Here is a 144,179-nt window from a genome sequence, read left to right on the forward strand (position 1 = left end):
GAGATAAAAAAAGCTAGCTATTCATAGCTTTAATAAATGACTGAAGAGCGAGAGAGGGCACACAAGTACATGAAGCATATACAGCATACAAAGGAGAATTCACACTGAAAGAGAGACCATATCCATTTTATGGACAGAATGAACCTACTAAATGTAAATATGAATGTGAGTATCAGGATGGCATCTATCAAGAGGCTGTGGAACGACCATCCGTGAAGTGATGGAAATCTTTTTAGATGTAAAGAAGAGACACTAGCAATCTTGCAAACTGTCAGGTGATGCAATTGGTACGTTTAATCTCTAGTATCTAAAAAAATAAAAGAAAAGCACTAATTTAAATTACCTTACAAATTTTATGTTTACTGCAGCCATACTACATTGCTGTGACAATGAAATATGTAAAATTCAAGATCTCTTTGGGAAAAATAATGGAACAAAATGAATTTTCTTAGTTAAATATTTAAAGAATGACATTTCTGAACTGAGAAGTATTAATCCCGGCAAACATTTATTCTAGAAATGAAGTTTTGTTTATATTTTTCTTGAATTTGAAGTTGCATAATTATGTTTTTATGAAGACAGCTATTCTTCGTTAGCAGTCTGCCAATTTCTGGGATTTTTTTTCCCATTAATGCAACAGTCACACATAGGTCTGTTGTGCATTTAGGAGAATAGTGTGGGTGAGCCATTCTGGCAGTTTAATATTAAGTGTGGGTGTTTATATGCATATTTCAAAATGTTTCATTCTCAGTGTGACTTATTCACGATTGAGTATATAGATTGTAATGCTCAAAAATTGAACCTATTCTCTACGGAAATGTCTTTGGCTATTTTCATAACCTGGCCTCTCCCAGTGTGCCATGCTGGTGGGCTTGCTTTTATCTGTAAACACAGGTGATGATTGCTTTCCAACTTCTACTTCTTTAGACAGAAATTTATACTGAAAGATGCAATCTTTGCCACATAAATGGTTTTGAAACGGTGCTTAAATTAAAACCAGTGTTGCATATATTACCTTTTACTGAATGCAGGTGCTACAGGCATAAGGGTGATGTGCCCCTAAGGGCACCAAAGGGCCTTAGTGGCCCTGACCAGCCTCACCTGGGTGCTCCACCAGCTCCCTGCCCATGACCCCCAGTCCCTATCACAGAAGCGTTGCTCTTCAGCTTGGCTACCACTGTGCCAGGCCTTGCTACAGGCTCTATGGATCCTGGACCAGTGGACTGACTCCCCAGATTGTCCTCAGGTCTGTCTCATCAGCAGGACACTGCCTGGCAGGCAGGACTGGGTCCTGGCCCCGGCCTGCCCTGCTCCGGCCCTGTCTGGCCTTGCCCAGCCATGTTGTGCTTGGCTTCTCAGCCCCCAGGGAGCTGCTCCCTGATGAAAGGTTGGGGAAACGGAGTTTCAATGTCTGCCACAATGTGGGAGGAGGGAGATGAAGGAGCCTACCAAAGGCCATCCCCCTTGCATCCAGCTCTTCACTTCCTGAAGCAATGGCATAGAAAACAGCAACCAGCAGGGCACACACCCACTCCTCCCCAAGCAATATGTGGGTCAATGCCTCCCTCATCATGGATTAGCAAATAACTCCTCCTTCAATGCACAAAACAACTAAAAGGAGATGCTGTATGTTTGCTGAGGACCTCTGTTGCCAGAGAACTTACTCAGTACACGGCAGAGGAGCACTTAATTTTGTCCTTTGCCTAGCAGCAGCAAAATGGTAGCTCCCCCTCTGATCACTAAGTACTTGTCAAGTACTTCTGTTGAAGCTGTTCCTCTCTGAATATAAAAGTTTAACATTTACTGGTGAAGGACGTGAGTGAAAATAACTTTATAGTTCTACGGAGTGGTTTAAAATAGATTGCAGCAATAACTAAATACCACATCTCCCTGATCCCCAGTGATACACTAGGATACTCTGCCATTCTTTTTCTTTGGCCTAAGTCTTGATCTACACCATGCAAAGGAAAATATGGAGAACATGGAGATGGGTCTGAACATATTTTGAAGCCTTGCAGCTATTAGCCAGAAAGTAGGAAACACAAATTCAAGCAGAATGAGGAACTGAACCCATTTACCTTTAAAAGCAATATCTTCCAAATGACCAAGAAATGTGAAGAGATGCAATGCTTCCTCTAAGTGCACTATGCTTCAGTGTTTCCTGATATATTCCACATTTAGCTGGATTTTAAAGATCCTGTTCTTTAGTACCCGAATTTTCACCAGAACTGTATAATAGCTGTGATTTGATTAGATAGCAACTAAATGTTATCACATTCAATGTAACAGCAACTAGCCTTCTTGACGGAATGGCCTTTCTGCAATCTCAAGCAAGCTCCGCTTCAGGGATTCATAAAAGTGTTTCTTAACTTTAAAGTTTACCTTTTCCATTCAAAAGAACATTTATTCAGTTCTTGGAACTAAAACATTGCAAGAATGGAGTCAGAAGAATTTTGGTACATTCTTCTGGACTACAGAATTTCAAAATAAAATGTGAGCTCAGGTAAACAAATGAGAACAGTGAGTTGGTAAAAAAGCTTAGAATGATAAGTGATGTAAATGTTAGTCACACGTGCCTGAAAAAAGGGTTTTTGAAAATCTAATCACTTTGCCAAAGACTGAAAACCACTGTCACATGGTGAGCTGGGTATCTTGGTGGTTGTGACAGATAAATCCCTGAATCTCTGCATATGATGAGCATGTTGACCGGGGTCAGCTACGTTAGGCATCAGATCACAGAATCACAGTGATTGGAAGAGACTTCTAGAGATCATCTAGTCCAACTGCCCTGCTCAAGCAGGGTCACCTAGAGCACGTTGCACAGGATCACTTCCTGGTGGGTTTTGAATATCTCCAGAGAAGGAATCTCCACAACCTCTCTGGGCAACAAGTTCCAGTGCTCCGTCACCCAAACAGTAAAGAAATTTTTCCTCATATTCAAATGGAAATACCTCTGTTTCAGTTTGTGGCTGTTGCTTTGTTGCTTCTTGTTCTATTACTGGGCACCACAAAAAAAAAAAATCCAGCCCCATCATCTTGACACCCTCTCTTAAGATACTTATACGTGTATATGCAATGGTAACATCCCCTCTCAGCCTTCTCTTTTTCCATGCTAAACACGCCCTCTCAGCCTCTGCTCACAAAAAGAGACACTCCAGTCCCCTGATCATCTTCGTAGCCCTCCACTGGACTCACCCCAGGAGCTCCAGGTCTCTCCTGTACTGCAAAGCCCAGACCTGGACACAGCACTGCAGGTAAGATCTCACCAGGGCTGAGTAGAGGGGCAGGATCACCTCCCTTGACCTGCTGGCAATGCTCCCTAATGCACCCCAGGATCCCATTGGCATTCTTGGACACAAGGGCACATTGCTGGCTCATGGTTAACTTGTTGTCCACCAGGACTTCCAGGTCCCTCTCCGCAGAGCTGCTCTCCAGCAGGTCAGACCCCAGCCTGTACCTGTGCTTGGGATTATTCCTCCCTAGCTGCAGGACCCTGCACTTGCCCTTGTTGAACTTCATGAGGTTCCTCTCAGCCCAACTCCCCAGCCTGTCCAGGTCTCTCTGAATGACAGCACAGCTTTCTGGTGGATCAGCTATTCCTCCCCATTTTGTGTCACCAGCAGACTTGTGGAGGGTGCACTCTGTCCCTTCATCCAGGTCATCGATGAATAAATTGAACAAGATGGGGCTTAGTACTGACCCCTGAAGGACACCGTTAGCTAAAGGCTTCCAAATAGACTGTGCTGCTGATCACAACCCTCTGAGTTCTGCCATTCAGACAGTTCTCAATCCACCTCACTGTCCAGTCATCTAACTCACAATTCCTGAGATTAGCTATGAGGATGTTGTGGCAGAGTGTCAAAAGCCTTGCTGAAGTGCAGGTAGACAACATCTACTGCTCTCCCTTCATTTCTCCATCCAGTCATAGAAGGCTATCAGAATGGTTATGCATGATTTCCAGTACGAGCTGTTCCATCACCTTTACAAGGATGAAGGTGAGGCTGATTGGCTTGTAGTTTCCTAGGTCCTCCTTCTTGCCCTTTTTGAAGACTGGAGTGACATTGGCTTTCTTCCAGTCCTCAGGCACTTCACCTCTTCATGACCTTTCAAAGATTATGTAGAGTGGCTTAGCAATATCACCCACCTGCTTCCTCAGCACTCATGGGTGCATCCCATGTGGGCTTATGGATATGTGAGTTGGCATAAATTATCTCTAAGACAATCCTCCTCAATTCAAGGGAAGTCTTTCTTTCTCCAGACTTTTTCTTGTCTCCAGCATCTAGGATTCCTGAGAGCTGGCCTTAGTAAAGACTGAAGCAAAGAAGGCATTCAGTAACCCTTCCTTCTCTGTATCCTTCACCACAACAGCATCCACTCCACTGAGCAGTGGGCCCACATTTTCTCAAGTCTTCGTCTTGCTACTGATGTATTTGAAGAAGCCTTTATTGTTGTCCTTGGCATTCCTTGCCAGATTTAATTCCACATGGGCCTTAGTCTTCCTTGTCGTATCCCTGCATACTCTGACAACATTCTCATATTCTTCCCAAGTGGCCTGTGCCTTTTTCAGAAGTACACATACCGTGTACTTCCTTCTGCTTCAGTTTTCCCAGGGGCTCCTTGCTCATCCTGACACCTTTGTTTGACTTCTTACTCATAGGGATGTACTGATCTTGATCTTGAAGGAAGTGTTACTTGAATCACCAGCTCTACTGACCCTCACCCACCCTCCTTCTTTCTTCCTAGAACCATAGCCCGTGGGATTCCTCCACGTAGGTTCTTGAAGAAGTTCAAGTCCAGGGATGAAATCCTACCTATTACCCTGCTTCATTCACACAGGATCCTGAACTCCACCACCTCACAGTCACTACAGCCAGTGCTGCCCCCAACCTTTACATTTCCAACCAGACCTTGTTTGTTTGTCCATACAAGGCCCAGCAGCACACCTCTCCTCAGTGGCTCACCCACTGCCTCCATCAACAAGTTGTCATCAATGGCCTGCAGGACTCCTGGACTGTGTATGCCTAGATACATAATCTGAAGTGATGCAGAGTTAGAGATCACTGAAGTGCTCCCTGTGCTGTAAGGAAAGGCAAAAATGCAGGTTATGTCTATTTGCAGAACAGGAAGGCTGTGAGGAAAGACATTTAATGGGAGCAGAAGGAAATGGGTGGTGTGGTTCAGGGCTGGAGGTGCTTTGTACTATTGTGTTCCCAGGACACTGTACTGGTGAGAAGGGTCAAAGCCTTCCCTGGTCTGCTGGTCCTACCAAATATAACTCAACCAGAGGTGCACACAGAGCTCTGAAAAACCTCCCATTAGGTTACTCGACTTCTTCCTCCACCCAAATCCTGCACATCAATATCGAACCACTAACTGCATCTGGGTCAGGCTGGCAGACACACAGCGTTTATTGAAGCTCTAGGTGAAGCAACCCAGCTGAGCTAACGCCAGCTGAAGGAACACCCAGTGGGAAGCCACTTCAGCCAAATTTTCAGCACATTTCCCACATTTCCAGCAGCCTAGCCAGCCGCCTAGGATTATCTCTAGGACCACACGGGCGGCACACAGATAAGGACGATTTATCACATTTCTTGACGTGACAAAAACCCCGCTAAAACTCCTGAGGAGGGGGGGGGGAAGGCTGCCGGGCCAACCCCACACCTCCGCGCCGCAGGGCGGCCACGTCAACCCGCCCCGCCCCGCCCCGCTCCTACAGCCGCGGGCGGCGTGAGCCGGGCGGCCCGGGCGGCGCTGGTTGGCGGGGCCGGGGGAAGCGGCGCGGCCGGAAGGGGCGGCCCAGTCGCCCCGGTGACAGGAGGCCGAGATGGCGGCGCGGGAGGCGGTGGCGAGCGCCAGGCTTTGAATGAGGGGCGGCCGGAGGCTGCGCTTTGGCCGCCTCGGCGCCCGGCGGCCCCCCCCCGGCCGGGGCAGGTGAGCGGGAGGCGGCCGCCGGTTGGGAGTCGTGGGGGAGGTGGGCGGTGAGGTGCGCCCCTGAGGGGCTCGGATCCTGGAGTGCAAAGGTGGACGGCGTCCGGCAGTGTCTGCTGCCCTCGGAAACTCAGCCCTGGGCCGGCGGTGGGGCGCTGCTTCGCGGTCACTGCTTCGTGGTCACTGTTTGTGGTGCCTCCGTGGCACATCTGATGAAAAACAGCACAGCTTGCTGCTTTATGGTCCTGCTGACTGCTCGGGGTATACTGCTGGGCTGTGGAGGGGCTTCCTCAAGTCATCCCGCACAGCACGCCCCATGGTGTATCACGGCTGTGAATTATTGCTGCTTGTTGGGACAGCGGATGTTGCAAGATGATTTTGTGGTAGTAGCAAGAGTGCGTTACTTTATGTCTATGGCTTTCAGCGTGGATACAGATAATTTAAGTCCAGGGTGGCCAGTAATGACTGTGGTACAACTGGGGTATCGTGAACTGGGAACTCCAGTGCTGCGCAGGGAGTTACATGAAGTAGTTCCTTGTGTCAAAGATTAACTATACGACCAAAGTTACAGTGTAGTATCATGGGATTGTAAGGCTTCCATCTTTATATTCTGCATCTGTTTTTCAGAAGGCAGTAGCACATATAGATAACGAATTATCAAAAATGACTGCGCCTAGTTAGTGGACTTATATTTTCTGTTTTAACTAATGTTACCCCAAAAAACAGGACACATTCTAATTCAGAACAGAAAGTTTCAAGAGCTTGCGTTAACAAGATTGGAATTATGCTCATTTTCTTCAAGAGGAAGGGGTGAGTTGAGGTGGTACTAGCCTAGAAGTTTAATGACTATAGGAAAGTAGATTTAAAAAATAAAAAGTTTAAGCTCCAGTCTGTAAACAGTTAGGTGTCTAGGAAAGACTTAGGTATGGCTAGTTTCTGTGTTTAGTTAGTGAGACAAACTCATTCTTTCTTAAATGTTGGCATCTTCTGCAAAAAATCGTGAAATATCTTCTTGGATTTTAGATTTGAGCACCTTGTAAGTCATAGGCAAAGAAGCAGTCTTTTCTCCCAGCTACCTTGTAACTTCCTATTTAGGGTGCTTACTCTGAAACTGAGAACATCAGTGTTGAAACTACAGTTCCCTGTAACCACCTGCATGTAGACAGATTCTACACTTATAATGCTGTAGTAGCATGGCTATGAGATTCAGCCACGTTTCCATTTCATCTATCCATTTATCAAAATCAATGATAAAGATGTTGGCCTACTTGTGTTTGTTTTTTTTTCCTCCTGCCTCAGCACTCCCAATATTATGTTTCTACATAAAGTGATTAGAAAAAAAAAAAGGATCAAATCATCCAGGATGAAGGGAGTGGAGCGTCTTCACTAGGTTACAGAATCACGGTTACTCTCTGAAGTGCAAGAAATGCTGGTTTTTGCTTCCAGTACCTGGCTGAATGTTGCTCCTGAATCATTACATTGCTGTTTTAAAAAGTCAATGTCTTTGTACATCTTTTAATGTACACGATTTGGAGGAGGGGTTTTGTGTTTGTAAAGAAACATATTTTTTTTTAAGGTCTTTTTACTAATCTTTGTAAGGTTCCATCTCCCTGTAAACCAACTTGTTCATTCTTCAGACTTATGTGGTAGCACTGCTTGTTTAAAATTTTTATAGAAATTGAACTTCTAAGAGACCTTATCCTTGCTGCTTAAACTTTGGACTAATCATATGGTGCTTTCTTGATTTTTTTTTTTTATCAGCTGCTTGTTCTAGTGTAGACATGCTGGTTCACTGGTGCTCTTGTGGAGTTTTGGGGCTGACATGTGTGAGTACCCAAGGGCACGTTAGTCTTCTGTACCAGGAAATAGACGTCTCATTTTGCCTTAGGAGGTTTTTTGTGGTTACTCATGTAAATATGTAGTTGGTGGGGAAATGTTCAGTTTCAGTCAAGTTATTTTTAATTTTGATTTAGACTTCTTCCCTTGGCTATTTAATTAGCTGTATTTAATGCAAGTAAAAGCCACTGTTTCCAAGATGTCTTCATGTATTCATTGCAGAGTCCCAGATGAGCTGATGTGAAAGAAAGTGCAATCAACTCACAAAGCAGTGGTAATTCGAGGCAGAAATTCCGTTCAGAAGATGATGATATCTCAAGAAAGCAACACGGCATGCATCAGTCAGCATTACAAGTAGAACATAGGAGCAAAGGAGGAGAGGATAGGTGCCCTCTAATATTAATCTTCTGACATATTTTTAACTGATGGAAGGAGATGAGTTCAGTAAGAAAACAAAAACAAAACAAAACCCTTAGGTCTTTAAAACAATTTGAGTGCCAGAAAGTGACTTTGTTTTAGAATTGGTTCTGTCTCTTGAGATATTGCTTACGTAGTGTTTTGTGTGTGCAATTAGGTATAAAAGAGGAAATGCTCCTGCAGACAAGGTGCTCATTGCACGGTGATTGTCAGTGAGCATCTTGTCTCTGGGACCTTAGTTCACGTGCTCAGCTGGATGGTGTGTGCCTCAGGCTGGTGCCCATGAGGTCCGAGTTGCCAGGAGCTCTAATGCTGCTGCAAGCTGAGCGCAGCGTAAAACAGTTTCAGTACATTTCTGGACTTTCCTTCCACTCACTATATTTCCTTTATTGATCCATAAAATGTTTCCAGGGCTAAGTTGCCTTGGGCTTCTCACTCGTCTCTAATGTGTTTAAAATCTCACTGCTACCATGCTCTAATCTTTGTGGTGCACAACTTCCACCTGAGCAATTGCTGTAACTTCTTACCAGTAGAAGGCGGCTTGAGACACGTGAATCAAACTCTGGCTAAGTTTGTTAACTTTTACACAATTTTTGCACTGACTGCTAAAATTAGATTTAGGATTCATGTCCCGATCTACTTATTTATATCTGTTACAATGGAGCTTAAAAGTTAGTTGACAGTAAGTCTGATAAATGTTATACATTAGAAGCAACGTTAATGGGAGAAGGAAAGCTCCATCCCATGTTACAAATGGGAAGCTGAGGCATGGGGCGTGATACATGCAAAGCTCTGTCAGGCTGACAGATTATCAGATTTTTTGAATTCTAGTCCAGTGTTTCACCCCTGCCTCCATCTGTTAAGAAATGTTCGAGGACTCTTGCTGGAGAATTGCCACTCCGTGTTCTGTCCCAGTGCTGTACATGGCTGTGCATCTCTTCTTTCCCAGGCTGGAGAAGAAACAGAAATACAAGGAACACCTTGTTTTACCTAACAAGTCTCATGTAATGTTATCAGGTGAATCCAGTTTGCACTAAACTCAAAAAATGCAATAACATAAACACTTCAAATGCCGTTTTAGATGCCTGGCAGGGAATGCTTGACGTGCCCTGATCTTGAACCAAGTACTTGGTTTAGGATTCTTTTTACCTAACTTTTAACATATACTGCCAAAATTAAGGCATATGTGCTGCTTCACATCTTAATTATTAGTAGAAAAAATAGATACGCTGATAAAAGTACCTTTTAAAGCTGGGTGATTGCTGGTAGTACTGTGCCTAGTGATTCCTTGCTGTTGCTGAAACTCTGGCTGCGGATCTGACAACTTCGAGCACAGGGTTTAACTTAACTGGCAAGGTTACAATCAAAGCTTAGAGCAGAGGAAAGCAAAATGCTACTTGCTGTCTTGAAAGGCTTGATACTGCCATAGTTAAAGTGGAACACGGCTCAAACACACACGTACAGCACGTGTCTGCGTCTCGCTTTCCTTCAATATAATGCTGTAGTTTCTGCGTGGCACATAGGAAGCAGAGCAAGGAGTCACCTGAGTGGTGTGGGGAGTGAAAGTAGCTGTTGAAGCCTGCTCAACAGGCGTGTGGGTGATATTGAAGTGTGTGTAGCTGTGTATAGGAATGCCCTGGGGAAAATACATTAATTTCTGGTGACTAACAAACACTTGTCAGTGGTGAACTTCAAGAACTTGTGAGCTAGACTGTCCTTGTGGGTTCTGTTTGTTTGTTTATTTGTTTGAATTTAGGCAAAAATAATATTGAGTCTAGATATTTTTGAGTAATAGTGCTTCCTAAAACAATCATTTCAATCAGTGGGGTGTTCTGTTTTGTTTTTAAGTTTAGGATCTGCCTGGACAGTCTAGCATGGCATTCAGTAGGCTAAACAGTAGGAAAGTTGCTTTACTCTGTACTGTAGAGTATCTTTCTACTAACTCCCTCCAACCCCCGAGCCAATAAAAGAGTGAATTCTGATGAAGAATGGAATGAGCTTCTAAATAACCTTCCTTTCAGAAAAGACATACCTTTATTCTTATTTCAGCAGGTCACCTGCTCTTCATTCCTGAAATCCCAGGTAGATGGCTTTTAGCTGCATCTCTTTAAAGTAACAATTTCTTTTGCCAATTAAGTGCTCCTGTGCAGTAATCTTTACCTTTAGAATAGAGAGCTATCCATTCAGTTGCCATCTGCTGTTTCTTTCACTAGCTTCTACTGTTACTAAATCCTTCAAATTTTTGACTGATGCATTATCCTGTCACCTAGATATTGTCCAAATCACTTATGCCAGAAGGTAAGGAAGTTCAGGAGTACAATACCAAATAATAGTTCTGTTTTTAAATCTAAGTGTGTTGGCTGGTGTCTGATGTTACTACTTTTTTTTGTGGGAAGTTTGACTGTTTCCAGTTCCTGTTAGGTAAAAAGTCCGTTTAATATCCACTCTTGTATAAGGAGTCTCCCAAGAAATGAGATTAAGACAAGGCCAGTATTGAGGTAGAGGTGAAATGTGTCCCGCAAAGCCTTTCTCCTAAGCTACAGCTTGGTAGTGTGGCCTGTAATTTGGTGGTTATATTATATATATATATATATATTTTATTATATATATATTTTTATATTTATTTATTTAGTTAGTTAGTTAGTTTTGCAGTAAAAGGACCTACTTGCTTAGTAGTAACCCTGCACAAAATTTTCAAATTTCTTTTCTGAATTGTATGTGAAGTAGTATTTCCAGCACTATATTACTAGGTTTAATATTAGTTATCTTGCAAATGAGCACCGATAAAGTAAATCTAAGCTCCGTGAAGCTCACAAATCCCACGATGTACTTTTTAATAAAATCCTCAGGGCAGTATTGGAGCAGCCTACCTAATGACCCACCTTCCTGACTCTTCCTAACTTAAAGCCTGGAATATAAAAAGTGATTTAAATGCCATAGCGTATCTGAAATCAAGCTGTCCTTCCATGGAATACTCATGGCCTGAGGAAGATGTCACAGGGCTGCCTTCTCTTCTCACCAGGAGGTATGTTAAACTGACAACAGAAAATATTGTTACAAGTGTAGCTGCATATAATTAAAAGCTATTTGTGAAGCCTAACCTCTTCTTCCTTACTCTGAGATGTTCACCTGTAGAAGAAAGAAAAGGGATCCTTGAATTACAGCTTATTATTCTAACTGGGTCTACACCTATTTGAGGGGACCTGTTGGAATAAGTATAGATAAGCTGAATATCAATTACTAAAGTCTCTAACTGACGCTGAAAAATAGCAGCCAGCATTGCTGGTTTCAGCTAAAGATCAATTTTTGCTTATCTGGGTCTGTTAGCATAATCTGAGCAGTCACAGGAGCATTGATGTATCCAGGGGATTAACTTGTGCTGTAGCGCACGTAGTGTGAACAGGATCCTTCTTCCCTGGTGATCTTTCAGTGACATTGGTCACTAAAATAAAATGTTTGTTCTCATCACATTTCCAATTAAAATCACTGGAAACTTTAAACAGCCACTTTTGGGTTTTGACTTAGTGCTGATTTAATGTACATTTATAATTTGCATATGCAAGACTTGCTTAAGGAGGTGCAAGCTTCTTGGTCATAATTCTTTTCTCCTTGCGTTGTTGGTGTCTAAGGCGTACAGTTACCACAGCTGATTGCCAGCACTTCCACTTTAAAAGTGTCTTTAATTGTCACTTTATCTATAATTATGTGCTGTTTTTTTAAAGGCTGTACACATAAGGTGCTTGCATTTTTTACATCAGTGAAATGTCCAGGTAGTAGGCAGGTAGACTCTCTGCTCCAGGTACCTCCTTTCTTTTCTTTTCTTGCATGAGTTCACAGAATGTTCCCTGTTTATGAGCAACTAAGGAAATTGGCTTTAAGGGCTATGAAGATATATAATGCTCTACATCTAACTTTTTTTTTTTTTCTTTTGCAGGAAGGGTTTCTCATCATGGCCATAACACAGTTTCGGCTCTTTAAAATCTGTACTTGCCTGGCAGCTGTGCTTTCTTTTATTAAAAAGTTAATATGCAGGTAAACATGTACTTAATTTGGTTACCTTTTCTGGTTTAATTGCAAGTTCTTTCTCTTCTTTCCTTCTCCCCAACACATATGCACCTCTTTTCCTAATTCTGGTTTGGCTACCAATTGCAAAACAATCAAGAAGGATACAAACCAAGTCAAATTCATTCTTCAATCTGCATATTCCTGTGGAGTTCAAAAGTCTATGTAATGCAGTTGTGAGTCTGAATTTCTGTGTTATGATAGCTCTAATGGGGATTGTTTTCTGAACAGCTATGACAGGGTTTAAAAATTGCCTTTTAGCATTATCCTCTGTCAAATGACTAAAAACCATTCACAAATTTTTTAAAAAGGATTTGGCAAGTGACATTTTCTTTTTTAAGAGGTTCAGTTAATGGCAGCATCCACCCAGTCATCAGTCAGTAGGCTTTCATTGTAAATATAACTCATTCTTATCCTGCTTGGTCAAGAAACAGTTGCTTGAGATGCTTGAGACTTCAGGTTCTTCTGCCTGCTAAAGGTTCATTCAAATGTTTAGAGGACAGTGATTAGTTTCAGAGAACCACTTTTTTTTCCTTTTTTTAAAATGAACATCTTAAAACTTGCAAGAAAAAGCAAAAACACTTAGTGTTCTTTTGAGTTGTAAATTTGTGAACACAGCAGTGCAGTATCTAGAAGCATTACAAAAAAATACAAAAACACACGTGTTATATATACAGATTTATGGTTATATATTAGTAGGGTTCAACAGTACTTGATGCTGATCTTCTCGGATACTGTGCCATCTTCTGGACTACTTTTCCTTTTAATCACCCTTACAAGATGTTGTTTTATTTAAACAATTAGCAGTCTGAAGAAATGTATTCTTCTTTTGTGTATGATAACTACTACCTTGCCACTGAGATTAAAGCATATGCAGAGCATGTGGTACACACAAAATAGCATCTGAATTGTTTTTTGTCCTGTTTACTTTTACTCATTGTATAAATAAGAAGAAGCTTTCAACTAGTTGTTGGTAAATTCATTCCACATCTACTGAAGTTTTAAGAGGCACATTTTAATGCTGCATAGAACTTGATAGCTGTCAGCTTTACTTTTGCGATTTGAATTCTAAATTAAATTAAGAATACTTGCCATTCAAGTTCTTTGAGAAGTCAAAACACCGAGTTGGCATAATTTCTGTAACATATATTTTATATATGTTTCTGTAACATGTGGACCCTTAATCTAAGTGTTAAGATATCTCTTAGAAAGAGATAGCACTATCACTGAATGTAATAAACAATTTTATTCTTTTTCAATTTCTGAATGAACTTAATCATTGCAGTGAACAGGTGAGGAACTGATTGGGAGCAAAAAATAGGAGAACTTTTCTTCTCTTAATAACTGTTAGTTAAAACTTTCACGTAAGCAAGTGAGTTGATCAAGCTGGTTCAGGCAGTTAACCACGGATAGTTCTTCATTTTAATGTCAGCTGCAAAGCATAGTTTGATAAATTTTGTTTTCTTATAATGCACCCCTGCATATGAGTAAGCTTGGTAACCAACAAATGTGATTTAATTAAATGTGCATTCTAATTTGATGGATATGAGCTAGTACTTATTTGGATTACATATCTTAGTTTTTAATTTAAACAAGTGCCTGCAGAGACTGTGCATCTCTCTAGTCAGCATAAAGCCTGTGCATAGCACTTGACATCTTTTTAGTTTTTGATGAACGGCAGCCTGCTTGAATCCACTGTTTCCAGCAAACAACAGGTATAATTACAAAATAAGGTGAAATTTCATTCTGTTTAAAATCTTCATCTTGCTAACAAATCTGGATGCTGCTAATTATTATAGATAAACAAAACCAAGGTGTATTGAGACATTTGGTCTTCAGAGCAGTTATCAGTCTAATGATGGTTGGGAAGCAGCTGTTTCAAGGCTTGGGTTTCTGTTAGAGACATCAACAAATCTAGTCAGCCCAAGTATCAGATGTTCCTAGTATGTTTGAGGGAGCTTTGGTTTTATTTTTGTTTGTTACAGAATCTAGCATCAAGTACATACAAATATTTTCATGTGAAGAGAAGATTAAAACAGGTCTCATATGACTGCGTATGTAAGTCAAACAATCCTACAACAATGACATTTTTATCGTTGTTGACACCACAGTAGTAGATTACCTTTTGTATGAAGACTTATTTTTTTCCAAGCATATAATCCGGAAATTGTGTTTAAATTTGGTTGCCTAAGTAATCTTTTTTTACAAAAAATTTTTGTAAATTTGCAGATTACCTGCTTAAAGATTGAACCTATGCATATATACTACACAGGATGGAATTTAGAATTTTGTCCCTGTCGTGGTTGCCTTATACTTAGTAATAGCTTTTTTTGAGCTACGTTTATTTTAATTTCTTAACACTGTAAAGCCTTCAAGACTTAGACAGCTGTAAGTTTCATTCTTAAAAACCTGAAACAATTAAGATTTGCTTTGTCTTGAAGACTTCTTGCAAGAGAACTAAACTGTTGTTTTTCAGCATAAAGGAGCAGTTTCTGAATGGGCTAGAGTTAATTATATGCAGCGAAAATTTGATGATAGCACCTGATCTTTCCTAAGCAGGTATCATTTGGGCCAAAAGTAGGAAAAAATAATCTAGTCACTCACCGGTGTGCAGTGGACCTTGTGTTACAAGCAATTCATAGAATCATAGAATATCCTGAGTTGGAAGGGACCCTTAAGGATCATCAAGTCCAACTCTTGACACCGCACAGGTCTACCCAAGTTCAGACCATGTGACTAAGTGCACAGTCCAATCTCTTCTTAAATTCAGTCAGGCTCGGTGCAGTGACCACTTCCCTGGGGAGCCTGTTCCAGTGTGCAACCACTCTCTCTGTGAAGAACCCCTTCCTGATGTCCAGCCTAAACTTCCCCTGCCTCAGCTTAACTCCATTCCCGCGGGTCCTGTCGCTGGTGTTAATGGAGAAAAGGTCTCCTGCCTCTCGACACCCCCTTACGAGGAAGTTGTAGACTGCGATGAGGTCTGCGATGAGGTCAGCTGCTCTGATGTGATGGTGGAATGTTCTATAATAATAACAATAATGGACATGAACTCCAAGTGTCAGTTCCCTGTGGCATTCTCATCAGCATCAATAAACAGATCTTTGCTCTTCCAAGCTATCAAGGTCCAAGGTCAGTTAGGTGACTGTCTTGATATAGCAGGTGACACCTGGGGAGAACACGAGTGTCAGTCTCAAGTTCTTTCTCTTGTGTTAAAAGGTTTTAAGATACAGCAAATGTCAACTAAAAAATATTTTGTTAATGTGATTTTTTTAATGTCATGAAGTAAATATTTGCATTGTTTATTAGCAATGCACTAGTGTTTGTCTTCAATTAAAATTGATACAGTTGCTGAAACACTTTCACTGCTACATTATTAAATAGAAGCATGTATTGAGCAGAAGCTGTTGACTTGCATTATGTTTTGCTACCTCTCTTTAGACTTCAAAGGGAAAAGTGCTTTAGAGGGGCTTTCAAATCGAGCAGCTCAACAAACGATTTGTTAAACACAGCTTAACACTTCAGGATGATAGAAGAATTTCTCAGTTTCCAGTGGAAATGGTTATCTTTGAGCTAATACAGAGCTGTAGTGTTTGCTTCTTTAGCACTGGGAATCTAAAAACTGTAACTGACTATATGCAAATAACTGATTTAATTCATCTCTTTTCAAACTGGCATAGAAACAGAGGAGGAGCAACTCTTTAAGAAATGTGAAGATTAAATGGCACTTGAAATTTGTGTGAGCCCCACTTTAAATTCACGATGAAAGTCTTACTATCAGTAGACAATACTGAGGTAGTTTAAGCACTTAATGTTTTAGCCAAGGCTACTTCTTTCTTTCAGCAGTGCTGTTCTCAGACCTCCTTTTTTTTTTTTTTTTTTTTTTTAACGTAGTGCTCATGTTTTCAGAGCTTGGAGGAATCCTACATTTTTCTTTCAGGTCTGGAAGAGGGCGAAAATTAAGTGGAGACCAAATAACTTTGCCAACCACAGTGGATTATTCATCTGTTCCCAAACAGGTAATTGCTTCAGTGGTAGGTAATTTAATAATTACTTAACAGAGTGATCGTACCAGTTCTGTTGTCGTAGCAAGATATAATAAGATACATTTTTACTTTCAGATATTAATTTGTATCATTCACTTTTACAGCCAGAAGTAGAAGACTGGTCTTCATGGGATGAGGATGCACCCACCAGTGTGAAAATTGAAGGTGGCAATGGTAATGTGGCAGCTCAGCAAAACCCTTTGGAACAAATGGAACCTGATTATTTCAAAGATATGACACCAACTATAAGAAAAACTCAAAAAGTAGGTATTGAGTTTTCAACTATACTTACTGAGGGCTTTCCATGTTTTAATATAGGTTATAAGTAAATTGGCAACCTATAGACAGTGCTTCAGGCGAAAGCATGTTGTCCTGTTGAAAGGAGAATAGATGCTGATGTCTAGTCTAACCTGGTTGATTAAAAATGCTGACTTTCAGACCTTACCAAATGTGATTCTGGTTCGTGTTTACATCACTAGTCTTACAATTCTTGGAAACTTATGATGAGTTTCATAGTCTAACTGTTCTAGGAAGTATAAATGTGAGAACCCTCACCTCACTTTTAATTCTAAAAACAGCACTGTTTCACTAAGGCACTTGTGCTCATACCTCTTTGGTATTTGAACAGAGACATTCGATGTCTTGCCCTTACTGATGTTTGATGTAGCAACGCTGCTGCTTCAGAAAGCAGTGGGTTCCTGTCTTACCAAGCTGTGTTGGAGCGAGTGTTGTTAGGGAGCTGATATTTAAAAATAGCTTGCTCTTCAAAGGTCAGATTTTTGAAGAGTAGCGAGATGGGTATCTTCACAATAATATTAACACCATGAACTTTTTCTAATTAAAGTTCTGGTAAATTGCAAGCTTTGTTTCCATGTGGAAATATTCCAGTTGGATACCTGCAAGGCTTTGGAAAGTCGATTGGAAAACCTTTTGCACCATGAAGGCAGTCAAGGACTGGAACAGGTTGCCCAGAGTGGTCCAGTCTCCATCAAGACCCAACTGCATAAACCCCGCATACCTTTGTCAGCCTCAGAGCTGACCATGCTTTGAGCAGGAGGTTCATCTGGAGACCCCCTAGGCCCTTTCAAACCTTAATTCTCTGGTGCTCCTATGAACTGGAGATGATAGTGGGGTTGTTTTTATGTATATTTAGGATGTGCAAGACTGTGTGGACTAGAGTCTTCGGAGGATTCTGGTCTTACAAATTTTGGGGGGCAGAGGAGGACTGGGGGAGAGGTTGATTTCTCCTTTGTTTCTAATGATGTTTTTTTCTTAATGGATTAAGCTTCTGGTGTAGCATAAAACTCAGGAAGAGTCCATGCTGCTTAAATACTGCTATACTGGTTTAGTTTAAAGACATCTCTAGGGTTGACTGCAGGCACCATATAGACCATTGCTGCTAGCTTAGCCCTGTTACCAACCTGTAAATACGAATTGGTATTTGCAGTTCCACAGTGTTGGGGCTCAATATGAACCCCAAGATCTGAGGTGGAATCCTTTTGTGTTCTTGCTCATATTGACAGTGTGGAAATTGAATTTCAGTCAGATAACCACATCTGCCATTGCGAAACAAGACTGTCTAGTCCTGTTTGCTTTCTTGCATTGCTACTTGTGTTTGTACAGTCAGTGAAATTGGGGATCTTTTGGAAGCAGCAGGGGCTTAAAATAGGCTAAACAAAGCAAGTGAGTAAGCTCATGTCTTGAGGTCAAGACAGATAAGGGATATAGGATCTTAGCTACTGTGTTAAACTTGTTAACTTGCCTTTCAGGAGAAGCATTAGTACACATTTTTCAGCCAAATTAGCACAAAGCTTTATCAGTTGATGTGATATTGAGTTGCATTTCAACTACTGAAGCTTAGGCTGTCTGCACAGCTGTGCTGTTGAAGTACCTGGAATAGCTCATGTTCCAAAGCAGGGTTTCTCCAAGGAATGTCTCATGTAATTGGTAGCTCAGGTGAATACTAGGAGATGTGGCTGTTGGATCTCTCCTTTTTTGTGCCCTTTTTGTGTTTTGATACAGTCATAGGTTGTCAGAGTGCTTTGACCTCTCTTTTTGTTCCTTTTTTGAATATTTTCAGATAGTTATTAAAAAACGAGAACCTTTAAATTTTGGGATTCCAGAGGGAAACACAGGATTCTCTAGCAGATTAGCAGCTACACAAGATATTCCTTTTATTCACCAGTCTGTAAGTATGCTCTAAGTATTGATCTCTTATTTGACGGGTAAATGATTTCCTTAGGAGAAGGAATAATCTGCCTAAGATCTGTATTGTGAAGAGCAAGAGGAATAGTTGTGGAATAACATAAATTATTTTAAAATCGAGTATGTGGTTCAAAGTAATGAAGTAATTGATCTAATTCTAATTTATTTATTCTACTGTGAAGCTTAACAGACCAGTGGTTAAAAGGTAGGGAGCTTCCAAGCACCTTTATACCAGCAAATCTTGTAAGCCAATGACTTGCATGTTTTTTGGACTCTACACAGTAAGTTCCTAACAAGAGGTTTTTGTTTTTTTTTTTCTAGGAAGTCTGTGGGTTTTCTTTGCTTTGTAATCTTGAACCCATATTTAACTTTCTGCTTCTCCCTCCTCTTTATATAGAGCTTGTCTTTGAAGAGTCTCCTAACTTTTGCTCTTATTTTGCTAAATAGCCTGGCTATGCAACAGCCTGGCTGTTAGAGGGAGATACTCATTTTTGTCTTAATTTTTGCCTTCTTTAACAATGCTTTGTTTAATGTAGTACACAAGGTGGCCTAGGCAGAAAGCAGTACAGAATGGTCATAACACTTCCTTAGACTGTCATAATGAAAATAATTCAGGAAAGGGCTCTGGTGAGTAAAAACAGCATTCAGGGAATAATGTTGGTCTGTCCATGCAACTTCCAGAAATTTTTAATACCATCTACTCAGTTCACCTGCTCAACTTGTCTTCTTCCTAAAAACACATTCTAGTACTTCCTTCTTTTGTTCCCCAGCAACAGAATCTAAAAATCTACACTAACAATATAAAGGCAAAAATTCAGTATTAGAACATGAACAGTAAACTGAGAAGTACTGTCATATCTTAGATATTTCTGGAAGCCTGAAGCATCAGGGTTAAAAATAAGTGATTTTATCTTTATTTTTTCCACGTGCTTAGAGTTTTTTTTCTTGTTTTGTTCCAGCCTGAACTGGGAGACTTGGATACTTGGCAAGAAAATACAAATGCCTGGGAAGAAGAAGAAGATGCTGCCTGGCAGGCAGAAGAAGTTCTTAGGTAAATGAAAATAATATAGCACTACAAAAACTTTTATATGCAAAATAATCAAGTGCAGGTTTGTTTTCTGTAGCACTTCTCTCATTCTCAGTGCTTCACAAAATTAGTGTGAATACCTCATCTCTTTTATTCTTTTCCATTTTAAGAAGTTGAAGTACAAATGGTAGCGAGATGCAGGTTGAGTTGAAGCTAATTGCACACAACGATCTGAATTCGCAATGACTTACGTTAACCTGTTTCATTTCAAAGTTTTATCAAACTTTAGGAGCTCAATACATGATCAGATAACCTGCCTCAGATCACTCCAGCTTCCTAACCCGTTCTCATTCTACTCAGAAAATCACAAATCTATGGCTTTGGTGAGACAATAGTGACAATGGGAAATAAAGACGTGATATATTTAAAAATCATTCTAAACCTGTGAATTCTTTAAAGAAAGGGTATTTTTTTCAGAAAGAAGATTCTGTAGAGCTATTTATTGTACCATTATTTGGGAAGATGTCTTACTCTCTTGTTCAAGAGTACAAGAGTAAAGTCATACATAAGAAGCATGCTTTTGATGCGTTAGTGGTGGATGATAAATTCAACCAATTCTAATGCTGTCAAACTTACATTGACATTCTGGTTAATATTTAGTTAGTTGGTTTTTGTTTTTAACATTATTACTGAAACTGTTTCAAGACTGTATTGCAGAAGCTATGTGATATATATGAATGTTGTTTCTTTGGGTTGTTTTTGTTCCAAGGATAGTGCCTTTAAAGAACATCAATAGGCTCAGTAAGATCTTTAATCTTAGATGTGCAATCTATTGAGGCTCAACCTGTGATGCACCAGACAAAGAAAATGAAAGACAATGAAAAATCCTGTTTATTTGGAATTGGGAAATGACACTGCTTTTGCTAACTGCAGAGGCTGCAGTGTGTTTTACTGAGCCCTTACCACATCCCATTAAAGATCTTGGTTTTAAGACTATAAAAACAAGTACTCAAGCTTTCCTGAGCGTGGACTTGTTTTACAAGAAGTTAGATAGTAATAATCCAGTGAGTGCATGTGTGTTTGTTTCTGGAGTGTGAAATTGTCTTTTCAGAGGCTTCCTCCTCTGCCCCACTAAAAGTATTGAACTTCACTTGTTTTAGTAGGGATTTGTGTGTATGTGTCCAAATATTTCAAGTGAACGGAGCACAATTAAAACTGTAACTGTCTGTATGACATATCTCTTGGCCTACTATGAATGGCCACCTCAGTACAACTGATCATTGTCCGAGTTGTACCCCAGCTGTGTGAAGTAAAACCTTTGTTTTATTCAGGACACATCAAATTACAGTGGTTTTCTTGAATTGTGGAAAATGCTGGCTGATATTTAGCAAGATTGGTAGGAAATGCCTTCCGGTCTTACAGTCTCTCTTGCAGTAGGTATCTGTGGTGGAATTAACGTTTAACTTTTGACACAAAACTTGAGTATAGTACTTGATAGGCCTGGCTCTGTTTTTCAGCTGTGTGTAATAAGGGAGCTATCTGGAGTCTGTTCTTAGTGCTCAATCATGCAAAAATGGTCTGTGGCCTCTTAATAGCAGGGCAGACTGTATCCTGCGGCCTTCTCCCTGGTGACTTAATGCACACAGCAACAGTTGAAGCAAGCATGTAGTAAGCCAGATGCTTCCTGGAAATCCAAGCGTGCTGGAAGACAGTGCTGAGGAGTAATCTGCCGTTGTTGCCTGAGCAGTTCCTGGAGTCTGTTTTCTTGTCCATTCCCCAGCAAGTTCTGGGCTGGTAGCACTGAAATATTCCAGTCAGCGATAAATCAGCGTGGTGGATGAAAGCTGGATTTTCATTTTTCTTTCCAATTAATTGAAGTTAGAGAGAACTTCGCTGCTGCAGATTGTAAATACCTGTATGTTCCTTTAGACTTTCTAATACCAACAAAGTGTTCTTTTTTTCTTTTCCCCAGTGGAAACAGTTAACATAAATGGTCCTTGGTTTAATAAGTAGCTATGTGTAAAATGTCCAGTGTGTGAGAATATTTTTTGTACTCTTTAATTGTGTTGAAAGAAATGAAAACGATGGTGAAATGAAATCATTCTTCTTAGTTTTTCAGAATGCATACAGTAAGAAAAAAACAAACACAACCACTGGAATGTCTGCTAACTGTTCTGGTTATAATTAGTGTTCTGCTAACCAGTGAAAGAGGCTTAGTTTTTTTGGACATAACTAGTGTTAGCAGTGCAAAGCAAGACTGGCATCAATAATGAATACTTTTCTGGTTTAAATGACTGGTATCATTCCATCCAAACTGTGCTGAACTCCTTGCGCTGGAGCTCAGAATAAGTGAGTCAGATGTGGCTGTAGTTTGTCGTAGGCTCTTTGTTGAGAAATTGAACCTTTCTGAGCTCAAAAGGTTGTAGTAACTTCATACTGAAAACAAATAAAATGTTTGGAATAGATACAAGTGTTTTGAACAATGACCAAGTAAAAGAGCAGTAAAAGGTAATTGCTTTCCTGGTAAGCTACTTGTATGTATTTTCTGGTGACTTCAGTACCTCTGAGATGATACAAAGATCACTTTTCATTTGGACTTAACTCAAGTCCAATAAAATCACTCAGCCAGTAGAGGGCATGGAAACCCCTTACAGGAATCTTTACTGTGCAGTGTTCTGTGTTGTAGTTTACACGGGGGAAGAAACCTGATCTGCTATAACTTTCCTTATTTCACAACAGCAAGTGAATAGCAAAATTGCTTAACACCTTTTGCGGCTTTTTTCTTTCCTTTTTCTTTTCTTTTCTTTTTTTTTTTTTAAACTAACTCCACTGTCTCTTTTTGGATCTACACTGCCTCTATGTGCGTCCTGCCCTCTTCTGCATCAGTTCAGAGGTGTGAAAAATAAAAAATAAAAGTTTGGGCTTCCCTTAACCCCAATAGGAATGAGAGGTAGATTCTGTTGTAAATAATTAATTTCATTCTTTCAAGACAGCAGAGCAGTTTATTAGGGGATAGGAAAACTTCTAGCCATTAATAATCAATCAAATGAAACCGTGAAGGCATTAAGTACAATTCCTCTCCTACCACTGTCAAGTACAAAGATAATATGTAGTCTTTATACCTCAAGTATTTTGTTTTGTGTGCCCAGTTTGCCCATAGTTGACAATTTACCAAAGAAGGTTGCCTCAGTTGAAGATGGTTTTTAATTCTGAACGTTTTACAGACTTGAGTGGACCTGCACAGATAACATTAATATGTTGAAAGTTAACTCCTTACTCTCTACCAATTAGACTTCTTTATTCTCTTTTAATGAGCTATTCTTTATTCTTACCAAATCTGATAAATTTCTCCTTCTCAAATTAATGAAGCTCAGTTTTTTATTTTTAAGTCATCTTGCAAGCAGCATGGCAGTGTTTTGGTTTTGTTTTTTTTTTAATATCTAATAAGCCAAATGCAAAGCAGGAGTGACCTCTGAACACTGTTCTATTGCTGATGATGAAGTACAGGAGCAAGCTGCCATGTGTCACTTGGAATATGAGCACTATAACGTATCCCTGAGCAATAGAGTACAGCACGGATCCTGAGCAAGTGAAAGGGAATGTTAAAAGTTATCATCTCACTTGGTTACATGGAAAATGTTCGTAGCACTTGCATTATAAAGAGCACAGCTACTGATGCCTGTGCTGAGGAAAAGGAGGGGCAGAACTTCATGTTCGAGACAAGTCAAATTGTGTTGGTCTGAATTTGAAAAGACAGGTCATCTTGCTATTCTTGCTATTGTAGCACTAGATTAATTATTTTCTAATTAGCATTAGGCCTTTTAATTGTCCACTACTTGAATTAATTATTCTGAATCTTTGAGAACTGAGTGGCTTTCAGATTCTAAATATTAGGGGGGGATAGTTGGGCCAGATGATCCTGGCAGTCTTTTCCAACCTTTATGAATCTGTGATATTTGAAGGAGTATTACTGCCTAAGACCATATTAATCTGAGAAAAGACCTTTAGCATGACAAAAGAGTAACTGTTCTGAGACTAACTATAGTCGACTGAGGCTCTGTTTTCTATTAGTTGTAATAAGCTAGTTATTGACTATGCTGAAAATCGGACTCCTGTTTTTTTTTAGCAATTCATTTTTCTCTAATTACAGGCAACAGAAGATAGCAGAAAGGGAAAAACGAGCAGCAGAACAACAGCGAAAGAAGATGGAGAAAGAGGCCCAAAGGCTAATGAAAAAAGAACAAAACAAAATTGGTGTAAAACTGTCCTAACAGAAACGATGCATCGGTGGCAGTGCCAGGGGGAAAAGAGAATTCCAGCTCTACAACATGCGTATTGGTATTGATATAAGTATTTCCAGGACTTCAACACACTGCTCGGTTTCAATGCATTCTTCAGGTCATTCTTGGAAGCCAGAATTCTCCCAAAGTATCTTGAACTGCTAGTAGATGATTCTTTAAGGAGGAAAACAAAATCACAAAAAACAAAACACACACACAAAGTCATGCCTTGGTGAAATGAAGTTTCCTACAATAGTTCTATTCCAATACCCTTCTTTGCAGCAAAATTGATTGAGCAAGGATGTTGATTGAGAGAGACTCCTAATGAACAGCTCAAGCCTAGAGAAAAGAATGTAAATATTCAGTGGTGGGGAACCTACTGTATTGTCTGTGCTTACCTGAAACATGTAATTAAACAGTTTTAAATAACCCTTTGCTTCCTACTTGATACCAAAATGTCTGCTTTTGCCTTTTATAAAAGTATATATAAATACCTCAGTTTTATGCTGGAGAGGTTTTGGAGGGAGTCCTGATGCGGTGCCAGTATTGTGCAGCAGCAGACACAACCCTGGTGTGATACCACTGCTGTTCTAGCTACACGTGCAGAGCACAGCACTGCATGGGCTGCTGCAGGGAAAGTTAGCTCCATCCCAGCCAGACCCAGCACAACATCATGCAGAAGATGATGACCTGTTATGGGTGACCTGCGGCTCTACGTGTACTCCTGGTGTGCTGTGGTAGAGGAGAGGTTACAGCTGAATGCTTCGCTGGGTTTCTCATCACTTCGGCACTTGCAGCTTCCTGTGTTACCGCACCCATTTACAACACTGTGGTGGCTACAGGCAGTGGTATCGCTGCACAACAGGGGCATGTTCTGCTCCCTGAGTGCAGGGGAGTGATTTAATTGTTTCTTGTGCAAGAAATACGTATTACCAATACAAAATTGTTACTTCCTACAGTTAGGAAAAAAAATCCTGACGTCTCCTAGTCATTGCATAGGTAGTATAGTTGGGAAAAAAAAAGTCTTAATAAAGTTAGTTTGGAAATTCTCAGTTCAGTTACCAGCACTCCTTGGATTCCCTTTATGTAGAGGTAGACTTCAGTGGTAGGTGGCACTGGCACAGGCTGCCCAGAGAAGCTGTGGATGCCCCATCCCTGGAGGTGCTCAAGGCCAGGCTGGATGGGGCTTTGGGCAACCTGGTCTGGTGGGAGGTGTCCCTGCCCATGGCAGGGGGGTGGGACTGCGTGGGCTTTAAGGTCCCTTCCAACCCAAACCAAACTACACTGTTATCTCTGGAGCCATGATTCAATGGTGTGGGTTTGTATCTTGTAATTCACCTGTGAAAATTCACAGGTAAGTGAATTTTCACTTCTGTGCCTGAGACTTGTTCCCCATGCATACAGGGAACTATAAAGTTGTGAAAGAGTGGGGCTGGGTGGGAGCTTGCCTATGGTGTGCCCAGAAAAACAGAATTTCTAACTAAGTTGCAGGTTCTGACACGGGTTTTGCTTGAAAGATAATTAAGATAGCAAGGTGGTAAGGTCTTAGTGACTGGAAAGTTCTTAGCAAAAATGTTTGTTCTGCTTGTTGTGTTCCTTAAAGTCTTGCACAAGTTGACTGATTTGATAGAAATCTCGAATGTGATGTCCTTGAGAACTGTTCAATTTCAAAATGCATTTTAGAAGGCAACAATATTCACTTTCATCCTTATTTTTTCTGTACAAGGGCTCTGGCTGGAGCAGAACAGATGGATATTATGCTCTGCAGACTGTACAACTGCGTGGCAAGTAAATCTTACAGGGAACACTGGTAAAGTACCTGACTGGTGAGGTGAATGGGAGATAAGGGAATGGCTGGGAATAAGATTTAATAAAAATAGGTGTCTGTACTTTTAACCACACTGGTGAAGCGAGGCCCTCTGTGTCCTAACTTTCTTACACCTCCCAATACGAAGCTGAGACACCCTCAGGATGTGCTCGGTTTCTTTCCCTCCTGCTGCTGCAGGCTCCTCCTTCCCCTCCACGCAGCCTCCTGGCTGTGCCCTTTATTTTCCCTTCGCTGGGAGCCAAACCTTCCTTGTTACTGCTGACTCTGGAGGACCAGCCTGCTGGGAGGGCTGGAAAATCCTCCTGTCCTTGGCTCTGCTGCAGTGTTCGTATCTGAAATGCCGCGTGTTCATTTGTCTGAAGGGTTTTGGAACAAAATACTCATTTGCTCTCCTCATGTAGGACACGACGCAACTAAAGCAGGACTTTTGTTTGAGTGTGTGGCTGCAGTCTGGGATGTGGAAGAGGTAGTTGCTGGGGCGGAGGAAAGAAACAACTGAGTGGTCAGGAGCTAAATCAGCCTCGTGAGTGTGGGCACGGTGAGAGTGCAGCTTGTGGTAGGGCGGGTGCCTCTTGGCTGAGCACTAAAGAAAGTGGGGTTAGGAAGAGAAGTGTGTGATGGGGTTATCAGCAGCTGTCCCTGCGGCCTGGGAAGGATCTGTGATTCCCGTGCTATCCTGGAAGCCCCCTGCTGCTTCACCACTTGCTGGTGAGCTGCTCATCCTCCCCAGCTGCGTGATTTCAGGCAAAGATCTCCAGTGCACTACTGGTATGGACATGAATTATTTCTAAATTAGGAGAAAAAAAGGACTTTGCAGTGAGCTTTCTGCAGGCTGATGGTCCTCCTAGCTGCTCCGTGCAGCACCAGGGGAATGCAGCTGAGACGTGTCAAAGATCAAAGCTGAGTATTAGAGGGGAAAGCAAATGAAGATGGCATGTCTGCAGCTCAGCTGCTGTGTCCTCTGTGGATAGGGTAACAATGGCCATTTCCCCAGTCTGGGATTACAGCACTTATCTTGGTACTTCAAGCCTCTAACACAAGGCACTGCTAGCTGTTCATCTCCTGGCAGTACAGCAGAAGGCAAAAGTGAGCTGAATTTTGGGTAGAGATCACAGCAAGGATTTTCTTTGGGTAGGTGATGGGAGCTCTGCAGCTCCTCGCTGAGCATAGCTGAATGGTTCCTGAGAGCTCAGCGAAGATTTTTTAAGGGCAGGAAGCAACTTTGCCATTATTCTAATGTCCGTGCCTCCTACCTTTTAAACAACCTGTTTACAACCACTGCTGCTACATGGAGCCTGCCCAAAACAGGGTGTGAAGTGACTTGAGCCTGTTGAAATTTTAAACTTAAGCATGGGGAGGTTTGTGCTGCTTTGTTTCCTGCTTGCTACAGAAGAAACCTGGGTAGTCACAGGTGAATGTCTCTCCTGGAACTGGAGATCACTTTCTGCTCTAAGCTATGCTGCATTTCCCTACCACTCAAAGTGAAGAGCACTTAAACAACAGCAGATGTAACAGAGCAACTCAGAATTGTAATAAAGACATTAACACTGGGGCTAAGAATTCAGTCCATTTGACTTGAACAGACATTTTAAAATAGGAATTAGGCATTCTCCATTATGTTTTTTTCATTCAAACAGGAGACATTTAGGAATGGTGGGGTAAAAATAAGGCTACCTGTTTCTGTTAGTACAGCGTGGGTGCGGCCACAGACCAAGCGGAGCCTCCTCCTGCGGAGCGCTTCCTCTTGGAGCTGTGATTAGTTGTTCCTCACCCTAACTCTCTTCTCAGGGTCCTGATGGTTCCTTATGCCCTCACATGGAGCCTCCTTTGGCTATGTATGTGATACCTCATCTGAAACGGAGCATTTTTAACAGCTTTGCCACAATAAGACACTCGTACAGTGGTAAATTTTCTAACATGCTTTAATGAAATTGTGATTATAAAGGTAATTTATAATAAAGCTATTAAATAAACAATAAGTTAAAACACGATACATTTATAGATGGTATTTCACATGGCTCGAAAGACTATCAGGTTCCAATACATTAAGACTTTAAAACAACATTAATATTCAGAGTGTATCCACCCCTATATTTACCACTGTAACACGTTTCAAGACTCCCCCCCACTTACCATTTTTGGTTACAGTCCCCTCATACGTACAAGGCCAGTGGAATGCTCGAGCAACTGCAGGATTTGGAAGAGCACTACACAAGACAGGCATGAACGATGTGCTAGAAGCTGCCTGGGAAATATGGATTGTTTTTTTTTTTTAATTGAATTGACATTTCAGACAACAAATGGAAAGCGCTAGCATGCTTTCTAGAGTACAGGTGTGATACACTTAGGGGAAACGAGCCTTCATCTTACTTAACGCTGCAGTTTCACAAATGCTTTAGGTTAGTGCTGCCTGGAGAAATACCCCACCTTCCTCTTGCCGTTTGTTCCCATATGCATCACATGCTGCCCTTCAGCCAGTGCACAATGTTTGTGCGTTTGCTCAGTGAATCAGGCAGGGAAACTGAGCTTAAACTAACTCAGCAAGCGAACCCGAAACGGTGCTAGCTGTAATTCTGCTCACTGCCCCCGATCCTGTTCACTGGGCAGGTGCACTGACACAAGAAAGATGCCAGCAGAGGGCAGGGACCCGGTGACTGGGCGCAGGAGGACTATTTCTGCAGGCAGCAATACAGTGCTACGCCAGTTACCAACATTTTGTGAAACTGCAGGGTTCAGCTTTGTCATTTTGGAACAAAGAACATGTTTTCGAACCAAGTTATAGTGCAAATCAAATAGTCAAGAGCAAAACAATGTAGTCTGCCAGAACATACAGTATCTCTCTTATCACCCCTCATTCCCCCCCCCTCCTCCCCAAATGCCTCAGCCCCTGGTGCCCCGTGACTGAGCAGAAATTAGATTTTGATGTTGAAGGGTGTACGACGCAGTGAGTGCAGGGCCACCAGGCAGCACCCACGCAGCAGTGTTCCGATATTGTACATGGGGTCTACTCCTCCTCTCTGTGTGCTGAAGGCCCACATGACAGTGGGCACGACGGGGGCTGCTACCGCCAGGATATCTACCAGGAGGCTGCTGTTCCAGTGCTTCTTCGTTACTCCTGTCTGAGAGCAAGTATTCACATACCCAAACTCTTCATCATGTGGCTCTGTAAAATCCAGTTCTTTCATGACCCGGTTATCATTAACTTCACAATCCACGTTTCTGTGTGGAGACTCCACAGAAGGCAAAAATTTGGCAGAGTTCGGACTGTTTGGAGTTAAGTCCATTACCATACCAGAATCCACAGCGTAGGTTCCAGAAGAAAACTCACTCGGTTCCTTCAGTGAGGAAGGTGGGCTAGGGGAGGAATCTTGAGATATGAAGACATTTTGAATGAACCACTCCATGTTCAGGCCACGTGGCACGTCGGTCTGAACGGACTGTTCCACTGTCATGTTGCTGCTTTCCTCCTCTTTCTCAGAAGAAGACAGTTTTTCATCAGAAGCAGTTTCACGTGTCTCTCGATCCACAGCAGAACTGGAGGAAGATGGATCGCTCCCTTCAGAACTTGCGGTGGTTGAACTCTCCTTAAATGAATTGCTCTCGTTACTTGTGTTGCTTGTGTCCTCAGTGTCCTCTCTCCTAAACGCCTCACTGTCGCCCATCTCCCCCAAAGCCTGGTCCTCTGTGATGAGGCTGCCTGGAGTCTTGACATACAGTGCTAACGGCTTCCCTGGGGAGTCAGACACATACTCGTCGCTCAGAGAGCCTCTGTGAGCCATCTCCATCTTGTGCAGCAACGATTCCAGTTTCTTGTTTTGAACACTTATGTCTATGAAATATTTCTGAATGCCTTTGTCTTTATCTGCCAAGTTGTTCTTCATGGTTTCAATAACCTGCTTGAGTTGTTTAATTTCCTTCTTTGCTTCCTTTAAGGCCAGCTGTGCCTCCACACGGCAACACTCCTCTTCAATCCAGTCCTCCCTCATGCGTTCCAGCTGAGTTTTCAGCTCTTCTATTTCCGTCTCCCTGTAGCAAAAGAAAAATGTTGTAGCACTTGTGCTGACTGGCCAGCTAGAGTCAACAAAAGGCTCCACTGCACTGGGATGGCTAGGCAGAGGAGGTGCTCCACAGAGGAGGCAAATTCCTCCACGTGCCACTTGCTGACACTGCTGAGAGAGTCAGCAGAGCTGTAAGGCGGCTGCCAAGACACGCTGGCTGACCGCTAACCAGAGTCACCGACCTCACCACGCAGTCAGCAGTCTTGTGGCACTTCTGAGGGTTGTGCCACAATCCCTGACATTTGGAGGTGCAAGCGGTGGCCTGTAGGTTGGATCCAAGCAGTACAGCACTTGCACCTCACCTACTGCCTTGCCCTGGAGGAATGGAGAAATGCCTGCCTGGAAAGCACATGCAATACACTGTCCATGCCTGCAAGCTCTGTGCCTGCAGCCAGGGTAACGCTGCTCTCATGTGGCAGGCGAGCTCCAGACCTGAGAGTTGCAGAGGCTGGGCTGTCCTCAGCTGCACCCTCGGGTCACCGGGACTCTGCCTGGGGAGGACACTCAAACGCCCCTTCATGCCTGCTCGGGTTGTGTGTGCTGGAGACCCCGCTCTCAAAGCCCATTTTCAGTCAAAGAAATGACATCTGTCGCTGTGTAATGCACATCGTCACTTCTTTGCTCAGCACCGATACAGAGGGCTATTGTGAAAATTTCAATATAAGCAACAAAAACACAAGCGGGCTCGCTGGCTTGTGTAACCACTTTTCTTTCATTAGCGAATAAGGAGCACATTTTGAAGTCATATTTCACCAACAGAGGTAGAATAGAAGACTAAAGTAATACAAGTTTGCAGGGATAAAACCGTTTTATGTATAAAAATTCTTGGTGCTAAATCAGACTGACAAGAAATATCCTTTATTTTTAATAAAATTGCCTAATATTAGGCAAGTTCAAAGGGAAAAGAGCCAGCTTTATGCATAAATAAACTGTATGGCACGTATTTACTGAGCAGATGAAACCTGAGTACCTTGAAAACAACCAGTCTGATTATATTTTAAGTTTCTTAGTTACAACTTGACAAGGTGAAGAAATTAGTAGAATATTCAGGATTCCTAACCCTAAATGTTCCTGAAAAAACCTTTACAACTCTGATTTCTGAAATGAAATATACCTTTCTTTAAGTTTGCTCTCAGATTCCTTCAGCTTTGTTTTTAAATGTCGTACTGTGACTTCTTTCTGCTGTAGAGGAGTCAAATACTGCTCTGGATTTACTGGTTTAATGCCACGGTTCTCACCACAAGACAGGTATCTCCCAGATCGCCTGAAAAGAAAAAAAGACAAATAAACCATCACTCCTACAGTTCTTCAGCTTTGGCAAAAATAAAAATACCATATTGACTGACACAAAAATGAGTTTACACTTGACTCATCTGGGGCTTCTCAGTGTCAGCACAAGTGACTCACTCTGGTAAGTCAAAATACCGGAGGGAACTGCTGATATGTAGCTATAGTGAAATATTTCCTATTTATAGCACTTGGTCTCAGTGCAATTACACCAAAAGAGACATTTATCTTTAAAATAACAAGACATCCCCTCACCTAAAATGGGTGGACTGTTCAAGAGCAGACAGGCTACAGACACAGCTAAGTAAGTTAATGTAAGAACTGAGTTTAGCTCCACATATTAATTATGAAGCTGAGCACACTGAAACCCAGATTCACCTTTAGGTGTGTATCTGACATACTGGACTGCTGAGCTGTCTGACAGAGAAAGGGAGATAGGGAAACAGCAGCAGCATAATGGCAATTTAGTCTCTGCACTGTGCGTTGCATCCTCTGGCAGGCATCTGTGTTCTTCCCTCTACAGGAAACTGCACTCCTTGGGTAGGTGCCTAAGGCTAGGCAGGGTGAATTTTTGCCTGAGTGTATAATATTTTCTCTAGTACCACACCCAACTCTCTCCAAAGCAAAAGGACCCTTATGTGAAAGAACCAGTAAATCCACATGGGAACTGATGGCATGAAACCACATGAAAGAGCCTGCCTTGAAGTGAAAACCAACTACAAGAGGCCTTTGACTGAGAGTAACCTTTAATTTTACAGTGCTGAAACAAAAAAGCTTTTGCAGTGGTAGGAAAATATGGGTTGGAGCACCCTGCTGACTGTCAAGCCACCAGCATGAGGAGTCACACCTACGCTAAGGAGCAAGATGACTTGCTTGGCTGTTCCCACATTCCAGTGCAGAGCACTGAACACTGGGATGATGAAATAAGCACTTGCCTCATTATTGGGCTGCTGTCACTTCCTTTGTTACTTCCCGAGTTACTGCTAGGGGGAGAAGCCCCATAAAGCTGTTGGAGGCTAATAGGATTCTGCTGATTTCTGCACAGTGCAGACAAAAGGTCCTTTTCACGGAGAGCAGGTGGGCTGGCTCCAGACTTGTAGGATGACGATCCACTGTTCCGACTGTAAGGGCCACGACTGGAGAGGAACCAAAATGGTTAAAGCACATTGGGTTATCCTTGTCACACAACCCATTATGTCTTACTTTACATCCAAAATTGCCCATGAGATACCACTGGAACAGATAAGTAACTGTGAGCAGCTGGAAAGAGAGCCTAGATGTCATCAGCCACTGCAAGTTCTTTCATCAACTGTGAGGGTCTTAGTTTGAACTATATGATCTAGGAAACCTCTGGCATTCATTTGCACATTTCTCTGTTTACATTACAGTTCCCAGTGACTCCATCAGATCATCCGTGTTCTCTGAACCCCTGCCTCCATTAAGTAATTAGAGGGCTACAAACTTGACTAGTTCCAAAAGAACCACATTTCAGCTTTCCCCTGCCAGGCCTGCAGAGAGATGCCCAGCCTTGGAGGCTGACAGAGGCTTGTTGGAAGACCTCTGTCACGATCCGCAGCAAGCAGCCTGAGGGATCCCAGTGTGAAGTGGAAACAGATTTTGTTTGAGCCACTGTTCTTTTGTGCCTTTGGCAAACTGGGTGCTTCAGCTGTTACTGTCAGCTCTTTATTTGCTTAGATATAGTTTGAACCTTGAGAGCAGGCTGAAATGGCATTAAAATTGACAAAGAAAAGCAGTTTCTTCTTCCTTACAGTTTTTCTTGTACATACCTACCTTTCTTTTCCCTATCTTTATTAACTAACTTATTCATTGTGTATGCTTGAATGCAATTTATATGTGCACTGTCCAAGAGCACCTGGGGCACTGGGGACAGCTTTTAGAGGTGCACTCTTCATTTGTTCAGTTGATACGCTTTCCTACACTACTGTGCTGCTACCTTCGGTCTCTACTGGAAGTTGTTCTTCTAAACTCTAATGAAAGGGCAGGTTTCAAAAAATATGGAAAAAGGCAAATCTAGCCAGCAAAAGAGAAGGCTCAAACATAAAAATTAAAATACCACAGAATTATGAAGAGAAATCTCTTCTTAAAATTGTCTGAATTGGTTTCCTCCCTTCTCTGAAAATGGAACAGTTTATCAGGAACAGATGGCTGACTGGCTATGCTGCAAGCCTTCATCACAGTGCTGTGGTTTGGGTGAATTTATAATTATTCTACAATAAAGTGCAGGACTGTGGTTTTGTGACACACTGAAATGTTTCATAGTGAGTTAAGACAAACAGTTAAAAAAGAACATGTTACAAAGGAGACATCTCCTTCCACTTTGTACAGTACAGCATCAACTTTTGTGTAATAACACAGCAATGCATTTGAAGGAGCATTATTACAGAGGACTTCTATCCAATTAAGTAGGTTAGCATAGTCTAATATTTATGTTTATATTTAAATACACAATAATAAATGAAATTACACGTTCTTGTCATTTTAGGGCTTCATATTACACCTGTTTTTTTTTTCCACAAGTAATAACTTTATAGTGTTAGATTTAGTCCAGAGAGAGCTTAACTGATCCTTATTTTTCTAACAGTCTCATGCTACAGATAGGAGATTGTTCATTAAGCATCATTCTGCTGATCTCTGTACACTGGGCCACATTGGAGAAGTCTGTGTGACTTCAGCATATGGGTATCCTGCTGCTGGTCCCAGTCTGCTTGCCAGCTCCTCTCTCGTGACTCCACAAAGGGCAGGAAACAAGTCTTGTCAACTTGAACTCTTTCCACCTACTCAAAAAAATGTACCAGCAGGGATTGCGTGGGCAGAGCACAATGTGCACTGCTTCATCCAAACACTCCAGTATTCACAAGCTGTCTAGATCTGCAGTTCACAGATGATACGGAGAAACTTACTGAAATCTTTCAGTGAAAGGTTCATTGAGGTAGATAACTACGATCATCTTTTTTATTTGCATATAATTTTAGTTATAAATGGATGAGGGTGTTTCAGAATAGAACATTAAAGGTGATATTGTCAATTCTTCCTACAAAAAATAAGGTCATAACCTGGAAGAAGTGATATTGTACACATTAATTGCAAGATCTTACACTGCAGTCTTTGCACTAGGTACACTTGAAATATACAGGAAAATTTAGTTTGCTTACTTGCGAGAAAAAGAAAATCTTTTGTTTCCAGCAGCAGACATACGGACTTCAGGAACTGAAATACTGCCCGTGCTGCTTGAGGAGCTAAAATCAGCTTCACTCCCTGGAAAGGAAAAGGGAAGAGTAAAGATATGATGGAAATTATAACTCAAAGGCTGTTTGCAAAATAACAATGAATCACAAGCATCCTTCCTTTGTCTGCGTTGTGTGAATCTTAGAAGTTAGATGAATTTTCAAACATCCCCGAGGACAAGCACTGGATACATTCCAGATTTTCAACACTTCTTCGGAACTGGCACTTCAATAAGAGCACAAAAAAAAATTTGGACACCATACACCTCACTCTACAGAAGCCATTTTGGAACCAGGCTAGAAACATTTGTTATGGCAACCTGTTTGCTCTCTAACAGCTATCAGTATATGAATGAAGCTGCTCACATGGCTCCTTCAAGAGCTTGGTGATTAAACACTTCCAACTGTAACTACATTTCTCTTGTTTCAAACCATATGAAAATAGTATCTGCTGGGAGGAAAGCTGCTTTTAGGTTGGTTTCTGAGCTGATGTACATGTATATGTATGTATACATGTATATAGGCTAATAGGCAATGTACATATTTATCTGCCTATATATATGCAGGGTTCCATGTGGCACAGAAGCGTAGTAAGGCAGTTCTAACAGCTTTAAAATAATCCCATAATAATAATGCCTGGCTCTCAAGTGCTTCTTGGGTGTTAAGCCACCTATCTGATTACTGACTTTCTATAGATTACAGCCTGTATATCCCAGGTGCTATTAAATATGAGACAACTGCTGGCAGATTGCTAAGGTCAGTAGTAGATAAATGTACTAACACAGTCTTACCATGTGGAAGAAAACCCCATTGTTAGGATTTATTTGTTTGTCACTCAAATGGCCATCGTACCAAGCCATTTCCAAGTCTAACACTGCAGGGTCGCAATGACAGATAATAGCTTTATTTGAGGGAATGTAAATAACTTTTTGAGGTCCTTAAGAACAGCTGCTCAGCGGGAAGGCACACAGTGATCACTCAGCACCTGACCCCTGAGAACTGGTAGGCACCTCGCAGCCGCTGCCTCCTTGCACCACCCAGGACGGAGCAGAGGGCGGTGGGTGCCCTGGTGCCCTCCAGACGAGCTTTGGGATGGCTGAGTGGTGGCGAGGCTCAGGACAAGCCTCCTGCCTGAGCCCTCCTGAGGGCTGAGCACAAGACCCTGCGGGTACTGGCCCTTGGTGCTCCTACCACAGCCACCTGCCCCACTCAGCAGCTGAGGTCTTAGCAGAGAACTCATTTTTGCTATAAACCACGTTTCCACGAGGGGGAGATGCAACTACAGCTGCTGTGATCCCCACCATGGCAAATAAACCTTCGAGTTCATAGATCCTTCAACCTTTAACAAAGCTGACAGGCAGATCTTATGCTCCCGAATGTGCTTGGAAGAAGGCACCCTCAGAGCACCTCTTCGCAGACACAGGCTGAAATGGGATGAAGCATTTAGCAACCACTCCTAGTGGCCTTAGGTTCATACGTGTTCTGATTTAATGCAGTATTTTCCCAATTTCGGACAGTCTGAGCGCCAGGATTCACATGACTCATGACTCCGACCCGTCCACCCAGTCTCAAATACCAGCTGGCTTTTCAGCAAGGAAAGCGCTGCCCTTCCTGTGACGTCCTTTTGCCGCCTGCTTGGACGCTGCAGGACTCGGCAGGATCCAGCTGGTTTCATTGTTCTTTTTTAGGCTGCAAGGCCTCAAGCTATAGATCAAACTTAGGTACCTGTCACACACGTGGAAGCAAGGGAGTGCCACAAACTCAGGCACAAAACCAACCTCAGCTCAGTCACAAGCATTTAATGGGGTCCCTTGTGAAGACAGGGCAGAAGTCCACCACACGGGGGAAATATATTTCAGTGTCTTGGCTCTTTTCACACTGTAGAGCTCCAATAAAAGCAGTATTCAAGGAACATGTCTTCTGCTCCCCACAGAAAAGACAGCTCCAAGCCACAGCTGTGGGAAGAGGGCACAGGCGGCCAGGAGTGGGGGAGCAGCGCAGCTGGCCCTGAAGCCGAGCGACAAGTCTGTGACAGAGATGTAACCGTGCCTCCTCACTAGCAAAACCTGCGGACCACTAAATCGTAGAGGGCAGGGATTTTACAAGAGGAGTTTGTTCTGAAACAGCCTCCACCATCTCACTGGTGGATGGTGTGTGCCAGGGCTGCTGGCAGCCCTCGGTGCCAAGCGTCCCTCACAGGAGGGTGACGCGAGGTGTGGGGCCACAGTGGCAGGCACATGAGGGCAACCGGGGCCTCCATGGGCTTGCAGGCGGCTGTAGGCATCACTCCCTGTTTCTCTGTGCTTCTCATTTGGCCCAGCCCGGCCCGCTCCAGGGTTTGATTTCAAAGCATGGAAATTCACAGCTTAGTTCTCAAAAAAGCTGTCCCAGGGACCCAGTTTTATCGCCCCTAGCCAATCCCATATCCAGTTCGACATCCCTGATAACCAGACCCGGGGTGACCCAAGTCGCTACGGCTCTAAGCAAATCGAAACCACATGCAGAGGCAGGGAAGGGCGGGGAGGCAGAGCGAGAGCTCTGCTTTGTTCCATAGAATATTTATATCGTGTCTACAAATGCAGATGTCAGTGACCCTCTCCTTGGGGAAGTGAAATGACCGTGGGACATAATATCTGAAGCTGCAGCAGTTTTCCTGATAAACAAAGCACTCTCATCTACGAGATTACAGTACAAACAACACTGCCTCAGAACCACACAAATCTACTTTTACAAACAAGACCCGAACAGGTAAACACGTCGCACGGATTTCATACCTCCGATGTTGAGGCCCCCAAAGCATTCGTGCCCTTGCAAGACGCCAGCAGCTTTCCAAAGCCCAGCACTGGCTGCTACACAGAGAAAGGAGCCCTGGCCAGGGCTCATCTATGATTAAGCAGACCACATCATAATCAGATCTTGTTATTGAAAGCATTTCAAGGAAGCAAGGCTTAATAATAGCCTCTCCCTGACCTGTTTGGCTTGCAGCGTAGTGCTGGGAAGGGCTGCCAAGCTAGGTACTGCAGATGTGATTTAGCAGAGCCTGGAAATGCAACCACCTCAGATGCTGAGGTTTCTGAAAGACTGGAGCGCATTTGAAACCAGGAACTGCTTCTGCAGAGCAAGAATTAACCTTTCTGGCCCCAATTCTGATAACAGCTATATACAAGCTTACCACTGAGCACAGGAGAATACTCATGCTCAAAATGAAGCATATGTATATTTATAGGATCTTCCAGAACATTTTATAAATTAAAGGGGTCATTGTCTGTAATGTTTCCAAGTGTGTTAGTTATGTTCAAGCTAGCTCTGCGTGTAACAGAGCTCCACAGTAATGTTACTAGGAGAACTAAAAATATTTTCTCCTACTTGGTAGGTACCTCTACATAAAATAACCCATATGATATAAACTGCAAGATTCTATTCTGGGTATTACTTCTATCTTAAAAATGCTCTACAAGAGCACAGACAGAAGCAGAATGTAGCCCCTCACCCTTCCTACAGCCATTTTGTGACTGACAGCAGCCCAAGGAAGCCTGTTGACTATTTTTGTTGCTGTGACAATGTGACTGCAAAAGCTCACAAATGCAAGCAGCAGAACAGCTCTCAGAAGCAGCATTAACCATGACAGCAACTGTCATCTCTCAAAAAAAAATTATTTTTTTTAATCCGAAATGGCCATAACACTTGTTTTGCCCTGATCTGAGGCTCCCCTGTTGTAGAGAGCTGCATCACCCACCCTTTCTCACAACAGACTCCACAGGTCGAGCTGCCAGCTTTTGAGGGATCTTTTGAAATTCATTCATATAATCTTCCACGCTGCAGCCGCCTGGCACCACAGCATCAATAGGCTGCTGGCAGGCGAGCTGACACAGGAATATGCTCTGACAGAAGTGCTGGCGCAGCCCGTCACTCCGGCCGGCCTTGCAGCAGGCTCCCGAGCCGCAGCACACGCATGCTGCACGCAGGGCGGAGCACGGCCACGAGCTGGGAAGAGCACCAGCTTTTGCTGTAACATTTTACAGAATTGCTTCTTGCCTTGAATGGGTATCTGAGATGCAGGAGCAAAATTGTGCAGTGTCTTTTTTGCAAAATTGGCACTGCCCCTGCACTGCTCGGTAGGCAATGGCACCGAGCTAACAGCATGATCCCACCAGCATCGTGCTCACTGCTGCCTTTTAGCCTTCTTGCTGCCCTGATGGCACTGTGACAGTCAGGTAGCTCTGGCCAGCATAGAGGGGAGGAGAACGGAGCCTCCAGCCGTGTGACTGCAGGGTGTGCAGCCCCATGTGGTAGGGGCATGTGGCACATGGGTGCAGGACCACACAGAGCTGCAGAGAAGGCGGCTGAAGCCTGCTGGGTGGGTGATGGTGCCTATCCGTGCCCCGACCAGCCATCCTGCTGCAGCGCTGCAAGTGGCTGGGCAGCCTCAACTCATTACTCACAGCCAAATTCTCCATCCCATACGTGATGCAATTGCAAACTTAATTAAAATTAAGGAGGAGGAAATGATGCCTGTGCATGGCCAGGTAATCCTGCAGTGGGCACTGCTGTATGTTTGTCCCGTTCACGCACCACAGCTGTTGCACCTACATTTGTGGCTGTAGAAAAGCCGCATCTTCAACCCTGCTCTGTTCATTGCCTCAGCCACAGCATTACGATAATGACACAGTACAGTGACCATGCAGTGCACTACACTTAGAGCTTTTACGGGCAGAACAGATTAGGTACATCGGGTCCACCAGGACGGTATGCAAACACCAAAATACCACATCCTGTATGTGGTAGCAGATATGTTTCTTACACAGACAGACACACAGTAACCCCACATACATGCCTAGAGGACAGCATTCCACATTACAGTCTGCTACTTCTAGCCGGTACAGGTGGTCAAATACCACGCTGTACCATCTTCTGGCCTCAGCATTAAAATTTTAGTTGTACTTTAGCACTTAAGTCTTTTTCCTTTCAAAAGATTAAAGATGCAACTTTCTTGTGTGCATTCTATTGTTCATTTTCTATATGAAAAATAAGATTAAAGCATGGAAACATGGAAAAAGTTCAAGTAACATTTGCATCAGGAACACTGATAACTGATTGGCAGAACTGGCTTCCCAAAACTCAGGAGGCATATGAATGAGCTTATCAAAATTTAGTCTTTTTGTGTGTCAGATTTACAACTTTATTATTATTTCATAGCTGCCAACATATGTAAACCACAGAATTTACCTACCTTGTGACTCCATAAACACAGTCTCTTTATATATATCAGTCTTGATGCTAAATTTTGCATATAGTCACCCAGTGAAACAGAGCTGTAAATAAAACAGGGCTGACAGAGACAGCTTGTCCTTAAGATGTCAAGCACTTAAATTCACTGAGCTTCCTTGCCTTTAAAAGCATCCTGTTATATGGCAATGGGACCAAACTATGCATACGTGTTCACCAGCAGCAAACAGAGAAATAAATGGAATGCTGTCTCTGCAGACAGCTTTATTTAGAGACCCCAGGGGAAGAGATAGGGCCTGACTGTGCAAAAACTCCAGCAGAGCCATTAGGAGCAGCTGGAAAAGCAGACAGCCTTGTAATGCATGCTTTTGAAAGGATCTGTGGTTTTAAGAGATTTGCTTTCCTTTATCTTGAAGCCTTCAATTCATCTCTCTAGCTCTGCTCTCTACCGGCACAAGCAGTGTGTGCCCTGGCAATACCAATGCTGTGTCCTTTCTGCTTAACAGGGGGATGTTCCTGAAGGGTTGTCCTCGTGCACCACAAACAACCTAGGGGAGAACAGCCCACTATCCCCCTGCGCATACAGAAGTAAGAAAAAGCAGCTGGAAAGTGGCACCCTTAAAATCACCTGTTTTGAGGGCTAACATCACCCAGTGGACAATGTGCTAAATTTTCAGTGCCAGGCCTATAACTGACAGTGGTTTTTGTTTGCAGTCCCCGATCTTTAACTTATCACTTATTTGACTTACTACATGTGAGAGTTCTATCTGGGACTTGCTATTCTATTTTACACCACACAGTAACAAGGTAAAAGCAGATATATTCCTGTGCCCAAGAAACAGGATGTGAAGCTCTCCTCCCTGTGGACTGCTATAACTTTTGGGTGATACAAGCTGCTCCTGCATGCTCTCCTGCCCATGGCTCATACTCTTTTCCAGCATGATCTCCACAGTAAATGGAGGAAGGTGAGGACTCCCAAAAGACCACGGTGGATCAGGATCTCTTAGGAGAGGTGTGGATTTGAATTCCTTTAGTCTAAGGAGAGTGCTACACTCAAATCTTTTGCCTGAGCTCCAGCTGCTCAAGGAAGCTGTTTTGGTGTAACTGCTGCACTAAACGTGGTGCTAACACTAGTGGTGGCTGTATTTCAAAGAAATTAAGTGTGCTGGTTGTCTGAACCGACACGGAACCATCTAGCTGCAGCAAGGATGTTTGGAGTGAATCTGAGGCACACGCGGGCACACAAAGGACTACAAGAAGATGGCTCAGTCAGGGAGTCAGGCACTTTCCTCCAGCATTTCCTATGGACTGGTGGAGGTGTTTTCCTGCCTAGCATGAAATCTTGTATCTTGTAATCTGGAATCTTGGATAACAAACTCCTAATTTTATATGCAGTTTAGTCATCAAGCTCAGACTTGTAAGTTGCACCCCCAGAACCAGACGACAGGGCACAGCAATGCCTGGCATCATCCACCCTAAAGGGAGAACAGGCGTACCCTCCCCTCTCCCCCTGCATTGCCCAATGAAGATATCACCCACCACGCTTGGGTGGACAGCCACCCAAACCTTTCTCCCACCAGCCTGCAGTGCTGCCCACACAGCACTGTTAACCCCAGCTCAGCTGCTGGCATGCTCCAGCCACAGCCAGTATAACCTGGGCAGCTGGCAAAGGGCAGCTGGAAGGGATGTGGAGGCAAACTGTCACTGCGAGCCTCCACAAACTGTTCAGAACTGCTGAGTGAGGAGCCTTCCAGCTCAGTATCAGCTAGCAGACTTCTGGGAAGATCTGCAATGCAGATCCTACTTCCCAGTGTTTGAATCTAAACTGGACTTTATAAATGATCCCTTCCATTCAGTCTGCTGGTTGTGTGATCTGAACTATTTATTCTTCTTGATTTTTGCTCATCTTGCTTGCTTACTCCTCTGACTTCGGAATAGGATTTGTTATCAAACAATCTAATCAAAATTTATCTCATTAAGCAGTTTTCTGATCTCATCTAAGTACTATGGTTTTGGTAGTAATCTGAACTGTATTACTGCAAACTCTAAACACTGCACATCTCAAAGTGAATACAGAATGTGACTTGTGTATGCTGTGAAACCACAATCAATCAAGCTCCTCTCTAAAATCACAGTCACTACAAACTAATTACTGATGCTGGCAGAGAGCCATCGTGTATTCTGCATATCACTATGATCTAAGCTTGTTTTTCTTAACTGTTTTTAATTCATGCTCTTGTAGAGCAGCTACAAGTGGATGTTGGAACAGATAAAAGGCATTTCATGTAAATTATTTTTTTCTGCTGTATATAACTTAAGTAGACCCTTCACACAGAAATCTGCCTGACCTAATTATTTTTTGTACTGCTATAAGCAGTTTGAGAAGTTTTGACAGTAACTTAGAAGTGGCTCCCACAAACTTTCTCTTCTCAGCCCGAAAAGCCCCTTGGCAGGGGACTATGTTCACAGGGCAGAAGGGAAGAGTCTGGGGAGCCTACCTTCCTGTTCAGACAGATAAACAGGCTCTTGGGATCAGAGGTGAAAGAATGCCACTTTGCTACACCAACTTCACTGGAAACACTGAGACTGGATATCTGAAAAATACACTGATAGTGATATAACCTGGTACTCAACTTGCATTTGACAGTTTTATACAACGTATGTGCAAATGCACCAATACACAATTATATTCTACAAGTAAGTGTGTGCTGTCACCTCAGGAGATTTTTTTGCTCTGTACCTAGCAGTGCTATTTGTTCTGTTTCAAGGGAAATAGACAGGCTGCTCAGATGTATTTTTAGGAGCTGGAAAATGTCATCTTTGGCAGGCTGACTTAGCAGTACACAGAAAGGGAGTGAACTCCATCACAGGCTGGGAAAACATCCCAGCCCTCCTGTCACGTTGGTGGCAGAAGTTTAACAAAGGGCTTTCAGAGGCCCCTTCACATCTGCTAAATCTGGTTCCAATACACCAGGAAGAGAGAGGCTGCCTCGTGTACGGCAATTAATTGTACAGGCACGCGTCCACGGTATATATGCAAACGTATGGGCTGACATGATGAACTTGATTCAGCTGAAAGTTTTTGCACAGTCTCCCTTAATATAACACATACGGTTTTCATTACAATGTAAACAAAACAATTTAAATCAGTTTGACATGTTTTCAACCAGGAAGAGAAAAACACGGGAACAAGAAACATATCTGGGAGGTAACCAACTAAACAGCCCTGAGGTCCCAAGGATGAAAAGCAAAATTCATCATAATCTAATAAAATATTACCATAACACGCACATTGAAATCATTACAAAAACTAATTGAGTTCAAGTGTCATTGACTGACAAGAACACTTAAAGCCTATCCCGTATATCAACTAGTTGCCTAAACTATTGTTTTTATAGTAATAAAGCTACACTAGTTCTGAGGGCAATACATTACAAGTTATGACTGCTGTAACTTGCTGTTCAACGCCCCCCTCATCTCCCAGCATTTATTATTGAAAAGCACTAATTACAGACACGAAGCCTGTGCTTTTCCGCTTATTAATGCTTGAGGGTTTGTGGTCACACTGTGTTCTGCCAGTTCCAGCAAACAGACACAACCTGATGAGTTCCTGGGTTCAGAAAGCTAACACAGCATTACCTGAAGAATTTCAGAAATGATATAGATACACTATTATAACGTAGGTTCCCTTTTTGGTTATAGAATCATGGAATCATTAAGGCTGGAAGAGACCTCCAGGATCATCTGGTCCAACCATTCACCAACCACTAGTATTTCCCATTAAACCACGTCCCTAAGAACCACATCCAGTTACATCACACTGAAGGTGGTAACACCTTTTTGGGAAAGTGATGTCCACCTTGCAGCAACTGGAGACGAGACTGATGAAACATCAGGTCTCCAGTTCCAAAGAGGAAATTTCAGAAACAGTGCTCTCCCTGCCACTCACCCTGGGAATACCTCCTGCCAGTCAATCTTCCTGTTTCAGTCACTAAAGCTTCACAGATGTGTGAAGCGCTTTCTGGGTACACCGACAAGTGGGTCAGCTTTAAAAGCGCTCAACAGCTCAAAACCTGGCTCATGTCTCACATGGTTCCCTGTACCTGGCTTAGGGACACCAGGGTGCTTAGGGACATGGTTTAGTGGGTGACATTGGTGGTAGGGTGATGGTTGGACCAGATGATCTTGAAGGTCTTTTCCAACCTTAATTATTCCACAATTCTATGATTTCCATCACAGTTGTTGAACTTTCTGTGGGATATCACAGACGCATTGCACAGAGGAACAGACCTGAGAAAATTAAGTTCTACAACCTGAAGTTTTGGGCAAAGTTGGGCAATCGCTATATAGTTGCTCTTCCAGCTGCTTTTCTTTTATTTATTTATGTACTTATGGTCTATTTGTTGGAATAGAGGACTGGAAATATCCCTTTCTCCTAGGTTCTTCCTCAGCTCAGCATAGTAACTTCCAATGAGAACCACAACACGATGTAGGCATCTAAAACATAACTTCACCACGATTTAGATATCTATGAACATAAAAGGAAGTAAAATACCAGTGCTTAAACAGGCCAAGTGTTCAAAATGCCACAGCTATCTGTAAAGACTTGCTTCGTTGTTTATGGCTGAGCTTCCACTTCTGAGCCCAGTAATCACCAACCTAGCTGATGTCTTTACACCACAGTGAAATCAAGTAAGTGAGATTTGCAGGACTAGAATAAAGACATTCCCTTAGCTTTCCATGCCTACGGATAAATACAGATATACAAACACAAGGAATATATAAATATAAACAAAACTTTTAAGGGAGTAATTTACTTACCAAAAAACAAAGTTCAGAGAACACTGAAACTACTTACAAACACGGCCAAAAGAAGGAAAATCAGAAATTTCAATTTTCTGTTGGAAATGATGTTTAAATTTTGAAAATGATCAGATTCCTTTCTTTTTTTAAAAGGGGTTAAAAACATCAAAGCATCTCCCCAAATATTCTACATATTTTAGATTGAATATCATCTTTGTTCAGAATGAAATGAAGGTTTTGTTTAATGTTTTGATTTGGCAGCAACACTCCAAATCAGTTATTTGCATCGTTCCACTTTGAACACAGTAAGATGTCAGACAAAACAGAAAATAGTGTGGAGAATAAAAAAGGAAATAATCTATCATTTTTTAAGTAAACATTGCTCAGAAAACTGTTTAAATCCCAGGATCCTCATTAAAAAGGCATTAATAACTTGGAGGAATTCCAAAAAAGGTCAACAATAATGATAATAGGATTACAGGGCACTGTTTATGAAGGGAGATTAAGGAAATGCAATTTGTGTATTCAAAGATAAAAAGAAATACTGGCAACACGGTTCATCACAGGGAGGAGGAATACAGCTGGAAAACTGTAAAGAAGACAATGTCACAGCAACACAGGAGTCTGGCTGTGATGCGTAATATTTTACAAATAATGACTTGAAACAAAACCTGATGGTTAGTGGGAGTTGTGCATAGTAAAATTTAGCTGGAGTAGACTCAGAATACTTTTACTATAACTGGGGAATCAGAAAGCTATTTTAAAAGTTGACATAAATAATACAGATTGTAATTTAAAAGCAGAGCACAAAAAAAAATCTACAAAGGAAAGATTCATAATGGCCTCTTTCATATGCACAGTATTTTATTCTGTGGAGGTGAGGCAGGCTGGAAGCCACAGAAAACAGCCAGAAGGAGTAGAAAATTTGCTACAGTAAATTCACAAATTGCAAATCATGTTCTATCTTGACCTCACACATAGTTTAAAATAAATACTTAGGAGCGTACAGTGTGTATAGCATCAGTTTCTCTTTTTTGGCTCATACTCTATTCTGTATTACCAGAGGAGATGGAAAACCTGCTTGAAAAAAGGTTACAGCTACTGTCATCTTCCACACCCTACTGAACTCTGACTTCTAAACCCCAGTGACTTTCTTATGTGAGTAACGTCAGAAGCACGTGTCCCTCATCTCCCCTGAGACCTGTATCTCTGTCAAAAGGCATTTGGAGCTAAAAGATGACCTGGCTGGCTGGCCTTTATGTCCATCAGCCCAGAGTTTTTATGGACAGAGAGCAACTTTAGGTACCAGCCTGCAGAGCATCCTAGAGAGAGAATCTCTGTTTGAAGGTGGATGTCCCAGTTTTCCTAAATCATGAGTGATTCTGGGATAATTAATGGGCCAGAGAGAAAGGAGTTACGGTGTGCCTGCTGGGAACTCTGCTTCAAATATCCAATAAAACAGTTACTAAATTATCTGAAGTAGAACAGCTTCCCTGGGAGAAGACTCTGAATCCCCTCACCCTACCTTGCAGTCTGCTGCAAGGGCTCTCTTCTCATATGTGCTCAAGTCCATCCTTCCAAAGATGCACACAGGGATCTAAGCTTTTCCCTTCACTTGACTACTTAACAGGGATCTCCTCCTTTTTTTCCTGAGAAAAGACTTAACTACCTAACTGCAGAAAAATTGTGCCCAGGACCCTTAATTGTTGGCCTGTGCTGCCAGCCCAGAGCTGGGAAGATAATTATCTTTGAGAAGTGGGATTTTGGGCCTTTGCCCTTTACTTGCCGTATCTTCCTCTGCGTCTTGTCAACTTCTCCTTTGGATCCTCCACTTTCACCGCAGCATTTGGGCCTTTGGCACAATCTGAGAGTCTTCTGAACAGTGAGAGATACACATCCTGAGAGTCCACAACACAACCACTAATTGCCTTCATCTCTACCAAACAATTTCTAAATTATGTTTTAAGAAGATGGGGATCATAAAATTTATAATACAGAATTAGAAGACTTTTTCTAGGACACTTTAATTGGAACTTGTAGATTTTGGTTCAAAAATATGAAACGCTTTAAAGTCAAAACACTCTCTGTAGCTACTACTTTCCTTATTCTCATTTGAAAGAACTACTTGGCTATTTGAACGTGTTTTCCACATTAATTCAAGTAAGTTTGTTTAAATTATAGTTGCAAACTAAAAATAGCTGATATGCTAATAATTATCTAACTTGTTAAGAGTCTTCTGCTCAAAAATGTACACTCTAATTATATTCTAATATTATCTATCAGAAATTATAGAGCATTTTTTCACTTCAGTGCAATTTTGTTAGCCTGTGTTCTCAAAATGCTTCATTCCTGCTGGCTAATGAAATTTGCAGTGCAAAATAACATACATGATCTCCCTGTATAATGCTAAGATCCTGAGGCAGTGGTCCTCAGAAACAGGACAAACAGCCTAAGCTTATCAAGGATGAACAGAGGAGCAAAAGGCATCTAATTAGACCTACTGACCTATGTTGAGTAGCCATTGGCTTCCAAGCACGATCTTCAGTTATAAACCGTCTTCTGCAACTATATGACTAAGACTGACTTTGCTTTCTGTTAAACAAAAAAAGAAAGAGAAAAGAGACTTCACTTGCCTTCAGTAAGGGCTAACAGCAGAGTTGTAAGAGACTTCATCTGGAATAGGGGAAACCTAAATGTGTCTAATGTAGACACCTATGGCTAAGACAGCTTAGGTCCCATTTTCAGTCTGTGCAGAGTTAGTCAATATAATTGGTGAGCTTAAAGCACTGTTTAGCTTATTCTAAAGTAAGTACTTGTTTCTGGTCAGAAAGCCCGCACTCTAAATTCACTCGTTTTATTAATTATATCTCCTTTAACACAAAATAGGACTTTTGTCAACTCGGGTAGGCAGGGATGATTACAGCCACAACTACAGATAAATTGCAGCCCATCACCACTCCATCCAATTTGGCTCAAGACCACGAATTCACATCTCCCTCACCTCCAAAACCACTTTTATAACCACAGGAAGGAGAGCAAATGACAGTTTAAGCTGAGAAAGCTGCTCCACTTCCTACACACAACTGGACCAGTGGAAGTCTCCGTCCCCATGTACAGCCCAGGGCGTCTACGAGTAACGAAGGGAGGCACACACATTGACTCCTCACCTTTCCTGACTCACAAATATTCAGGGATTTAAGCAAGAAAGAGTAGCTCCAACAGGATCTGCCAGCTCCGCTGGATCTGCTGATCCAACTGAGGGACCGTTCAGAAATCGCCACGGCGACAATTCTGAAACACAGGGGTGGGGGGAGTGATGCGATAGTGACATGGGCAGGGTGGGTGTGAGGCATTGGTGACATGGTGGTGTGACCCCAGGAGGAACTGCCGCCCGCAGCCCATGGTGTGAGGCACCAAGCCTCCCCGGGCTGAGCTCCGGGACACTGGACATGAGGCTAGCACAGGCTTTTGAAGGCAGAGATGTGTATTTTAATCTCCCTGCAAAGTATACTCGGGTACTGCTGTATCCATGGAGACTGAGTCTTTAATAACTCCCTGTGCTAGCAGGTCAAGTAAGCAAATCTACACAGCTCCATAGCAACAGACGTGAAATTAAAGTGGATCCCATCAGTAAAATATGCAGAAGGGCTCTGTGCATACAGAATTATTAGCTGGAAACACTTTGTTTAAAGAAATCAGCGGTAGCTGCTTCGCGTAGGCCCAAGCAAGATGCTAAGAGACCAAAGAAAAGCAAAAGTAAATGAGGGAAAGGAACTGGGCCAAAACCTGACACAACTGTTCTGTCAGACTCTGTCAGCAAATGTCTCAGAAACTTTATTGTCCCAAATAAAATTATGAAACTGATATACAAAGAAAGGGAGAAGGCCGAGATTAAAATCCTACAGCAGATAAACATTTCACACTGGTAGGTCTGAATGTGAGGTTATGCTGTCTGCTCTCAGGTACAGCACTGAAGTGAGGTAATCAAAGCACGTACTTATATCTGAGAAAGGCAACATGTGCTCAAGTGCCTGCTCCATTTTATTGCCAAAGCCATGTTTTAAAAAGCAGATGAAAAGCCCTCCAGAAAAGCAAGTAATTGACCACTGTGTATCTGCTCTTTGCCAAATATTGAGCTGCTTAAAAGTCGAATGCTCATGTGAGAGCCATCCTCATCAGGTTTACGTGACTCAAGGAACCTGAGCTTTTGCTCTTCCTCTTCTCACTTGGAAGCTCTTCTGCACACTTCAGAGAATTTATGTTTTATACATGTAAATAAGCGTGGCCACATCAAGAGACTGTTTATTATTAAACCAAATACTTTATGGAGTAAGAAAAGAAACAAGTATATGAAAGATGCTCCATCATTTGGTATCAACTTACTTCACTCAGCCTGTCTTCAGAACATTTTTTTGCTCTACAACCAGTTATTTAAATTACACTGAATCAGGTATAGATGATTTCCTGATTCAGTATTTTATGCACTTGACACCAGCCATATATTGAACTGTTTGAATATTCCCAGGCATGGAAGAATGGTTCTGCTCATCTTCACTGCACAAGTAAAGTTCTGACTGACTGTGGGATGGTAGCACGGTGTACTCAGTCACAAATTCAGTCACAAATCACTGATCATATCCAGCGTTTGTGACTGAATTAAACGTTCTTTGACATCCTCTTGTTCTTACTTATTTCCCCCTTTAGAAAAAGTGCAGTACTGAAATGTGGTTATAAAATACTGGTAAATAAATCATAACAGAAAGAGATATACATTATAGTGAGGCCATCAGTCTTCTCATCACTCCCACCTTTGTGTGATCCTGCTTTTACAATGAAGTACAGCAACTTATTTTGAGGAATCAGTCAAGGCAAATTGCTACCTCCACATACAGGTTTTTTTGTCATTTTATTTTTGAAACAACCTAACAGGGTGACTTTGTCTTAGAATGTACAGTTGACCAGCAGCATTTTAGAAAGTATGTCTACATGAGAGGTGAAAGTAGATCTCAGTTACAAAGAACAATGAATCTCTCTGCATGACATAGGATCTATTCGAGTTAGCCCATTCTGTAACTTTGTTTTTGTGTTCTGTACCTTTGTTCCTGAACAATGGGCACAACCGTTCTATTATTTTTCCCACTGCTTGCACAGATTTGATACAGAGAACGTGCAATAGCCATACATACACAAAATAAAATGTTGTTGGACAAATGCATCAGTAAAACGTGTATTTCTAGTATTTCATCAGTCTTCCTAAGATAGAACACGGAGAAGTCCTATCATTATATTCTGCAATCAGAAATGTAAAGTGCTTCAGAGTGAAGCTGATTTCCAGAAATGCCTCTAAGAAAAAATTCTTGCAGAACTCATACATCAACTAATCTGTTTTCAATGTAAAGCACATATAACATGTTGGAGTCAGACATTATTATTCCCACCTTATTACTGAAGTGAGGGAGAGAGCTGACAAAAGATATGGAAAACCATACAGCCAGATTTCAGTAACATTAAGCTTAATCAGACCTTTTATGTTTTGCTTGTAAAACTACCAAAGTGACTGCTTTTAGCATACAAATACACATGGAAGTAGAGCAGCAATATGGATAAACTTACCTGTTAATTTTACATTATTGGATTAGCTTGCTGTTCTTGGACAGGATGACCCCCAAGAATAAGTTGCTGGACATTTAGTATCCTGGGAATCTAATGCTCACACATCAGACAACACAAAAAGATCAACAGGAAGGGCATGATGCTTTAACAGCACGACTTGCATTTCCTGTCTCATCTGTTTGGGTTATTTAACTCTAACTGTAATGTTCCCAAATGCCATGGGTCATACCCCTTGTCCCTTTTTGTTAACTCTGATCAGTTCTAATGCTGATTAAAAAAGCATCTGCAAACCTACTCAGTACTCACAACCAATTTAAGGCCAATATAGCCTGCTCCATCTGTCCCTTCTGAAAATCCTAATAGTCCTAAAACCTTCTGAGATTAATCTGTTCAGACCAGGACATCCTGTCTCAAGTCTCATTTACTTGTGACTTGACAAATTTACTGTGAAGAAGCAGGAAAGATCATAATGACAACACATGCTGAGTATGACGTTACTTACTATTGCTCAGAGTTAAATGATACTGTAATTGATTTTTGATTGTTAAAACTGCTTTTATGTATTCTTTCATTTCTGTGAACTCATTATAAACAGAATGGTAGTACACAGATGTGGAAGGGTAGGAAAAGCACAAATTGTGCCTTGCAATGACTTAGCTAAAGATCTGGGTGATGCACTATTTAAAGGGAAAAAAAAGTCTGCATAACACAGAACCATTGGGGTTGGAAGAGACCTCTTGAGATCCGACCCCCAGATCACACAAGTTTAGCTGGAACTTGCTGCCCAGGACTGTGTCCAGCCGAGTTTTGAATATCTCTATGGGTGGACACTCCACAACATCTCTGGGCAACCTATCTGATCAGTGTTACAGTAAAAATAATGTTTCCTTGTGCTCAGATGGAATTCTACCTTTTTTAATGCGTGCTCATTGCCTATAGTTCAACAAAGGTAGGTGCTCTAAGTGGTAGAAGCCTCTGAGATTCTCCCGTTGATTTGAACAGAATGAAGTTTTAATGCCTGAATTCGAAATGACGACCTTTCTTGAAATACAATCCATTGCAGTTCAACTGCAGCATAGTCCAAAATACTGCTGTTTTAGCCAAAGCCAGTAATAGATGGCCAAATATTTTATCAGCAGTGAAAAGAGAAAAGCTTTTTCTATAGTCTGCTGCTACTTGGAGTAGTTATTACTGAACCGAGCTGTGAATGACGAACAGCCAGCCTTTACGAGATTCGGAAGCTGACCCTAACTGCTGCTCACCCAGGACCCCTTTTGTGCAGCTGTGCATAAATCTGTGCAGGCTCCTAAATGTACAAAAGGCACAGGTGTGGGAAAGTCTTAATGTTTTATCTTAAAACCTAAAAATTTCATGTGAACCGTCAGCACTTCAATGGGATCTCAGAGACAGCTCCAACAACCATCTTAGCTCATTGAATAGATCAAGGCTGCCCATGGCACCAGAAGCAAGCAAGAGAAGGTCAGAAATTTCACCAGAAACACTGAACACAGTCAGCTGATCCGATGCCATTCTCGAATTATGATGCTCATGGACACTGAAATGCAAGTAAGCACAGCTTTGTGTTAGTTTAAACATAAAAGGCTTGGAAAAGCTATTGACACAACTCTTGCTCATGATTCCTTTCTTTATCCACATGTCCTTGGAAGTTTATGATGACTTTCCAGCTTGCAGGTCTAGATTTTGAATCCTTGCACTAACCAATCATATGGAAGTCAAGAGATGAGATGAGAAACACTGTCAAAGAAAACAAAATACTTCCCACTATTCCTAAAAAGATCTGAACGTGAGGTACAGGAATTCAGGATGGATCTTCACAGGGTAAGTAGAACAAGAATGTGGACATGTAGAAGTGTTTATGCTGCTGTTTATTCTATTACAGAAGCTGCAGGTTTCAGCGCAGCATTACGACATCAAACTAGGTCTAGTGTTAATTAATCTTACTGTGTCCTTTTGTTGGTTCACTTTCTGCAATGCATTTTCTTAGTATTTAGTATTGCAAAAATGAATCAAATCCAAAACTGGGAAAAACTTCTAAAATCTTGAAATTAAAAGGTTCGTAACTTCCTCCTGGACTGAATGTTATGTATCCACTTACATGTTCCTTAATTTACCTCTCTTCTCCATCCTTTCCTGGGAAAGCAGTCACAGATTTTAAGCCAAATTCACCTATAACACTGCTATGATTCAGTTTTAATGCACATTAAAAACATTACCAACTATCCCAAATGAACAACATTTTTATGATTATAAATCTTTCAGACGTTTAGCAAGATGCAGTGATAATGCATTCCAGGATTAAATACGGTTCACTATGCGAACAACATAAATTATGAATACTATCCAAACTTACTTTGTTAATACTTCAAGATCCGAGTATGACTTAGATCCATATAACAATGTCTGAGGCTGTTAGAGAAAAGAAAGCTATGTTGTATTTCGTATTCTGAAGTGTAGAAAAGAGAGATGAAGTGATACTGCTAGTGTAAAAGAAAAGCACTGAAGCTTGGGAACAGCCAAAAAAAAGTCCCTAGGGTTCATTCTCAGTGCTATCCCACTCTGACATTTCCTGAATTATCTAAATATTTGTGTGAGTGTTACTTCTGAGACTCAGCATGTTCCAAGAAGACAATCCTGGAAACAGATAAATTTTCGGCAAAATGGCAAGGCATTTTGAAGGTGCACACTGATTGATGTACTTGCTTATGGAAATGCAGCAGAGGACATCGTCCATAAGATATCAGTAGACCGGATTTTTGTATCTTACATCTGGCTCCTGCTATGTACTCATTATCACAAGGCATTTCAGATAAATACTACATAGAGATTATCTTCATAAATCAGTAAGGACTCAAGGTAGAGCGAAAGATACTACGCGTGACTTTTTGCACTGTACTTTGAGGGATCTAGCTGTATATAGAACCAGGTTGTGTATGTCATGGTATATTGCTGTTATTCTCCTCCCACAGCTTACTTCCCTTGTACTGCTCCCATTACTCCCTGTGTGTTTTGTTACAACACGATGCCTTCTCTTTGCATGTGGGCTCATGCACATGAAATTCATGCACAGAAAGGTTACCAGGAATGGACTGGATCCACTTGAAACCAAGAGATAGTGATGAGACCCACTTCCTGCTCAGAGGGTTTTGATGGATCCCAGGAACGACAGGCCTGCACTCCAGAGATCAGTTACCAAACTTAAAGATCGATCAGTGCAAAGGTACTGAAGCCAACTGAATAGTTTACCTACAAGAACAGCCAAATTAAGAGGAAGCTACAAAGATGACAAGTTATGAGCTTCAAATGAATGGATGAGGACATCAGTATATCCATCTGTGCCCAAAGGAGCACTAAAGGCAGATCCACAAGCAGTAAACTAACCAAGCAAGTTGCTTTTGACTCCTCTTTGCTATTTTTTTTAACCATAGGCATATTAAAATTCTACACAGATTGCTTTTGTTTCACCCTTTCAGTCTTTTAGACATTTGTACAACCTTACTGATTCTTCTACTCTTTTTCAAAAAAATTATCTAAGTCTGTTCAGGAAGTTAAAAACTACAAGAAGAACAACTTACTGATGATGGTGGTAAGAGAGGCAAGCATGACTACCTTTGCAGAAAAGAACAACCAAAGCTGGTGAAGGGACTAGAAAACAAGACTTAGGAGGAGAGGCAGAGGGAACTGGGGATGTTCAGTCTGAAGAGGAGGCTGAGGGCAGACCTCATTGCTCTCTGTAGCTACCTCAAGGGAGGTTGCAGCTGGTTCGGCGTCAGTCTCTCTTTCCTTAGGTAACGAGTGACAAGATACAAGGAAATGGTCCCACATTGCGCCAAAGAAGGTTTAGATTGGACATTAGGAAGAATTTCTTCCTGTTGAGGGTGGTCAAGCACAGGAATGGGCTGCCCAGAGAAGTTGTGGAGTCCCCATTGGTGGAGGTATTTAAGAGACACATGACACTAAGGGACATGCTTTAGTGATGGGACTCACTAGGTCAGTTTGATGGTTGGACTTGGTGATCTTGAACGTCTTTTCCAACCTAGATGAATCTATGATAAGCCTAGTATTTGAAACAGGAACGGTCTAAAAAGAATATTTTTCAAAATATCTAAACTAAGTCAGTTCAGAGATTTCAAATAGTACCATTAAGCAAAACAAAGCTGACTTCTGACTATTAACGGAAAGGCTATTAACTCACTATTACAGTTTAAGTGTAATAATTGAAAATAATTAAGTAATTTACTGAAACAAGTGGATAACTCTTTTCCATGTGTATAGGACTCCTCAGTAGAATAAAGTTTCAGAATTCTTTATCCGCATTTTCTCAAGCTGCATCTGTATTCACATATAAAATGGATGTGACAGCCATGGCTGCAGATTTGACTGACATATAAAATATTCACCACATTCTACCTGCATTAAGTTCCTTTATTTTAGTGGAAAAGAAACCTTGAAGAAATATAATCTACCATCATGAGAGACCGAGAACACACAAGTAATATGGGTGCTACGAAATGCTTTGAAGAACTTTGCAAGGATAGTGATAAATCAGATTTAATCACCCCTTTCAATGATTAAGCCAGCGAAGAGTTTTTGCAACAGATTCTCTATTGTTTCTAATTGCAGAAAAATGGTGACAGAAAATGTGAATGACTCCTCCTGAAAGTGTCTAAATTGCTTCCAGAGGTAAAATAACTCTGGAAACAATACAGCCATGAGGTACCTGAGCTCATAAACCATGTCAGTGCTGCAGCTGGTTCTTCACAGGGTCAAAACACCCTCTCTGTCTCCATGATTAATTAAATAACAGTGCAAATATCTTGGCCATTTGTAATCAAGAGCTGCTTGTACATGAATCACAAAAATATTTTATATCCACTCGTTAAAGTTACAGCCGTCTATGACACACCAGGATATTTAGTCTTGGATGTGTGACAAGCAGGTGCTGATGTAATTGGTGGTCTAAGGTAGCCCATTAGCTTGAGGCAATGGGAGACATGCTCTTGACTCAGACAATACACTACAGAGCTGCATCTGCATAACCCCCACATATATACTGCCCATTATCCTGCCTCAATTTGACATGTTGTATCCCAAGAGTTATCACAGCCTCATGGCATGAACTTCAGGCAAGGTCTAGCCATCAATCTACCAACATTAGAAGACTAAAATTCTTTGTTTCAACAGAAAGAGTAATTTATCTTTGGCCAGTGAAATATGAGTACAATTACCATGGAACAGGATAAAATCCATTTCAGTTGTTATTTGACATCATCATCCACCCTCATAAAAGAAAGTGAAGACATCAATTCATTTTATTTCCATGAAGAAGCTAATACCCACAGTATTTTCAAATCTTGCAGGTAGTTCCGTAAGAAAGAACCCAATTATCTTTTTTATTTACTATCAGCAATAGTTGGATCACAGGCAGCACAATACAAAGCATCTGGACACCTGTAGATGTACTATTCAATTAGAGAGTGTGATTAGAGAAGTGAAAGGAACTATGCTATACTCACCAGGCTTTACAAGGTTTGTCTTTGTTTCCTTCTTACATCGAGCCAGCTGTGTGTTTCCTTCACTCGTTGTCCCTGCATTGAATTTCTTCCTGGAGAAGTCTCCATCACTACCAGTGCAAAAACTGATTGGACTGTGTCCAGCATCAGAAGGAGTCTTAACTGGAGATACTGACTGGCTACTAGGACAGCCAGTGTCATCTAAAGAGAAAAGGAGAAACAACAAAATTTCTAACAAGCACAGGAAGCTGGCAAAATGAAAAAAAAAAAAAAAAAAAAAAAAAAAAAAAAAAAAAGCTACAGCTACAGCTATTTACAATCTTGTTATATTTAACCTTGGCACTGAAAACTGCTGAGAAGCTAATAGTTTCTCCCATTTGTTTAAAAGGTTTGGATACCTTATGGTGGTCTGAAATGGTGCTTGTTTCACCAAGCCTGATAAAAATCAGGGGCTGCACAATAAAGATTAGTATCTATAATTGGTTTTACTCGGTGATGATACGGAATACTGGGACACAAACATTAAGAAATGTCCATAAGACATGAGAAAGGTTTATACCACTATGTGCACACTGGATGACAAGCAAGCACGGGCTACACCTGCTCCTTCGAGGTATGTTCCTATCTGAGCAAGAGAAGGATCTACTGATAGAACTATAGGTCCACACGAACTATCTACAACTATCTGTCTGTATGTACAAAGTCAACGTTTTCATTTAATCGGAATTAATAAATGTTTCTTTTTTTTTTTTTTAATTATTTCTTTTAAAGTGAGCGTGATGATAGCGCTCCTTCATTCTTAACGAGTGGATGTGTGTTGCTACCTCTTTCTGAAAAGGGTGCATTACACACAGACTGCTTTTGTTTAAAGCAGAATTCTTCTGAGGGAACACCCATGCTGGGAACACCAGCAATCACTGTTTGGAACAGAGCAGCTTTTCTGATCTCCAGAAATACAAACACTGCAGCTCTTAACAATGAAATGCAAAGTAAAATGTCAGAGTCGAGATGAAACCAACACATCAACCCCCACCCCCTGGCCTTCACCTAAATCCCTCTTGAATAATCACCTCTCTTGTAAAAGTCACAGTGGTTTTAGAGACAGACAACAAAAACAAACACGCTACCCTGACACTGGGAAGCCATGAATATTCACTCTCCTGGAGCAATGTAATTGTTTGTTCTTTCCCAGGACAAAATGAAAGCTGCCATCTTACTAATGCAATTGCACGCAGTTCCCAGTGCATTACCTTTGTCTAACAAGAAACTCAAAGAAGTACCTGCAATTTGCATGACCATATTGCACCTACCACTTCCATCCTGTTCCTAATTTAGGTCAAGCCTGATCTTGCAACGAGCTTTGCATGGGCAAACTGTTTAGTCAGCCTGTGACTGTACATTTATCAGGTAAAAAAAAAAAAAAGTCTAACCCCCTCCAGCCCCCTTCCTAGCAAAGAGAAGCTTTTCCTACCATTAACTATTGCTCCCTCAGTACAGTAAAATTGCATCCTTCCATGTGAAAGCGTTTCCATGGTGTCTGACCTCTCTACCTTCACCTGCTGAAAAGTTCTGCCCCCCTTCTCTCCACGTTGTGCCCCCAGCGCCACGCAGGTTACCCAGAAGTGCTGCCAGTCCAGTGCCTGTAACACAAAGCAGCACAGAAAAACAGCCAGCACTTGGAGGTGTTGCTGCCCACACCCATGCAACCTGCCACAAACGATGCCAGCCACAGGAGGAGCCAAGCCCATTCTGAGAATGAGCTCCCCAGGCACAAAGGTGAGTAACGGTGTGAACGCCTCATCCTGCTTAATTGTACTTCATTCCTCCAGCTCAGTTAAGCCTGCAAGCAGCTCCTTTTGGCATCTTGCTACTGACATCTGTGGTTCAGAACCAGGTCCTAGAGAAATAATGGCAAAGAGAAGCCTCAAGGAAGGTTTCCTGCCTGCCCATTTCAGCCCACGCTGACACTGACTGAAGCAGCGCTGTCCAACGCACGGCCCATGTTCACTTCTCATCCTTTCCATTCATATCAACACCACGATATAACTCAACACAGAGAAGACAGAAAGCAGTTTCCTCCCAGGTCTGTGCCCATTTCCTTTTCACAAGGGTTCAGAGTCTCTTCTACAGGCCGTACGACTGCTATCTGCAGGGGAGTGAATCAGCGGGGCCGTGAGCTTTTGAATTGTATTTAAGCAGTTCCTTTAGCTACGCCCAAAGTGTCTTCTCTTTAGCAGCACACAAATATTTATAATCAAACATATTTATGATAAAGTGCACGTTCGCAGAGTTTATTTTTTCTTACAGCCTTTGCACTTAGATGCTTCTCTTTGTAGCATTATTTTCCTAAGATTGTGTTTAAAAAACAAAAGATTGAGAAAGAAACTAGTTACATCAGCCACCAAAAAAGATCACTGCAATTACTGAGCAGATTCTGCAGGCCTTATGGATGTGTTTTATACGGGAGACCTCATGTATATATGACACCTGGAGATATAAAGATCCCACCTGAAGAACCTCAGAACTAATAAAACCTCAAAACGATGAAAAACCTAAGCTGCAGCATTAAGAATTCCAGCATTAGAAGACAAATATGTAAAACCACCTCTGAGATAAGACAATAGGGTGGCTAAAGAAAGCATACAAAAATAAATAATTACAAGCCTCCCTACCACTGCTGCTGCTATTACACTGGTTGCATTGACCAGATAATGCCAGATGCCATCTCCTCATTTTATGCTTAAGGACTACAGTTTTTGTTGCAGCAGGGCACTTATTAAAGGAACAAATGGCATGAAGAACAATAGGTCTTCTCTACTCGTACTGCTGGCGACCTTTAGCCACACTGATAACCAGGTGAGCGTTCCCACTCCAACTGAAGGAAATTAATGCTTTTATTGTACTCTGTTTTCCCTAACAGTTTGGTATTTTTAATGTAATGTGTAACTTCTACTCCTTCTACAGAAATACACACACAGAATTAGCCAGAAACATGAACAAAATTATAATATTTCCATTTTTTTTTTCCATGCTGCCGACAAATATTTTTCTGTGTCAGCTTTTTGCAGTGCTTTTTAAAGAATCAAAACATTTACTATCATGGGAAGGAAAAGTTGCTTGTGAAACACGGGAGCTCACCACCAAAGGCCGGGTTGCAGAGGCTGTGCTACACCTCCCCACCAACCTGCACCTCGTCATTCTGCTACAAGGAAAAGTCCTTGGGGTGCCACCCAGCTGCTCAGTGCAGGGCAAACTGCCTGCACTTACCTTTGTTTCTTCCTGCTAGTGAAGCCTTAAGGAGCTATTTATTTATATTCAGCCACGCAGCCCGCCCTGCCCACTGCCACAGCGCACACCCCTTCTTCCCCAAGAGGAAGGATGCAGTGGAGGTCCTGGGCGACAGAGACTTCCCCCATACCTCTAGGCTCCTCCGAAAACCCTGCTGACACCTCAGAGGGGAGGAGGTGAAAACTCCAACCTGCCCAGCAACAGGCCAAGATAAGGAACCTGTTTCCAAATCTGGGTATGGGGAAACAGGAGCGGACGAGCCCACGGTGGAGTTTACCCTCTACTGAAGGCATGGTGGGAACAGTTTTCAGCAACATCAGCAAAAGATCCAGTCTGATAACTTGTATTGCCCCAGAAAGCATTTCAGGTCCAGCTCTCAGGACCATACATACATTTGATTTCCTTTCTCGGGCATGAGTACTGGGGTCAGCAGAGAGAAAGCTGGTGAAATTTGCTGTGAAAGTCAATGCCAGTAATCCTGCCTGTGTTATTTACTTGACAAACAGAGGGAAAATGCATAAATAACACATGACTTGCACTGCTTTCCTAGCGATACTCATGGTGTCTTTTTTTTTTTCACAGCGGCCTCCCAAGAGCGTTCTGGAAGTAGCTTTTCCCTTTGACCATCAGCTGGATTTCATCACTGAAGCAGTGTCTAAGCCCTCTCTCAGATCAGATGCTCTCGCCAAGTTTCGAAGCCAAACATGGGATAGTGCCTCCTCACACAAACACGGGGGAAGTTACTCAGCGTGCTCTGACATTTGCATGCACTGACTAACTTTCAAATATTAAAGTCAGAGTATAAACAAGAGTGTTACTGGCAATAATACTCTAACAATTGACAAAAAAATTGTTCTCATAGACTTTAGCACCATGCATTATATTTTTCTCTGATCTTTTAGGCACAGAGGATATACGATTTCCATTGCAATGTGCTTTAGAGCCTTTAGAAAAATAATGCCTTTTCCTAAGGTGTTCAAGAAATATGTGGCGACAATACACAACCTCCTTATTTAATCCTTTCAGCTAATTAATTCACTTTTTCTGTGGAACCCCTCACTTATTTCTACCTTCATTCCTAGCTGTCAGATCTAGTTGTGTGCTTTTACAAGTTTATGCTGTCTGTCCCCTACCAGACCTCTTTGCTCCTGTTCATGTGTGCATCTTCTCTTTAGGTTCCCTCTATTGATGTTCACACTCTCCCCATTCCGCATTTCCACCAAGCACTGTGCGTTTCAGAATTAAACACAGGACTCTAATGAACTTTTACCAGTGCGCTGAGGCACAACCTGTACCCTGCCTTTCACCTGACAGTTTCCTTTCTGCCCATCCGGGGCTCTGCAGGTCCTTGGAGCCCTGGCTCTGCGAACATGGTGTGCTGTGAGCTGGTTGGTGCCAACGAGCCACCAAGGCTATTTCAGAATTGTTCAGGATAACCTCCCATTCTGACAGCCTGCCCTGAATTTTTTAACCCCCTAAGGGTAGTTTTGGGCTTCTCATGGGTCTTGTAACATGGGAGTATTTTATACAGTGATGAAAGTTGCTGGTAGACACCAAAGAATATATCACAGACGTTTAGTCATCTGCTGCTAACAATTTGTCACCTGCAAACCAGGGCAGATTTTTACAAAATCACAGACTTGAAAAAAGTATTGAATAACTTCCCTGGACGTAGAACCCTACAAATGTTAGTTTTGGTCCTTCTGATCAATCCTAAATTCATTTTATATTTTTAAGATCTACTGGATTAAATCTATATTTAATAACATTAAGTTTAATATCATGTGCTTCTAAGGCAGATGTCTTACCAGAAATCAAGCATACTAAGGCAGAGTAGAAGAGCAACCAAAGCTATAGGCCTGTTCAAAAAAAGAGAGAAGGTTTATGTGACAAGGCCTACGTACACAAAATCCTGCTAAGCAAATTAATTCCACATCTAATCTCTCTGGCTCTGCAGACAGAACTTGAATGAACTGTGCTGCACTTCGCCTGTGTGTGAAGGCAGGCTAACAGCTCCAGCACCCCCTCAGGCAACCTGGTGAGACTGTGCCAACTCCCGTCCTTGGAAGTTTTCAAGGCTCTGATACACAAAGCTGTGGCTGGTGTGATGTAGTGCTGGCAACAGCCCTGCCTTGGAGAAGAGGTTGGGCTAAATGATCCTGGACAAACTACATGCTCAGGATCATACTTCTCCTTGACATTTTGTGTATATTCCACAGCTGGGAACCATTTTTTTTTTCTCCCAGTCCATCTTTCAAGCTGTTTTAATGTTCTAGTTGCAAAACCTAACCCAGCAGTGAAGTAGGTAAAATCAAGACCGAACACCTCCAACTCCTCTTCATTGTTGCTTATGTTCCTATCACCAGCATACAGACAACCATGATGTCTGCTCTTTGCCAGTCACTTTGTGCTTGCATCCACCACACCCAGAGGCACACAAACTGCCCGCTGCCTTCAGCAAGAGGCTCCCTCTGCTTGCTCACCGCGTGGCACAAACGCTAACAGGCTCACATTCTGCAGGAGATGGGAGACCAAGGTGAAAGAAGATGGACCTAGAGCTCCTAAAGCTTGGGCATCTTTTACCATGTAGTATTTTCCATAAACGTGTCCCTAAAGATATCAGCTCTTGACATTTGACTGACAATAGCTGTTATACTCATGCAGCAAATTTTAATTGACTTTGGCAGCAAACGATGCCTTTGCTAATCTTCATTATATTTGAACATTTCACTAATAAGCAGGACTGACATGAGTTCTGGGAAACCACCTGAAAAGAGGACTTTGTCATTACATTTATAGCACAGCTAATGGCATCGGTATTAGAGAACAAAAGCATCAATGCCTACTAGTAAAAATATCAATAAAAATAGCACTGTTACTAGAACACTGTGGTCAGCAATAGCACAGCACCTGGGGTTTTGGTATCACATCACAGAAAACATTTGGACAAGGTGTTTAACATGATAAAGGACTGGAAATTTTTAAGCAAAATTTTAACTGAAGATGAGGAAAGCAAAGAACCTGAAAAAGAGAGAAAAAAGAGTCTTGGCAGTCTGGTAGTTTTTTTAAGCAGTTTCGGTAGACCTCAATAACCTTTTGTGCAGCCAATAGTTGGAACCACTGCTGGGAGCCTCGACTGCACCAAATGTACGTAACATCGCCCATTTCACATGAACATCATGTGCAACATGTACAGATGGGTTTGTGTGTGTGTTTATTTCCGCTATGCAGCAAAGGAAGAAACAATAAACATTCTATCCAGTTTTGAAGGGACAGATTTTGGAAAGAAAAGTATTAAACAGACCAAACAGAAATTTGTAACTGTTCCTCAGACAGTATGAAATGTTAAACTCCTTCCTTCTCACATAGCTCTGTCTCCTCCGTGGCTGGCAGCGTATGAATGTGCCCCTTGCAGCTTCAACATCACCTCATACAGTTGCACTGTTTACCTTCTGGTGGTGCCTGGAAGCTACATATATTGTTATTGTATGTATACTTTTTTTTATTTATTTTTTTAACTGATACCAAACTCAGACTGGCATCTAGCATCACTCCAGGACCCACTGACATGTCAGAACACTGCTGCAAGATTTCAAGGACATATACTAACCCTATAAATGCATGGTTAGAATGCATTAAGTAGAATTTCTTTTGAAGTATCAAGACTCCTTTAATAAAGAAGAAATCAAAGATGTGTGATTTGATATAAGTTTCATTTCTGCTTCAAGTTGTGGTGTTCTTCAATATGCATGGCACCACTCAACTCAATACAAAATTGTGTGAAAACTATGTTAAAGGAAAAAGATTAGATTATGTACTGGTGGTGAAGAAAACATACTATATAGCTTAGAATTAAGTCAATATAGTCATCACAGTACACAGCACACTGTGACAAATGGTACCAGAAAGGGTGCAGCACAAAGTGTTCTCAGGACACAATCCAAAACGTCCCAGGGACAATGGGGACGCTTCTGCTGACTTCAGGAGGCTCTCGGTCCGGATTTAATGGTTCACAGTGCTGACAGATACATAAAAAGGTGACAACAAACATTCAAAAGGTCAAATATTTTGGCTTCCAGATGTTGTTGTGTGGCACAGACACAAAAGGATAGTTCCTTAGTAAGAGGGAATAAACAGGGAAGTTGAAAGGGGCGAAAGGAAAAGCCAAAAATGGAGGAACAGGCAGGCTTTGCTTTTAGTACCTAGACACTTTTCTCACTTCCATGTTTGGAACCCATTTCTGCTGCACAGAAACAGAAATGGTAGCTAACAATACGAAGCAATAATAAATTATTGCACGTACGTTGGCCCAGCAGGAAAATCTCCAGGGAAACAGCAGTGAGAAAAGGAGGCATGTCACCAGCACTGCCCTTATGCAGAGGCCATGCGTGCATTTTTAAAAGTGGATTTTGTTTTGATGGTTTTTGGAAAATTAATATCACAGTGATTGCTACACTGCCTTACAGAGTGCTGCAATCAAAATCCCTGGAGAACAGCTCTGCTTCAGAAGTTTGAAAAAATGGCAAAAGCACTGTGCAAAAGTGTAGCACAAAGGACTGCAGAAAAGAGGAGCCAGCTTTCAGTATCAGACATTTGAGCACTTCTAAACGTTCTCTTCAGTGCAGGAACACCAAGTAAAAAGAACACAAAACAAATAAACAAGCCAATAAGGAATTATTTAAGCAGAATATTTCTTCATGTAACAAGAAACAAAAAGAATGCGACAGTTCACTGTTTCCATAGTAATACATAAATACATATATCCATTCAGATATACATAAATAACAGGGGTAATTATTTATATATACACACATACATGTATATATATCAATAGTACGGTAACTATTTTAGTAATTTATCCCAGTGCTGTACATGCCTTAATCTGTTGACTTGTTAAAATACTGCAAATGTATTTTCCTCTATCTTTCTATTCAGAAACCTGTATTTAAGTACACTTTAGTATTGCAGCCTCCAGGGCTAGCTGGTTTATGGTACACCCTACTCCAGTGCTCTAGCAAAGGAGTGATTTAGTAGAGTCACAGGAGGTACACAGGTGTTTGTCCAGCAACACAGGTTCAGTGCACTTGTACAAACGCCTGGCTCCCCTGCCATGTGGCTAGCAACATGTGTAGTGCATCCACACTGATTTTAATAAGCCTGTTGGGAGCCTACACGCTTTTTCTGACATATGCACCGTGAACTCAGTCTCAGCATCCCTCAGCAGTTGGGCCCACTGGCAAATAATCTCCAAGTTCAAGTGGGCCATGCACAGGAGCCGCTGAGCAGGGCACACAATGCTGGCACACCACCTGAACACGCCTATCACACTACAAACTTGAGCAATATATATTTTTTTGAAGATCTTTATACCAGAAAAAAAAATGAAATAAACATTGAACCCGGATCTTGAAATTTGAAAGGAAAAGAAAAAAAAGGGAAAGAAAAAAAAAAAAAAAAGGAACCTTAAACTCCAAATTCCAATTTTTGAAAGCTCTGGTGGAGTGAATCATAATCACTCATACACAGTAACCCTATTTTTTCAATGGCCTGCAGCACTACATAGTCTATCTACTGAGATGATCTGCAGGTAAGCCTAAGAAAGGAGGAAGGGTTTGCTACTGGAAGAGCACAGCTCCTCTGGCTCATGAAGTCTTTTCTGGACTGATTATTAAATATGCAAGTGCTTCTTGCAAAGCTGTATCTGAGTTAACAAAGTACTGCTGCATTATCTGCAGAAACTCAGCCAGCTGGCTTCTGGGAACAGGCTGAAGGGGAGGCTGAGCATCGTTAACAAGGTCGCCTCTAAGAACTCTTTTGAATAAGAAATTCAAAATCTAAGCTATTCAGAGGCAGAAACTAGAAAAAAAGAAAAGCCCAAACTAACTTTCTTTCAGAACTGAAAGCTAAGCAGGCTGTCATTGAGCTTAGCACTTCCAGGCTGCCTTCAGTCCAACCAACAGGCGGTTCGCTTGGTATCAAAAGGATGTGTACACAAAAATCAAGGATAACACCCCACCCTCAGTATCCTATTTCTTGTAAGGCAAACAGTGCAACTGCAAGTACCAAAGGGAGCCTCATTCCATCTCAGAGCAGCTGCTAGGCCAGGGACCTCTGAGTGAATTGTGTGTTTGTGATGTTTAAAAACACACTCTCCTCCAACTGACAAGGTAAGGGTGCACAAAAGCCAGAAGTTATGAGGAAAACATGCATGACATGGGGAAATACTCAGTAGCAGTCGAGCCAGATGAAGCTGCTGGGAGAACGTTTTCTCATCACTTAACATGCGCGCTCTGTGGCTGACGGCCAAGCCAGAGGAGGGCAGAGGTTGAAGGAAGAGAAATGCTCCAGTATCAGATGACAAACAGGACCCCAGATGCGCTAAGATTTTAAAGATGGATTGCGCTCAGTGAGTAACGATGCAGGGACTCAGCTTGCCCACAAAATGTTCAGAGAGCATCCAGCACCATTTGGTATAAACAAGGAATACTGAAAATATATTTCATTGGGAATATCAGAGGCAAAATGGATTAATGGTCTCACCATGGTTCATTCAGTCTTACAAAGCAAAACTGACACAAAGTCAGTTGTAAAAACTTGACCAACACAAACAACCAAGTCTCTGATCTGGTCATATAAGACAAAGAGGGAGCTGATCATGCAAATTTAAAACTTATCTCAGCCAGAACTAACAAATTGTTCATAAGATATTAAGCAGAAAAAAATGAAGTATCTTTTGCCTATTGCTGAGTGGTACTTTCTGCTGTTTCCACTATACTCGCAAAATCATGACAATTCCCAAAAGTTCTCAACCCCTTTATTTTCCTGTCCTTTGCCTACCTAAAACATCATTATTGGTAACTACAAGACTGCTCTCATTTAGAAAGAACTCCAAGCCTTCTTTTATAGACTGGGACCAATGTAAACACACCAGGAAAATGGACAATGCCAGAAGCTCTAGGGAATCAAGCAGGAAATACATATTCACACAGACTGAGGATGAAAAATCAGTTCTACTGGGGAAAAAAGAAGTCAACTTATCATAACCATTTAGTGTCAATAATAAGGGAAGAAAGGTAGATAGCAACTTCTCAAGAGAAGAGGAAAGAGGAAAGGAATTATACACTACCTGCTGCTTATCATGAAACTTCTGGCATTCAGTGCTCACTACAGAATTTATAAAAAAAGGCATTTATCCAAATGCTCATGAGCTTCACATACACACGCTAACATTCGACACATTATTCATCTGCTCACCCTTTCTGCTCCAGAAACATTACCTGACAATTTCATTGCAGCACTTGCTGCATGTCACTTTCCAGTAAGATGAAGATGCTGGCTGAAAGCTGCAGCCTCTCCACTCACCTCTCCACACAGCTCTTCTCCATCCCCTCCCCAGGAACAGGAACCAGCAGCCATCTGCTGCTGCTGCCAGGGAATTTCAATCTAAATTAGCTGTATGATTATAAGGAAGGATCATAAGTGAAGGACAGCAAAGAGACATCAGAGAATGAGGAAATTAAGTAAGTGACTTATTATACCTGCATCACGGTAAAAAAAAAAAAAAAAGCCACCAAATGCATTAACAACAAAAACATGTCCTGTGATGGAGGACAGTGATCTGATCATGACTGATCCTCAGCTCAGTAAGTTTTAAAGAATCGCAGCAGTCAAACTGAGTGGTGTGTAACTGTTTGGGTGCTGCAGGTAGCTTGAGAGCACAAAGCTCTTAGCAAAGGAAAAAAAATACCAAACTAAACCAATGAAGTATCCACTGAAGAAGGAAAGATGAATTACAGAGAGATAAAAATGTGACCAGCTGTGCTTAAGAGGAAGGCTAAGAGAACGGCATCGCACTCGAACACCTCCATGAACACAGCCAATCCATGAGATCTGGTACACCCAAGGTAAATACGGAGCTGCTGTGGGGACTCAAGAAATAGCCTACATAGCCTTGTGAGAAAGCAAGGATATTGCTTTGGCAGCACTACCTTGAATGGATTTGAACATGATGCAAACCCAAAGGATATCAGAAAAAAAAAAGAACATCAAAATGTCAGCAACCAAGATGAAAGCCTTGTTAACGCACAGGAAAAAGATCAGCCACTTGGAAGAGATCATAAAAATAATGTATTTCTAGAAAGCTTCTAATAATTTCACATCTTAATTTCTTAGGAGGGAACAAGCAAACTCACACAGGTGAGGCGGAGGGATTCACAAGGCGTGGGAAAAATTCCTTTAGCGGTCTCCTGACCCAAGTAGCTGTTTGTTTAACAATCTGCATTGTTCAGTAAACAATAACCAAACAGACCACTCCGCTGAGCCTGAATTGCAAAATCTATCCAAGCTGAGAAGGAATTATTGGAATCAGACACAGATATTGTGTTTCACATCTAGGAAAATTCACCGTACACAGTGTTAGAGGTACTGCTTTTTGTTAGAAGAAGCAAATCTGAAGATAATGATAAATGAGAGTATTTCTGATCGTCCTCAGGAAAACCTCTGGTAACTTCACCATTTTATTCATTAAGAAAGGGAAAATTCAGAAACTTGCGCTGAAATTAAGCATTAAAAAGTGTCTGTTATAATTCGGGAGTTTTAGCTAGATGGTGAATGTTATACTTTCCAAACTACCAGTGATTAAAAACTAATTTTCAGTCACCCAAATAATCTCTGGACCTACCACACACATCCAGTACCCGAGGACTTCATGATCTGACCCTCCAAGCCATTATCCACGTGCGTAACCTCACACAGGGCGAAGCGTTTCACTGAGCTGAAAGATTACTCACGGCTAGTAAGCATCTGAGTCACTCCCTGCTGGATGAGGGACTTCAATTGTGCTCAACTCCACACATGACAAATGTTGAACATCAAACAGCCCCTGCCATACAGGGATTTTGAAGAGCAAATGACACTCATTTGGGAGAGCAAATGACACTTTTGTGGTGTACAGCTGGGGATCCCTAGCTTCCTCCTGATACATCACCCGGCCACTGCCCCCTGCTGAGGGGGCACCGTGCCCAGCTCACGGCTGGCTGCACACTGGCCAGGAGCAGCCTGAATGATCCCAATCCTCCAAGTTAACTTCCAGATGGAAACCTCGCCGACACACCGTGTCCACGCTGGGAGCTCAGCGTCCCAAAACACGCCGAGTTACGGCATCTGACCCACGCCTGATACCTTTACCAGCAGCAGCCCCGTCTCACAGGCTGGTTTATGGGCTTTTCAGGATCCCTCAGCCAGCCACTGCAGGTTTTAAGGCAAATCTTCTTTAGGCAACCACCCTGCGGCAGCAGACCCACTGGCAGTGGACAGCAGAGCCCTCAGACCCCTTGTGGGCTACACCCGGTGCCCCTGCGGGCACTTGGCGTACTCGAGGCACAGCCAGCGGGTTTCTGCGGGGAATGGGGGGCGGCGGCTCTCCCCTACCAGCAGCGGGAGCCCCGGTACCTGAGCAGAAGCTGTTGCTGCTGACGGTCCTGGCGGAGCCTCCGGAGGAGCTGGGCGGGTTGAACTCCCGGCTCTCCTCCTCCGAGAAGGGCGACTCGGAGGCGGGGGACACCTTCTGGTGCTGGTGCTGGTACTGCGGCCGGAGGACGAGGCGGGGGATGCGGCTGCGGGACGCCTCCTTCTCGGGCTGCGCCTTCTGCTCCTTTCTCGGCAAGGAAGAGCCCCCCCCGGCCGTCAGGGCCCTCCGCCACCCGCGGAGGCGGGCAGCCAGCGGCCTCCGCCCCCGGGGGTGGGGGGAGCCCGGCGGGAGCAGCCCGGCGGGGGTAGCCCGGCTTCCCCCCGGCAAGGACCGCGGCGCCCCCTGCCCCTCAGCCCCATTCCCCCCCGCCACCCGCCCTCCACCTTCTCCTTCACCCCCTTCCCCTCCCCATGCCCCAGCCCCGTCCCGCCCGGCTCTCACCTTGCCGCTCTCCCGCAGGGGCCCCATGGCGCCTTCAGTCACCGCGCAGCCGGGGACGGGCACCTGGCATGGGCGAGAGGGACGCGCTCAGCCGCCGCCGCCGCCGCCTCCGCTCCTCCCGCGGCCGCTGCTGCGCTGCGGGTGGCGGAGCCCGGCCCGGCCCCGCCGCTCCCCGCCCCGACACGTGGTGCCGCCGCCGCCACCGCCGCACAGGGGGGCTGAGGGCGGCGGGTCCGGGCTCGGGGAAGACCCCCGAGGCCGACCCCGAGCACCCGCGGCAGGTGTGGGGCTGAGGCCGGGGACTGCCCCCCGGGGCGGCTGCGCTGGGTGGCCGCGGGCCGTGGGGAGGCGCTGAGGCGCCAGGGCAGGTGGCTGCTGTGTGAGGGTGTTGAGCCTGCTGCCCCTCGGTGTGCAGGTGTGAACCCCACGCATCTGCTCCCCAAAAAGTGCTGGGAATGGATGCAAGGGGTGTGTGTCATCTGCATAGCCCGAAAGGAATAACACAATCATTACGGTTGGAAAAGCCCTCCAAGATCATCTGGTCCAGCCATCACCCTACCACCAATGTCACCCACAAACCATGTCCCCAAGCACCATGTCCAACCTTTCCTTGAACACCCCCAGGGACAGTGACTCCACCACCTCCCTGGGCAACCTGTTCCAGTGCCTGACTGCTGTTTCTGAGGAGAAATGTCTCCTCATTTCCAACCTGAACCTCCCCTGGCACAACTTGAAGCTATTCCCTCTAGTCCTATCGCTAGTTATCCGCGAAAAGAGGCCAACCCCCAGATCCCCACAGCTTCCGTTCAGTTAGCTGTAGAGAGCAGTAAGGTCTCCCCTGAGTTTCCTCTTCACCAGACTAAACAATCCCAGTTCCCTCAGCTGATCCTCACAGGACTTATGTTCCAGGCACTTCACCAGCTTCGTAGCCCTTCTCTGGGCACACTCCAGGACCTCAATGTCCTTCTTGTAGCGAGAGGCCCAAAACTGAACACAGTACTTGAGGTGAGGCCTCACCAGAGCAGAGTACAGGGGGGCGATCAGCTCCCTGGTCCTGCTTCCTACACTATTCCTGAAACAATCCAGGATGCCGTTGGCCTTCTTGGCCACCTGGGCACACTGCTGGCTCATGTTCAGACACAGCTCATGTTCAGGACCTCATGGCCACAAAAAAGGAGGGTGAAGTTTTCAATGTGGAGTTCGCCTGAGGTTCCACATACACATCTCCCTAAAGCACTTAGCGAACCTGCCAAAAATACTTTCATCAGGAGTGTTTTGGGGCAAAGACTTCCTTCGCATGTGTGCTTTGTATGAAGGGCCCCAATTCCTGTAGGGAACTTCTGGTTGCTATTAGAGCGTACATATTAAATGCTGTCTCAAAAATAATGAAGAGCAAATGTGTCCTTTTTGTGCAGTGCAGAGCACATGCCATCAATAATAGGAAAGGTGATGCATATTCATCTAGCCCTCAAAAAGGAAAGAGGACACTGGTGAGCACTGTCACACTGATTGTTACACACACGAGTTATAATTACTAATTTATTAACCCAGTGCTAGGATTAGATCCATTACTTATGTAGAGCTCCAAGCTATGCTCTGCCAAAAAAATGATACCACCCTCCCTTGGCACTGTCAAGACATCTGTAATTCAAAGGAGTGAGATAGTTATATTTGCAAAAATGCTTAAAATTCCCGTGTTAAAAAGGCTGTGTGCTTATAAAACACCTTCTAAACACTGGAATACACCTTCCTGAGGCTCGAAAGAGAGGATGTATTCTGGACCTTCCCCTAATACTCCAAGACCGTTTCCATGAAAATTGGAAATCACGTATTTTAATCCCCAAAATTTGCTGTTTCATTCAGTAGAAAACGGCACCTGAGCACACAGCCTCCTGCGAGCCACACATGGCACATGTGCGGTGGAAATTTCCCCTGTCCGTTCAGAAAGCTGTTGTATTGGTGGGAAGAGCAGAAGACGCCGTGCAGCAGCACTGACATTGCCATAGTAACTCCGCTAGAGAGTTGATGATGATTCGATTGTCGGAGCCTGCTCTACTTTCTTCCATTTGGAGCTCAAATTTTTGCCTTGCTGAGAAAGACACAAAAAGTGAAGTCTTCGAGCTGTCTCAGGAGTCATAATGGGATGTGATTCCCTTTGATCTCCTGTCCTTTTTGCACAGAGATTTCTACCTTTATCATAAACCATAAAACAATCATTAACTTCCAAGCAAACTTTTTTTTCTTTCCCATAATGGTCCGTGTATATCTAATGAATATGGAGGAGTTGACATGACACTTTTCATAGGATATGAGGAAATATCCTTTTCATAGGATATTTCAAGGATATGACACTTTTCAGCTTATTAAAATATCATTGCTGTGCACTAGGAAACCAGCAGTACTGGGAGGAACACACACCTGACATATAGTACCGCTCTTAGTCTCCTCTTGATGTCTTTTACAAACTTCCAGTACTACAGTATTACCTCTTAGACCGATTTCTGTAATTTATATGTAACTCTGAACTAAACTGTATTTGCTGTGGAAAGGAAAAACATTACAAAAAACACGAGGGCATCACAAATCCCACTGAACGGTATCTTCACAGGTTTTTTCTTGCTCTACCTCCTCCTGACAAGTACCAGCCCCACAGGAAGCTGCAGCAGGCTGCAAATTCAGCAGAAGTGCCTGGGCAGGAGGAGTTGCCAGGGAAAGCTGGGCACTGGGCCAGGCCTTTTGGTTAGACCTTATGCTTTCCTGCCGGGGAGCAAGGTACGTGAAGCAGTTTTTGTTCCAGGCTTTGCTACTAGTATCTCCACTCAGCTGAGGTGCTCTGCAGGAAGAAGACCAAAGGCGGTTTGCTGTCCCTCTTCAGCTGCTTTGCTTTCTGAGCCATCGCAGTGGAAGGGGGAATGTGCTCCTAATTCAGCATGATTTTATTAGCCAGCAATTCCTTGTGTCCCTTAGCACACAGACAAAGAACTGGGCGTGTTGCTACTTCAACATCTCAGCTATGAAGAAAAAAGCTTCACCTGATGTTTTTACAACACTTTGTGTGAAATTTGTTTTTTTGTGAGATTATTCTATCTGATGGTACATTGACTCTAGACATCCGCAAATTCTGTTTTCCAGTTTGACTTCTTGTAATGTATTTTTTTTGCTCTTGAGGTTTCAGAATAGCAGCAGCAGAGAAGTAAGTCCAGTGAAGGGCTCCTTTTCTCAGAATCGGGCACTTCAGAAGAGCAAGACAAAAAAATACTGTAGCCGGGAGAGGATCGCGTAGAGCTCAGCAGTGCATACAAGGTCCCTTTACACCCTTCAGCACAAGAGGTTTATTCATGCTGCCAGCAGAGATCAGGTCTCAACTGAGTCCATCCCTGTGGCACAGCTGTGTACACTGCTGCTCTGATGCCATGCATTTTCCTTCTTTTCTATACAGGAGTTCAGCTTCAGCAAGGAGGTTTCCACTCCTAATTTATGTTACCTTTGGCCAGTCCCTTGTGCAGTGGAAGAAAGCAGGTCTCCTAGGGAAACAGAGGCTGTCATCTCCCCAAGTGGCAAAAGGAGTGGAACCTGTACTTTCTGTTTTCTTTTTTCTTTTTCTTTTTTTTTTTTTTTTTTTTTTTCTGTAATAATTACCAAGCTAAACAACGGTTCCTGCCTTACGTGTTTGCTCACTAAGCACTCATCCCCATGCATCACTGCTGTATTTTATGCTCTGATTATTTGGCTGCATTGCGTCTACTTGCAAAATTTGACCTTGTGGGGAAGTGGCATGCTTCTGCCCTCAGTTTATCACCTGAAGGTCCATACCATGCTGTGTTGTTGCTCTGACCAGGGCAATATCAAGTTTTTATACAACTGACAGCACTTGTGGACATTCAGAATGAAAAAACAAACACTTTGAGATATTAGGTTCTCTGGGGTTAGGTGGCTTTCTTGCAAAATTATTTTGCATCACTGATTTGGAAAGTTTTCATGTCTAAATTTGTTTAAGTTCAGTTTCATGTGGTTGAATTTCTCCTTCAGGTTTAGGGCTTTCACAGGTTAACAAAATGCAGACATTACTTATACTGCTTTAGGTCTACAAGCCAGATTTTTTTCTTGAACTACATCCCCCTATGAGGTCAAAGGAGATAGGGCAGAGGGCAGAGCTGGGCTCTACAATCCCAATACTGAACAATTTCATTAATGCAGGCAGATAGGTGATAGTGCTTCTGTCTGTGACCTACAGAGCATCTTAATTTTGCCAGCTGAGGCCTGTGATATTTTGACCTTTCTTTTTTCCCACCCAAAAGAAGAGGATGATGGTGAAATTAGGTTTCCTGATTGTGAAAGACTGTGAAAGCACAGAAAGCTGGGGAAAATGAAGGAAACACAGCAGATTGTAAATAGTAAAAATAATTAATTGACTTGGTGATCTTGTTTAAACATTTACTTTCTAACCAAGTGATTAATATGTGGGTGAGAAAGCACAATTAAAAACATTGCTAACTGTACAAGATTGTTCATTTCCTATCATGTGTTTCAATATATTAGTAAGGGATAGGGCAGAAAGAAATGATGAAGAAATTAGAACTGAAGTGTTAGAAGATCACAAATGAATCTACATTTAAAACATCAGAATCACAGTGCTTTTGCATGGATTCTAGATGGTAAATCAGTATAAAGTACAATCAGATAAGTATAAAAATAGAGGAAAACAAAAGATTAAGCAAATAAATATTCATTGAGTATGTTTGTTTTTAATATTTGCAAATGCTATTTTTACACTCTTTAATTTTGTTCTCTGGTGGTAAACAGATGCTTTTTCTGCTTTAGAAACAAATGTGAAATCTCTATTCTGACTGATCTTAGTTCCAACCAGTTCAAATTCCCCAAGCTGAATAACACACTCTAATTTGCTTATCAAATGTGTTGGTCCTGATTTTCCATTCACATGGATCTCACTCAAATGTTTCCCAGATGCTAAGAAGAACATCAGCTGGAGCTAACCATTTTCATATCAGTAGTCTACACCTAGAGGTCTTCTGGGAATTACCTGAAAAAAAAATTCATCTTCTTTAAGAAATACTGGAAATAAGACACAGATGAGAAGGCTATGAATAGCATTATGCTATACAGAAAAGACAAATAGGGAACCAGAGTTCCATGTCAGTGTTGGGCAAAATAAGAGAATAATTAATTTGGGACTCTGGCAACACAGATCAGAGGTTAAAAATATGACTAATATGTATCAGGATGTCTTTGCAGGAAGCATATCTTGTCAGAAAACATCGTTATATAGAGTGAATAGTAACGATAAAAAAAAAAAAAAAAGACACAAATTCAAAGAAAAACATCTATGACAAAGAAAAAAAGCTCTTCCAACAGGGTAGGAAACTGTTTTGGAAAACAATTACAAGAAAAATGTTTTGGAGTCATAATACTTAAATGCCTCAATGTGAATTCCTCAACCACATCTGTGGGTAAAAGAACGAATGCCCAAGGAGGGGAATATTTAACTGAGATGGGGGAGCAACCTTGCCTGTGTACACGGCGTCAGTGAGACGTCTGCTGGAACAGTGTGTTCAGTTCCAGTGGGGAAGAGTTCAAGGGAGATGTTATTTTCTGCAAGACATCTATTTAATCTGACTTTTGATAAGAACTGGATGATCTGTTTGCACCGAGTAGATCAGCGTCAGTACTACTCAGCATAACGCAAGCCAGAAAGCAACCTAAAGCTCTGCACACCCTCAGATGTTTGTGTAGCAGCCCATGTGCCTAGGAATTACTTGGAGTTGACTGGTCTGACTTCAGGCATCTGGAATTACTGTGTTAAATTGAGATAGACAGGGGCAAAGTCATGGCAAGCAGGCACACCCATGTCTGAGCTTGGAGATGGAGGTGTGAGGAAGGACCTGTGCCCAGTGGCTGCCTGAGCTTAAGCTTCCTTCCTCAGGGGCTCCCAGAGCTCTGCCAAAACTCAGGACTCAGTTCTGCATCCAAACAGTTCAGGAAGTATGGGCTGAAATGCAGTTTGGATCTGCTCTTGAAATACAGTATAAACATCATAAAAAATCTTCCAAGAAACCACCGTTTCAGGAATTTATCTAGTTTATAGAATGGTTGTGTACAGCAGGATGTGTATTTTGGTAACCTCTGTGAAGATATGGCTTGATCCGGTGTCAAAGTTTAGGAGCAGCCTTGTTGTGATGCCTGAAATTCAACCAGCTGAGCTGAATATCTGTAGCTTACTACACCAGATGGCTTTTTCGTGTAATTTACGCTCTATACTGATTTGCAGTGAGGCTTGTGATGAGGCTGTGGTGAGGTCCTGAAAATGCTGATGGTATGAGGCTATTTTGTTTAGATGAGCCCTGGTTTAATCAATAACCCTGACTGTTTTAGGGTTTGGTGTGATAGTGCTGAAATACAAACTCTCACAGAAGATGGATTGTTCTGAGATGGCCACATACACAGTGACTCCTACCTACTTTCAAAAGCTTTTTTTGCTTTGGGGCAAGTGTTCTTCACTGCACTGTGTTGGCTCAGTGGCTATCAGCCAACCGGCTTTTAAACTGGAGGATGTACGTACAGTGTATCAGACACAGACATTTTTAATATGAAATTAGAATCAGTGAGAAAGCAAGTAGAAGTGGTATTCAGTGGTTAATTATTTCTGCATGCTGCATCTCCTGGGGTTATCAAGAAATTAATGAAGTATCTTGCTCCATTGTGCTCAATACCTTATGTATGTTTACATAGAATATTGCATTTCCAGTGTACAGTGGATGGAAAAAGCATTTGGTTGGGAACTTGGACTGAAGCGTGACTTGGAGAGGAACAGTTGATACTTTTAGTTCTACCTGGAGACAAATGTCTCTTGATGAATACAACATTTGTGAAAGAATGTTTTTGACCCCAAAATGGGTGTTCGAGAAGTGTCTGCTCATTCACCTTGCACATCTATTTGTGTGTCTCCATTTTGATGAGTAGAAGATTTATTTCAGAGCTACTTTTATTCTGTCCTTATCCTGTGGGTAGAGAGGAGTCTGATTTCAAATGCTCTTTGCTGTGGGAAAGACAAAGCATGCAGTGATACCTGTATATCAAAAAGTTTCCCAGGAACTGAAGCACACTCTTGCAGAGAAAGGTCTTTAGGTGAGCATGAAATTGGTTGATGACATTCAATACGGTTAAGAGGATAAGCTCTCAGTGACCTGGAATCTAATATGGTTCGTATGAGCTCTCTGCTTTGAATCAAACTTAATGCCTTGCCAATTGCCACATGCTTCTGGCAAAATGTAATGTTTGAGCTAGGACAAATTTCATCAATTTATCAGAACGCTTGCACAGGATCAAAAGGCAAAATGAGAGGCCATCATGGCAGAGAAAGAGATGAGGTCTAGGAGTTCCCCACAGGCTCCTTTGAGTGTTGCACGTGCTGTAGCCAAGGTATCAGCATATATAGGAGGTAACGATCAGCACAAAGTCCCTGCGGGGCAGCCTGGAAGGAAATGGAGAAAAGCCTATCTAGGGTGCAGATGTGATCCAAGACATTGCTGGACAAAATAATATGATTTCCCATGCTCACTGTATGGAGTACAAATCCATCTGAACTGTCACTGACATAAGGAAAAACAACATAAATGTTATACAGCTATCAATGTCTGTTTCTGTTAAACTTAAGGAAAGAGCTGAAATCGTGTTAGCAGAGCATATAATTTGAGCTCAGGATAACTGAATTGGATTTTTACCACATTTCACATGTAACGGTAATGAAAAATTGTTAAAACTGAGGCCTTTTATCTTGATAATGTCCTTTTAAATGACAAAAACATGAACAATACTTCCCCTCTCCAAATTTTAAGAAGTAAGAATCTTACAAATTCTTTTATCCTAGCTATCATGTTAAGTACTGGATTAGTCCTTCTGGGGTTACTTTAATAATAAAATTAAGGATATAAATGAATTTGTTCAGTACTGAGGTCCTGTGTTGAACAACTAGAAATTTATATATGCATATTTATGTTCATGAAAACATCAATAGCACCAAAGAGGAACCAGAAACACGATGAGCTCTTTATTCAGCTGATGATATATCTTAGTCTTATCCTTCTAAGCCTGACCTTTCTTCCAACAAGTTCACAGTACCATAGTTATTCTGCGCTTCTTCCTCTGTTTTTATTGGTGTTCTTGGCTAGATACTTGCCCAACACTGACCTGCTCAGAGGCACTCTCAGAGCGGGATTAGAGTCTGAGCTATGCCTGCAAGCACGGACAAGAAGGCCTTTTGGTCTAATTTTTCCAGTATCTACTGCAATGTGGTCTTGAGCAGGGCCTTGAAATACTACTTCAGTATTAACAACAGATGATAGTATTAATGGGAGTAAATGATAAAGCTCAATGCCTTCAACGTAATAAAGATTGCTGTGAGGCCATCTGTGAGACTGTAAATTCTTCAAGCTATTAAGCAGATTGTTGTAGTCATTGGCAGATTTTAAATCACTGGAGAAAAGATTTTGGAGAAGAGTGTTTGTGGTTTGTTTGGGTGCATGGTTCTTGCCAGATGCATTTCTGGTTGATAACATCCCCAATATGAATGAGTTTGGTTGTTACAATCCTCACACTTCCTGTCAATAGAATAATTGTGCTATCTGGGACACTTCTAAAGCAAATGCCACATTTTTATTTAGTTACCCACTTTCTATGGTACTATAGAACTAATGGTACTATATTTTGCATAACTGTCAGTAAACAGCAGTGAAACTGCTTTGATACAAAGGCTTAGAAAGTTTCTGAGAACCCTGAATAAATATGCAAAGGGAAGAAGTACAGCTCTCCACTTCCAGGAAAAGCTGTGTGTTTGTAGGGCTGCCAGACTCTTACTGTGGTCTGTAAATACCAAGAAGAGAAAATGAGATTTTTAATCTTCATTTAGCATTTAATTTGATCATTTTATGTTGTTAGTTTGTGATCATACTTGCATTTTCTCTAAAAGCAGAGAAGATAAGCAAGAAAATATTTCCTACTGATCGTGAATGATCAACCATGTCACATACATTGTTGATTTATGGTCTGGTTATTTAGTTGAAGAAATTGATGCAGTTTGAGCTATGAATTTATATTGTGCGTGATATTGAAAGATTGCACCAGGCTTGCTCACCTCTTTGCTCACACTCAGCTGCTTCACAGATGTTGCCCTGCTCTGGACGAGGCCCCAGGCTACAGCCCAGTGCGATGGCAAAACTCCTGCTGAGATCTGCCTTGGCTCATGCGGTGTTGTTCCGAACTCGCTGGAGGCACACGGCCAGCAAGCTCCAGTGGACTGGGGATTGCCTCAGAGTCCCCTTGGATTACAGGCCCTAAATGCCCTATATTAAAACAAGCAGTGTGAAGCAGATCCTGGTCCCGTTTTGCTTTCACTTGCAAAAAAAAAAATAAGCTGCCTTGTAAGGTTTGTTACACAAAGTGGCAGGGAAGGGATCTGTGTAGGGGATGGGGACAAACAGGAAGCCTGTCTGAGCTGATTTAATGTCCTGTTCCCTGTGGGAACTCCCATGGGGACAGGATAGGCTCCCTCCAGGGGTGCAGTGCCCCTGGGCACAGCTGGCAGAGCTGGCTTCCAGCATCTCCAGCTGCAGTGCAGAGCAGGTGCAAGGCCTGTCTCACTTCAGGAAAGACTAATGGGTAAGGCCAAGTAAGTCCGAAATATAATTCAGTCTTGTGGTCCCCATAATGACCAGAACAGCTGAAAGGCCTTGCCCTTCAGTGCCTGCCAGGCTAATCTTTGAAAATCATCTACAGGGGAATTCTCGATCCTAGGAGTAACTCATAAATCCAATCTTTGTGCACCCATTGGTGATAGGAATATCAGAAGCTTTAAAATCCTCATTAGTAATAACATCTGTTATTAAAGCTACCTATTTTCTACATTTGTTTTCTTGATATTCTTGTAGTTTTCTATGTTCATCTAGACCTCAATCACTGAGCCTTCTAACTGGTTTGGGGAAGAATCAATGCAGAGTCAACCTCTTAGTTTCAAAACTGTCATTTTTTCCTTTGTAAAAGTGTATTAAATGCATTAAAGTGTAGTAACTGATAGATTCCTTTTTTTCTTATTCCTTATGCCTGTCAATCTTTGTCATTTTCTTGGCTATATTTAATATCGCTATTTTATAAATCAGCATGAGAGACTATCATTGTTGCTTACTGTCGCCTTGAATTAAGAGCTTATAGCAGTAAAAAGCACCCACTCAACCCGCTGGATGCATTAGTCTTGTCTCCTCAAGAAATGCACATTTAACCCATGTCAACACATGAGCCCATAAATCCGTGAGGCTGATGCAAGAAGGACTGCCATCAAGTTCATCAGCAGTTATGCACTGGCAACTCTGCAGGATCTGGCCTCAGTCCAGAATTAAAATTACATCACTACTGGAAGATGACTTTAAAAAATCTGCATAAACAACACCCAAATAATACCCAGTGTTATTTTTTATGGTATCAGTAGAGTTAAAAAAAACATACTTCTAAACTAAACTCTAGAGAGAACTTGTGACAAAATGAAATACAGCCTGCTGAAACCTACTGTAAGCAAATACCACAAACTATGCCAACCCATTATATTAGTTTCTCTGTAAAAGTAAGCCCAAATAAGAAGAAAGGACTTGCATATTCCTATCACCATTGTTTTTAAATGGTACATCCATGAAGAAAGTTGGTGATCATGTGTCTAAAAAAAACACCACACCAAACATTAAACCATACTCCGCAAATATCTAATACACACAGTAGATCTATCTAAATACCTAAATATCTAATCAATACAGTTTCAGAGACTTGTTTTTTTATGAGGAAAAAATAGAAGTGAATATCAAATATGCTTCCTAATCCTACTTAGTAATATTTAGAGACCCTGCTTTTATTTCAGAATTTCATTTTCATTATGTTTTAAATTTTCTTTGGCTCCTCTGATCCAGTGTAAGATACAGGCACATTTTCTACTTTTCATTTAGAAAAGCTATGGTGTAATGCATCTTCTATTTGCAGCAAAGCATTGAAAAATGGGATTAATGCTTACTTCATGCCAAGTACGTTATAACATTTATAAATGTAAATGGATTTCTATGGACACCTCTGAAGTGGTGAGGTTATATGTACTTGAAACATCAGCTGTGGTGTACATGTGTCAAAAACAGGAGCTCCTGATATTCTCTTGCCAAAAGACACTAAGCTTTGTAGGCTTGTCTAAGAAAAATGAGGCTGACAACTGATCTAGGATCACAGCCTCCTGGCTCAGGGCCCTTGGTGCAATTTCTCATCAGATATTCCAGTGCTTTTTCAAACATTCATTTTCCGTAACCTGACCTCAACCTCCTGCGAGAAACTCCCTTCTCCACTGCAGCAGATGAAACTGGCCATGACTGGAGGATACAGAGTCTGATAACATGGGGGATTTTATCTTTACAGTTTGTCAGAACACTCTACCAACAGTTTTGCTTTCAGAGCTGAGTTAGACTTTTTCTTTAAAGAACCTTTTGTTTTTGCCAACTGGCAATCTTCACAAATATTCAATTTGTTTTGCCAACTGGCAATCTTCACAAATATTCAATGTTAGCAATGCTTCAATAGCAGTACAAATATCTCAAGGGTTTTATATCTATATTCTTCCGAAGTGTGTATATTGGTTTATATGTAGCCCCCACTATTGTATACTGGAATGTATCTTTCCATTGTACCTCACTAAACTTGTTCTTCACAGTCTATCATCAGTTAACATTACACACAAGGCACTTAGCCAACCCAGTCTAATTCCACCAAAAGTTAACTGGATTTGGGTAATTTTTTGCATCACCTAGCAAATCATTCAGTTCATTTTCAGGGCTCCCTTTTTTATCGTTTCCCAGTTTATGTAGAATTTCTTACTGTTGTGGCATATAGTAAATCAGGAACGTGTATATGAAGAATACAAGGTGAAGTTCCAGCTTTTAAAGTGGGTTGTGTTATCACTATCAGTAATAACTGCTATGCAGAATTCAAGCTTGTAGTCATGCCTTATCAACATTATTTTGTTATTTTATCACTGATCCTATTTTCAAGCTGTAAGAGAAAACTGATTTTAGTTATATATATTTACATATATTGGTTCATTTGCTTTCTAAAGGTAGCCTTAACCACAGTTCCATGACCTCAGTTAACCTTGTAAACCACACTAGTTTTTATGGGTACTTTGGCATAAACCATAAAATGATCTAATAATTTTAATGACTTCACTGTACAACTATACATTTTTAACAGTGTTTTTATCTTCCAGCTCTCTGTGACTTTGGAGGCAGTGTACTGAAACTGTTAATGACATACAGTTCTTGAAAAGTGCGGAGATTTCTTTTTTTTTTTCTTTTTTTTTTCTTTTTTTTTTTTCTTTTTTTTTCCAGGTTAAAGCTGTTGCAATCTTCCATATTTTTTCAAGCTTATCAGAATACTAAGTAGTAAACTGGGAGGTGTTGTTAGCTCTCTGGATGGAAGAGAGACCTTGCAGAAAGATCTAGATACATTAGAGCACTGGTCAATCGGCAATGGCATGAAGTTCAACAAAGAATAATGCCAGGTCTTTCACTTGGGATGCAGTAATGCTGGACACAGGTACAGACTGGGAGATGAGTGGCTGGAGAGCAGCACTGCAGAAAGGGATATGGGGGTGCTGGCTGATAACCAGCTCAACATGAGGCAGCAGTGTGCCCTGCAGCCAAGAGGGCAAACTGCATTTTTGGGTGCCTTAAACACAGCACAGCCAGCTGGTCAGAAGGTGTGACCTCCCCTGTCCCAGCTCCATGCCGTTCCCTCGGGTCCTGTCGCTGTCCCCAGAGAGCAGAGCTCAGCATCTGCCCCTCCGCTCCCCTCGTGAGGGAGCTGCAGGCCACCATGAGGCCTCCCCTCAGCCTGCTCTGCTCCAATGGTTTGATGTCCTTTTCGTACTGTAGTGCCCAGATCTGCACACAGCACTCAAGGTGAGGCCTCATCAGTGCAGAGCAGAGCAGGACAATCCCTTCCCTCAATCAGCAAGCAATGCCATACTTGATGCACCCCAGGGTATGGTTGGCCCTCCTGGCTGCCCGGGCATGCTGTTGACTCATACTCAACTTGCTGTCGACCAAACCCCCAGATCCCTTTCCATGGGGCTGCTCTCCAGCCTCTCATTCCTCAGCCTGTATAGACAGGGCTGCCCCTTCCCAGGTACAGAATGTGGGACCTGCTCCTATTAAACTTCAAGTGGTTGGTGATTGCTCAGCTGTCTAATTTGTCAAGATCTCTCTGCAAGAGCTTTCTGCCCTCAACAGAGTCAACAGCTCCTCTCAATTTAGTATCATTTGCAAATTTACTCAAAACACCTTCTAGTCACAGAACCACAGAATCACAGAATGACCGAGGCTGTAAAGGCTGAAGGTCATCTAGTCCACCCCCCTTGCTGAGCAGGATCACTTAGAGCACTTTGAGCAGGCTGTGGTTCTACATCCAACTCGTTTGTAGAAACATTAAAGAAAACTAACCCTAGAACGGATGCTGGGGAACTAGTGACTGGCCACCAGCCTTATGTAACCCCATTTACTGTAACCCTCTGAGCACAATGCATCAGCCAATTGTCCACCCATTGTATTATGTTTTTATCTAGCTGTATGATGGATGTTTTGTCCAGAAGAAAGGACCCTTCCAACTGAACTATTCTATTCTATTCTATTCTATTCTATTCTATTCTATTCTATTCTATTCTATTCTATTCTATTCTATTCTATTCTATTCTATTCTATTCCATTCCATTCCATTCCATTCCATTCCATTCCATTCCATTCCATTCCATTCCATTCCATTCCATTCCATTCCATTCTTTATTCAACAAGTTATAAGAAGTCATTGAGAAGTGTATTTCATACTGCAACATTTTTTATATTTTGGAATGTTAGAATATCAGCCAACAGTAAGAACCAAAGCTACAGGAACTGTTGCATGAAAAAGGACATTTCTAGTTGTTTAGCTTGACTGATAATATTAGTTAACTTATCATTTGTTATGCTGGTTATATGTGTGATGGTCCAAATTCATGCCATGACAGGCTTCTCATTTGGTTTTAGGAGGTATTTGCATTTTTTCTAACGTGAACAGTATCCTGCAGTTGGTAGAATTCTGTCTTCTCTCTACTTCAAAGTCTAAGAAGCATTAATTCAGATATCTGACATTCATTTTAACCTAAGATAAGAACATTTAGGAATTTGAGAAGCTAGTGGTACCTTGTAGGGTGGAAACATCCACTTGTAAGGTCCAGTTTCAGTGACAGGCAATGAATAGCATCAGCAGAGGTGTTGGTATTTCTTATTTCTACAATTAGGATCTCATGTTCTGTAGACATAGAAAAAGTTATTACATCTCTCACTCTGTTCTTACTCCAGTACTTCACAGATGCTGTTCACATTTCCTGAATTTTTCACAGTTCTCAGGTAATGTGATGCCTTTTCTATCTTTTCTTTATGATCACTTATTTCTGCTTTCATTAAAGCCCTCATAAGCTTTCCCCAGTTCCTTGTCAGAAGATGCTCAGTTCCTAATAGGGCTAGAAAAAATATGGACAATATGAAGTCATACTTGGATTTTTTCCCGTTCACAAAATGCTTTTAGAGTAAAGAGTCTGACCTCATTTGATATCTAAAATTATAGTGTTATTAAAGAAACCTGAATTCATTTTGTTCTATGTAACACAGAAAATAAATGAAGGAAGTTTGCACGGGAGTTGATTAAATGTTTCTAATAATGGGACTTTTTATAATCCTCCTGAATGCTCTGGTTCTTGGTGAAAATCACTGTCTTTGTAATAATTACAAATACATGAAATTGTGGTACAGATGGCATCTTATCCGGTTGCTTACAGTAGGACGTTGGAGGAGAGCAAGATAACCCCTGACCCTTTGGTAGCAGTGTGCACATGATTTCCATGGGGCTGTGCAAAGGTGCAGGCAGAAGGTCATCTGCAGGTGCAGCAACTTTCTGTTGCTGTAGCTAACAAGTTAGGTTCCTTCCTAATGTTGTGTGTGTGTTTTGATTCTCTCCTTTGTTGAATGTATCAAATAATAATGCTGGATCATGAACACAGGTCAGGTTTGGCTTCTACACATAAAGTGTTCTCTGCAAATGGTAATTATTCTAGCAGTAAGAGTAAATAATTCAAGCTATGGAGAGAGGATGAGGAATTCCCTGTTTTGGAGTGAAGGTACCCTGATTGTTAAGGTAAAAGGAGATACCTCTTAGGGGGTGAATTATTCATGCCTTCCTTGTATGGGCTCCTTCACACCTTCTTTTGAAGCATTTGGCTAGCTACTGTGAAGACACACAGCTAGCTGTACCACTGGCTTGATGGAATGTCAGCATTTCCACTTTTTTTTTTTTTTTTTAATTTTTTAAATCCTCTAGGAATTGGCAAAGTTTTACTCTGAATATATACACTATCCTTATCAAAGCCCTTTCTGATGAAGAACTGTATTAGAGGGAATTGACATCAGTTTATCTCCTTTGCTTCTAGATTTCTAAATAATAGGAATGCTCTTCTAATTGAAAAAAATAGGTTGATTTTTAACCTCCCCAGATAAATAATTCCTCTGCTCAACCTCCCCAGCTAAATAATTCCTCTGCTCTTAATTACATTGTCCAGGTCCAAACTTTCTGTTCTAGTGCTAAACTCATTTCTTCTTGGGTCCTTCACAGACATGAAGAACAAATACCCATTTCCTCTTTGTGGCAGCTTTTTATGCGCTTGAATATTGTCCTCTACTTATCTCATCTGTTTATCATCATTTTTAGGCCTAATACTTGTATTTTCTGCAAACTTTTGCTTGAAGGCTGTTTTGCAGTCCCTCCATCACACCTATAACAACCTTCTAGATTGCCTTTGATTGAACCAGCCCTGCATGGCATTGAAACCTGGACACACTCCTCCATTTGAGCCTCTACAAGCAGAAGAATTACTTTGCACTTTAGTGTCTCCAGAAACCATTTGGCATATTTTCCTGTTCATATGACAGTGGAGTCAGCTTGTGTTTCACAGTGATCCCAGTCCTTCATTGCAGAACTGCTTCCTAACAATTTCTTCCTCATCCTGCGCAGCACATTGTTCCTTCTACAATTTTCACCTATCCTTTTTAGAAAAGCATCCTATTATACTAAGATGATGCTATTTGTTAGGATTCTTTTGAATTCTAAGCATTGTACAGCGTATTGACAGCCCCATTCAGCTTGGAATTGTCTTCCCATTAATAATATACTCCTTATTTCATTATCCAGGCTATTCATGAATCTGCTTGCCAGACCCAGGGCAGATCCCTGAGGGCCCTACCAAAATATATGCTGCCATTTTTTTACACTGAACTATTGGTAGTATTTCTCCTGATATGATTTTGTAGCCAGTTTTGCAGGCAGTCAATGATATTTTCACCTCTATTGTATCCCTAGTTTGCTTTGAGGATGAACTGTCAGTACAGTGTGAGAAGGACTAAAATCAAAATACATGACTTAAGCTGTTTCTCTCTTACCCATCAGACCTGTCAGCCTGTCACAAAAGACTTTATATCATCTTGACATAATTTATTCTTAGCTAATTCATTTTGGCTGTTAGTCATCTGTTGTTTCTTTGGATGCTTCCAGATAGTAAAAAAAAAAAAAAAAAAAAAAAAAAAAAAAAAAAAAAGGAAGAAAAAAAAGAAAAAAGAAGACTATCTAGGTAAGGACTTGAGGGGGCTCCCAGGTGAACATCAGTGGATACTGTCAGGACAAAATCTGCCTCTCTAGGCCAGTCAGCCCAGTTGCTCTTCAGGCTGCAGCAGGGATTGTTGCTGCTCAGGAGTTTAATGAGAGGGATGTGGTCCTCTAATGCAGGTCAGCCTTGGTGCCAGGGACTGCTTCCTGGCATGTTTCATCTGCTCTTTCAGGTGCACCTTCAATGCACTCTTCACCTCCTTCATCCCTTCACAAAGCTGAGACCTTTCACAGTTGTCACCATTGGCAACCACTTGATTGGCAAGTGATCTTTCTAGTGAAATGGAACATAGCAGCATCATTTGTTGCCACAGAGTGGTACAATGGTGGTTTGTGTTTTTCTCCTGTTATTAAAGTACTCCTAATGTCCATTGTTAATTGCATTACACATATATTTTTTTTCACTTTTATGAAGCTAATATGTTTGTCTTGCAATTACAACTTGTTATCTGACAGTCCTTTCAAGCAAGTTGCCACTGAATTAGGCAGAGGTGTTTATTTTCACTAAAGCATGTGACAGCTTAAAATGTATGTTCATGTCACTCCCATTTTGAAACAACCTCTGATACACTTAATTCAGAAAGTGGGCATCTTGAAGATAACAAATACCATAAACTAATCTATATGTGTATGCATACATTTACATATATGTATAATCATTGTATTTCTCTAGGAATAAATGATTTTATTTATTTATTTCTCAACAATAAACTCATCAAAATCACTCTGATTAAGCTCTGATTAGACTCTGATTAGTTATATACTTGATTTTACCCCTTAAAAGAGAAAATTAGTTCTGGTATTCATTAGTAAATATAACAATATTTGAACAGACAAAAAAAAAAAATCATAACTGTGGTCTCCCTGTACAGTATTATAAATTATATCCTCTCATATTACTCCACCTAAATGGACCATTCTATGGAATTAATTTCTTTGTACGGAAATCCTTTTTCTGTATCAGAAAATATCCCATCTTTAGTAGGAATATCTTCTGGCAGGTACTCATTCTACATGAGAAGTGCAGTAAATAGTGCTAAAACTGAATACTTTTTTTTTTGAATATCAGAGAAAAAGGTACAAGCTAAAGCACCATATTGACAGAAGGCCCCCAAAATTAAATGTGTAAAAATGATGCCACGCTGTCAAACTTCTTTTAGAAATTTTGTGACCAAAATTTCTTTCCCTTTTATTTTTCAAATTTGTATTTATTATCATGCAAACACCTGAGCTAATGAAAGCCTACAAAGGGCCATACTAGATGAGGCTAAAGACCTGTGTGATGCAGCATCCATCTGCCATTGGCCAACAGTGGGTGCATGAGAAAAAATATAAGGGCAGGGTTAATTATGCAGTGAGCATGTTTGCAAAATGTTTTCTCAGCCTCTGGAAATTTTTCGGTCAAAGGCTTTCTGTAGCAAGTTTTATGTATTTTAAATTTTACTTTATAACATATGTTATTAACATATTATAAAAAATTCCAACAGGACTTTTGCTCCATGACTTTGCCCAGTTGTGTTCTGCAGCCATCTCTCAACGTACACCACCACCTGCAGAAGGGAGTCCCATAACCTAGTTAGATGTGGGGACACATCACTACTTTCCCTTTATTTTTTCCATGCTGGTGTGGCCAAATCACCTCTGCAGCAGCGCTCAGGAATCCACATCTTGCCCTGAACAACTCTGTCAGCAGCAGCACTCCCCTCTCTTGTCACTGCTTTTTCCCTTGTATTCTTCAATTGCACGGATCCATCTAGGATGGAAGAACTCAAGAAACCATCCTCAGTCCCAGCCTTCCGCCCCTGCTGCAGAATTACTTTTTGGCTTTGGTTTGCATTTCCAGGAAGGGACCTACCCAGGGAGTCTTTCTGGAGACTTTGTTCTCCAGCACCCTCTCCTGGCTGGCTCCAGGGCGGCAGCGCAGCCTTAGAAAGTGCCGGTTGTGTTGGTGGAGGACCGACTACTCCTGCGCTTTGAATGGAAAGTCAAAGTGGGAAAGAGGAGGAGAGAAGCGAAATAATTCTCTTTCCCAGCGATCCTGAGACAACTTATAGGATTGGAGAGGGGTTAAATTTGCCATAAATTGTTATTAATGGGCTTGTTGATAAGGTCGTGCCCAGGAAAGGAAATTGAAAAATTGCATTTTCACATGCTCAGATGCAGACACGGAAAGCGACCTGCAGGATGCCATGGGGCCACAGGTCTGGTGCTGGGTACAGACCAGCCCACCCGACTCTGTCTGCCCCAGCACTGGGGCCATAGCTTCAGGCACCCACAGTGCTTCCCCTGCATGGCATGAGGCTTTCAGCTGCAGTTTGGGAAGGAGAAGAGCAATAGAAGAAACCACAGGTGCTGCCAAAATCAGTCTCATGCCTAACACGAAATATTTCTATAAGTATGTACAGTGGAGAGAGAAAGAACACCTCCTAATCAAGCCACCACCGACTCCAGTTCCACCTATACTCCTAAAACACAGTAATTTTATTCCTCTTTCATTTAAATTGGTGCAAATGGGTGTTAGGATGTCATGAAATGAAAGGCAAGGCTTAAGGTCAGGCTGTTTTAAGAAAATGCTGACAAATTACACATTGTAATACCATATCAGAGAAGTACAATTTAAATGTTTTTTCATAACTTCAAGGTATTTTGTGAGGATGTTTATACTGAAAAATGTATACAAAATATAAGATTAAATGAATATGAAGAAGTGAGTTATTTCACTCTTAGACATTAGGAATATTGACAAATTGTAACAAAGACGTTTTCAAGCCCTTTAACAATCATTTTCTCATAATGGTAAGACTAAGTCAGATGTAAAGCATTAGTTCTGATATCAAAAGAATTATCTTTGATTATAGGGTATACTACTTCCTCAAAATCTTGGTCTGAAGAATAACACTTGAAAAAGGGAAGTATTTTGTTTACTGCAATGAGACTTCAGTGACACTTAGCGATTTCTGCCATCAACTGAGCAAATCAGCTATTATTGCAAGGTGTGGTATAACCAGATGTATGCAGATGCATAACTACAAAAGTCTTAAATTAAGCATAAAAGAGTAGATATATTACAATAGCTTATTTCTCTTGAGCTTATATTGACAATGTACTGTAACAGTAGTAAACTAAATCTTGTTAAATTATTACTGCAATGCTACTTGAAGCAAATAGTCTTATCACTTTCTGTTCCATGGATTTCAGCTGTTTCACATGTAGGTACTCAGTTTAGTGACACCCTTGATTACAGCACTTGAGTTTTAGATGTATTATTCCTTTTCCACAGACTAAATGCACAGATCTGCTACATGATGCATAGGGCACTGAGGTGCTGGAGAGCTGCTTGACTCACCAACAACAAACATTGGAGGTCTTATGTAGTGTCCTATATGTATGTGTGACCTCCAAGCCCTCTTCTGATCAGGGTGTAGGTATCTTCCTGTGGCCTATGTGGATGTGACTTATAGAGCCCAAACCTGGACACTTGCCTAAAACGAACTGTTTCCCACAGTTTTACCCATTGGGACATGCCAACACTATCCTCTCCCACACTCTGTAATTTGGTTTGAGATGGATCGTCCTTTTCCTTTGAAGGGATATGAGCTTTCTGGAGAGTAAAAGAAAGTGGGTGCAAGTGTCTTAGCCTAAATGTCAGGTAAGCAGGGATCACAGTTGCCTCTTTCCTGCTGACTCCATATGATGATGGTTATATTTGCCCCATGGCCTGGTGACTTTAACTAGGCCATGAACATGGGAATGGCTGCACCAGGAAGAACCATGCTGCAGTATCTTGGAGATATTTGTGGGAATGTGTCCTTGATACTTGAAAAAGGAAACATATCCAGAGACACTCCGGCCCTGCTCAACTTCAGGAAGAGGTAATGGCAACCGGGGTGACAAGATGCTGCATGTCAGCATCCATGTGGAGAGGTCCCTCAGTGATTTTTGGAGTGGGTAGGGGGATCCTGTGGTTGTACCTCTACTTTCTGTGTAGCTTCTAGCTACTGAAGTCTCCAAATTGTCTAGCACAGAAAATTAAATCAGTTGTTGACTTTTGTAAATAGAAGACTTTCGGTCCTTTACAGTGCTCCTAATGCACAGAATTTACTTTGGAAAAAGGCCTTTATGTGCTATGGGAGAACGGGAGAAGAAGGGCAGATCAGATGACCTATAGATGATGTTTCTGAGAAAGAGTTTTTGAAATGAGCCATGAATAAATTGTAATTACAGATTTGTCATTCTGTTGGTAGCACTGGAGTCATTTTGTCTTGATACAGATATAGTAAATTTGGTAAAAATTGCTGAAAGTAAATGCTGAAACTGAAGTAAAAATATCCGTTTCCCTGTATTCTTCAATGATTTGTGTAACTTATCAGATCTTAATAGAAATAGAAAGTCATAGCAGCACACATACTATTACATAAAGGCACACAAATTATTACTCATACATTTATATCTAAATGTGAATATACAAATACAAAGATAATTCAAGCTGATGCAAGAAAATGAACATTTTTCAGAATCATTAAATCTATCCTCCACTCAGAGTAATTGTAGTCACACACCAATGTCTTCAGACACATTAGTTTGACATTAAATCACATTCCTTGTGCTGTATGAGCAATGAAAAGTAAGAGATTTTTCATAATGTACATATATCTCTACTGTTAGAAAAGCTGTTCCTATATGAAAGAAATAAAAGGCTCGTTGTCAATCTTTTTTTCAATTTGCCTTCTCTTTGCCAGCTATTTTTAAGTTCTTTTAGAGAAATAACATTTTTGTAATTGTGCAGGAAAAGAAAAAGTCCCTAAAAGATTCACTTATTCAGACATTAGGGTGACAAATGAAATTTTCTGATGCATTACAAACAGGGAAGTCTTAAGGCAACAACAACCCCAACATAAGAAACGGGGCAAAGGCTCTTGAACTGAAGAGCTCAACAAGAAGAATCTCACCCTGCCAAGAGCTGCCCAACATACCTGCCTCTGTGCACATCATCAGGGATCCTGACCTACCTGAGCCAATGATTCTCATTGGGTAAAAGGCATTTTTCCTATGAACACTGCTAGAGATTTTTGATGATAAAACTAATTGTAATAATTAAATCTACATGGAGAACAAACTATGGCCAGTGGCAATTAACATGCTAATCTAGAGCTCTGCAAAATTCCTTCGATAGTTATTACTCCTTTGCGAAAGCTTCCATATTGAGATACAAGGTAATTACTTTCATTGTGTCCAACAGGTACATGGAGATTGTAGTAATCTTATTGCATTAATATCAAGCATTAAATATTGGGCTCTTTATTTATTTATTTATTTATACATTTTTAATAATGAGATGTACTACACTTTGCTTCCAAATCCCACATATGCATTAAAAGCAATTGCATTAATGCCATTCAAAACTACTGCAGAAATATAGGTCAGAAAAAAAATGCAGTGCTACTCTCAATTTTACAGAATCTAATGGTATTATAGCAGATTTCAGGCTATCAGTTTTGAAATAAATTCACTGAAGTATTTGAGTGACCCAGTCACCATAGTACCACTCTAGCTCTCATAACCTGAATTAACTATTACTACTTAGGCTCAAAGTCAATCTCATGAACAATATTGTCAGTCTTTATTCTTACTGAGATTTAATTATAAGTGACCTTCCAAATCTTAGTATTCTACAGAACTGTAGAAAAACTTCAGTATCTAGTGTGAGTTGATGGCTAGACTTTGACTGTTGTGCTTATGGAAGGGCAGCAGCAATATGGAAAATGACACATTGTTATAAAAATATGATGTCTGTTGCTTCTTTGCCTATGTTTTACAAATCTGTCTGGGAACTGCAGGTTTAAACCTTCTTAGACACTTGCATTACTTTAAAGTTTATGGAGATGGCCTTCGGTAACTGGTTGCTTATTTGTGAGAAACGGTCAAAAATTGAGATCCTTAGACCCTCAGCTACCTGCTCTCCCAGATTTTCTGAAATTTTCAGTAAGAAGGCATCCATAGACCTGAGTTTCCATAGCGTGCTGCAATGTCTGGAACTGTTTTGTAACCTATGGTCTAGATCATTGGCTCTAGGGATAGATTGTCCTCCCTCTGTCTCCTTACACATAGCCAATAGCTTAGAAGATTGAGCATCTTAGCCAGGACCTCCTTTATCTCAGTTGAGGGGTTGTCCTATAGCCAAGGAAAGGATAACACTTCTGGGCTCTGATAATTCTCGGTTGGAGCTCACCCAAGCACATGTGCCATAGCCATTCAGTCAATATCAAAATATTATTTAGAACCAGAAAAAAAAATACCTACCCAAGCAAATGGATACTAATTTCCAAAATGATTTTCCAAACTATTTTTTTCTCTTGAAGAAGATTAAAAATTAAGTTTGAAATGTTTTTGTGAGCACAGAAGTGAAGAATTTGTCCCATTGTCCAGAGGCATAATGTTTAACAGAGGCACTTAAGGTCTGCTGATGGATAGTTAGTGCAGTCTGAGTCAAATTTCCTTTATTATGCTAATTTTTAATTGATGTAATTTTACATCATTCATTGAAAATAATCAAAATCTTCACAGATGCAAATGAAAGGAAAATAATCTCTTTTGTCATTTTCTGAATCCATGGCATACACAAATGACACAACATGATATTTATTTATTGCTCAGCTTTATATGTATTTAGCAGGTCTTAAAGCAAACTAATTATCATTAATTCTTCCATAAAATGAATATATTTAGTATCATAATTCCATGAGAAACAACTAGCTCTGAAGCAAATAGCATTTATAATCTTGAAGTACACTATCAGCAAGTGAATTACCTCTTCAAACACTTTTATTCCAAGAGGATATATATATTATGTGGCCAGTTGTCTTCTTTGACATCATGCATAGCAATCTGATTAAGTTCTTAGCAAATTTTTCTGCTGTTTCCCTTACACTGCTTATGTGACAAAAATACAATCCATTTCTTTTTGCTAATCGAAAGTCCTTGAAAATATTTCTCTCTTGGTATGAGAGATTTTTCAGTTGTTTTGCATCACTCATCTTCTGTTATTATTACATGTTTATGTCTTTGCTTGTGGGCAGATCTGAAACCGGTGAATTTCTGAAAACCTCAATTAACCTCAAACTGGAATGTTATATTTACCTGTAAAATTGTAAAATACCAAGTCCAATTAAATTGTCAATGTTCTGTTCTAGGCATATTTTCTATGGCTGCACCAGATGCAAAGGAAAATTATAATTTCATAGCCTGACATCTTGTTCTTTCCCATAGTCAGCATAGGCTGAAAAACAGGGAATTGCACCTTCTTTCTGTCAAATCTGTGTGTATTGCTGATAGCTGTACAAAATGGCTGTCATGTTCCTTCTTCACAAGTGATGGAAGAAATTATCCATATACTAAAATTGCTCCTTAAATGATCTTAATAAAAGAAAGGAATCAAGCAAAATGTTTCTATAATGTAGCAATTTATGTTGCAGTAATTGAGCATTAGCAAAGAACGACATGCTTATTCTTAAGCAAAAGTCACTTGAGTTAATATAGACATTTTTTCAGCGCAGGCTAAGATGTCTTGAATGACATCATCCTTGTGCCAGACTTGGAAAGTTCAGCTTCTGTAATTCAGCTGATAAACTTGATCATTTGTTTGAGTCCACAGCTGGCATTTTTTTTTTATTTTTATGGAGTATTTTGTTTGTATTTTCTTTGAATTAATCCAGATACTTTAGAAATTCTGTATTAAATGCGACCTTTTCTTTTTGAAGAATGAGGGCAATTTATGCTTATACACATCTACCTTAATTACATAATCCCTGTAGAGATTTAAAATCCAATCATGATCTTGCATAAGATTGTTTAAAATGGAAGTTCTGAGATTTATAAAATTTGCTAAAGCATGAGCAGTGCTTCAGTGTTTCCCAGCTTATGAAGTCAGTCATGAGGCCTCCCACAGAGAAGATGGTCCTAAGATGAACCAACTCACCAGCAAGCTAGTGTACATCAGCAGCTTGTAGCATCTGGCTTTGGAAACACTTTTCTCAAATGAATGGGCAATTGCCTTTCTTTCACACAGAGTAAGCTGCCTAAATTACTTCACACTTTTTGGGGGATAGGAGGGCACACGGACAATTATTGTGGAATGGATGACATGTGTTAACTTATTCTGTGCACTCAAACTTCAAGTGTGAAATTAATGGGAATGCTGAGCAGCATCACAGCCTTTCCTGAGGAGCACTAACTGAGAATGAGGAAACTACTGGGAATTATTAGAGGAATTTAAAACAAGTAAACATAGCAGATGAGATGGACCTTCCTTTTACCTTAAGAAGTAGAGTCCCTAATTATTTATAAAACTAGATTTTCTTAACTGGCTTTGAGACTCACATGAAATTCATCGAATAAGAACATAGAAAACTCATTTTGTATAATCTCAGTGTAGGCAAGAGAACCTTTATGAGAACTTTTGAATAGCAAAATTATTACAAGTTGTTTTGCAACAAAAATGAAAATAATGAATAACTGAGAGAATATTTGAGACATTTCACAGATTCTAGATTCATTAAGGTATCTATTCTATATGACTAGGAACAAAAAGGCACAAAAACCAAAACATTGGTTCATACAGGAACTCCATATGAACTCTTTATACAAGCAGATATTTCCAGATAGCATCAAATGTGACTCTCCTTATAAGAATAAAAGCTGTCATTCAAGGTCATGTACTTCTTTTATTTATGCTGACTCCAGCAGCGCTAACTGTGCAATGAAGCAGAATTTGAGTGTGACTCGACAGCACATGGCTGTCTGCATCCTTGGCTTGGGGGACTTAAAATATACATGAGAATTTCAGCTTTCATTTTCCTATGTAGATAGCACAGAAAAGGAAACCCAGCTATTTCTCAATGCAAACTTATGACAGAAAAAACTAGGGCACCTCTCTCTAATGGTCTTGCCTACGCTTTATTCAAGTTCATAGGCTCTTCCCACAAAAATTCACTGTTCTTCCTTTCCTCCCTGTAGCATATTTATAGTAGTAACATCAAGGAAGAAAGTGACATCAATGAAGTTCAATATGCACCCACAACAGATCTACATGCTGCTCTTCTAAGATGCACACTAAACACCAGGAAGATATCGGAGTCAAAAGCAAAATGATTTGCCACTGGTTGTGAGCCCGCATCTCCAAAGCAAAACATGCTGCCTTGCCAGTTTGGCGGTGTTATGGGTTAAGCACACTCAATATACCCATTTACACATTTTGACCTCTTATAGAATTATGACTTCAACCCTATCATGTTTAATTTCAAGATTTTATAGAAGGAAAGGGTAAAAATATTTTACATCAAATCAAATAATTATTTATATACTTCATAACACAGCAAACACAAAACAAAAACAGTTATATCTTACAGGAAATTTAAAAGGTTAAATAATATAAGGCTAAATAGTAATTCTGAAAGTTATATAAAGGAACTGCAACCAGATTAATAACTACTGTTTTTGTGTCAGATGTTTGTCTATTTATGCTGGATTGCACAGCAAATTTGGGCTGTTTATTACTCACATCAAATGCTGTTGACACTTATAAAGGCTATTAAAATCAGTTAGTGTGAAACCCTCTCTAAAAAGCCAAAAGGCATCCAAAACAGTAATTTGAAGATTATTGTAATAGTCAAAGATTAAGATTTTTGTGTTACTGTCGGAGATGAAACATGCTGATTTCTTGATTGCTCTATTATTTTGAAGCTAAGAACATGAAGGATTTTCAAAATGATTTCCCGCCCACAAACATTATTTTCTTAACCTTTTTAGTAACAATTCCTGGAACAAATCCTGTTGATTTGATTTAAGAAATCACACAGAGCTTGGGGCAGCATTGTCAGTACAATAGAAATGATAAATCTCCTTCAGACTTTAAACAAGAAAAGACTTGCCTTTTGAGAAGAAGAGATGAGATAACAGAACAATAGCTGTCTTCTTCTTAGACAACCCTGTCCTGGACACACCGGTAAAAGATATCTTCTTTCTTGATCTGGACCCAAACAATGAAGCAGTTTAAATACACTTAGCATGCAACTGTTGTGCCCCTTGCAAACAGAAAGCAGAAAGACATATACTAAGTCCTTAGATGCAGAACTGCACCTTTGTTCTAGGCAGAATGCTAATGGAAAAACTGCTACTTCACAGTGCTCCGTTACTTTGTTGAGCAATGATTTGATCTGACAAAGAGCTTCCAGCAAAATACTGTTATGTTATAGGACCCACTGAGCTGTACCCTTACAGAGTGAATGTGGACATCCCCCCCACAAAAAAAAACACACAAAAACAAAGCAAAACAAAAGAAAACAAACAAAAACAAAACCCACAACCAACCACGACAAAAAATAACAAAAACAACAACAAAACACCACTGCCAAAACAGTTAAGAGCATGGGTACATTAAGCTGAAGAATATCAAAGCCCTGTCCATGGAACTGTTTCTTGCCCTTCCCAGAAATTCTCATACAAAGCATATGCAAGCAATGAAAATAAAATTTTAAATTTGACTAATTCCACCCCTTTCTTAACCTGCTCATACCAATGACAGTGAACATGCCCATAAGACAGTCTCAGTCAGATGTGACAGTACAGCTCCTGAGTACTGTATGTCTCTTGCGAGGAAGATGCATTTTACAAAATGAAAAAGATGTATACACAGGAGTAAAGAGATAAACTGAAGTCAAGGAAAATATGGAGTAAAACTGAGAACACTTCCTATCCATGAAGTCCTTTATAATATTTCAGAAATTTAATTCTACATGACACAAAAGAGCAGAATCTTTTTTGGACAGTGCCACCTGTCCCATGGCAAGTGTTACAGCCGGGACTGTGAAAAATCCATCTCTTTAATGAATTTACTCACATGCTTTGAGTACTGTAAGTCAGAAAAAAGTTGATTACATGGATTTTGACTATTTTCTGCCTCTATTGCAAATATCCACAAAGTCCTACTTAGGAAGAAAAAAAAAGATAAGAAATAAAAAGCTCCAACTAATGAAGTTATAGCATAACAATGGGATTAATTGTTATCTTACACACTAGGAATGCTCCTAAACATCCCAGAGATCTCCCAGGCCTATGAGACAGGTTGCCCTTCCCTGGTATCCCTCTTTGAGGTTTACATCTCATTTTCTCTGTCTCAGAGAGAGCTTTTCCACACTATTTGTGAGTATGACTGCTTTATTACCTTTGTTTATATGCTCCTCATTCACTTACGTCTTCTCTGGCAACTTGCCAGCAGGAATACTGCTGCCTGTGTGCCATTCATCTTAATTAGCCTCCTTCTTAAAATTCTTGGTGTCCCTGTATGAAGGACACACTATCCCTCTGTGGAAGTGGCTGTTATTTTAAGTGTTTCTTTGACATAGATATTTGATCTTGTCTTTCTCTGATTTCTTTGAGATACTTCCAGAGGAAGGAGAATATCATGCAAAATCCAGGTTTCTTTTTAGGTTCAGCCTTGGAACCTTCATCTCTTTCAATAAAGAATGTGTAATCTCTTAAAGCACACTGTTAAACCCATCTAACTGCTACCTAACACTTGATCAGAAGAACTCAGACACAACTTCAATACAGTTATTTGTTTCAGACACACATCAGATTCTGAAACTATCACTGTAAGAAATAAGGGCAAAAGAGTGACTGTCCTCCTGTTGGAGAAAGTATGTTTATTCTAGTGATGTTAATATCAAAATGTGGGTGTTTTGCAAAGGAATGAACATTTTTTAGTCCATGGAATCATAGCATGGTTTGTGTTGGAAGGGACCTTAAAGACCACCTAATTGCAACCCTCTGCCAATGGCCAGGGACACCTCCCACCCAACAGGGTTGCTCAAAGCCACAACCAGACTGGTCTTGAACACTTCCAAGGATGGGGCAGCCACAGTTTCTCTGGACAACTTTACATATTAAATCCACTCAAATGTTAAGATGTTAGTAGGTGAAGAAATGTTCGCACAGAGTCATTAGCAAGGGTCATTTTTAGATCAGTGCAGTCTTGCACCATCTCTGGGCTCAACACCTTTTTGAGCTTCTGGCCTGCTGAAGCGATCCCCTGCTGCTGCGGGGCTGTTGGTGTGGCTCAGCACCATGGACAGTGCCGGGCCGTGCAGGGCAGAATGGGGTGAACAGGGCCATGTAGGGCCATGCAGGGCCATACAGGGCCATAAGGGGTGGGGTGTGGGGTGGAACGGGGCCACGCAGGCCATGCGGGGCCATGCGGGGCCATGCGGGGCCATGTGGCCACCCCTGCTGCTGCAGCTGAAGCCATTCCCTGAAGCACACGGGACATGTGCATGTGACTGCTGTTAGTCCTAATGTGAGGCTTATGGGAATTGTGCTCATGGAAGGAGAGTGATTAATGGTAATGGGAAGTGGGCTTGGCCTTATGCATACTGAGTAGAAGAGCTGAGAGCACCTCTACTCTCGGCTTTAAAGCAGCAGAAGAGTAGCACAAGAGGCCGAGGTATCTGGCCTTTCAGCATTACATTGCATCTATTTGATGTGCAGCGTAGCCTGAGTATTTCACCTACATGAGTCAGGGTGTGTAATCCCCATAAAACGTATCCTCAAAGTTGGACAGTATAAACTGAAAAAATGAAAAGGTACATGCAAAGCATCTTTTACATCTTATGTCAGTCAAAGCATGGAATATATACACCAAACAACAACAGCTGTGCTGGTCAGTAACACAGTTCAGTAAAGTTAATAAAATACATGCAAGCAGATAAGCTTCCTGAAACTGGATGATTACAGTGATGCTCTGGTGCTTAGTGGATGTGCAGAAAGACTGATGTTCTCCCAAAAGCTTTGCTTTTATTGCACATTTACCTCTGACTGTGGAACACATCCATGAAAACATATGATTCCTGTTCTTGCTAGATTTTGGTCCCTGATGAAAGACCTGAACTCACATTTATTGCTGTTATATAGCACTTGCAGGGCACTTTAAGCCCTTTCATCTGTAATGAAGTTACCATCCAGGCAAAAGTTCAAACAAGAAGGCAATTCTTCAAAACAAATCCATATAAATGTGTATATATATATATATATATATATTTATTTTTTTTTTTTCATTATAAAAAAATGAATGCATGGTAGTCCTGGTTATGAAGAAATGATCTTGACTCAATGGGGTTAAAGCAGTTGTAACCAGGACAATGTGACAGATCTGCTAAGGACTGAATGCTCATCTGCATTAGAGATTATTGTAAGCATTCACATGCACGTTAAATGGGCTTTTATACATATTGATATAGCTGCTTCTCCAATCCTGAAAGAAGAAATGCCTTTGAAAAAAATGAGACATATTTCTGAACTAGTGTGGCCTGTCAAGTGCTGTATGCAAAGAGAAATCAGTGTATGACCTACTTCTGTGTTCAGTGTGTTAGCTAAAATACTTCTGGCACAACAATAAGAGAGAGATGGCTCCTTGCCGTATGTGTCTCATACCTGGAACCATCGGCTGCTTACCTCACCTCCATTTATCCCCTACTATAGCCGTAGAATACAAAATACTCGATAATTGTGCACTGTGCTTGTACATTTATTACAAGGGTTTTCACATTCCAATATTAAATTGAGTGTTTATAATGAATTTCTCAAAGATGGGTGGATAAGGTATACTGAACTTTATTGAGGTATCTCTTAGATAGTAAAGAGAAAATCCACAGTAATACTTTTAAAGGTATGTTTATTTAAAGGGTCAGAGTTGGTCCTCTGAGCTTCACACAGTCCCAGGATGCACTGACACTACTATTTAACACAAGGTACTTCAACAAGCCATGCTCTATGCATATCTGAAAAAAAGCAGCTGTATTTGTGAAGGACATAGAAGGCGTGAGGAGCAGAGACAACCCAAGCACCCTGTCAGCTCCTGTTGCAGCGATGGAGATGGCAGAAGAGGCTGCCAAGCAGCCATGCCATCACCATAGTAACAGAAAGGAGCAGATGACGATTCCGTATTGAACATGCACTCTTCCCATTGCTATGCAACCTCTTGCCGCAGGATTTTTTAAGTGCAGTCTCCAAATAGAACATTCTTTCTACACTAAGCCATCTGAAAATGCAGAGGTTGCAGAACAATCCTGTACTGCTGGGCAAGCCTGAATAAACAGAGGAGAATTTTATGTCTTATTGCTAAATAATCACAAATTTAAAAAACATAAAAATATTTGCTGAAGAGGTTGTGGAATAAATCCTACACTTATTGAATAGAGTTAAGTGATGCTTTTAGATTCCTCTGTGCATTACAGGTCCCTCCCCACTCAGGGAGCTCAGCTGTAAGTCTATAAGTTGCTTAGTTAAATGAGGTGGAGTAGTCTGTGAGTTACCCACAACCAGCTCTGTAAATCACTTTGACAAATATGATGTTTTTCTTCACCAAAGAGAAATGCAAGAATGGGTTAAAACTAAATTACATGAGAGTTTATAAGGGGAGAATATATTTTCTAGACTGTATCTAAGAAGCCTTCAGCACTTTCGATTGTGGTTACTTGTGGGTACATCTGTGTGGATCTTTACCAGCAGACTGGAGCCTGCTACATCCAGGCCCTACCCACATCCCAGCTTTCTCCACTTTCCTCCAAGCAAACTGGCACTCAGATTACTATATTAGTGTAAAGATATACTGTGGTGCTTTTCTTATTGATGCTTATTAGCACAGAATTGGTCACGTACACCACAGCTTCTGCGATGGAGGCAGAGTAAGCTGGGCGTTACCACTGACAGCCATGCTGATATACCACAAAGGCTTTCACATATTCCGTTCCTTGGTTCCTGCAGTAAATTTAGATACAGGCACACATTTAGATACAGGCACACATTTCATGCAACACATGCTCAAGATTCAAGTATGCTTATACTAAGGGTAGAGCGTGATGTAAAGACCAACAGGTGAAAATGTAGCTGTCTTTTTTTTTGCTTCTACGTTAGGAAGATATAGGAGTGTGACTAGTTCTTCTATGCATTTTTTTTCTCATTTATTTTTCTAGAGAATTAACCTCTTTTCCCTCTCCCTGTATGCTTTTTATGCTTTTTTTTTTTTTTTTTTTTTTTTTTTTTTTTTTTTTTTATGTTTTTAGTGCTTCTTTCTCTAGGATTTTCTACTGTGTCAATATAGAGAATGTTGGCATGGTCAATGGGCATAAGGGTGGTATTCACTAAGGCAGTAAAATGTAATCTGATTTGCATAGTATTTTTCTATAATGGTGAATCTTCCATTGAAGCACTGAAAAGAGGATTTGTACACGGTCAAGTATTTAACTCATGGTTCCTAGATATGATGGCAATAAATACATTAGAAATTCACCCCCAAAAAGCATGATTGCAAGTACATAGAGGAAATAAAGTCTGTATAGCTGCCAATACTCATTCCTCCTAAAGACTAGATTCCACATCATTTCCTAGCTATAAATGACATATTTTAATTACATTTATTTTTAATTACATTTATTTTTAATTTGCGCGTATATTTTACAGAAAGAAAAAAGCGGTGAGAGATAAAACTACATGTCTTAAGCAAGTGAGAAGAATAAGGCAGATGATTCTGAGATAGTTTTTGATATTAACATTTACTGACAAGTTTGTTGCACTACACAGCAGCACTGACCTTATTATGCCAGTCTCATTTTCGAGCATCCTCCATGCAGCAACAGGAAAAGAGGGCAGGCTATTTTTGTAAAATACAAGATGAGCACAGATCACAGTGCTCACTGAAGCAAACACATCTCATAATGACTTTAAAGGAAAAGTAAAAACAACTAAAAATATATTTTTTCTTGAGCTTATAAGATGAATAACTACTACTCAAAGCATAGTGCTGGAGCTGAACTGGGGCAGATATGCCACAGTTATGATTGTGAATTCAATGAGTAAGACATTTGAGAATAAATCCCCAAGACAGATATTATTGACATAGGTATGCTTCAGTTTGAACAAACATACTTAATATTGGCAAATTCCTTTTACATCCTTTTTATTGGAAAATGTTCTTTATGAATTTTAGAAAAGCATTCATAGGTTACAGGGCTTTTCCATTCTTCTATAATTCCTTTGGTCTAGCTCCTAACATATGAATGCCCTCCCATGTGTAGTGGGTTTATGGGGCAAGGGGTCCATAGGAGTAGCTTCTGTGAGAAGAATCCATCAGCTGCCCCATGTTAGATAAGGGCCCCACTGCTGGCAAGAGCCAAGCCAATAAGCGATGTTCTTTGTGCCTCTGTGAGAGCAGATTTAAGAAAGGGAAACACTGCTGGGGAACAGCAGCTGGGAGAGAAGGGTGAGAAAACGTGAGACAACCAGCCCTGCAGCCCCCAAGGTCAGTGCAGCAGGAGGGCAGGAGGTGCTCCAGGCACGCAGCAGCAGTTCCCCTGCGGCCTGTGGAGAGGCCCCTGGTGGAGCAGACTGTCCCCCTGCAGCCCATGGGTCCCACATGGAGCAGATCTCCACGCTGCAGCCCCCCCATGGGTGGAGGAGCCCCCGGTGGAGCAGGTGGATGTGGCCTGGGGGAGGCTGCGGCCCATGGAGAGCCCCTGCAGGAGCCAGAGCTGCCCATGGAGAGGAGCCCGCGCAGGAGCAGGGGGTCTGGGGGGAGCTGCCGTCCATGGGGGACCCGTGCTGGAGCAGTTTGCTCCTGGAGGATGGACCCCGTGGGTCGGAGCCATGTCAGAGCTGTACTTGAAGAGCTGCTGCCTGTGGGCAGTCCCTGCAGGCTCAGTTCGGGAAGGACGGTATCCCATGGGAAGGACCCTACGGGGAGCAGGGGAAGAGAGGGACTGTGAAGGAGCTGTGGAGACGAAGCATCAGGGATTGATTACAGCCCCCATTCCCCTATTGCCCAGCACCACTCAAGGGGAGGCAGCAGAAGAGGGTGGATGGGGGGAAAATTATTTTAGTTTCTTTCCTTTGTTTCTCACTTCTCTAGCTTGTTAGTAATAGGCAATAGATTTTACTATCTCCCTACTCTGAGTCTGTTTTGCTCATCATGATAATTGTTGAGTGATCTCCCCATCCTTATCTCAACCCTTGAGTCCTTTCCATCATATTTTCTACCCCTTTCCCTCTGAGGAGGAGGAGTGAGAGAGTGGCTGTGGTAGAGCTCAGCTGCCCACCAAAGTAAAACCATTGCACCACGACCTATTGAAAAGCAGTTCATATTCTCAAACTGTGTCTCACAGATTTTACTGCTGTCTAAGAAACTCACCTTAGATGCATTCAGTTGTTGCCCAGGGTCTCTCCTTCTGGAACAGAAAAGCTAACTAAAGGCAAATACGAACCTATGCACTTGAAGCTAATGCTCTGAATTCAGCATGGCATTCAAACTGTATCAGTGGTGCAAAGCAAAGATGGTTTTATTTCTAAAGACAGAGGGAACACATTCATTCTCTACCTCCTCAGCCCCTCTTATCATATAATAGTACAGCCTTATTTAAGAGTTATCAGAAATTCAGAATAATATGGTAAACCAGTACTTCCTGGAAGGAACATTAAAATGGGGAGTGAAAGAAAATTCAATTTAGAGGATTAATGTTATTTACTGAATACTACAAGGATTAGCTCTTTCTCCCTAATCCAATTTAACATGTACTTGCAGATAGATTAAGATGATATGGAGTGGCAGGTGATACAGACCTACCTGAGCTTCACCACGTATAGCAATGTATAGCAACAAGACTTAGAAAAATAACAAATATTGGCATAAGATCCGCCAGTAGATGAAGAACTGCTGGAAACTGAGCAATTCTGGACAGTCTTAGTGCAGCCTTTTATTTTTTTTCTTATTATTTTTTTTCTGTTGTTAGAAGCAATATACCTGTGACTGCTTAGTTCAGTCCCCTAATGAAGATAACTGCTGGATTGCTCACCAACATTAAATCTTAACCATTTCAAGTTGACTGCTATTTTTCATTTTATTTCTGCTGGCTCTACAGCTTTGGTGTAGCTCCATGACCCTTCACAGATCCGAAGCCTCTGCAGCTCAGGAAGCTCCAGCTGGAACCCACCACCGATACATTAGCAGCAGTGGTTACCACAAGCACATCAAACCAGTCTCCACTTAGTGCTGGCTTCTCATAGAGTATCAGACCAAATTCAAAATCATTGTCTCTTATTTTCAAAGCATTAAAAGGCTAGAGATCAAAGAGAGTAAAAAGTCATTTAACCTTCTAGGCTGAACACAATGTCTGAAGATGAAGGAACAAGCAAATCACACAAGTTAATCACCTATGCTTAATACAGTACCAGAAGAACTTGTATTATGGCAGAGGGTGAGAAGAAAAAAACAAATAGATGCCCTCGATAGTCACAACAGAGGTGATATAAACAACCACCTTTTGCCACCAAAGCGGGTCGCTTGTGATCATAAGTGAACCTGCTTGTGAGAGGTTTGCTGTGTCATGGCTTACCTGGTATTTAAGTTGTAGATGGAGGATTTTGGTTCCCAGAGCTGTCAGTCTGATGTGCTATGATGTCTCATATCCACTAAGCTGCATCTGATACCTGCTTGATGGTATTAGCTTTGCAAAGCTCTCTGAAGGCTGAATCATGTTCCAGTTGACTCAGATGCCAGCTCAAGTATTTACCATGGAGTAAGATCTTTAGAAGATTCTCTTCCACTCTGAGAGCTCATTTCATTTGATATCATCTGAGAAACTTGAAAGACACTGGAATTATGCCTTGGATGTTGGTGGCAGGATGCTTCCAGCTGACAGTCCCAGCATTAGAATGCAGTTCTATTGCTTGCACACTAAAGAAAAAAGAAAACCCAATTTTCTGGAGACTCAGTCACTAGCTTGTTATCTAGGATAATCTGGGAATCTTTCTATGAAACTTAAAAGTTGGGCATTTCTATCAACAAGTTAACCTGTGCTTGGTGCTCCTCTAATTGGACATTTTTTCCTAAGATAAAGGAGAAGGGAAAAGATTGTAAATGACCACAAAGTACAAACTATAAAACCGGCATTTTACAACAGGATGAATCTAATTAAGCAAATAATAAAAAAAGGTAGGCATTTACTGTATTGTTAAGAGGTAAAGTGACAGAACAAATACTCCTTTCTTCAAGGCAATATTTTTAGTTATCCTTGTATTTTCCTGGTGCCTTTAGCAGCAAGGGAAACATGGTACATGTTTTCCTTTGATATCAAATACTACCATAAAGTCCTTTCATGACTCCATGAGTACAGTCAGGAAAGGACCTTCCTGTTTTATGTGTAAGCTAGAAAAATACCAACCAGAAGACATGTATCCTTTTTCCAGCCAGCTGGATGAATTTACCTCACCCCGAGCTGTAGTTGCTTTGAAATAAATTGTTACTTACACAGAATTTGTCATGACTAGTGTCGATTTCTGGTCTTTTTATGAAAAATGATAGCATGCAAGTAATATTTTAAATTTTACTGAACTTCAAAGAAATAGGATAAAAAGACTTTTTACTTGACAGCAATTGCATTTTAGAACAAAGATGTTGATGTGCAGAAACTGTAGCCCATCTCAGAAATCAAAACCGCTTCTAACACTGCAGTGGAAACAAACAGGAACCCTTCAACATTTTCTCTGATTTTTTCATTATCCTACAATATCCCTGTGTTCTGTGCTGAGAAACTCTGGGCCACCATCACTCAATCTCCGTTGCATTTACTGTTGAAGAATCACAAAATCTTAGGCATGTGGATGACATCTTCTCCCTTCTCCAGATTAACCTGTTTTGTTCAGGTGCTGTGTAACACGGGTACCTCTGGAGATGACAGCTCCAGGATTAGCCTTGGCTGTGTGAGTTGATCTGAAGAGATCCTGACTCAACCCAGATAGTCCTCTTACTGATTCTTTAGATCTGGTTTTTTAGACAACCAGCTTTTTTCAGCAGGGCTTTCATTCTTAATCTTAAGCATCATGTCAGTTCCATATATTATCTGTAATTCTACTCTGCAGAATGTAATGTCCCAAATATTTTTTGTTCTATCTTAAATAAATAAATAAAATCTATTTAAAAAAAAATATCTTCAAATATCATGAGCATTTCTTTTAAATTATAGTGTGGCCATCCTTGATATAGGGTTTGTCTAAACTTAGTGTTGAGTATTTCTTATCTTACATTCAAAATTAATAAGGGTAAGGCAGCAGTTATTAGGCCACAAATATATCTCTAAAGGCCCTGTAAACTGTAAAGTCTTAATGAAAGACAGAAAAAGTAGCAGACAGTGAAGCAAACAAAGATCCCAGTCACCTTCCATTTTTCAGAGTGTCCAGCTTTCCATGAGCTTGTCATGAGGGTTGTTTTTCAGCAGACTGTATTTTCATGTGCTACACTGCACAAAGGAGCGTCAGAACTGATCAAGTAATAATAGTAATTCACAACGATTTGCTTGTTGAAAACAAGCACTTATGTTTTGCTGCTGAAACAAAAAGAGAATAAAGCCATGAATATAGGCAGATTCTGAGAGCTGTTCAAAGCAGCCTTGACTACCCAGTCTGCCTCTTCATTTTGGCTGTGAGAATATTATGGGCTACTCTGATGAAAGCTTTCTAAATCCATATCCACAGGTCTTCAACTGTTAGCTAAGCCAGTCATCTCATCACATAAAGCTGCCAGGCTTGTCAGGCGTGGTATGCCCCTGGTAAATCTGTGCTTGGTGTTCCCAATCAACTTATTCTACTTCATGAGCCTGGAAATGGCCTCCAGGAAGATTTGACCATTAATTTTCCTGTGGATAGATGTTAAATGAACTGGATAGCCAAGTTTTTCTTCTTGCCCTTTGAAGATGGGTATCACATTTGCCTTTTGTAACCACTGGGGATTTCACCTAATGTTCTTGACCGTACAGTGATGATTCAGATTGGCCTTGCAGTGGCATACAGCATCTCTCATGGTACCCACAAACACATCCCACCCAGACCTATGGGCTTGTTTACAAACAATTTCCTTAAGTGATCCCTAATTTGATTCAAAAGGCCAGAGACAGCTGTGTGGCAGGATGTATCTTTGCATTTGTACATTACTATGAGACCATTTACACCATTTCTATTACACATGGGGGTTGTAAAAGCATCTGTAAATCAAAGCCAGTTTAATGAGTTGTTGAAAGGCAGGCAAATTGGGCTATGACAATATTGTACCACCATCATTAGGTTAATCCAGACTACCTTTAGTATGGCAGGGGGTTGTTTCCTCGTAAATTTCAGAATTTATTTTTACTTATTTGATTCTTTATTCTGGCAGCAGTAATTTAAGAAAACAATTATGCCTGAGTAATTCAGTAACTGTCACGCAGCAAGTCTGATTAGAAAGCAAGTGTTTTTAAATACAGAAGATGACAGACTCTTGAATATTGCCTAATTCTAAGACATTTCTTGTCTTAGCTCACATTCCAGTGTAATGAATAAAAATAAAAGAAAATTCCATCAATTCCAGCAAGAAATTGTAGGTCATGCTTCAGGGGTCAGCATTCTAACAACATACTGTGTTTGTCAGTCTGAACTTGTTAATGTATGATGATATGAATATAAATCCACGTGGGACATAACACACTGTTTTGCATGCATGAATTGTCACTTATTTCTATATTTTCTCAAGAAATTCAATCTTAAATATGTAATTTCCTTCCAGTGATTTATTTTTCTCTTTCTCTTTTCCTTTTTTTTTTTTTTTTTTTTTTTTTTTTTACTATGGAAACTATTCTCCATAGTGTAGTAATGAAAATGAATGTATATCTAATTCTACAGTAATACAATTATCTCTATATTTGAAATGAACACTGTAAAACTACTACTTGCACCTCTATTTCATTATTCAAATATTAATTAAAAATATCATAATTTGATTATAAGATTAAACTCTTACAGCCATAGCAGCTGAATTCCACTGCTTTCTGGTTTCCAGCATCTTCACACTGCATATTGTTTGTATGTTTGAATTTAGTTTCTCTTGTAAAGACAAGAATTTGATAAAAATTGGAGTCTTGAATGTGCGTGTTCCTATCGAAAAATTCTCAAAATGCTGTTCTTTGCTACAATATAGAGTACTATAGATCCAACAAAGATAAAAGCAAGATTCCAGAACTATATCAGATATCTGAAGCCTGACTAGTTGGGGAAAAAAGCATCCCATTCAATAAACACCTGATCCCTAGGCAGCTGCCTCTGCAGGTTTCACTGTTTTTGGTGCAGGTAAGAGTGCATTCACAATGGTAGCTGGTGTGGTGCAGAGAGCGTAGGACCAGGGTTTGATTTGTCATGAATATTACAATCTAGGACTGTGTTCACAAATTTTTGCATCTAAAAAAGTGCATCCAGTGCACTGAATTGTTAAGGTAGATACATCCACAGAGGTTCTTTCTTGGTCAATTTCCAGAGGCAACTGGTTTTGGCCTCTGTCTAAACCTTTGGGGATCCTAAAAGTTCTTCTGTTAATCACTACTTTCAACTCCTCTGTTGCTGTCTCTTCAGACAGCCATACTCACTCCTCTTCACGTCTTACGCTTCCTGGATGAGAGCTCTTTCACTCAACAACTCCCAGCCCTGTTTTACTCAGAGAATGGTTCCACTGCATTCTTTCAAAGCAAGCAGAAATTAGGGTTGGAGGTCTAGGGGAGTGAAGATACTTGTTTGCAACAATAAGTCCTCAAAAGAGGTACCTCTGCCTTGAATAAGACAGTCTTTAGCATGCTGCCCTTAGAAAGTCTGACAGGTTGTTTTCTCATGGAGTGTCAGTACAAGTCCAAGGGCTGGGATACGGGCCAGACCATAGGATTTGCTGCTACAGCTGGCAGCTTCAATCTATCAGAGTCTGTTACTTGATTTGACTCATGGATGTCAGTCAAATACTGTTCTTTCCTTCTCCCCAGAGGTTAAAATAAGCTTGGTCTTTTTTAAGGGACTGAGAATCACCAAAAGTAAACGTTGAGTTTAACTGATGAAATCTTGTAATCTGACAATTTTCTCGTTCTACCTGGTGTTTAGTGTGGTTTTTGTGCTTGTTAAATAAAGATAATGAAGATAATCACAGTCAATATTATAGCCCAGAGTACATCACTAATGGCTCAAGGGGTCAAAATAAAATGTGAAATCTTCTAGGCAGAGAGATTTCTGTAGGACATCATTGATGTCTGGAGATCTAGAGGAACTTTACTAGCAGACTCTCTGTAGTCACATACCAGGAGCTACAGAAAAACAGAGAATCACTCCCATGACGTGCTGAGTTCCTTCAAACCTACCGGGTGTTTTGAGAGTGGAGTGTGTGAAGAGCTCTCTGTGACTGAACACACAGGAGTCCCATAGTGAACCCACAGGGTTTGAGAACTTACTATCATGCATCAGCTGACAGATTGCAGGCAGGATAGGCTGTGTAATAGACATTACAGACCTTCTGTCTAATTAATCACAGTTCTATTCTCTTTTTATATTCCTGCCCTCTCTCTACAAGTTGATCTTTGCTTTGACAACATTCTTGAGGAGCAAGATTGCCTTTCCATAGCTTTGTCCCCATCACCTGGCCATAAGAGAAACTCCAAATCTGGAGTAATGCAGTCTCACACAGCTCTTTCCTCACAGGTGAGTTTTAGTTTGGAAGAAAAAGCCGTGTATAGGTTTTGCTTATCTGATAGTCTATCAGCAAGTGGTTAGTGTAGCAGGTCCTAGAATGTGTTTTATTTCTTTCATTTCCCATTTCTGGCTCATGGCTTGCAGTCTGAATGTTAGGAAAAAACGTGCATTCTAATTTGATCCTCCTTCCTTCTACACCTTAGAAGAGAAATCCTGAAAAAGTCTCAATCACATAAAGAATACAATTTTAGGCTTCAGGATGGCTATTCCAGTTTACTTAAAAAAGCTCATAAGCCAGTCCAAACTGCTCAGACTATTTCAGAACGAGAGCTGAAATCTGTTAACATGCATCTAGCTTCATGGTTGCTTAGAGACAAGTCATTCTAAGGACAATTCATGAATGTTTCAAATGATGGCAGATGCTGACACCCAGAGGCAGGATAATGCAGTACTTCACAGTGGCTCATGTAATGAGAATACCAATGCATGTCAGAAGAAACTGCAGAAATGGATTCTGAGTAAACCAGTTAGATATTGACACCTGTAATCCAGGTAGTTACTAGCATAAAAAGTTAAGAAACAAAAACAGAAGATAAATGATATATTTTGAAATGAGATGGCATGGATCTTTTAAAAGTCTGTATTTCCTGGAGATGGCAAATGTAACAGGCAAATAGCTGCATCTTCACTTCTGCTTCTCCTACATGAAACATTTTCCTATTCCACTTCAAAGCAAAGCCACCAAGGCCACCATTTCTTTCAAAGCCCTCCTCAAGATTTCTTCCCCTGTCACGTCCGAAAACAAAACAAAACAAAACAAAACAAAACAAAACAAAACAAAACAAAACAAAACAAAACAAAACTCTATTATTTTAGAGTCTTATAAAAGATATATTGTGTGAGTAGTTTCATTATAGTCTATTATACAAACTTCACTGGAATGATCTTACCTAAAAATGGGAAGAGAAGCATTTAAATGCTAGGAAATATAACTTACTGAAATGTTAATTCACAACCTTTTGTTTATTCCCATGACAGACACGTATATATTCCCACCTCCCCCCAGCACAGTGTTTCTTTATTAGTTTCTATCCCAAAACATTGGTATTACTCAGTCTTCAAATTCCAGTTTATAAAATGATCAATATATTCCTCATTCGGTTGATCCAAAATAATCTTAAAAGTTAGTAAAATTAATCTCCCAGTACCATTAAAGTATTATCTGGTATTAATCAATCCTATTTTACAGACAGTGGACTAAGGGAGATTGAGGGCAACGCTGAGTGTCCCTTAATTCTGATGCCTAGCTTTAGACAAACATAAGTTGATTTTTTAAATTCTGTGAAATCAATTTAACACTTTATGTATTCCAAACACTGGAATGTCTTTCAGGAGGCTGGCCTAAGGACCTCCTGACATCCCTTTCAGCCCTGGATTCTATGCCTCAGCAATCACAGAATCACAGAATCACAGAATTTCTAGGTTGGAAGAGACCTCAAGATCATCGAGTCCAACCTCTAACCTAACACTAACAGTCCCCACTAAACCATATCCCTAAGCTCTACATCTAAACGTCTTTTAAAGACCTCCAGGGATGGTGGCTCCACCACTCCCCTGAGCAGCCCGTTCCAATGCCTCACAACCCTTTTGGTAAAGAAGTTCTTCCTAACACCCAACCTAAAACTCCCCTGGTGCAACTTCAGCCCATTCCCCCTCGTCCTGTCACCAGGCATGTGGGAGAACAGACCAACCCCCACCTCGCTACAGCCTCCTTTAAGGTACCTGTAAAGAGCGATAAGGTTGCCCCTGAGCCTCCTCTTCTCCAGGCTGAACAAGCCCAGCTCCCTCAGCCGCTCCTCGTAGGACTTGTTCTCCAGGCCCCTCACCAGCTTCGTCGCCCTTCTCTGGACCCACTCAAGCACCTCGATGTCCTTCTTGTAGCAAGGGGCCCAAAACTGAACACAGTACTCGAGGTGCGGCCTCACCAGAGCCGAGTACAGGGGGACGATCACCTCCCTAGCCCTGCTGGTCACACTGTTTCTGATACAAGCCAGGATGCCGTTGGCCTTCTTGGCCACCTGAGCACACTGCTGGCTCATATTCAGCCGACTGTCCACCATCACTCCCAGGTCCTTCTCTGCCTGGCAGCTCTCCAACCACTCATCTCCCAGCCTGTAGTGCTGCTTGGGGTTATTGCACCCCAGGTGCAGGACCCGGAAATCAGAAAATTGACACAACAATATCACAAGTTACATTTCCAAAAAATGAAGAGCATAGAACTAGTGACTACCTGAAGAAAGTTTGGCTTACATGTTTAGCTCAGCAACACTCTGTGACAGAGATAAAGGGCAACACTCAGCCACTCTGATCATACTACCATTTTATCTCTGTCTGTTACGAGGCAAGAATAATCCAGACAACTACCTTTTAACCTGAATTTGAGTCAGCCTGGGAGGCTGCAAAAGATGAGAACATTTAGGCCCATTGTCCATGACAAGATTTCAATTTTAAAAATAGATTTCACCACAGAAATCAGGCTAAGAATATAATACTTAATGAGCATTCATTGCTTTGCCTGAGGTTTAGTTGTTTACAAATTAAAGCCTCTATGGGCTTGTTGGTCTGCAGAGATTTTTGTAAAATATTGAGCAGTCCTTGCATTACAGAAAATGCCAGAGAAGACTGGGAAGATCTAAGTAACAGCTTTTCTTCCTGTTATCATAAAGGGCCTGAATGATGCCATGTGCATCACCCAGAAGTACATGTGTAATCATGTAATTAACAACTGTGTTATAATGCTTCAGTGCTGGCATTTCCTCACTTGCAAGTGCCTCAATCTATACTATTAGTAATATTTTGTTCTGACAGAAATGCTATCATGTAGGATGAGTGTAAATGTTGGAACTATTAAATTCACTGCAAAGACCTTCAGGGATTTCCTCCTCCCTGCCTTTTCTCACCAGACTGTTCATCTTAACAGCATTGGACTTGTATGTCCCTGGTCTCAGCACTTTGCCTTCATGAACACGGCCCATTACAGACAAGAGCTGTGCTCAGACTCTGCCTTTCCAAGGGCCCAACCTTTGCTGGCACTGGGCTGTGCAGATGGTGCAAGTGCTCATTGCTAACAATTAAACAAGCGGCCCATGTGGATCTATGTCAAAGGTTCTTCAGACGTCTGAAATGTCTCTAGCTGGCATAAAGCAAACTGGTGTGTAGGATGGGATCCTGCTGGAGGCAATAAACTCACTGTAGAGCCTTGTCTTCTGCTGTGGCACATTACTTGCTGTGGCAGGGCAGGACCCCACTTGTGGCATGGTGAGGCAGCCTCTGCATGGCTGAGGATGTTAGTTCTAGTTGTAACAGGAACATCTGGTGTGATTTTAAAGACTCTTCTCTGAAACTGGGATGGAGTCCTCTGTTGCCTCTCTAGACCCTTCCTTCTGCCCTTTTGCTCCCCATGACAGCTGCGACCTTTTCCTCATATTTGAAATGAAAAATCCAGTGTTGTCTTCCTTGCTGTGAAGCCATGTCATATCCCTGATCATGTCTTGCACTATGGCTCCCTTTCCTATCACTCTCTACCCTTGTTCAGTGTTCCAAGCCTGCCTGTGACTGCTCCTGTTTCCATCTCAGTAGGTGTTATCCCTCTCGCACTGCTTCACCCTCCCCTCCACAAAATGCTTATGGTGGCAAACAAAGACTTTACCCATTCTGTGCAAGATTTAACTTCCAGTTCACTGAATTGTCCACATAACATTTTTCTAATCAAATCTATTTTCACCTTCTCACTCTAAACATCTTCCAACCTGTTGCCAGGAACATCTTATTTTATACTTCTCACAAGTTTTGAAGAGAAGATGGAGACCACATTTTGTGTGCTTAACACACACAACATGAAGTGCTGGCACACATACAAGGGAATAAGCTCATAACTGTGGGCTGGGCAATGACTTGGTGCTTTGCTCTATGTAGCTCAGTCTAGAATGATGGTTTTGTCAAGAGCTGAACTAAATTTTTACTGCCACAAGATGGCAGATGGTGACAAGACAAGACTGCAAGGAGGAAATTTAACGGAACTGTAGCTTTTTTTTCTCACCTTTGAGCCAAATAATAGTTATTGACAGTGATTCCTCTACCTTGTGAGTCACAATAGGATCTTCATGGCAAGCGACAAAGCTTTTTCACTGATGTCAAAGGGAAGCAGATGATGCTTAGGAGAGAGTTTGCGCTAAAACAATAGCATAGAAACAGCTCAGAGACTAATGACGTCAAGACTCAAAGTAGCATCCTGGATTCTATGATACTGATCTTCGAAAGAAATACATTTAGTAGGCATGACTGTCAAGTAATAGTATGATATTCACAACCATACAGTAAATGATTGATTTATTGGGTTTATAAATATATTTCACTTTTTTATTTTTATTTTTATTAATTCAACTAAACATATGCATCAAGATGACATACCTTTTCTGTTGTGGTATGTAGTTTATTTGCTCTTTTTTGTTTTAGGTTCATTCACTTGTTACAGGCCACTCTCTTCCCTGTTGTAATCTAAACAATCATTTATCCTTCGTACGTGGCTACATGCCTGAGAAATCTTCCCCTGCTCCAAGACAGTGCCCTGATTTAGGCATATAATCTCCCCACAGAAGACTGAGTTTTATTTTCTTTGGCCTTAAGCTGCTCTGAACAATTTGAAAAACAGTGGCATCTGAGCCCCCATACAAGTAAGCTGCTCAGCCTGGCCCTCTTTGGGACCAACCAAGTGCAAGGACTAGTGCCGTGCTAAAACATTGTCACATGCACAAAAAAAAATATTGGAAGCAATTCGCAAGTCAGTTTTCTGGCTGATTGGTCTGGCTGCATCACTTACAAGTGTTTCTTTTGATGTGTTTGAGAGAAGGTAGGGGCTCCATATAGATTTAACATCACTGTGAAATGCAAGCTGTGTTCAAATACAATAATACACTGTGCCTTAGCAAGAAGCTAAAACAGCACCAGTCTGGCAGCCCTCCAGGCCCACTGAATTACAAGTGAAAATCAAGTAGACAGAGCAGCTTTTAAGCCTCTGCCCATCAGCCAAAACAGCCTTGTTAGCAGGGCCACAGCTTCATGGCAGCAGCAGCATGCAAAAGCAATGGGTGTGGGTGCAAGCAGCTTTTGGGCCCTCAGTTCCTGGCAGGCCATTGGTTATCCCTTGAAAGGTGGTTGTAAAACTAAGAAAATTTCTCATAAGAAATTGCTGGTACATGGTCTGTATGGCCTTGAGCAGAGCTTTCCCTGGAGCAAGGTGTTCTCTGGGACAACCACCATCCATCCCAGCGCTCGCTTACAGCTGAGATATTTTTGGTTCTGCAGCTATTACAGCATGTAACTGTGCATGGAAGGTACCTCAAACGGGTCTTGTACACCCCCTAGGAGACTAAAGCTGTTGTCAGGGCTATGCAAGGGCTGGCAGCCCTCTGAGACGAGGGGATTTGGGGCAGTAGGGCAAGGCCTGGCAGCCAGGCCTGTCCCAGCCCCAGCTAGGTGCAGGACTGCCAGGGGCAGGAGGCACTGTGCTGGGTACAGACTGGGACATGGTCCCACAAGGAGGCCCAGCTCTGTGGGGCCCATGGCCAGGCAGGGCAAAGCAGCAGCTCCCACAGCCGGGGTGGGCCCTGGCTTAGGCTCCCCAGCAGGGTAGGGGCCACCTTGGCTGCCCCAGCTCTGAGCTGCTCAAAGTCCTGTAGTTACACCTCCCACCCGTGCAGCCCCTTACAAAGCCTGATAGTCCTATTACTAATTTACTCCTATATTTCATTACTCAGATTGGTTTTCTCATGGTTTTCAAGTAACATTTTCAGATTTGGGCTTTACTTAGCAAGCCACAAATGGTGAAATGTAGAATTATAGGATGAAATGGTATGTAAGGATCATCTAATCCTGACACTCCTGCCATGGGCCTGGACACCTTCTGCTACACTAGGTTGCTCAAAGTGATGCCTCTTTGAGGGATTGCCAGTGTTGGTACATGTCTGGAAAAATGGATTCCGCCCTGCAGAATACCTTCACATCTGAAGTCCTGACATTAATTTTGCAAGCTGTGAACCAAAACCAACACCTTAAAAGTTCCACATGGCTAGAACATGGACTTTTAAACAGCTATGGATATAAAATACCCTGATTTCCAGCCAGGCAAAGCAGATGTAAGGGCAGTCTGTTATATCCCACCTGAGTGATCAATGGCTGAGGCTGGAGAGCAAGTCTCTTTTCAGCTTGCCTAATTGAGCTGATCTGCTTTGTGTAAATAATTAAATATTCATTACATCTCTGAGCTCTGTAGTACTTTCCTAATCCATGCTCTGCCTCTTCACCGCACTGGTTCTCCTGGGTTAGGCTCTCAATTGCTATCCAATGCATCTCAGGAGCCTGTGCAGAGATATTTTTATGAAGCCAAATACATCCTCAAGGAACATTAATGCATAGATGGAAGTAATGAAAAACTATCCACCTTTATGTGGGAAAAATGGATTAAAATATTTTAAGGATGTTTTAACATGATGTCCTTCAGAATAAGAGTTGGATATTGCTGGCAAGATAATCTCTCCTGCCTCTTAGTCTGCTTTGGAGCCATCTTAATATTTGGATTGAAACAGACATAGTTTGCTGGTTCTCAAAATGTGCTCTTCTGCCGTATCTTCCTATGCTATAGTGGAAGTGTAAGAATATGGATGGGTAGATGCTTTTGTGGAAATGGAGAAATAAACTGTTTCTGGACAACTTGGTAATAAAACTGCTAAATATTGATATAGTCTCACCAAGTACCAAGCAGTAGCAAAAAGTATTGCTTTCCTTCCTCTACAGAGGTACATGAAAAGCCCACCTCTCTGTTCTGGTGCATGTTTCCTATTTCCCTGAATATTTCATGTGGGACTTCTCTACAGGAGCTGTGACTCAGCTCATGAAAAGCAAAAATGCTCCCACTTACCCTCCTGTAAAGGAAAGTTTATTTTAGTTAAATAGAATGATTACAGTCACAGAGGAGAAATGAATGTTTGCCTTTTCAAGCAGAGGAGAAGTCAAAGAACTGTCAGAGATGGTGAGATCTTAAATGAGATTAATGGTATCTTCCAAAGAACTCTTTTGCATTCCCAAACAAGTTACAAACTCTAGGCCACACTAGGTGTCCTGTGACTTCAAACCAGGATAATCAATATGGCTTTCAGATACTATGTTCATATACATTAAGAGAAAGTATGACTCAAACCCCTCTCTCTTGCACTTTACAAGAAGAATGATTTCATATAGACATAGCAAGAAACTGGAGCAGGTTAGACAGCAGTCTGCAATGGCTTGGCCAATCCCAGGACTACATGACCTTTCTTACTGAAGGCCTAAATGTAAGTATTTCAAGTGTGATGGACTTAACAATCATCTAAACACATATGTGTGTACATATACAAAGTATGTTTACCTATATATGTATACACACACACTCACATATATGTATACATACATATGATGGGAGCCAGATGAAACAACATATGGACTTGCATACAGTATATATATTGTATACACACATAAGTGTATAATATGTGTAGATTATATGTGTGTATGTATGTAAGTATACAGGTACACATGACATTCCTGTAGTTCCAATTTGTATAAAAGTTAAACATTTTTATAATCCTAGGCTATTCAGTAGCCATAATTCATCTCTGTTGCCTAGAGACTGATCTCAAGAATGAAAGCAGACTCAGACTGTCTCTTTCAGGCAGACTCTGAGAGAGATACCCAACACTGAGGCAGAGATCCTAATTCCTTATTTCTCCCACATAACTTACCCCACATAACTTACCTGCTAGATACTGAATACTGAAGTGTGGATAGCTGTAATTGCTCCATGAACTGCATTGTAAACAGGACTTTTAATGGTACTTCTAGAGACTCATGCTGATAATAGTTACAATCTACTCAAATGTAAACAAATTTGATGTAGCACAGGGGGTTTCTTCTGGTAAGAGTTGTGTACTTGTGTCAACTCTGAAAGTACCAGGCATTGCCATGTCAGATCATGTCCACCTTAATGGCAAAACCCATCCTCCTCTTTTTAAGTAGTAGGACTATAGCTAAAATGATTCCCCAGAAAATCTGTATGAGAATCAAGTTTATGGCTTTTCAACAGTAATCAGTTCCAGCATTTCAGATTTTCTGCCAAGAAAATGCAATTTATTCCTCTTGGGCATGCAGAAAAAATATATTTTGGATCATTTTCCTAAAGAAGGATGATTATGAGACTTCTCTGTCTGTTTGTTACTTCCCTCCTTGCAGTAGCTTTTGAATCTAAAGCTTAATTTCAGCTGTATTTAATGAACTATTCTACCCCCAAACTTCGATAAAAAATGATAGCAGGGAAAGGAGGGAGATAAAGTGAATATCTCTGATGAGATAAAGGCTTATCTGAGCTCAACTGATATTTCTTTTGTGGTTTGCAGGTTAGTCATTCAATGTATTCACATAGCCAGTCAGTCACCATGGGCGTAGCTGGATTCAGCTGGGAGTTTGGAGGCAGAGGGGAGTTGTCAGAGTATGGATGAGGGGAAAACGTACATAAATTTCACTGCATGCATGAAAGAAACCAATTTGTAGGAAGAGAAGCCTCAGTAGTTATAAATACTCATGGAACAATGTTTTAATCTGTGATTAACTAGAATATTTTATCCATCCTTTGTGCATGCACTGCTAGCCAGACTCATCAGTGCCCTTTGCAGCATTAAACTGAAGTATTGGACAGAGTTCCAGCTTTAGCCATAGAGAGCACTCAGGCAGTCTCTTTAGTCAAATACCAGATGAGCTGTCATATTACTTACTTACAGTTAGCCACTGTAAGCCCACTGTTGTGCTGCTTTTGCATTTTCCTATGGGTTAAATTCTTCTAGGTGCTTCTGGACTCCACAGTCATACAACTACACCTTTGGAAAAATACCTGACTTTTGGTGTCCTTTCACAAGTTACCATAATTGAAGAACCTTTCAGTGATGATCCTTAATCAACTACGTTTTGATATCGGAAATAAGCAATTTACAACAGAAATAGCTGTATTTATTTATTTATTTATTTATATATTTATTTTCTCACAGTAGTGAGAAAAAAGCTAGTTTTTGATGAGATAGAAAGGCTAGGAATGATATGGATGAAATTACTAGGGGTTGAAAATTATATGGTTGATGCAGCAATGGATGTTAACAGAAAGATTCCAGGTAATATTACTTAAGTGCTATAATGCTGGAAACTATCCACAGTGAGTGAATATCTTTCTAGTTGTGTGCAAAGGGGTAGCTTCAATCATGCCACAATTGTCCCAAGTGTCATTTTCAACAAGATTAGGATTTCTAAGTACGTATCAGGACAATTTAAAAGCTATCGTAAGTACCTTGTCACAGAAGAAAGACCATTTGCCATAATTAATCTGATGCATGATGATATCATCTGCTCCCCATTTGTGTGTTTGGCATCACAGGCTTTTTCTATACAAGTAAATAAAGCAGGCCAAACTTTATTGTTTGGTTATGAGGGCAAGCAGCGTTGTATATCCCATACCTGTTTGTCTAAAAGAACTCCTCGATGATCTTGCCTGGTCTATACAGCCTGCTGAGGAGGTTTTGTGTTTCATGCTATTCCCTGAAAGGTTCTCAGTCATTCATTTTCTGGTACTGCGTTAGTTGGGATGGGCCAAAAGCATGCTGTGAATGCACTAACAGTTAAAAAATACAATCATGTTCCAATGTTTCTGTGTTATTTGGCAATACTGTTTACAGGTACACACATAATAGCTGTTTTTCATCCAGGCCCACCACTAACATGAACTGCATGATCAAACCTTTAAAAGACTGAAGCTTCATTTAGGTGACAAACATACAGTTAGATACTACACATTAGAAGGAAAAACAAATAATAGGAAAAGTCCAGAAATACCCTGGCTGTTAGCAAAACTGTTGGATCAAAGGAACCACGATTCTGTTTAAAAAATCTTAGAACTCCAGGGTAATGCTTCAGACTGAAGCCTATAGCAATAAATCAACTCTGTAGTCCATTACCCACCATCTTTCTACAAAACACTCGAACATGATACCTTTGTTGCATGGCAGGTGTGTACCTGTCATATGATGAGGATACGTGCAGCTGCTAGATCATAGGATGAAGTGTTCATTTCTGACACGTCAAGTGCACTTCTACTCATATGTCTGTAGGCTGGGCCTGTAAAGGGGCTAGGCCAGCTATGTACAAAAGTACTGCAAAATAGTATTATGTTGTAATAATATCAGAATGTTGAAATACATTCAGTCATCATAGATTGGCATTACATTGGATATGTTAAATTGTGTGACAATGAGCATGCTGTTAAATGTAGTCCTTAATTGTTTCCATAAATGTCTGTCGAGTTTACTGATGGGAAAGTAACTGTCATTGTTTTATCTTGGCAACTTGGACTTCATACACAACAGAGTGCTGAAGAATGCCTGACACAAAAATTAGGGGCCAATCTAAGAAAAAACTCTTATGTATTTCAATAATTAAAAATAAGCAGATAATAACACAAGATATACTTTCCTATTTTGACCCAGTTTCTTTAGGAAGAAAATTTAGTTAATACATTGTGAATACCACTTGCTAGGATTCATGTGAAGAACAAAAGACACATTTATTTAAAGACTGTGAGAGGTTTGGTGTGACTCTGGAGTCAAGAAAAAATGCCTTCTGCAAGACACGAGGAAGCCTCTGAGGGGAAAACAATTCTAATGAGAAAGGTAGTTTGAGCAGCCTGCTTAATTCATAGTATTAATTGAAGGAGTTAGGAGCACAAGAAGATAAAAATAAAACATTTTCTCAGCTGCTGTCACAGATGTGAATCTTCATGCAGCAAGAACACTTCAACTGGTAACACACAAATACAGAGGTGACAGCAAGTGCTTGGAGCCTTGTTTAATTGAGCAAGAGAAGGAAGGCATCTCTGGTATATTTGAAGGTACTGCAAGGTCAAATCTAGTTTCTTTAAGTGATTTACTGCTAGTATGTATGTTCCAAGGACAAAGAATTCAGGAGAATAAAGTTCAACATATGAATGCCAGTCTTAGTGCAGATTTCAGTATAACTGCATGACAGTTATTAATAAGATGTACATTGCTTTTTTAGGAAGTAGCATTTTAACGAACTTATCCCATATAAAAGTGTTTAGCATCTTACCACTGAAGAGTTCTCTCTAATTGCATGCATCAAAACTCCAGAACATTTATATTGTAAATGTGTAATTAATTTGCATACTAAAAATATTTCATATCCTATGTGTGTCTTAAAACTTAATTATGGAGAACCTGTTTCCTAAACATGGGATTCAGGAAATAGCCAAAGGTAGGCTAGAAAAATGCTCTCTTTAAGGTTGTCATAAGAAATTTTAGTGCGATTTATGACTTGGGAAGAAATGCTTGTTATAATGAGGCTATGTATTCTTATATGATTGCTATTTGTATTCCCCTACGAAGAGGCAAACAGCATGAATACCATACAAAGCATGACAAAGAAAGAATTTTGCGGGGCTTTTCTACTGAAAACAGGTAAAAATGTCTAAATATTTCCAGCCCTATGCATTTTCAATGAGTGGTAATTGGGGTCTGTAGCTCTTTGTGTGATATGGACAGATTGGAGAGCTGGGTAATCACCAACCACATTAAGTTTAACAAAAGTGCAGGGTCCTGCACCTAGGACAGGGCAACCCTGGCTTTACATACAGACTGGGCGATGAGACGCTGGAGAGCAGCCCCACAGAGAGGGATCTGGGGGTTGTGAAAGCAAGTGAATGTGAGCCAGCAGTGTGCCCTGGCAGCCAGGAGGACCAACCATATCCTGGGGTGCATCAAGCATAGCATTGCTAGTCAGTCGAGGGAGGTGATTGTCCCGCTTTACTCTGCACTGGTGTGGCCTCACCTCGAGCACTGTGTGCAGTTCTGGGCACCACAAAAAGTACAAAAGGATCATTAAACTGTTGGAGAGTGTCCAGAGGAGGGCGACGAAGATGGTGAAGGGCCTAGAGGGGAAGACATATGAGCAGCGGCTGAGGGCACTGGGCCTGTTCAGCCTGGAGAAGAGGAAGCTGAGGGGAGACCTCATCACAGTCTACAACTTCCTCGCAAGGGGGAGTGGAGAGGCAGGTGACTTATTCTCTGTAATCACCAGCGATAGGACCCACGAGAATGGTGTTAAGCTGAGGCAGGGGAAGTTTAGGCTGGACATAAGGAAGAGATTCTTCACAGAGAGGGTGGTTGCACACTAGTACAGACTCCCCAGGGATGGAGTCACTGCACCAAGCCTGTCTGAATCAAGAAGCGATTGGACTGTGCACTTAGTCACATGGTCTAATCTTTTGGGTAGACCCGTGCGGTGCCAAGAGTTGGACTTGATGATCCTTATGGGTCCCTTCTAACTCGGGATTTTCTATGATTCTGTGATTCTATGATATTCTTTGCACACATAACAGTTGTGCTAATGTCAGCTTCATATTAAGCCAGAGATAGTTTAATCCAATTTAAGAATAATATTAGTGCCTTATTTGGCCTGTTCTCCCATGTGCCTGGTGACAGGACGAGGGGGAATGGGCTTAAGTTGCACCAGGGGAGTTTTAGGTTAGATGTTAGGAAGAACTTCTTTACTGAAAGGGTTGTTAGGCACTGGGACAGGCTGCCCAGGGAGGTGGTGGAGTCACCATCCCTGGAAGTCTTTAAAAGACGTTTAGATGTAGAGCTTAGGGATATGGTTTAGTGGGTACTGTTAGTGTTAGGTTAGAGGTTGGACTCGATGATCTTGAGGTCTCTTCCAACCTAGAAATTCTGTGATTCTGTGATTATTTGAATTACCTCTTGTTCAGTGGTTTTCCTCAGCTGAAACAGGGAGATAACACATTGTTGTCTTTTTTTTTCCAGAAGGCTCATTGTATTGGCTTTATCCTCAATAAACACTTGTCTGACCTTTGAAGGAGGCACACACACAAAGGAAATGGGAGGAAGCTAAGCTCAAATGACATTGTGCACATGGCCCTGGGCAACCAGCTCTGGGTGTCCAAGGTTGAGCAGGGGTATTGGACCAGATGGCCTCTAGAGGTCCTGCCCAACCTCAATCGTTCTGTGATTCTGTGTATCTGGACCTGGAACCAGGGCAACAGAGAAAGTAATTGGGTTTCTTGGACTGTTCTGTGTTTCTACACATTAACTCTAGACATTGCTTATGATGGAGCTTAGAAGAAATTTCCTCTCTGTGCTGGCTATTGGAAAATGAAGGCCTCCTGGAAAAAGTGAAGAAAGTAATTCAGAAATTTTGTGGGAGAGAACTTATTATTTGCTCACCCTGTTTTATCTGTGATGTATTCACTTTTTCTAAGGAATGGTACAATTAAGATTTGAAAGATCTTAGGCTGAGTATTTTAAGTAATTTTCTCCACAAAATTCGTATTATCAGCTAAATGGCATTATTGCCTCAATTTCTTTGATGTTGAGACCTTTATACAAATGGATTTTAAGAGTAAGGTAACATCTATTGAGGTCAAGATCAAGAAACATCTTTATCCCAGCATTTAAGAATAAAGTCATGTCTAATTAAAGTGAACATCTGAGGAAAGCGAATAGCGTTTAACATTTACTTAGGAGATAATAAACCTTGATATTCTGCAGACAGTGCCATGCTCTCATACCTAATCAGCACTATCTGGGAATCCTTCCATAAACCACAGCTTGGAGCTCTGTGGTTAATTTTTATCCATATCTGCTGGGTAATGTTGCTGAGGTCTGTTCAGTAGGAAGCAGAATGCCAGTTCCTCTTCTTCTGAGCCAGACAGATGCTGCACATCCCTTCTGAATTGAAAACGGAGCCAGCATACAGCAGCTGCTCCCTGAAGGACAGGGAAAACACTGACAAATACAAGATCTCCCACTAGAATTGGGGACAGTCTTACTGAGGTTTAGGAAAATGCATTGTGTTCTTCTTTTCTAGATCTAGGCACAAATCCATGTAATGTAAACATGAGGAAACTTGATGCAGAGTAATCTTAAAAAAATGAAAGTTGATACAAAAAAAAAAAAAGTATAAATATGCAATATAATTCAAATATAGATAGTGAAGGTTATTGTGTGTTACTTGAGTGACTTCAGATATGGGCAGCTGAGAGCCCAAGATTTCTAAGGAGCTAAATAGGATAGAAAAAAATCTCTGTGGAAGTGGATGAGCTGCTGTTGTTTTAGCCCTCAGTGTTATTAACCTTCAAGGGGGCAAATAGCATCTCCTCATGTCTCCTCAAATCCAATCAATTAATGCCACTTAATTGAGCTACAAAGTGCATGGAAACAACAAACAACAGAATAATCAAGTTATTGCACTAAGAAGATGCTTGTTATCCTCTTAGTGAGTGAGGTTTAGTTTTGTGTCTTTTCCCTAAACATATTCAGCGGCAATGGATTAAGTGTTTTGAACACTGACATTTAGAAGTTGCTAGTCTTTGATTAATGCAACAGACCCATCATGAATATTCTTGAAACTTCTGGACAAAAATGGTTGAATAATTAATAATTACATTAGTACAGTCTTAACTGGACAAGGGGGGGAAATATTTTCTCATAAGCTATTTGCACCCCTCTCCCCACCTTGAAAAATAAATGAGAGCTCTGAAGAGCTCTGAACTGCATACTGTTTTTGCTCAACCCCAAATGAAAATGAAATAGCTTTTGGCTTTTTGAGACTTTTTTTTTTTTAATCTTATTTAGATTATAAATAAATTTGACTTTGTTTTAATTAAATGCCATTAAGAAGCAAATCTGGGACAGTTTTATTATCACAGTCTCCTCTTCCAGTTTTCTAGTAGAAAAAAAATAAATGGTAAATTCACCAAGTGTTTAAGTTTCCCTGAAGACTTCATGTTTTTCATCAGGAAAAAAAAAAAAAAAGAAAAAAAGTGCAGTTATATTCTTATATCACAGTTACTTGTCTTATCTCCTTTGGTAAATAATTGTATTTGATTTATTTTTATATAAATGTGTGAGGATTTATTGCAACTTATTAGACATTTTCTGTCTGAAAAGGCAATAGTGCTTTTCTCCCTACTGCCAAGGACATAATCAGCCAATTACAGCACGATGTACTCTAAAGGTCAAAGCTGTATATATAGCTTATTGTCCCAGCTCTGAAAATCCTACCATTTAATTCACTCAGAAAGGAATATAATCAAAAGTTTGCAATACGAAACCATTTCTTCAGTTATAACAGTGAAGGTGTTAAAATTGCATATGCTCAGATTGTTCTGATGACTTGTCAGATGATGTCCTTTTCAGCGTCTCCAGGGATGGAGTGTTTCTCCTATGCTTTTCTTCATGGTTGTCAGTTTGTGGAATATTATTCATATGAGTAAGTACTGCATCTGCTGTCTCTATGAATTTGGGATATTCCCTGTTGATTTTTTTTTTTTTGGTCAAATTAGCCATTTAATTGAAAGCTGAAACCAACAACCTCATTTTGTATTCTGATTTGCTGGAACCAATATGAAATGAACAGTTCTTGTCTCTCTCTCTCTCTCTCTTTTTTTTTTTTTTTTTTTTTTTAAGATAAAAGGCCCAGCCAGGCAGCTGAAAATGACCCTGGAAGTTCAGAATGACACAAAACCTTTATTAGAAGGTTTATTAATGGGCAGCTCACTCAACAATAATGAACTACACTGGGTAACTTTTTTTCATCCTCAGGATGAAGGAACAGGTGTGTACAGCTCTTGCTCCAAGGTGGACATTTAAGTCCAAGGTGGGACTTTGGAAGCAAAAAGTCAGATGTTGTAGTAGTGGGCCTCTGTCATACACTGCAGGTTCCTGTGCTAGGTGTCCCTGTACTCGGCTCTGGTGAGGCCGCACCTCGAGTACTGTGTTCAGTTTTGGGCCCCTCGCTACAAGAAGGACATCGAGGTGCTTGAGCGGGTCCAAAGAAGGGCGACGAAGCTGGTGAGGGGCCTGGAGAGCAAGTCCTATGAGGAGCGGCTGAAGGAGCTGGGCTTGTTCAGCCTAGAGAAGAGGAGGCTCAGGGGTGACCTTATTGCTCTGTATAAGTACATTAAAGGAGGCTGTAGCGAGGTGGGGGTTGGCCTGTTCTCCCATGTGCCTGGTGACAGGACGAGGGGGAATGGGCTAAAGTTGCACCAGGGGAGTTTTAGGTTAGATGTTAGGAAGAACTTCTTTACTGAAAGGGTTGTTAGGCACTGGAACGGGCTGCCCAGGGAGGTGGTGGAGTCACCATCCCTGGAAGTCTTTAAAAGACGTTTAGATGTAGAGCTTAGGGATATGGTTTAGTGGGGACTGTTAGTGTTAGGTCAGAGGTTGGACTCGATGATCTTGAGGTCTCTTCCAACCTAGAAATTCTGTGATTCTGTGATTCTGTGTTCATGGTCTGCTCACAGCCAATGGGCAATGGGGAGAAATGGTGGTTTATCACTGGGTTTAAAAGAATTCATGTGTTGATCAGGGAACTGCCTGAAATTAGCCCAATAATCAACACAATAATGTGCAATACAGCATGAGTCTGCCTGAAATCCCATTCTCCTCTGATGCATATGTATCTGATTTGGTGGAAGAGATTCCTTTCCTTCCTTTCCTTCCTTCCTGTTCAACTGGAGATTTCTGTTGAAGATAACCTTCTGGAACTTCATAAGCAATAAATATCTATGCTGTAAACTATAATGTAGACTGGTGGCTAAAACTTTGGTTGAATAAATATAATTTCCTACTGTTTTCCAAATCAGAAAGTTAAGATCTCCAAAGGGAGTCAGGACAGAAGCAGAAATACCACATCCATCTTTTACAGTTCTTTTGACTCAATGACTTGTCCACATTTCTGCATAGTGACATAGGTTTGCTAAATATGGTATTTAAGAGTTTAACTCACTGTTGTGTTAAAGACTGGAATTTTGGCCACACAAGACCAACTTTTAAGGGTGCGAGTCCCCTGTTTTACCAAATATCTGGACCTCTGCCTGAAATTAGAGATCCCACACTTCCTATATTATGCTTATTCTGACTTGGAACTTTTCTCTCCAAAATCCTACTGCAGTTCACATGAAAGAAAAAAAATGCAGGAAATGTGGTCATATTTAATTTTGCTTGTAAAAACAACTATATAATCTGTCTATACAAAGCAGTACAAACAAGTATTTATTTTTATTTTTTTTTTTAATCTAGAGTAAGTTTGTAGAAGCTTCTTATATCTTGAGTGAAATAAAAATGAGATACATAGTGCAAACTGCTGCTTTTCTGATGATGAATTATTTCTTATGAGAAAAAAAAATCATTAAAGAAAATGCAGTTAAATAACTAAAAAACTTGTTTAAGAGTCATTCAAAACTAATACTTTTTAGCAATTCACACTTTGTGTATTTTTAATACTATCATATTATCTTTTACCCAAAAGGAAAACATAAACTGTGTTGTAAGGTAGGAGCTTCTGAATGAATAATGCTCTGTTCTGCTTTCCTACAGCAAAGGTGCTTTGCTATTGATCTTTGCTTTTCTTCAGTTTCTAAGTCTGATTTCTGAATAGTTATGTTCAACAGGAATGTTTATTTTAATTGTGTCTGAGCTGTTCTGGGATCTTTTTGTTAAGAGGCTGGTAGTGTGTTTTTTAATACACTCTCTGAAGTTTTCGGTAACTATAAAAAGGACAGCTGTATTTCTTCCCCATAAGCATTATGGTGAAAAAAGAGCTGTTGCCAAGTTCAGTCTTCTTTCCAACGCAAATGCAAAATAAATTTAACCATTGCTGAATGGTTTAGGAGGAGGGTTTGTAGGCAGGGTATGAAGTGAATTCTTTCCTCTTACCTTCTAGTGAAGAACTCTCATACGTAGTTGTTATTTAAAGCGTAGGTCACAGCTCCACTACTGTCAAGCTATTATTTACTTCCAAAATGTATGTCCTTGTTCTAGAGAGGCATCTGGGCCATGAGTCATAGTCTGCTATTGACGAGCTGAAACTTTGAAAAGTGTTGGTTATGAGTAAGATTAGTCCTCAGCTATCCTACTGATTGATTTTGTTGCTTTGTGATTGTGATGGCTACTGAAAATTGTTTTTCCCTAAATGTGATGCCTAGCTTGGCACAAACCTCACTCAGGATGGCAGATTCTGGGACATGTGCTGGGACCCTTCTCAAACCTTTTCTAAATTTTTTGTGGAATATCAGCTTAAAAGTAAATCAGAAACAGTCCACAATAGACAAGCTTAAAAAAAATAAATGTATTCACAGTACAGATAATCATGAATCTGGGTCTCCACAAATGAACTCCACCCGAAATCTCACAAATATGATGTGTGATCTTTTTGATTAAATAAAATTTAAATTACTAAGATATGGTAGAGGCTAAAATAATTTATAGAGTTCATTTCCAGAGGAAATGACAAAGAAGAAAAGCTTTGGTGCAGAAAAAAAAAAAAAAAAGCACCACATTCCAGAGCAATTGCTTCTGTTGATGTCTTTTACTTTGTAGGGTACAGAAATAGCCAAGCAACAGAGTGCATACTTGAAAAACAGACGGATGATGGTCAGAACTGAACATGTAAAGATGATAATATAGAAAAGCAAAGAAAATCTGATTAGGCAGTATACTTAAACTCCTAGACACCCATGTAGGTATGGAATTGGACATGTAAAATTGCCAATGTAGGCATGGTACAACATACAGTATTAATAGTGATTTTCCACTTCACTGTCAAGCAGGAAAAGATTGTCTTAAAATTCATTACAGTGATTTATTATGTGTAGGGGGTGTTAACTTTACAGAACTGCACAGATTAATCAAGGAGAAAAATATAAACAAGCTATTACTTTAGGATTCTCCTTGCAGGAGCTGCACCAGAAATGAAAGGTTCCTTGTAAAAACTTGGGGCCTCGGGAATAGCAGTGACAAAATAATGACATATTTTACGCAGAGTTATCAGTAGTACTGTCCTTTCACTAACTCAGATGTAACGAAATACCAGTCTTCATCCCGCTGCAAACAGTGCTTGTTTAAACTTTCCCATAAAAGACAAGAATGTCAGGAGTATATATGTGTTATTCAAATAAACAAATGAACGAAATGAACAAAACTTAATTTATTCAGGAATGAAAAGTATACTTCTCCTTACTAAAAAATCCTGATAATATGGGTGAGATATTAAGTGCATTATAATTAATATGATATAAGAGAAGATTGCAGTGACAGTTGAAAACTTCTTGCCTGAATGGATGCTGGGGAAAAAAATAGATTGCTGGAGAGATCAAGGCTGAGTTTAATTAACCTGAAAGTAGAGCAAAAAACTGGGGCACTCTTCTTATTGATTAAAACCAACACTGTGAGCATACTAAGCTGCACCTATAGACATGTTGAATGAAGATAAGTTGACTTTGTTTTAGTAATGAATGGCATTTACCTTTTCTCACTGAAGTTCTTTTGTTAGCTCAATGATTAATGGTTTGGTTGACAATGTTCATACCTTTTAATGTATTTCAGGGCCCAGATATCTCATCTGTGTGTATGCGTCTAATAGAAGATGTTAACAAAAGCTTTTTGATACGAGACAATAGCAAAATAAAAAAGAAGCATGCACTAGCTAATAAGCATGTGTTAGCTAACAAAGTGTAGAGAGAAGAAAAAAAGAGTGTAGAGGAACTGGTACAAGCTTAAATGCAGTGTCAAGCAATGAGGAGGAACTGGCACTTAGGCAATGTGTGTACTAGTGAAACCAGAGGGACAATGCCATTCTCTGCTTCTTATGACAAGTGGGATCACACAGCTTGTATCCATACAACCAAACTCTCTCCCTCCAGAACAGGATGGCCGGTTCCTGCTTCTGCCTGTTAATGGTTTCTGGCTTTTACTGACTCCTAAGCCACTCCAGGCACTGCTTGGGATAGGGCTAAAGGGACAGACCAAAAACATGCCGGGGTCAGTGCTATTAGTGTGGGTGACTGTGTATCTGTGCAAGAATTTGTGCCCTAGTCCTTTTCGCAAGTGAGTGAAAATATAGCTGTTATATCCAGAAGGTTCAAGTATCGACACAGGTCACATGCAAGGGAAGGAGTTAAATACTGGAAAAAGCCCAGACAACCAAGCAAGCTGATTGCCAACCCGGGGAAAGCAATATTTCAGGAGCTTCTTCTGCATGCATCCAAGGCAGGTCTTTCTAGACCTAAGATATAGTAGGCTAGAAGTGTAAGTTAATATATAAAAGAATGAATTAAAATAAATGACAACAAATCAAGAGCAAAGCAAGCAACCAAAAATAAAAAAACCAGCCCAACCCAACCCAACCCAACCAACCAACCAAAAAAACCAAAACAGAACCTGTAAGGGTGTGAATTTGCTGTGTAAAGTTGCTCCATATTTCCAGCTTGGATACCATCCTAGTTCCTGCATGGTGAAAAAGCATTCTTGTCATTTATGTTGTTCCCCTGGGCTGTGATTTTATATCAGTATTACAGGGATCCTGCTTAATGCTTAAGGTTAAGGGGCATTATCAGAAATCCATGCTGGATGGCTCATAGCAAGATTAGTAGTAGTACACTCAGTCTTCTCACTAGCTGAGTTTTTCCTTTCCATAAGCATAGAACAAAAGCCCAACTGAAATAAGGAATCCCAGTGCTCTCACAGAAACTGTACGCTAAAAGGCACACTATTTGGAAAATGTATTACTATGGAATGAACTTTTTTTTTTTTTTTTTTTTTAAGCACTACAAATGCACAGAACTATACAGTAGCTAAATATTATTGTTATTTTTTTTCATCCAAAAACTACATCACATTTGCTAAGGTTAGATGAATAATGTTTCCAACCTAATTAACCAACCAGCACATATAGTAAATTATCTCCCTCTGAGATTAACTTGAAAAATAGCAGACTGCTGCCTATTGCAATTATAGAAAAGAACACAGGATGTGATTTGTAGACATGAATGAGTTATTGTCAGTCACTCAAAATTATGCATGAAAAAAATGAATGTATAAGAAAGTGAAAAGTGCTAACTGCAAACTGAATTTTTTCTAAAATTTCATTTCTCATCAGCCATGAAAAATAAAAAGGGCTACCTCCTTAGGATCTTTTATTCAACTTTGAATGTGTTCAGGGAGTGAAAGCTGTAATCCAAGGATAATTATACTTTTATTTATGAAGATTATTTTCTCTGGTATCGATTACAAGTCTCTTATTTTATTTTCCTGGTAACATTTCTGTCAAGTCATTGCTGTGGCAGAACCAAGGGAGTAATAGCAAAAGAGAAAGTTCATCTGAAGGTCAGCTTTGAGCATACATTGTTCTGTTTTAGTGATTCTTTATCACAGCCTTCTAGTTTGACATCATTTGACCACCATTAACCCCGAGTCTGTGCATTGCCAAGTCAATTGACAAGACCAAAGCAGATCAGTCTAGGCATCATTACACATAGTTCAAACGTACATTATGGGGCTAACAAGATACTTCAATAATGCCTCAGTCACACTGCCATGTGTAGCAGACTGTGTTTGTCCACCCAGTAAGTATCTGGCCTAGGGATTGAGGAAATCCAGCTGCTTCGCACTTTGGGATTTTTGGGCAGCTCCCTGACGGTAGGAGTGGGGTGTAGGGGTGGACAGTTTGTTTCCCAAACCACCACCCAGGAACCACACATATTAAATATTTAATGTCAGGCAAAGGTAGGCTGCCTTCTGCATTTCAGCAGAGAGGGAGTGTTGTGTCCTCTTCATCTCCCACAGCACACCACAGTGGATAGAAGAGATGGAGGTAGACTTAGCACAGGCTGAACCATTCATGTTGCTGGGAAATTCTCAGTGGAGTCTCCAGTGAACAGCAACCTGCTCCGTATGATGTCTAGGTTCATGAGGAAACTCCCAATTATGCTAGCAATTTGGGACTGGGGTAATTGCTGGAAGGGGACATTCAGGCTGGGAAGAAGCTGAGGATTATTGTCAGAAGGGTGAATTTACCCCTAATTTGGTATGGCAGGAAATGAACACGAAAATGTTAAAAAGTTTGAGTAAGCAGGCTGTGCTAGATGTGAGGGAGATGGCCATCCCTGGCTCCTGTCATGATCATCCATCTCTTTAGGGTTGAAAAGATTTGTGAAGTGGCATCCAGCCAGGTGATAAATGTGTGAAGTGTCATACCAAGCTTTGCTCCATGACCTTCCCCCATTATACTGACACCACTGATAGGATGCATTTTCTTATCAGCTGCCTTCAACAGCCAAACCCGAGTGAGAAAGAAGGCAGGTTTCTCCACAGGGCTGCAGCCTGTGGCAGACAACAAGGGGCCACTGAACTCTGCAGTGCTGTTTGTCTTGACTGGCAACCTTGCCTGCAGACAAGCCTATCAAGACCTACCTGCAAAGCACTGTAGAGAGTATTAGCTCAGCACAGATGTCAAAAACAGAGAATTTTTTGTTGCTCTTGAATCATCCTTAATACAGAAATTACTATTTTTTTGCCAATGGACTAGTTCATAAATCATTTTTTTTTAAATTTTACTTTTTTTTTTTTGTCAGCAAACTCCATGTAAAAGTTATGCTGACATTCCTTTGTAAATAGGCAGTCATTCAACATTTGAATGCAGGTGAGTGACAGTGTACGAATGACTAGTCATGTCTTCATGAAGACCAACTTCCCAAATAATTACTGGAAGATTTGAAAGCTAATTTGTCAAGTTTGGAGTTCATTTAATTAGGCAATCACAGACTATATGTGACCAGATATATCTGGTGTCTATTTTGATTTGATATCTTTAAAAAAAGTATTGAACTAATTCCATGACAGAGAAGGGAGGTAAAGTGGGAAGCACATGGAAACTGTCATATCCAATTTTCTTTTTGTATTTTTTGAATTCCTAAAACTAGAGGGAGAGTGGATAACATTTCATATAGTGCCTCCCTGAACTGAGATTTGATAATACAGTAAACTCATCTACCAGTCTCCCACCACTCGATCCGAAAGAAGTTGATATGACACAGAATATCGGTTTGCATCAAAATCCCAGTTCTAAACTGCATTTATTAAAACATTTAAGTAAATTAATGTTACTATGGCTAAGTTGGTGCCTCTTCCACTGCTGTAACTCTGCATCAAGGAACACGAATGGTGTCTAAAAGTCGTGATAACTGTCAGATACTGCCTAAAAATAACTGATACTCATCAGCTACTTAGTGGCTTTTCTCATCACATATTTTTCCAAGGGTGTTCTGTGACATCAGGCTGAGTAATTCCACTACCAAATATGCTTGAAGAGCATATAACTGCATTTGTGAGCTGATCATTTCTTTTTAGAGTTTGATCCTGTGCACTTAGGTTCCAGAATGGGTTTAAGATGAGAGTCTGCAGTATAAAAGTGTTGTTCCTCTATTTTCAATGTAAATAGTTAGTTCTGTTTTAGATCAAATGTAGAGCATAAAAATAGAAAATAATCTGATTTCATTAAAATAAATAAAAAGATGATTTAGGCTTATTCATGTATCACATTGAAACTTTCTTTTTTCCAAACCAAGACAAATGTTTTAAGGAGTATTATTTAATAGTTCGGCTCTGCTCTAGTAGGCAGGTAATGCTCCAAGAGACTGAGCCTTCCCATCAGTAACATAGGACTGTCATTTATTTCAGAGTTTATTAGTTCAATCTGTATATGATGATACTGAATGAACATCAACCACACACATAATTCTAAACTGTGTATTGTTTATAGATTCACTATTTACAGACAGTTAGACTTTGATTTTTTTTTTTTTTTTTTTTTTTCTGAACTCAGGTGTTTAAACCATGACAAAATTCTGTAGGACTCATTCTTCATATATGTATAGTTTTATGTGTATATATGTGTATTTTACAAATGCCAATTGGAATTAATCAATTATCACTTTTCATTTCCTAGGTCTTCTGAGTAATTATTTGAGAGGCTCGGACTGCAGAGAGCTGTTTATCCTAACCTAAGGTTTTCTCTCATTTCTTTGATTATTGAAAAAACATAAACAATTAACTCAGATTATTTCTAACTCTCAGACAGGCACAGACAGATGAATCCCATCCATCACATGAAAATTCTGAGAGCTTACGCGTGAGCTTTGGGTTTGAAAAGGGCAAGCAGTATTTGTATTCTCAGACATGATCCTTAATATTTGCAAGACTAATAGGTGTGCATTTACAGGCAAGCAAGTGACATCACTCTCCTCATTGTTTATTTTAAGTGTATTTTTTGTATTTTAAGTGCATACAGTAGTAATGAAAAGAAATGAACAAATAAATGAACCAAAACCAAATAATAAATAAGAGACCATAGAAAAAAACATCAGCTTAGTTCAGAAAGCACATGCTACAGGGGCAGTTTGGAATTTTTTTAATCTAGGAAGGAGATCAGTGACTGCCATAGACAGCTGGATTTAATAATTTTGCTTTTTGCAAAAGTTTTTGTCCTTTAAGCTGGGACTTCTCATAAGCCCTGCAATAAGACTATCTCCCTGGCTGCACCATTTAAACATTTCATCAGTAGCATTCCTGAACAGTTCACTTTGAGTCACAGGAGTAAATATGATAATTTATGAGCAATACAGAATGGAGTCTCTGAAAATTTAAAGTTGTCTCCATTTACTTTTGGCATAGGCAAAGCACTATCCATTTACACAAGCGATTTCCCAGCTAAAAGAATGCTGCTCATGGGAGCACTCCGACTTGAGTGCAGGGAAAATGCACACTGCATTCCCACGCATGCTTTCTTAGGGCAGTGTAACACAATAGATTCTGACTAGCAAAGACTGCTCTAGGTAAATAGTACCTAGCTACAATGGTTTTTGCAACCAGGGTAGTAATGCTGATTAAGGAGAAGAAATGGACTAGATCTTTTATAAGGATAAAGATCAGGGGTTAAGAAAATCTTCCCTGAGGAAGACTCTACCATACCTCATCTGCATCCCCTTCTCATCCCACTCCTTAAAATTTTCTCCATCCTTTCCTGTTTGCTTGGTCTTCACTCACACTACCTCTTTACTGGTGGCTGGGTACAACGTAAGGCCATTTTTTCATTTAATCCCAAGTACTAAAAATGTATTTTATGTCCTTCAAGTCTTCTAAGTCACTCAATGCATATTTTATGACTGTTGTTGAGAGTCTCCATCTCCAAGGGTAACATCCAAAGTCTTCTAATCAAACATTCATGCCACCAAATGTTCTCTTTGATATAGCACTTTTTATAGTCTGAAAAAAAATATTGATAAGGAACCTTTAAGAAATTTAAGTTTTTTTAACCTTCTGTGGTGACAAGTTCTCATAAATGGTGAAAATTAGCAAATGTAAGTTTCTTGCAATTCATCTGAGAAACTAATATATACATGATTCTCTAAGCATTTTTAATGGATGTTAGATGGGTGTTTAACTTTTTTTTTTTTTTTTTTTCTGAAAACTTCAAAACCTCATTAACTTAACTCTGTCAAATTTGATTTGAAAATCAGAATTATGGTTTTGCACCTTGAACTTTTTTACTTCTTTGCTGCCCTCCCAGAGTGCTCTCAGGGCGTGTCCTACTAACTTCATTGGCATGAATCACTTCATTGCATTCCTGTGAAACAGGGGAGGCAAGATTAAGTGTCTAGAAATGAAAAGGGGCTCACGATTTATTCTTAGAATTTAGACCTGTTTCAAATTCAATTTATTTACTAACAACTGTAGGTGACCAGACAATATTAATATGTAAGACTTCAGATTATTCTAGTCATATGGGATGCAATGATTTATTGCCACACTTAACAAAGCAGCATATGTGGTACATAGAATGTGTAATTTCTTGTTTGCAACCTTGCTGGATGGACTTCTGATTTGCAAGGCACGGGGAGTCTCTGCAGCTTTCTTGATGGCTCTGCAGTCTTCACTTCAGAGCTTACTAGTGCAAAGCTTCTCTTTTCAAATGAGAATATTGATAACACCCATTCAACTGCATTGAAAATTACTTGTTATGGCTGTATCCAAATACAGTACATTTATTTTAAATAAATGGTGGGCTTTTTTCCCATTTACATGTCTGCTTCAGAAGATTAGTGAATACTGGAGAAGCTCTATTTTCATTAAAACTAGCTGCTGCTGTTCCAGGGAAAACAAAACAAAACAAAACAACAACAATAACAGACAACACAAAAATATGAGCAGATGAACTCTAAAGATGTCTCTTGGGTCCTCATAACAGATTATTGAACGACTAAATTTATGGTTTTAAAACTATTGTTTGTGTGTTATCCAATGATTCTTATTTATTTATTTATTTTTGGTGTGTAATCATCTGCTGGAGCAGGCAATGGTCCCAGTGTCACCCAGATACCCCAACCTGGGATTGCTCTCTCTTGTACATCCTTGGTCTGGCAGAAGAGCTTCAGAAGCACTGTTAAGATTTTGGTGCCTAGAAAGGAGTTAAATCCTTGTGGGTCCAGTTTCTGGCATTTCACTTTAAATATTTGAATAATTCTTTTGGCTTGTGTTTTATTTTAAACTTCTACAAGTTTAAATTTAGTCATTTTCACATGCATTTTGATGAGTTAACCTTCATGAGGAGATCTAGGGAAGTATTTCTGTGCCCAGAGCTAGTTGTATGCCAAAGTAGCTAGGTGATTCAGTTTTGTAACTAAGCATTTGCCTTCTTTAATATATAGAACAAACACGCATACAGGCACAAATAAAGAAGAAAAATTTAGATGTCTCTGGAAGTCTTGGATTTTGAAAATCAAGTCTGCAAGTACAGGACATGAAGAGTAGTTATTCTGTGTACCACTGAAGGGCAGGAATTATTCATCTATCTGTCTGTTTGTCTGTCTGTCTATCTACATATATTTAGTCATTTATTGAGTTTTCAATGGAAAGAGATAAGGCACTTCTGCAGTTCAATTACTTGTTTAGTGTGTGTTTAGTAAAGATGGGGTGGGTTAGCCTTTGCAGATCTCTCTCTGTTCTTTGGCTGTGGTGGGAGCCTAAGTAACCAGTTCACTGCTAATCAGCCACTGGCACTGACTGAAATTTCAGACTGGCCCAAGGGATTTCTCAGTACCAGTACATCAAAAGTACCAGGAATATTCTCTGGTAATGAGGTCATCTGGTATAAAGTAGTGGGTTTTCTTACTGTTGAATATATTCTCACTCCAAAATGCCACAAAAGGTTAAAAAAGCAACTGGTATCCCTGGGTACTTCATCTAGTAACCTGCGTGGTAACCTGCGTCTTTTTTCTTGTCCATGTTCTATTTAAATCCATTTTTTTTGTGTGTGTGGGATAAAATGAAATTTAGAATATAAAATTATGCCACAGATTTTTTTTTTTTTTTTTTTTTCAAAATGGAAACACTTTTTACTGGGAAAAACTTTCATTCAGAACAGTTTGTTGTATACTTAAATGCTTTCTACAAGTTTTGGTTCATACAGACACAGAAATGTTGATATACTGCTCGGAAACATAATATTTTATCTGAAAGCTCTTAGGAAAACTGAAGTAGTATATTTCTAGGCAACCAATTTCCAGACCCTGTAGATCAAGACAGTCTGGATAAAATAACAACCAACAAGTTCATTTCTTAGCTTCTAATGTTTCTCTAAACAGTAGTTACACTCCCACTCACTGCAAGATAAAATAATTATCTTAAACATTTTCATTTATCACTTATTATGAAAGTTTGTCCTGTACGTCTCTTCTGAATTAGTGTGAGCTAAAAATCCCATATCCAGAAATGCTGCCAGTCATGAGCTCAGTTCATATGGCTTTTGCCATCTGTGAAAGAAGATGTATGTTGAGAAAGAAAAGAAAAATGTGACTCCTGGGTAAAATAAAGTTCTAGATTTCTCTCTGTAACAGAATAATTTGAGTTTAGGAAAGTAAGAGATTTGCTGGTGGTAAGAAAACCATCAGATAACAGGTAGCCAGTAAAGAAAAAGAGGGGAAATCAGTGAAACTAGAAATAAGAGTAGTAGAAAACAGAAGGGGAAGCAACAATACAGTAAGACAAGGGCTGGTGCCAAGGACATCATCTATTGTACTCCCACGTGCAAGTCTGTTGTGCTCTGCTGCTCAAACCCATTTTCGTTTTCTTCCTAGGGTAACTTTCAAGGGAGTCTTTATAAAATTGTATTTTATTGAGTCAGCTGAACAAAATGTTTTTTAGAAAGCCATATGAATTCCTGCCCTATATCAATTATTTAAGCCACAATGTATTATTTAGTGTTCATTTGGTTTTGGGCAATCAATCTATGTATATCAGAGGAATGCCATTCTGATTTGAGCACTTTTTCTAAAACGGTATTAAGAATTACTTTCAAAAAGAACTGTTAGAGCTCATAAGACTTTCTGTATTTCAAGAAACTGTAAATGACTCTTTCCTGCTAGATTATTTAATTTTACTTCTCAGCTCTCAGGCAAATACACATTATAATATGAATGTATTATCTAACCTCTTGATATTGTAATTTTATAAAAATTGTTGGTTTTCATAAGAAAATGGATGGGATATGTCCCTTTCCTGTATTCTATGTGCTACTTGGGCAGCTATCTGAGCATGGGTGCCTACCTGAAAGGGACATTCCAGTGGAGGAGTCTTTGCATGCCGAGGTGAGGAGCTCCTCTTCCTTCCAGTCTAGTGGAAGCAGCAGGCATGGCAGTGGGAAAGGGAAGACCTCAGAGGGGCTTTCCTGCCATCAACAGTGATACTGCTTCTTACAGGTGGCTATCCTGGTATATACCTTGTTGTAAACCATGCTAACATGTTTTGTCACCATTCAGAGAAAGTATTTTTTATTTAGAAACTTCTTGTGGCAGGATAGTATTTTCTAACTAGTTTTAGAAGGAAAAAAAACATAAAATTTAATTTTGTGGCAGACAGGAGTGTGAGAGAAGTGAGCTCCACGTGAGTATGTGTTTCACCAAGTCTACACTGAAGAACCAGGATTCCCATCGTGATAGGCCTGGTACTGCAGGGTTTCCTCGCTGTTATGTATTCTGGAGCTGTCCAGTTGAGCTGGGAGCATCTTTGGTGAAAACCTGAAAAACCTGTAGAAAATATTTCTGAGAAGAGTTTTGATTTTTTTTTTGTTATTATTTTCTTTTCATTTTGGATTGTCTTTATTGGAAAATGCCCAACAGACATTTTTCACAGTCTTTTGCCCAGTATTTTTCACATACAGAGTTCACTGGATGTACAAATATTTTAGGAATTTAGTTTACACTTAACACCACTAAAGAGGACATTAAAAGAAAGAAGCCAATTTGCATCTCTTACTAATCCTATCCAATCCTTCATTTGAATCTTATTGACTGATTAGACTGACCAAAGAACTAGGGAAGCATGTTTTCAGTGAATGGAGAGGAGAATTTAGTGTGTTGTTTTCCTCTGTTTTCCAGGCTTGCTTTTTTTCCTTATTCTCACTCACGTAAGTCTCTCTTTAATGGGTTTAAATTTCAATGCCTATTCAATTTAAATAAATAATAATCAAGTGAATTTCCTGTTTATAAATATTTGTGAAAAATAGTGATGCCTGCTTAGTATAATGTCTTGAAAAATTACTTTCAGGAGTCAGCAGATACTTTTTTACAGCAAGAAAGTTGAGGACCATATGAAGGACTGAAGGACAATTCACCAAGGAGAAATAATATAGAAAGCCAGCCTGATTTATTTCCAAAATCTCAACATCATATCGTAGTTTTAACTTTAATACTTTAATATGTTTTTTTCTATAGAAGTACATACTTTTTTTTTTTTTTTTTTATACATGCATAACATGAAATTCTACAAAGTTGGTGCTGTGAATTCTTAAAATAATCCACGATTTGGATTGACATGCAAAGTGAAATTCCATTCCCTCCCACCTCTACAAGCAGTCTGTGGGAGTAGTTTTGCTATTGGAATATGTGCACAACAATGGGACATACAGGAATTAACCATTTTTCCTAATTACAGTGTTAAGTATTTTAATTAAAAACAGGTCCAGAGCTTTGGCCAGTAGCTGACATAGCCAGCAGTACTAATTTAGGCTAAAGACAATGAAGCAGCTCTTATTACACAAAATAAACCACCAGCAGCAACGTACCAATTTTCATTAGTCTACTATGGTGCTATAGTGGCTGCTTCTTACTCTGTCACCAGTATTATAATTGATGTCTCGAATAAGTCTCTTGATGTATTTAAAAATTGCACTTGCACAAAGGAAAAATTGTACATCCTTATTCAAGCATGCTTTATAAGATGAAATATTTAAAACTGAGACTCCTCAAGACTATGTTGACGGAAGCCAAAAGAGTAAGACTATCCCCCCGCCCCCCCCTTTTAATTAATTATTATTATTATTTTGGAGTAGGCCAACAGTATTCTTTGGTGAAATGATTTGTCAAAGGAGAAGACTGACAGGATGCAAAATTAGTAAGTCAGAAAACCCTGTCCAAAGATCACACTTCATGAATTTCACATTAGGTTGTGGGCCAGTGGTAACTGGGTAACCATGTTTTATTAAAGAAAAACTAATAGCTATATTTTTCAGTAGATCCTGCTGTCCTTGCCAGATGGCAACAAAATAACAAGCAACACTGCTGATGGAAGCAAGAAAATACGGACATATGCACCTGCTCTTCCTACTGCTTCAGTGATAAAATATTACTCATTTTACCAACCATGATTGGATTAAGCAACAGTTTTGCCATGAGAAATCAGCACCTGCTTTTTATGGCTTAAATAAAAATATAATGCTGCTCTGATTGCCTGAGACACTGTATTGTTATAGAGTAAATGCCTGCAGGCTTCTAAACGCTGTCCTGTTTGATTACATAAGTCCTTCGCACCAGCACCAAGAGGCACGTGGCAATTCCATCTCCAGCTGCACCCGGTCTTTGACTTCTCTTCTGTGGTTGCTGGAAATCTTAGGAATTTAAGTTGTTTCTTCTTTTTAACCTCTCTCTTTTATTCTGTGTATACATCCCTTCTTCCACCTGTTTTTTGATCATTTCACTTTGAATAAACCATCAGAGAGCAATAATTTTTGATTGTGACACATAAGGGATGTTTCTAAATGTCTTTCTCTGAGGGTTTCTGGTATTCCACCACTGGTTTGAAAACAAAACAAAAACAAAAAAACAGGTTATGTATTTAACCTGTTCTGTCCCTGTCCCTGTTCTGTCTTTAAGTGTCTCATCATTGTTGAGAACTTATCACTGAATGTGTCTGAAGTATTGAGATGCCAAAAGCCACAGAAAGGTCCCTGCAGAGTTTTCCAGCAATTAATTCCCATCAATTCCAGTGGCATCTGGTCACCGTAGTGTTTCTAAATATATTACAAAGTCCTTATAGTGATCTAAAAATCTATCTTACCCGCATTTAACATTGACTCTCAGATGAGCTAGTATATCTACACTGGACTGTTAGACTACTAGTATATGACTGTATCTATAGCTAATTAACATATCTATATTTGACTTCAAAGGTCTACCCCTTCCTTTTTTTAAGCTCATATTTCTCCTTGTGTTTCTGACAGTTCAGTCTCAATCCGTGTCTAAGATTGCATTGCTAGTGTCTAGCTTCACTACAGAAAAAACTCACAGGCTTTAGTGTTTAGGTACATGCAATTAGTATTTTCTGTGAGAAGGAAATCAATGTTCACACCAGCTGGAGTGTTTTACATTCTATCTGCAAGGAATGAATAAGTTTAATGTCTCAAAGCAAAATGACTAATCCTTCCACTGAATTTGTGGAATCTTATTCTTTGCCATTATATCTCCTGCTTTCAGTTCATGTACATAAACTGTGGTATACAGCCAGTGCCTGGACTACTTGCCAGTTTGTGGCATATTTTTTTTTTAAACACCAGAGAGCCTCAATATTTATTTTATTTTATTTTATTTTATTTTATTTTTTATTTTATTTTATATTTTCACACCATCTACAAGGGATATCAATCTTTCATGGTTTATAGAAACTCAAGATTTAGAAAATCAGGTTTTCTGGTCCCAGCAAGACGATGTCACATTTAGTGCTTGCTACGCTGTAATGAAAGTATTCCCTCTTCTCTCTCTGTTTGTTGACATGTTTCCATATAGAAGTGAAAAACAGCAGTAGTAAACAAGAAATAAAGAAAAGCAAACATTTCATTTCACTGTTGGTCTGATAGATGTACCTGGATGGAAATAGATTGTTCTGGTACCCATATCATTATTATAAATGAAACCAGGAGCCTCCTTTCTAAACTCCTGCAGAGAGCGAGGCATTATTTAGCCAGGCAATATTTTCTTGCAATAACAATGTCATCTTATCACTGATAGAATTTTTCTGTTCTTTAAAGTGAGAAAGAGTAACTGCTTAAAAGTCCCTTAAAGAAGGTTGATTTCAGTCACTGACGCTCCACCTCTGTGAGAAGGATAAGGTAGTTGTAGTGGATGAAATGATTTTCTGTGTTACCGACAAGTAAGTTCTGTTTTTCTGGTGACTATGGGGATTTGTTGCTGTCAGTCCAGTTTAATAACAATAAGGTAAAAATGGGCTAGGGATTTATGACTTGTTGATTTGAGTACTCCAGAAACATGGATTTTGAAGTAAATAAATGCTTTTCTTCATTCAATTTTTTTGGCATATTGAAGCGCATCTGAGATAAAATATTGGAATTTATAAAATCTTTTCCATTTTGGACAGGGAATTATCAACAGATATTTTCAATATCATTTAGTATTTAAAACCACAAGCTATGGTACAACTTTCTGCATTTAACTTTTTGAATCAGATCTTCTCACCATCACACTTTTTTTTTTTTTAAACACCATGTTTGTTTTTTTTTAACCCATTTCCACATATATGTTATTTTCTTTTTCATTATCTACCATTTATTACTTGGAAAGAAGAAAAATACTGTAGGAAGCAAATTTTTACTGTGTTCCTCAGTAAAGTAGATAGGGTAATATTCCTAAAAAGGGAGAAAATTTGAAATTTCAGGTATTGCTGTTCAATAAGCTCATTGCTATTCTTTTCCTCTCTCAACCAAATTTTGATGCTTTAGTGCAAAATGCAATGGATGATGTCAAGACCATTATGGAAAGCACTGAGATATGTTTGATCCTTTAATCTTTGAAGAAAACCTGAACTAGAGCATGACAGAGTAATTGGAAAGAGTAGACTTTTTGGTGTGGAATAGGTCACTGATTATATAAAAATCAGACAAAGGGAAGGATTTAAAAGGAGGAAGAATGGCATAGTTCAGCTCCGTTTTCCAGAGGCAAGCAAGAGCTCTTATGTGTATTTTCTGGGAGCCTTCTGACATAACTGATGCTAGCTGAAAATATCTCCAAAAGGGCAGTCTAAATTCTGCTATTACATGCATGTAATATAATAATATTACATGCATGTAATATATTACATGTAATATAATAATATTACATGCATGTAATAGCAGAATTTAGACTACTGCTTCATGTAAGAGTCACCCTATATAAAAATAGGAATAGGAATGTTTTTAAACCCCAGAGCAATCAATTACATAATTTACATGGTATATCTATGCTTTTACTGTCTAAAAGCTGTGATTTAAGGCAGTCAACACTAAACTTTAAATCAGGATTACACATTCGTGTGTAAAATGATTGTATTACTATACAAAATAATTTGGGTTAAACTTTTCTTTTTCTTTTTTAATTAAGAAGTGCATTGCTGAAAGAAGTCCACTTAAGGGAAATTATCCAAAGACTGCAACCTATCTGCAAAATTAGCTTCCTTTTAATTGCTATTTGTTTTTAACTCAACAACAAAGAATCAGTATTTGTATGCAACATGGACAAGTATCCCAAAGCTATCAGCTCTATAAAGATTAGGAAAGCAATTAATTTCCCTGCACTCTAAAGCAAGTATAAAGGTGGTGTTATCAAAATTACCATATTAACAGATTGTACGTCACAATAAAAGCTGATAAAAATCTAATACAAAAGCTATTTTAAGCTACTGCTCAAGCTGGCTGCAATTTGTTGTTATTGTTTAGCATCCAATCTTGAAAATGATCCATAGCTTATCATAATCACTTTGAGCACAGTTTATACCAACTGATGGTTAGAAAGACTGACAGTGCCAAAAATCAGGCTCTTGGTGTGTTTGATTGTCAACTTTATCATTGGAGGTATTACGAAAGATAATATGCTCAATGGCAGAGCAGAGGGAGAAATTACCTCCCGAATTATTTTTTTTTAGTGAAATATTCTATTAATTTTCAACTTAAAAGTTCCCAATGTTTCTCCAAATATGGGATTAATTCTGCAAAACTTCATGATAATAAGTGATTCTCTAAGTATTCTTTAAGCAAATATCCATTGGCCTAATAGGCCACGTACAATAATTAAGGACAGAATTATTTCTCTTTGCTTGAATGGCTATACATGGCACTGAAATGTAACTGGAAAAGCTGTAAATGCTAAAGCTTTTTAGTTTCCTACAAAATAACCATGTAAATCAACTGATAATAAAAACAAGCAATTGATCGTGTTCAACTAGAATTCACAAACCTATTCCAATACCTTCATACCTAGTAGGGAAAGTAATTTATTTTCAGAAAAAAAAAAAAAAAAGCATGATCAGACAATTGGAGAGACATTTCATGTCTGTCAAAAACTTCTTTGTCACTCCATTTTAATGGCTGTAGGCATTGACCTATGGTACAAATCCAGCAAGGTGCACCAGTTGGCTAAGAAAACACCATATAGATGCATAGCTAAACCTAATGTCTTGATTTTAAAAGGAAAATAAAAGTAATCTTTCTGTAAATGTGATTGAATTTACAGTTCTTAAAAAACTTATATGCAAATACGTCAGTATTTGAACATCTCTCCTGTTCATAGTCACACACATCCCACGGAGTGCAGCCTAAGCATCATGCATCTGTCCCAGCCTAGGACTCTGGCACTCTTGTTTTTTACCACTGGGTAACAAAGCAAACACTCTTGCCTTATAGATATCTCCAACTTCTTGATTTCTCTTCAGCTTCCTAACTGATATTTTGATTCTCTGAGTCCTTAGGTCCTATTTTCTCTAAGGTCTTCTAAGGTCCCTCTGCTCAATTAACTACATCTCTTCCTGAAGTCAATTTGTCTCGATTGCTCATACCTGTAGAGCAGTGGAAGATAGGCCCAGCACTTGACTTTCAGGCAGAGACTCTAAAGGAAGCTTTAAAAGCTTTCCTTGATCATATCAGTAATAGAAAG

General features: G+C 40.6%; 2 protein-coding genes across 5 annotated transcripts; one reads left to right on the forward strand and one right to left on the reverse strand.

Annotated features, from left to right (window-relative positions):
- Window positions 1–5,735: 5,735 nt before the first annotated feature.
- EBAG9 (estrogen receptor binding site associated antigen 9) lies at window positions 5,736–24,227 on the forward strand. 3 transcript variants are annotated; one of them, XM_068672516.1, is made up of 8 exons: window positions 5,774–5,931; window positions 11,031–11,206; window positions 12,116–12,213; window positions 16,181–16,259; window positions 16,391–16,549; window positions 18,367–18,474; window positions 19,451–19,542; window positions 23,669–24,227. In XM_068672516.1, the coding sequence occupies exons 3-8, from the start codon at window positions 12,131–12,133 to the stop codon at window positions 23,787–23,789; spliced, it is 642 nt and encodes a 213-aa protein (XP_068528617.1). In that variant the 5' UTR covers window positions 5,774–5,931; window positions 11,031–11,206; window positions 12,116–12,130; the 3' UTR covers window positions 23,790–24,227. The 3 variants fall into 3 exon arrangements, with proteins under 3 accessions (XP_068528618.1, XP_068528616.1, XP_068528617.1); XM_068672515.1 differs by lacking the exon at window positions 11,031–11,206 and having other exon boundaries at window positions 5,773–5,931; XM_068672517.1 differs by lacking the exons at window positions 11,031–11,206; window positions 12,116–12,213 and having other exon boundaries at window positions 5,736–5,931.
- A 3,303-nt stretch (window positions 24,228–27,530) lies between these two features.
- Window positions 27,531–68,770, reverse strand: SYBU (syntabulin). Of its 2 annotated transcripts, XM_068672513.1 has the most exons (7): window positions 68,588–68,770; window positions 68,128–68,329; window positions 55,393–55,590; window positions 34,145–34,247; window positions 31,907–32,107; window positions 30,799–30,948; window positions 27,531–29,652 (listed from the first exon to the last, which is right to left on the reverse strand). In XM_068672513.1, exons 1-7 carry the CDS (start codon window positions 68,612–68,614, stop codon window positions 28,539–28,541), a joined length of 1,995 nt encoding a protein of 664 aa, XP_068528614.1. In that variant the 5' UTR covers window positions 68,615–68,770; the 3' UTR covers window positions 27,531–28,538. The 2 variants fall into 2 exon arrangements, with proteins under 2 accessions (XP_068528614.1, XP_068528615.1); XM_068672514.1 differs by lacking the exon at window positions 55,393–55,590 and having other exon boundaries at window positions 68,588–68,769.
- Between the last annotated feature and the right edge of the window lie 75,409 nt (window positions 68,771–144,179).

Source organism: Anas acuta, chromosome 2 (assembly GCF_963932015.1).
Source record: "Anas acuta chromosome 2, bAnaAcu1.1, whole genome shotgun sequence".
NCBI lineage: Eukaryota > Metazoa > Chordata > Aves > Anseriformes > Anatidae > Anas > Anas acuta.

Bases quoted from the DNA above. Each gene is read 5' to 3' on its own strand.
- EBAG9 (XM_068672515.1), top strand. From the start codon at position 12,131: ATGGCCATAACACAGTTTCGGCTCTTTAAAATCTGTACTTGCCTGGCA. The intron at 12,214-16,180 runs GTAAACATGTAC...TTTTTCTTTCAG, and splicing joins ATTAAAAAGTTAATATGCAG to GTCTGGAAGAGGGCGAAAAT. The intron at 16,260-16,390 runs GTAATTGCTTCA...TCACTTTTACAG, and splicing joins ATTCATCTGTTCCCAAACAG to CCAGAAGTAGAAGACTGGTC.
- SYBU (XM_068672513.1), bottom strand. From the start codon at position 68,614: ATGGGGCCCCTGCGGGAGAGCGGCAAG. The intron at 68,330-68,587 runs GTGAGAGCCGGG...TTGCCGAGAAAG, and splicing joins CCCTGCGGGAGAGCGGCAAG to GAGCAGAAGGCGCAGCCCGA. The intron at 34,248-55,392 runs GTGAGTATAGCA...TTTCCTTTCCAG, and splicing joins GACAAACCTTGTAAAGCCTG to GGAGTGAAGCTGATTTTAGC.